Genomic DNA, 144,179 nt, shown 5'->3' with positions numbered 1-144,179 from the left:
TGGGAGAGCCAAGCTTTTTCAAATCTGAAAGGGAAGTTTCTCTTAGCCGAAAAAGAGTTGGCAGAAAATGAGATGGGGAAATGATCTGAACCAATTTTGATAACAGAACCAAGGGAACAACTATACTTAGAAAGCCAGTCAGGAGACATTAAAGATCTATCAAGCCTAACTTGAATCAAATCAGCTCCGATTCTTCTATTCGTCCAAGTGTAATTGATGCCCTGGAGATCAACATCAATGAGAGATTGGTCATTAATGAAATCCATAAGGTCTTGTTTTCCATCAAGATGTAAGGGGATTCCTCCCATCTTATCTTCGTCTTTGAGTGGGGTATTGAAGTCTCCCATAATAATCCAACTTTGATCAGCAAACTGGAGTCTGTCAGTCGCAAGGCTTTTCCAGAATTTAGCTCTCCCGGATTTAGTGTTAGGAGCGTAGACATTAGATAACACCCAAACAAAGTTGTCCTTAATATGCTCGAGCAAAACTGAGTTCCTATTAAAGGCGAAGATGATTTCCTTTCCTATTATAGTATTTTTGTTCCAAAAGATCGCAATTCCTCCAGAGGCACCCTCCGAGTTAGTTCCTATGACTCAGTTTTCTTTGAAAATTTTGATCCTTTCAACTTTTTCTTTAGACATCTTGGTTTCCTGAACAAGGACCACATCTGGTTTATGATCTCTGATGACGTTCCGTAACACATCCTGCTTATGGGGGGCATTTAGCCCTCTGATATTCCAGGATATAATCTTCATATTTTAACTGGGGATAGGGCTGACTCGATGGAACACTGTGTTTCATCAGCACGGTTCTTCCAGCTTTCTTGTTCCCTTTGATGTTTTAGGGATGGCCTTCCTTGCTTTTTATTTTCGCTTCCAACATCTGCCTTTTTCTTAATCTTGCTTCTAGTTGAGATTCCTTCCTTAAGTTCCTCCTTGTTCGATTTTCCTTCTCTCGACCCGAGAATCTGGAGGATTTCATCCAGCATAAGCACACTTTGGGTAGGGGTTTTATAGAGGAGAGGCTTTGGGCTTCCATTAGTTAAAAGCAATAAGGGCTCATAATCAGAAGGGTCTTGGGTTTCATTAAAGTCATTAAAGTTTGTGTCGGCCGATTTAGAGAGTGAAGAGGCTGGATAGGATTCTTCCTTCTCCTGGCTAGCTGATCCGTCCTTCTGGTCCGAAATAGTTTCATCCTTCTCCTGACTTACAGTTTCATTCTCCTGAGCTTCTGGGTTTTCTTTATTGATCAACTCAGTTCCTGGCTCTGCTTCTTTAGAGCTTTCTGGTGGGTAGTTGGAACAGACACAATCCTATTTATCATTGCTGCTACTCCCAGTCCTCTTGACTTCATTCATAAGTTTCGTTGCATCCTTTTTTTGATTACTCTCGGATATTGATAAATCTACTTTTTTGTTTGTCGTTTGCTAGATCTTTTTGTTCTTAGAGTTACTATATGTCTTGAGTTCCTTGCCTTTCTTGAGCGGACAAGATTTTGCCCAATGCCTTGATTTTTTGCAGTGGAAACAGGCAAATGGTAGAGATTCATATTCAATAGCTTGGGACCATTTTCCTAGTTTAGATATGATATCTATGGATTGAGGCATATCTGTCATTTGGTTAACATTTACGCAAATGCGAGCAAAGACTAACCTTGATTTAGCCGCCATCATTGGGTCAATCGATAAGAGTTCTCCAAAGGATTTCACAATGCCCTTGAAAACTTCCTCATTCTAGTATTCGAGCGGGAGACCCGAGAGGCATGTCTAGACTGGCGCAGAAACGAAGAAGGATTCATCCAGGATGAGATTCGGAGCCCATTTCTAGAGAGCCGGGGAAGACTTGCCAAACATCCAGGGGCCTTCACAAAGAGCTTTGTTCATGTCTTCTTCAAAGTTGAAAGCGAAGGTAAAAAACCCTCTAGGCAATGCCGCCACTTCCACTTGTCCTTTAACCATCCATTTTCTCCTTATGAAATTCCTAACATCATAAAAGTTAGGCCTAAAGCCAGAGAATCGTCCCACTAAGGTCATAGATAGGCCAGCTACAGTCATATCGACCACTTTGTCCGGAACGGAAATAGCGACCAGACCAGAGGCGGGGTCTGAAATGTTCGTTACTTATGGAAGCCCAGATTTAACTAGTGGCTTCACTCCAAAGAGCGAGGACCATTTTTTCCATTTTCCTCTGTCGTGTGGGTCCCTGGGGATCGAGTCTTTTTCTTCTCCCGGTTTTTCTTTTTCCTTGTCCTCTTTTGACCCTTGAGATGTCCGACCTCTTTCCTGTGTGCTAGATTCGATCCCAAGGGAACAGTAGTTTCCAGGAAATCTGCCATTCCCAAGAATTCCGCCATTTCCCAATTTGAAATTTGGGATTCCCGCTCCTTTTCGCTTCGCTCCCTTTCGCTCCATGATAGTGTTGGTTGTAATGTCTAGATTTAGTTACAGGTCTATAATGACAAGGTTTGTTGAGTGGAGAAAAAAAATCTATTTCAAAATTTTTAAGTAGCTTATGATTCTTTGATAATAATTTAAGATTAAAAAAAAAAAATTATTATATTTAAAAATTTGTTAAATTAAAATTTTTGAGGGTATATATATATATATATAAAACAATCATTTAATCAATGAAATAAAATATAGAAATTAATTTTAAAGTTTAATTCATGATTTTGTAAAAGAGTTATAAAAGAAATAGGTTTGTAGATATTTTTTAAAATTAAATAAAAGAAAAAAGTTTTATATAAGATCATATAAAAAATTATTAAAAACTATAAATAGATAAATAAATTCTAAATAAAAATAAAAAATTTAATAAAAAGATATATTGTGTCATTTTTAAAGTAAATTGTACTTTTAAATTGTATTTAAAATTTATATATAATTTATGAAATGAAATAACAATATATTTACAATTATATATGGTATAGGTTGAAATGCCAATCAATATGAAGAAAAAGATAAGGGTAACATAAGATATTTGAAATATTAATTCTTCTCCAAATAGCATGTGACTATTCTTCTTTGTGAAAATAAATTAATGTGTCGTAAATAAAACGTCTATATGATACGACCATGCCATTTTAACAAATTATAGGTATTAATATGGTTTGACATTTGATTGAAATATGTAATATAAAAATATAAAAATATAAAAAACTGAATTGTTTATCCACTGTTTGCAATGTAGATCAATAGAAAGAAAGAAAAATAAAAAATTTATAATTATGTAAAATAAAATTAAAAATATAAACAATACAAGTTTCATTTAAAAAAATTAATTTTGTATTATGATTGATCAAGCTAATAGAAAATTGAATACAATGGATACATAAATATCCTACCTCTCGCAAGAACTAATAATAAGAATTCATCTAAAACATATTTCCCAAGAGAAATTAGTGAAATTGAAGGAACAAAAATTATAATTCAACAAACATAACCCAAGACAAAACACTTTCATCATGTAGATGCGAAACATTGATTTCACGATTTTCAATTTCGAGTTTCACTTTATTAGCTAAGTACAACTTTAATTATATAATTTAAAATTTTGATTTTATGAGTTTATTGATTTGAAACTAACAGTGTAAATTATTAAAATCTCTATCCCAAGCTTTCTTCTAGTTCCCTATGATTCCTAGTATCAAATTTATTATTTTTCTGATTTCTTCAAAAAATATATCAATAATTATATTTTTCTTTTAATTATCTTTCTCAAAATCTCATATCTTTTATAAATATTTTTTCTATTTTTTTTTAAATATTCAACTTGAATTACTAATTACTAACTCTTCTTTTATATATTATTAAATCTTGATTCTAGATTCAATTGTATTGCAGTTTTTTCATCGATATTTTGGATCACATTTTGTTATCTCTTCTCCTCTAGCACTCATTTATTCAAATGATAGAACACAAAGTGTGTGTGATTAGAAATATTGATAAAAAAAACTCAACACAATCCAATCCACAAATAAGATTGAACAACATTAATTGATTGTGAAACTTGATATCATTATTCTTTTATATATAAATACAATTATTTTTCTATTTGTTTATTTTTCTCAAAAGAATTATATGAATATCATATATGAAACCATTTTGTATTCATAGTATTGTGGGGATAGTTATTCAATTTGTAAATTTTATCTATGAAACAAATTAAATTATCTTAAAGCACCAAAAATAAACAAAATGTTGAACTTTTAAACATACCCTCAATGATATGAATAAATATTTAACATATTATTTTGTCTATATAAGATAAATTCATTAAATATCCTTTTCATTTACTTTTCACAAATAAATTAATTTATAACCATATTAATTTAATCTTTACAAAAAATTAATAATCAAATAATAACCCACCTTATTAATTTTATCTCATAGTAAATTAATAATACAATTCAAATGATTAAATAGTATCATAATCAGAAAATACGGAATACTAAAAAGGGTGAGTACTCCATCCTTCCCCTTAGATTACCATTATCTGTAATGCAACCAAAATTAATTAATTATTGGAGGTGATTATAGAAATTGAAAATAAAAACTAAATGAGGAAATAAATTATGTTGTTACGCCTCTTGTGTTTATTAAATGAAGAAAAAAAAAAAAATCTAATTTAAAAAATTATGGTTTTAAAAGTAGATTTAAAATAAACTTCTAAAATAAGATTAAATTATAATAAATATAAACCATATGAAATTAATTAATCTATGATAAAGATAAAGATTTTTTAAATTTGATCTCTAGTGTCTTTTACATAAATTTTATTTATAAAATATAGATATGCTAGTATATCACCATCATCATCCTATGTACTATTATCTAGATTATATAGTTTCTAAATGATCTTACACTTTTCTACCATTATTTTGTATAATTATAATTGATAGTATTCAAATATACTCAGTGTCTCCACAACTGTTGTCCCCAAATCATAAACCTACAGGAGTGTCAATCCAATACATGTGTGAGACTATGAACATACTTTTTTCCATATAAAACACCTCATAAATATGACTCTAACAATAAGCTATTATGTTGATTACTTTGAATACTTCAAAAGGTCCTACATAGCTCAATATAAATTTTATTTTCTTTTTAAAGGAAATAGAACTCCAATATGTTTAACCCTCAAGAAAATATTATATCCCACATTAAAACTTGTTAGACTAAAAGGTATTAGTTTACTTAATTATTTAAATCATATTGATTTAATAATTAAGTCACCTTTTCTCTATTTCACTTAAGCTAAATTTAGGAAGCTAAACTTAGGAATATTAATAATTAATATTCATTACTAATTATTAATTGTTTTTAGGGTTTCCCCTTTTTTAGGTTTGATCTCTTTTATAAGGATTGATCCCTTTTGTAATTCATTATCTGATTATTATTATTGCATATTCTTGCTCTAGGTTTTCAAAGCAATCTTTGTGTTTTGTGAATCTTCCATTGTTGTGACAGGTTATTTTCATACAGGGATTCACTGGGGAGGTTGTATTATACAACTCTTTTCATGGTATCAGAGCTTCAAACTTGAGGCTTTCATGTTCTTCAAATTGGAAGATTCTACCTATAGTAGGTCTTCTGTGCAATTTGGGTTGATTTGGACCTCACCATTGAATCTGGCACGTGTCAAATAGGCAAGATTGACCTTTTGTTTGTCAATTTTTTATTTACGGGGCCAAATCTATGAGGGTTTGAAAATTCGGTTTTTTGTGATCTAGGGGGGCACCTATTTTTGGAGCAATTTGGGCCAATTCCATGAATTTTGATATATAATTTGCCTATTTTCAGTGGCAATGGCATCTGGGACATGATTTTTTATTGGCATGTTTTTCGAGACACAAAAATTCGTACGGCCGTACATGCACCTACGTCAGAAATATTTTCAAAAAAAAAATCAAGTTGGTGCATGTTATAAAAAAAGAAATTTTTTTTTAAAAAGTCAACCCTTTGCAGCAAAAGTACATTGCATCAGCGATGACATCATCTGTACAGTCAGCAGTAGAGACAACTTGCATGCCCCCTGTGACCCTCTTTGTGCCATAAAAGAGGGTTTTTTTTTTTTCTTTTGGCCATAACTTGGGCATACGATACCTTTTTTTGGAAAACAAGATATCATCGGAAAGCTGGTTTTGTCTACTTTCAAGATATGTGAGTTTTATCACCTGGTTTTGCTGCTAGCGTATTTTACAGCTATTTGAAGTCAAAGGTGTTGTTTTCAGTCCCAAGCTCATAACTTTTCGCCAATTTCTCCAATTTTTGTGATTCTAGTGGCATTGGGACGGTGTTTCAGATCTCTTCACATCCATCCATGAATTTTTTCCAGATTTTACTCTAGGTGCATTTTATTCAGTTTTTTGTGTTTTCACACTCTAGTGAATTACTTGGACATGTGAGCTCATGGAAACTTCGCGTTTGGGTGGGATGACTTTTTGTTGGTTGTTCTTCACGTATTTCTAGTCTTATGTCTTGTTTTGACATTCTGAGCTTTCATTGTAAGCATTTTTCCTTTTTGCAAACGCACTGAGATAAAGTGCCACTATGCCTTGCATGCTTGGGATCTTGCACATCTTGTGCCTTAGTGTACTCGCACTCCACTATAAAGTTTCATGGGGGGTTTGATGTTTTCCTTTGTTTGCCATCTACTTTTATCACGTGAGTGTTCCTTCCATGACATTAGCCTCATGATGTGTGTCAAGTGAGTGTTCCTTCCACGACACTAGCATTTATATGTGTTTGTACTTTCTGTTGCACTCTCGATGTTCCTAGTTCTTCATCATGCAGTTTTTCTTGGCATTCAATTTCAGTGTACCTATCCCCTCTCCCTTGTCAGCATTATGGGGGGTTTCTCCTGTTGGTTGTTGGTTCTAATGCTTCCTTGGTTTCACATTGGAGTGAGCTATGTATTTAGTATTTGTTCCTATGTACTAGGCAGATACAACGGCTGGTTACCCATGCATTTCAATGAGATGGAATAATTACCATATGGACACTCTTGCATTTATCTGGAGACGACCTTGCTTTTTTTTATTTGATTAGTTCTTCACACTTTTGGTACTTGTGCCATTTGTATTTTCGGATTCCAGATGTTTTGCCTATGTTCGCCATCTGATTCAGATTCGAGTAGTATCATTGAGGGCACTCATTCAGATTCATGTCTTCTTGATCTTGATCGTCTTTTGTTTCAAAGGAGGTTCTTATTTCAACATCATAGCAGTCATTTGATGGTAGTGTTTGCAGCTTCTTCATGCTTCAGTGATTCTTCATGCTCATCTTTTGTTCCTATCTTTTGGAACTTTCTTGTTTGGAGGCTTCTTAGTCTTTCACTTGAGCTTTCATCTCTTCTTGGAGAGGAGTTTTGTTCCCACGGGGTTTTCTCCTTTTTCTCCACTTTACTTTGAGTACCTCATCAAGCCTTGTTGTCGAGACCCATTTTTAGATTTCTAGCATCTAGTCCTTAGTTTTTTTAGCTTCTCCCTAACTTCATCTTAAGGGGGGGGTGCTAGAGTAAAAGGTATTAGTTTACTTAATTGCATACAGGGATTCACTGGGTTCTGTGAGGTTGTATTCTATAACTTTAACAAAACTTTTAGGAGTTTTCTTTCTATTGGTATAATGTTCACAGTTTCTCATACTTGTTTCAAGTATTTTCTAATCAACTTGACTTGTTCCTCCATTTATTTTAACATTTTAGGATGAATCACATCTCCATCTTTTAATTTACCCTCACTTAGAAGATTTTGAGACTTGAATTCATATGAAACTTCAAAGGGTTGCATGTAAAATATAGTTTGATATGATTATAATAATCAAACTCCACTAAAGGTAAGTAAATTCTGGACCATTTATATTTTTGATTCATACAATATATTCTAAAATATTCCTCTATAATCTAATGTATCCTTTAATTTTTCCCTTCTATCTTAGAATGATAAGCAATACTAAGAGTAATTTAAGTACTTAATTTATTTGAATATTAATCCAAGATCTAGAAATGTCCCTATTAAAAATAATCTTTAATGAGACACCATGCAGTATAAAATTATTAGCAATACAATGTGTCATCTTGTTTAACTAGTAAACCAACACTAAAATAGTATTGTGTATGAGGTGTCAAAGTAAATCCTTGGATAAAATCCATACTAATAGTATATCATTGTGGTTAGAAATGTCATGAGAATATAATAATTTGGTAAGATGTATATCTTTTCTTTAACTTATTGACACTCCAAGCACCTTTTCATATATAATTGTATCCTTTTTCAACAAACATCCTACATTGATACCCCAACAAACTAGCTCTATCAAAATTATAACCTAGACCAACTATCTCTAGGGTACACATCTAAAATTGTACTTACACATTCATACCAAGAGTCAATAATTTATTGTGACAACACTTTTTGCTTGAAGGGTGTCCTTATATTCATTATAATAGCAATATGTATCCTTCTACTCAATGCATCAAAAAACATGCATTCCTTAAATTTTATACACTCAATCTCAATTTCATATTCACTTAAGAATTCCAATGACCTTATTGTTATCGCATTAAAAAAATTATTTTGATAAATATTTATTTAAGCTCGAGAGGATCTATCTTTAACTCAAGTAGTTTTTGTTGGGAAAAGATGTCTCAACCTTGCATTCTTAATGTTAATCTAATATATTTAATATGAACTTGTCATTTTATCTTCTAGTGGTTTTTTATTTTCTAGTGAGATGGTACTCCACTTGGAGGATTACTAAACTTCATATTTTAGTGAGTTTTCTCTTCTCGTGAGGAGTTATGGATCCCATTTATAAGTTTCATGGATTGTCTGTATTTCAATTTATTGTAGTGTAAGTTCATCGTGAACGGATTTATATATGATATCTTTCTATAATGAATAAGAGCATGTAAGAGGGATGTTACATTAGAATCTTGATTGGTATTATGAAAATTTCATACACTTGTCATGGAGCATCCTTTTAAGTGTTCAATGAGGAAATTTTGGGGGACCCAAGTTTTGTTGGTTAAATCTAACAAGTTAATACATTGTAAGATGTGACAAGAATATGTTAAAAATACTTAAGAGGACCAATAGCAAGAAGATGATGCTTGAATTTAGACCCAATTTTCAGTTTTATGCTTATTATGGGTTTTTAATGGTTTTCCTAAACCATTTTGGTTTTCAATTCCAATATTTTCCTGTTTATTTGGTTCTTGAAGTTGTAGTTTATATCATTGATTTGCGTGTATTGTTATGTTTCCATATTTACTCTAATTTTATATGTTGGTGATTCTCTTATAATATATTGACATGAAAATTTATAATATTTCATTAGTATACTAAATAATATATTAGGCTAGACTAGAGTGTGAGGTTTTTCTTTTGAAATGGTTTTCCCTATATAAATTTATGTTTTTTCAACTATAGGATCAAACAGGTTTTGAAGGAACCTAAAACCTTTTTTAACAAAAAACGTTGTCAAAAAGATAAACCCACGCAACTGATAGCCAATAGACCGACTAAACACAACAAAAAACAAAGATAACAAAAAGACTTAATGCATATTCTTTAGGACACCAACAACTTCAATTTCCTGTTATAGAAACTTCTTCTACATATTAGCTAACTCCGGCAACTCATTCTTTTCCTCCTAGAAGGATTTATTTTTACTTACCCGAGAACTAGGAGACCCTTTTTCAACAATATAAGAAACCTATTTACCCTTACCCTTTAGTTGTCGGCCTTCATCCTAACTTTCCATCCTAAATGTGTCCACAACCTGTTCTTCTCTCAGCTTATTCAACTTATTGGTTAGGATCCTTATGCCTTCTACACTACTATGAATAGATCATTGACTAACTTAGAGAATCATTTCAAGGTACTTATCCTCAACACATTTAATCCTATTACAATACCTAGTTTTCTGAAGAGAGATTGCATTTACCATTTTTAGAATGAATTTATTTCAACTCAGTTGAGGAGACAAATCTCTTCTCACTCCTATCAACATTGTTATCTAATTTCATATTAAGAGCTCTCATTTTAACATTAATCTTATTAATCACAAGGAAGAACCATTTTAATAACTTGAACTGCCCAACAACACCTTCCTGCACCAAACCCAAGACATGATAAACCTCCTCCCTGATAGCATGGAAGTAAGAGAAATCCTCGAAGAGACTAGTGCGTGTACTGCCCTTCCCCTTCCTTACAATATTAAATATTTCTGTTTTATCAGCCAAGTTATCAGTAGTGCCCCGCCCCTTCCTCAAATCACAAAGAATTATCATATAATAAACCATTTGATCACCCAACCTTTCTTTACCTTTGGAAACATCCCTCTATTGACCATCCCTTGTTTTAGTCGTGTTAAAGTATTCAACAATAGAGATGAAATTCTCACCAGCATGTTCATCCTTAGTATGCAAGCCATTAGTCCAACAAGTATGGGTTCTCGTCTTCCTTTTAGTGGAATTCTTCTTGTTGCCTTTATCATCCTCTAGGGGGCACAAAGGTATCCTCATAATCCATTTCCACCAATTATTCCTCATAATAGTCATCCTCGATTTCCATATGCTCTGTGCCAGTTGGCATATCAGAATAATGGGTTGTGATAATTGGTACCATGTAATTGCGTATGAAACAAGAAAACAATGACTCGGTGGATGGATGGAAAATCTAAGGGTCTAGTGGGACTCTATTTGGTAGATTTATCTCTTTTGAATAGTCTTGAAGAGAATATGTTAGAAAACTTTTGGAAGAAACTTGGTTGAATTAATCATGCTAAATTCATAAAGACTAAATTATTATTAAGAAAGAAGTTGTATTCTTTTAGAATGAAGGACAGCTAATCTATAGTTGACCATTTGAATACTATCATTATGTTAGTTTCTTAGCTAAGTTTCATTGGAGTAAAAATGGATAAGGATCATTATATGATTCTATTATGTCATTTTCATATTTTTTTAGACAACCTTGTTTTGGCTAGTTGGAGCACTACCATCAAGTTCAAGATGGATAAGTTATTTTTATCATTACTTTCTAAATAAGTGTGGAGTTAAAAAATCGAAATGGATAAGAAGACCTTTGTAGTTCATGGAAGATCCAAAGAAAAATGAAAGGAGGAAAAAAGAAAGATATGTCAAGATCTAAATCTGGTAAAAGATCTAAATCTCCTAGTAAGTCCAAGGAACTATGTTGGGACTGTAGAAAACCTAGAAATTTTTCAAAGGATTAAAAAGAGGAGAAAAAAATTAAGAAGAATAAGAAGAATGCTTTTGACGATGGATCTAATAGATCCTCATTCTTACACATGTATTTAAAGGTGTGTGGCCTATTAATTATAATGCATCTTTCAACGTGACCTGACATCAATGTTGGTTCACTGAGTATGAATAATTTGATGGTGGCAAGGTGTACCCAGGTGACTCAATGTATCATCCCCATGAAGTAGACACAAAACATGATTGAAAGTGTTATCCCCAATATCAACATATCCTCTCTCAATTACATTCATGTAAGTATTATTGACCATCAAAATATGTGACATAACACAAGCCTCAAAAGAAGATAACATAAATTATGGGGGGAAGTCATCAATAATTATGGCTTCGGCTACAATGGCTAATGTTCCCACTCCTTCTGCAACGACTAACATTCCTGCTCCTTCCTCCATTTCAAATAAGGAACCTTCCACCCCTACTTCCTCTGTGGGAGTTTTTGCTCAGGCTTCCAACTTGGCTGATGGTGTGTGTGGACTTGCACCTAAGGGTTCACCCGCCTCTCATGGCAGTGAGCCTCCTCTCGCCCCTCTGGCTATGGGTGGGTATGGTGCTTCTATTAGTGGTCCAATTAGGGCTTGTGTTGGGGCCCCTCCTCTCAAGCCTTTTTCTTCCACTGGTGGGCAGAGTTTTGCTCGTGTTGCCAAATCTACTGCTACTCTTCATCCCAATGGAAAATCTCATCCTCTCCCTTTTGCCAAGACCTCCTGTATTGTGGTGTGTGTTCAAGTTGTGGTATAAAATGTTGGATTCTACGAACATTGTTGGTTGATGTCTAGATTTGTCAAGTTCAAGCCTTCCCTTTCAGATTTGCATCATTGGGTGAGTGATTCTTGGAAGCCTTTGGTTGCTGGCACCATTGAGCTTTACCCTTGTGCTAAAGGTTTTTTTATGGCTTCTTTTGTTTCCTTTGAGGATCGTGACTTGTTGTTGAGTAAGTTATGGGCTTGGGGAATTTACTCTCTCTCAGTCAAACCATGTACATCTTCTTTTAACCCTCTTATTGAACCACTCAATGTGCGGCCAATGTGGATTCGTCTTTCCAATCTTCCTCTTCATTTTTTGGAGCATTCTTGTTATGAGTCTATTGCCAACTCTATCAGACACTTCTTGAAGGTTGATGATTGCATTATAATCAACATTGACATCTCTATGCCTCTCCCTAGGGATGTGGTTCTTATGGTTGGGGATAGGCCAAGGACTTAATCATTGGATTATGAGGGCCTCCCCTTTTCTTGTCGTAGATACTTCTCAACTAGACACTTAGCTTTTGATTTCTCTCTCGCGCGTTGTAAAGGTAGTGTGACCTAGTGGTAAGATGCGGTTGTTGATCATTTAGTTGTTGATGCTTCTAATTCTAATAACTCTTCTCATGTTGATGATGAGTCCTCCTGGAATAGTTTGTGTCTCTTAGTGATGTTGTGGCCTCCACTACCCCTCTAGATCCTTCTCCTGGTGGTGTGGTCTCCTCTAGCCTTGAGGTATTTTCTCTTGTTTTGCAACAACAGTGTGCTCTTGGTGAACAACAACAACCTACTACAGGTGTTGTTCTATAGCAACAGTTTGCTATAGGTGCTAACAGACACTCCGAGGGGATTTGTCAGCGTGCTCCCTCTTGCAATGATGTTCCTAATAATAGTATTGTTTGGACTATTGTTTGTTCATAGGCGAAAAGGTAATTCTTCCCCCCACCATACTCTTTCGAGTAGTGTTGTGGGTGATTCTTCCCACACTTGAGTTAGGATCTTAGCTTTCTGATATTGTACTGTAGATGGTTTGATAGGCCTTTTCACAGTGGTATTTTGACCTATTGTTATTGACCTATTTGAACTGAGCTTGTATAGGGTCAGCACCCTTGTTTTGTTGCCTTTTTTTTTGCACCCTTCGATCTATTTGTATACAAGGTTAGCACCCTTGTTTTTCTACTTACTATAATCAATAACATAAATTGTGAAGAACCCATATGGTGAGAAGCTCTAGAATCTAGTAACCATCTCCCTAATTCGAAACCTATAGAAGCACAAAGAGATTTACCTTTATTTTTAGTTGTTTTAGAAGGAAAACTTGCATGACATTTTTCCTTACCAAAACCTGACTATTTTGAATGGGAAGAATAAGTTTACTTAGACATTGTAGAAGGTATATCAATGTTCTTCTTAATAAGGTGTTTTATTTCATCAATATCTTTCTTATAGCAAGAATGTTCTTCATTTTTGGTCCTCTTGCAACATGTGCAAGTTTCTAGATGATCTATTTTGTGCTTGATCTATGTGTGGATTTTTATTTTATATCTATTATTTCTAGTCAAATTGTCCTAACTCTTTATATCCCTTAGGTTGGCTAGTCAACAAAGCATGATTTTGTGATGGCTTTATGAGACCCATATTAAGAGGCTTTATTGTTCATGTATTTACATCTTAGTAAAAAGATGCAAATGAAGTCTTTATGTATGTCAATTCCATAGTTAGCCTATGAGTATGAAAGATAAAAATAAAAGATGCATGCACTCAAGACCAATTTTGTTTAGTACATTATAGATTAACTATGTCTTCTTTTCCCAATACCACATTCTTTACATTGTACTCTCAAATCATTAACCTTAGTTATATAATCTTGAATGTTGCCAAATTTTTTTGGATCAACGTTCATCAAATCAGTGCATGTATCAATTTGAAACAAAAAGAACATGGGAAACAAATCTTTGAAGACATCCAAGAGATTTTGTATGTTAAAGCATCCATTTTATCTTTTCATTATCATCTAAGGGTTTAAATATTTTTTGTTCAACATATGGCATATACCCAAATTGCATTATGGCATTCCATGCATGTTGATGCCAATTTGCATAATTATAAGGTGTTAACAAAGGAAACCTTAAATGATCCATATGTGCAGGAAAACAAAAGCACAAGCAAGTATATCAGAAAATGCACACCAAGGGGCCTCCCTTTTTCGCTCAATCACGAATCCCCGAACAAAAAGTGATTTGGCACTTTATAAATCAGTGCTCTTACAATATTGGGGTTATTTTTTAGAGTTGATCTCAAATATTAAAAGTACAATATGATATCAAAATAAGAACCTAAAACTAGCACCAATATGTATTGCTTAGAAAATATCCACTTTTAAAATAATAATCACCTCAATCTAGGGTCGTATGTGAAATTTATAATTGTTAAAGTTCAAAAATGAGGATTGTCCTTTAGATCTAATGAGAAAATTAATTTTGTATAAAAATTAAGATCATAGGAGAAAAAGATAATCAATCACACCACTACAAAGAGCATGAAATTTGACCCCAAATCAAAACAATTATGTTGAAAATGCATCTAATTTTAGTAGAGCTATCAAATGTGGATCACTTGTAGTCAACTTAGGCCTACACAAAAAAATTAGCAAACTTACAGAAAAATAGTCTTTGCCAGTTTTAGTGACTGCCCAAAAAAGATGGAGGTACCAAACGAGTGGCACAATGGTCAAGGTCTGAGTGTAGATGATTTGAATTTATTAAGAATTATTTTTATTAACAAAATTTCTAAGGTCACATGGGCCAAATGGCAAGAGAGTTGGGGGCCATGTAGGCCACATTCCACACTCCAAAAGGGGTTTTTGTGCCTTTTAAGGCACAAGACCCAAATCCTGTGCCAAGGGTACCTTACGCAAGTACCCATTATAGGACTACATAGGGGTAAATCTCCTTTGCAAATTCTTTTTTTTAACAAAAAAAATTACAATGAAATTTTAAAAACCCCAAAATTACCTTCCAAATGTGATGGTAGGGTCCTTTTGGCCACAAAATGTCTCAAAGGAATAGCTACCCATCAAAATCTAGTAATAAAACTTCTACTTCAAACCTTCATAGATATCACCTTCAATGTCCAATTTGGACAAAACAATAAGTGATCCTCAACTCAATGGTGAGCTCAAATGTTCTCCAAGAAGATCCAAAATACTTGCAACTGTATTCTCCAAATCATCATTGAATGCAAGAAAATAGCATACTTTCCTTTCAATAATGAAATACCCCTAAATTCTGAAAAGATTTCTAACCTACAACTCACAACCAACTCTGATCCATGCTAGATTTGGCTATGAAACCACCCAAGATCAAAATGACTAAAAGAAAGCTAGAAGAACAATACAGAGATGAAATAAAATCAACACCCTTAGCACTAGACTAACACCCATGAACTACTGAACCATTCAAGGGGATATATATATATATATATATATATATATATATATATATATATATATATATATATATATATATATATATATATATATATATATATATATATATATATAAAACTCTTAACTGTCCAAAATAGGTGAGATTTTTACCTACTTTGTAAATGTTAGATTACATGGTTTCACCTACTTAGGTAAACTAATGGATAATGCCACATGTCTTCATATTAAGCCAGATTAATAATATGTGGACAAATATATATTCACTAACATAAGGAAAATAAAAAAATCCTACACTCACAAGAATGAATTCATGGTCTTTATCTAAATGCTACTATTCATACAATATTTCAACTTTATAGTTATAGTAAATAACCATCCATATATCTAGAAATTGTGAAGTAATACAAAGCATAGAATAATTACACTTGTTTTATGATAGTGTACTCTCAATTTTTCCACTCTAATTATCACCTAGGCATTATAATAAGGTTTAACAATTCAAGTCATGATGCTAGTTTGATTGTCTTTACCATATTTCTAAATCAGTAAATGCAATCATTATTATTCATAAAAGATTATCAAACCCTGATTACTTGTTAAGTACCCTAAGTTACTACATGTATTGACTTTACTTTATAGAATACCTCATCCCATAAGCCTACCCATGTATGCATCTTCATATAATCAAAGATCATATGCAATTCTCCCATTAAAATTATTTGTTAGGTTTAGATAGTGAAGAATTAGAACTTCATGTGTACTCAAAAGGTTGGGTTCATCACTTTTCACTTTTAAAATTAGTCACCTTAGGCCCTAGTTTTACACAATGTTAGTCATTAAACTATTGATCAACAATTTTTAAGTTCTTATTTTTATATAAAGTTAGATAGTTGTTTAAGATATAATCCTAAATAGGTTGACCCCACAGTGTGATGGTGAAGTCGTGGCATTGTTAATGAAGGTTCAAACTTTGGGGAGAAAGAGAAAAAGGAGGAGGAGGTGAAAGAGGAAGAGGAGGACATGCATTAATGTCGGGGATAAGGTCTCCCATTTGTGGCCTCACCTAGAGCAAGAGCTAGGCTAAAAATCATTGTGCTTCACTGATTAATATAATCCTAAATTATTAACAAACTGAATCCAATAGTAGAAGTACTCATTTTATGAGAGACAAGACAAAAAAAATATCACTTCCAAATCTCAAAAACAAATTGTTTCAAGCCTCTAGATATAGACACAAGTTTATCCTTGTTACTCACAAGTTTGATCCCATGGTTCGCAAAATTGAACCTACGAACAAATTCAAATCTTATGCATGGAAATGAATTATTCAAATCTAATATGAAAACAACCTAAATCCCTTTACAATGCTTTTCCCAAGGTTTTGATCAACCCAAAACCTTCACACTACCTCTAACAATCTGAAAAATGAGTAAACAAATTTACACATATTTTACAATGCCCAATTTTGAAGAGACGTACAAACCCAAATTATTCATACTTGCAAACAACCCTAAGAAACATTCAACAATAAGCCTTCATCCAAAACATTGAATTCAACATTAATTTTCAAATCATAAAAATGTGTATTTTTTTCATAAAAAGAACAGTTTTCAAGACAAACTAATGAAATTGAATGCACAATGATGTACAATTCAACAAACAAAATCCTCAACTACGCACTTCAATCATATTGATGTAAATTAGAGTCAATTTAGTGTTAACTGCTAGCTTGATTTCAAAAATATAAGATTTTTAGTTGCCAATTGCTAACTCATTTCAACTCTAAGATTCCATAAATGAATTTGTTCTTATGATTTTAATTGTTAAGAAACAATAATGTAGTTTCCACCTAATTCACACATTTATCAGTTTTAAATTTATTAATTTTTTAATCTTTCAAAAAAGCGCAACAACACAATGGTTGTATTGATTCAATTTAAAAAATATATTATCTACAACTTATCTATGTAATCATAGACCCTACCTCTCAATGATTTGATAAAACTTATTAAAAATTATGACAAACCTTCTTAATCTATGCTTGAACTCGTAAAAAATCCAATTACACCTATAAACTTGTGTTCATGTAATAAAGCTTCCAAATGTCTTTTAATAGTTAAGTTCTATTTTCATGCAATTTTATAATTTACATCTTCACCAAATAACTTACATATAATATAATTATTGATCATTACAAAAAATTCTTTAATTTTTCTCAAATATAAATAATCATAAATAGATTTATTTTTTTAGTTTTCCAAAAAAATTATCTAAACAAGATTTATAAAAGTGCTTTTTATCCATTCTATTTTGAAGATAATTATTCAATTTTTTAAGTATATATTTGAAATAAATCAATAATCTTGATCCACCACATATATCTTCAATGATCTCAATAAATATTGAAGTGACTATTTTATCTATTAAAGACAATATGTTTTTCAAGCGTATAATAATCTTCTAATAGTAATAACTATATAGGTGTTTTGCAAGCAAGAAAAACACCTACAGTTACAGCAGAAACACTAACTTGTATATTTATCTATGCAAAATAAATTCAAAAGTTATCTCTAGTAATTTATTTTCCATAAATAAATTAATAATAATCTATAGTCAATTAAAAATTACCCTATTACTAAGCAGAGGCGATGGGTCAATCGAATTTCTAAAATTAAGAATTGTCAGGGCTCCATCCTATCTGAATCGGATGATGTTGCCTCCGAGGCAATAAGGTTTTTTGATAAAATCTTAAACAATATTGAAGGCTCCAACCTCAAAGGCCAACTCAATATTATCAAGAATCTTACAAAACTCATTAACGATGACCACAATAATATCATGTTAAAGAAATTCTCTGAGGAGGAGGTTAAATCTATCCTTATGAAGATGAATCCGGACAAGGCCCCGGGCCCGGATGGCTTCCCCACTAGCTTTTTCCAAAAATGTTGGGGTTTTATGGGGACAGAGATCACGTACGCCTTAGAAGGTATTAGGAACTCTAGTAAGATTCTCAAAGAGATCAACAATACCTTCCTAGCTCTCATCCCCAAAAAAGAGAATCCTGAAAGCTTTAATGACTTCAGACCAATAGCCATTTGCAACACTCTGTACAAACTCTTAACCAAAACCCTAGCAGCTAGACTCCAGAATCTTCTCCCCATTATCATTAGTGAAGAACAAACTAGCTTCGTAGCAGATAGATCAATCTATGATGGGGTTATTATAGCCCAAGAGGCCATTCATTCGGTCCAGCTCAACAAGGCCCCAAGTATGCTAGTCAAATTAGACATAAGCAAAGCTTATGACAAAGTTGATTGGCGCTTCCTATGTAAATGCTTGGAGGCCTTTGGATTTTCCAAATCCTGGATCAACCTAATCTTTGAATGTATATCCACCCCCAAATTCTCTATCTTGGTTAATGGTTCCCCGAAAGGTTTCTTCAGCAGCTCGAGAGGGCTCAGGCAAGGAGATCTTATGTCCTCCTTCCTCTTCATCATCATGGCTGAAGCCCTAGGTAGATCCATCTCTAAGGCCAAAGAGGAAGGTGGGATCCAAGGAATCCCCATTACCAGCGGCCTCCCTCCCTTTACCCACCAGCAATTTGTTGACGACACGATGCTTTTTGGGCAGGGAAATGTAAGGGAAGCTAGTGCCTTCAAAGGCATCCTTAATTCCTATATGCTAGCCTCGGGTCAAGAGGTGAATCTGGCTAAGTTTACAGTTTTTATGTTCAACATAGACCCCTCTTTAGGAAAAGTGATCTGCAATGTCCTGGAGATTAGTCAAGGAACTCTTCCTTGCAAATACCTAGGCATTCCCCTTGACAAGGGTAGAAGACCCTCAAAATTATGGGACAACTTGGTGGATAAAATCAAGTCTAGGATTAACACTTGGAAAGGAAAATGGCTTTCATCTGCAGGTAGGGCAACCTTGGTTAGATCGGTCTTGTCAGCTATGCCCATTTACCAGCTCTCCTGTCAACATTTATCTTCTTCTAAACTTGCAGAGCTCAACAAGCATCTCAAGACTTTCTTTTGGCAAGGTGCTAATGACAACCGTAAAATATCACTCATATCCTGGGACAAGATATGCAAACCTAAAGAAGGAGGAGTTGGCATTAAAAACCTTCGTGATCAGGGCAAAGCCTTGGGTGCCAAGCTGGTCTGGAGAATGTTCAAAGCCCCCCACCTCAAATGGGCTCGCCTGCTGCACCACAAATACCTTAATGGAGGGAATCCTATCCAAATCTTCAGAGAAACCAACCCTCCTAGAGGGTCCTACCTATGGAATTTTATGCTAGACTGTAGGAGGATTATCTCTGACAGACTTACTTGGAACCTGGCGTCTGGGGATAAAGCTCTTTTCTGGTCGGATTCATGGGGTGGGTATAAGGCTATTGATAAAATCCATGACTTTGGTGCTACTCGTATCCTTCTTGAATCACATAGAGGACCCCTGTTAAACAACTATATCTCCCCTTCAGAGGATGGGGCCGGTTGGCAGTGGATCGAGAAGGAAGATGAGGATATCCCGGTAAGGGATAAACAAAAACTTATGGCAATTCTTAAATCAAGGAACACTGCCTTAGGTCATAATGAGGACAAGCTCGTCTGGGATGGCTCCCTAAGTGGAGAATACAACTCCAAGGATGGGTACTCTCTCATCTCCAAATCATTTATAAGACCTATGACTAAGCTTCCCTTGAAACTTTGTTGGGATAAATATTGTCTGCCTAAGGCAGGTATCTTCTCCTGGCTTGCGGTTCAGAACAAGCTCCTAACTGCGAACAAATTTAGAAGAATGGGGTATGAGGGCCCTAGTAGATGTCCTCTTTGCGAGGCAGACAAGGAAGACACCAATCATATCCTCCTTAACTACCCCTTTGCTCACAAATGTTGGATCTAGTTCACCAACAAACTTGAATGATCTGCAGCCTTCCCCACACCATCTTTGGAATGCTCAAGGCATGGCCTCTCCTCAGGCGTGGTTGTCTCTTTGAAGGTTTATGGACAGCGCTTCCTTCTTCCATAATGTGGGAACTATGGAAGGAGAGAAATAGACGTCTCTTTAAGAATGAAAAACTAGAGGTTCCCAGAATCATTAACAGGATAGAGTCAGCTATCACTGAGCTCATGAACAACCGACTGTCATCAGGCACATTGAAGAATGCTTCTATCACTTATTGGGATGAAAAGATGAAAAAACGTTGGGAAGGCTTATCCTTTCCTCCCTTTGTAGGAGATGGTCCTATTGCAAGTCTTCGATCAAGGGATGCATGCAGATGGCAGCCCCCAGGCAAAGGTTGGGTGAAGCTAAAATTTGATGGGGCATCCTGTGGCAATCCAGGGCAAGCAAGGATAGGATGTGTTGTTCATAGTTGGGAAGGCAAGGAACTAGCAACCCTTGCCTCTCCGGTTGGCATCAATACCAACAATTGGGCGGAACTTATGGCCCTGGTGGAGGGTCTGCATTTATGTAGGAAACTAGGAGTTAAGAACCTAGATATTGAAGGAGATTCGGCTATAATTGTCAATGCTCTGAGGAAAGGTAGTATGCCTAATTGGAGACTAAACACTTTGCTATCAAAAGCTCTTGACTTATGCAAAGATTTTGACAGGTTCACAATCAATCATATTTATAGGGAAGGCAATAAAAGAGCGGATGAGTTGGCCAATATGGGAGCCGATGGCATCAATCTCCTGTTTGTGCCACCTTAAAGCAACCCCCTCTTTTGTTTTCGTGTTCTAAGTGGTCGTTAGCATGTTTCTCCTTTCATCCCCTTATGTTTCTCTTGCCCAGACTTTGTTTTACCCCCTTATTTATACCTCTCCCTGCCCCGTGTATATACGTATAAATACTCAGACAAACATTCAGTTTAAATATGCCCATATAGTTGTTCTCCCAGACTTTAACTCAGGTAGTTAGGCTCAATCCATGGTCTGATATTCAAACACACATCTATATAACCATATTCATGTATAGTTTCCTATTTTCCTACCTATTCTCTCAGTTTCAAGTTAAATCAGCCTCAAATTCATATGTCAATATTCCTCTTTCTTCCCAGTAATCTCCAGCATCATATTATTAGATTGAGGATCGACCTGATAAAATTTTATCTCACTTAAAGCCTTCCCATGACACTCAATTAGGGTCTGGAAGGCTCTCGAATCAAATTCTTTAAGATGGTAGCTCCTCGCGATCTCTTTGCAGGAATATTTATGGAATTTGCCTCGTTAATGTTTATTGAGTTTATGATCTTCGATGGGTAATCACTCTCACATTATGTTTCTGGAGATTTTTTGAGACTAATATTTTGAGTTGTGTATCCTAACAGGGTGACCATCCAGGCAAGTATGATATATTGTATAAGCTGACCTGTTCGGTTTTCCTTTTCCTAACATTATGGTGAGAGATTTTCTCAAGATTTTGTGCAGCATAGGGAGCAGAGCATGCTTAACCCTGTGTTTCAGGAATAGCAAGAATTGTCGCCCACAAGTAGCAGGATCACCCCAAGAGATGGGCAATCTGCTGCTCAACTTTACATAGAGGATTTCTACATACAATCTTCATTATGTTGGACAAGATCCCTTTGTGATCTTGTATCTCCATTTTGTAACTCATTCTTAATTTTTTCTAATCCTTGAGGGATCTGGGCTAGACCGAAGGTTTTCTTCCCTCCATTCTTTCCTACCGGTGCCCTCACTCAATGGAGGTGTAAATGTAAATCTATCTATTTTTTAAATTAATAAAATTCTTTGGCCTCTGCCTTTTATCGATCAAAAATAAATAAATAAAATTACCCTACTAATTAATAATCATATAATAATCCAAGATGACCCACAATGCAACAGTTAGTTGGGAGCCCCTCCTACAAGAGGAAAACTAAAAATACCGCTTCCACTGTGACTTCTTAAAAGAAAAAATCAAATAATAATCTACTTTAATTATTTTATCTTGATAAACTAATAATCCAAATAATTAAATTATACTTATTGGTCTAAGTAATTACATCCAAAATTAGCAATGGAGCAAAAATATAGACCTTAATTCCTGTTATATAATATTTAGAGTATGTCAATACTGAGTACTTATTTACAGCGAACCGCTAAAGATTGAATCTATGAATATATGTAATCATCATTTACGAAGCATAGTGTGATAATAAGAAAAGAAAGGCATCATGCCTGCAGCCCATGGTAAGTTTTATGCAATAAAAATAAGCTATGTTACCCAGAGTTTTCGGGATGGTGATTTTTTTTGTCAATGTTGGGGACGGCTAGGGGATGGCTATATAAAAACAGAGAAAATTTAAATATATAGGAAATTTTAAAATATTCATATGAAAACAAGGATAAAACATGCACATTTTACATTATAGAACCTAAACATATAACTGGTAGACTTCTTATGCCAAATTTATGTTAAATCGAGAGTCAAAGTCAAATTGCTTATAGAATTCATTGTCAAAATTCACTGTCACTGTCAATATGCAGAATTTATGGGGACGCCCCTAAGAGTCCGGTCCCCGGAATGGCGACGCCTGAAAAAAACCCGGGGACGCGTCCCCATGTAACATAGAAAATAAGGGCTTGCATCATGAACTTCAAATTTCTTTACCATGTACAATCCCTCAAATATGTTGTTAGGCGAAAATTTGAGCTACTAATGAGTCTGTCCAATCTTTAATGGCGAATCGATGCAATTTCATGTATTGTTACTACCATAGCTCTGCAACTTTCTATTGTGTATATAACTACTTCCATGTGCTTGTGACGATGACCGTAGAAGAGTGCTTTCATCTTATAAGTCATTAAGAGGGATGCACTATCGTCCATGGTGATTTCTGTGTGAAAAAAACAATTAGATCTTATGTTTGCAGTAATCTACAGTTTCCTGTTGGAAACTAAACTGAAGCACTCATCACTTGAATAAATGATGCAGGAGCATCCAGGATGGACAAATTATCCAGCATCAACCAAAACCAAGTTTATTTAATTTTTGCCTTCGTTTAATGATAAAATGTTTGTAGGGGAATAAATTTTGTAATAAAGGCCAATATTTAATAAATATTTGTGGCCATAGCTTTTCAGACACGTTTGAATAGATGTTCCAAATCAGAAACTAGCATTTTCTTGCTCAAAATCTGGAATATTCTAACTTGGGCATGGGAATGGGAGTTACTAGATAGTAATAAGTTTGAAAACTTGCCCTTTCCAAAAACTGCAGGTTCTTGGAGGTAAAGAATGAGTCAGAACTGGTTAATATTGATATGGGTGGGTGGCCAGAGGTTATGAGAAAGCAAAATGCAGCATTTAATGCATTCTACCACTTTTGTTATGCTCTCGCAATTTTGTGTAGGATTGGTGAAGCCAAATTTGTTACTGATTTGCATAAAGTTCATTTCCAAGAAAGGTGAGGTTGAGGGTTTAATGGCATAGGATTTTGGGTGAGGTTCAAACCCATGGTTTTGCTGATCACAAAGCTTAGATGCAGCTGCAAATGGATTCAAATACCCCATAGTTGATTTCAGCAGAGGTCTCTTGAAGTTTTCCAGATGACAAGCAAGTTTTACAAAGAAGACCAATTTCAAGGAGATGGTTCTTTCTTGTTTAGGTTTGCCGTTTTGGATCAGTTTTAAAACAGATTTTTAGATGTTTTCATCAGCCTATAAGGCTACATATCAATGTAATTTCAGATTTGCCATGTTATTGTATCATTTCAGGAGAGTTTGAATAGGAATGTAGTCTTTTCTAACAGATTTCATAGCAATTTATTTGTGTTTCTGAGTTGCATTTGAATGTTGTTGAAAGATAAGGGAGCACCCAACATCAATAAAATATCATTTCATCATATGACATCATAATCTTGTGCTATATTGCATTCAATGCTGATGATGGTTTTCATCAAAGTGATACAGATTCAATAATTTGGCCTCCTTTTGATTTCAGAAATCGTTACCCACAAAGCTCCAATCTTTAGAATCTACAGTCCCTTATATTTGGCTATGCTATATTCAATGTGCTTTATTATTTTCATCATTCTTAATTAGACTCTCCAATATATTTACAGTGTTTGTCATGCTATGTTGGTCTACAGTGGGTAGCAGATATCTGCCCAACACTATCCATGTGCCAATTTGCTTTACGCATCCACTACAAAAGTGGAAAAGCATGTGACTAATATGAAGAATCAAAAAAAAGAGGTGGAATCCATATAAACCACTAATTAGCTTTATATGTCTGATTACATAGTAAAATAGAGACAAAATCCTAATCATCTGCAGCCTGTGTACTTAATTAGTTAGCTTTATATGTCAAATTACATGGTCAAATGGAGAGACAAAACCCCAAATAGAGGCGGAATCTATATAAGCCAGTAATTAGCTTTATGTCTGATTACATAATAAAATAGAGACAAAATCCTAAATATCCGCAGCCTGTGTACTTAATTAGCTTTATATGTCAAATTACATGGTCAAATGGAGAGACAAAACCCCAAATATCCACAGCCCATGTACTTAACTAGCACATGGTATTAAGTTGAAAACTGAAGAAATGATCTGTATTACAAGATGGGCCCCACAAAATTAAGATGCAGAAACTATCATTCAAGTAACATACTCCGCACAGGGTTTGAACATGGAACTGACGTAAAACTTGTTCCACTTCACCTTCAAAACTATTCCTTGAGTAGGGTCTTCATTTGTAATGTGTATTGTAAAGAATGTTCACAACTCAAACCTAAGAATCCTTTCCAGATTAAGATCTTCATTCTGAATGGGTATTCTCAGGATACTGTTCATTATCAATATCCATTGGCTCTGATGATTGTTCACCTCCATGAGGTGCATTTTGCTTAGGATCCTTTGCATCACCTGACTTGGGAATAGATTTTGGCTTAGGTTGTGTCATGATTGATTTGCAATACCTAGAAACACAAACAATCTCAGTTCACCATTTAACTGCCCCAAAAGTTAAGCATGTCAAACTGCAGAAAGCTTAAAGGCCATACCGATCCAAAACCTCGGCTCTCTTTCTGATATCAGCTGAGGTAAGTATTGGATCTGCATACTTTGGCATTAAATCTTGCTCATGTGTTTTCCCATTAAGCCACTCCTCTGCTCTTTTACACTCAGCAATAACCTGTACCGGAGTGTAAATCAGGATTAGAAAAAGAACTTGATTGTAAACAATAGAAACCAAATCAATTATTTTTCATGGTTTGAAGATTCAACGGTCTAATATTAATCCAGGCTTAATCATATCTCCCAATGGATGGTATAATCAAAAAATGATATTAACAATATACCAAGACGCAAGAAAAATATGTTTCTCAACCTATATTTCAATTAAACAGTCAAAAGACTCAAAACCAAAACTTATGCCAGAGCTTTCTATCTAGGACCAAAAAGAATAGATATCACTGTCAACATTCTGCAGCTTTTTACTGTTTTCTCTAAAGGCATTCCAATACAGACAGACAGTGAAACAGGGCATATTATAGAATCTCCCACTGATTTGTCAGCTTCCGCATATTTGGAAGGAACTCAACCATTTAACAAATAATGGAATCTAATACGACAAAGTGCAAATAAAGTTCAAGTATAGAAGTAATCTATAATTCGGGTTGCATTTGTCAGAATGGATTTTGCGTGAACCCAAACCAAACCAAACAGTAATTCCACTGCCAATAAGCCAGATAAATAGTATTAGTATCACTGACTATCACATATTTCATGCTAGAGTTCAACAAAGAAATAAATATACTTCAGTGCTTGCACTTTGAGTGTACTTGATTTGTGGGTTCCCTTGTATAAGCCGGACATACAGAGTTCAATTCCCAAGTTATATTATTGGAAGTGCCTGAAAGAGGCTTATTTCAAGAACTTTCAGAGGTCATCACATAACTGTGATCCCTGTCAAAAAGAAATGTAAACACACAGAGAGACTTGTCTTGAAGCACCAAAAAGACATATAAAGTACAATGAATACGTATGTGAAACAATTCCACGATTCTGGTGTTAGTAACAAACTTGATACCTGATTCACTGACAAAGGAGACAAGCATGACACAACTGGGATGGTATAGTTTTCCCTCAAACAATTCCACAAATCTGGAGACTGTCAAATTTGATACCTAGTAACGATCATGACACAACTGGCAAGGTAATTTTAATGTTGGCATTTTTGCAGTCAACAACAAAAAGACTAACTATTAGGGACATTTAACAGAAAAATATAGACACAAAATATGACCCAGCTTAGACTACTGAATTGATTTCAAATAGGATAATAATAAGTTGAAAATCATCAAGGCTTTCATAAGCTGATGCCCACAGCATCAAATCGCTCGGAGACCATCCAACTTTGTAGTGTGGTGGAAGAGATACCTCTCAGTTGTGGTATTGTTGACGTGTATTTTATACACAATCATACACAGAATAAAATACCAATAGGCATCTTATCCTCTCTTGAGAAAATAGTCTCTAACTGCTGAAGATTCGCGTAAAGGATCAGTTAGGTAGACTCCAAGGTTCTTTGATGTAGGGTCTCTACGTGTGGACAAGCTCCAGTGGTATGATGTGATTTGCTGGGATCACAAGGGGACTTACATGTGATGATTGAACTTCCGATCTGCTTTGCTGGACACAGGCTCTTACTAACTTAGATTTAAAAAAAATGAAAAAGGATAAGGGCGAAGAGAGGATCTAATCCTAATACTAAGAATGTAGGAGCAATGACTTGACTTTTTGATGAAACTCTAACTAGATCTTGTTTTGACATCAATGGAACATCTACACAAGACTAGTGCGATCTTCTAAGGGAAGCTTTATGATGTTCAAATCATCACCGCAGGCATAGATACCATCCAAGTTGATGCATATCAATGAAGAGGCAACAAATTGAAATTGAGCTTAGGCTGAATGATTCCAGTTGACTACACAAGGCAAGTCTGCAATCAACAAACTGCTAGTAGTATGGATGTACGAATTCCACCATTAATCAATCGCATTTCCTCCATTCATCTAATCATCTACCATCTAAGATTGAAGACTCAACAAGAAACCATGCAAATTGCAAGAAAACGACATATTTCACCATTACTTCAATGAAAATGGAGTTTGTTTACAATCAATGGCAACAATTTCTTGCCTTGTCCTCCTATTCTACTCTAATTACTATTCTATCCACTATATTCTAACTCTTCCAACTATTTACATACTATCTCTAACTTATTGCTAATTTATTGCTAATTAGCCTTTACAAATGAAATACCTGGGCTTATATAGTGCCCACAATACAATTTGATGGCTTAGATCAATTCAAGATCAATGGCCAAGATTCTACAATGAAAACCCTAATTAGGGTTTGTTACAACCATTACATAACATTTAATGCTTGACCAATGACAAAATTGTATTGCTTGGACACATGTCCCTTCTAGAAAAATCGACCAATGGATAGCCGGGGTAGGTACATCGGAGTTTGTGCCACCTTCCATGAGTTAAGTACATTGAATCTGGACATGCTGAGGTGGACCTCACTGATTGGAGAAATGATGACTAGGACGCCACCCCATCTGACAATTGTAACTTGGCAGATATTCAACTTGATGTGGTTGAGAAACTTGCTTCAATTAATTCATCTGGAACTATTTACTTCTTCAACGAGCCCTTGTTCTAACTCCTTGTGTCCTTGATGTGCAGGATGATGATGTACCTCGCCTTGGACCGCTGGATTGAAAGAGGTTGCCCATGTCCTTACTTGATCGTCCTGGCGAAGACCGTCCTTGATCCGGCTTGATTTTCTTGATGAGATCTCCATTTGATGCCTACACAACATTTCAAAATTAGTACCATGATTTTGCAATGAATAGCATAGATTAGAGATTAAATTTAGGAAACTTCATAATAAATCCTTGAGTTATCATTTCCTAAATGACGATTAAGCTACCAAATTCAAAATTCAAAATTCAAGCCTAAGGCAATGACGATCAAAATTCGAAATTAAAACAAGAGATCTTGCCATACCTTACTTGAGAGCTTAACTCTAAAATGCAAAAAGAACAAAATCGCCTAGGCAAAAATCAAAATTTGATGACTTCAGCATGATCTCTTCTTCAAATTAGGAAATTCGCCACCTTTAGTATGTCCTTGACGTGGTCTCCAAGTTCGCTCAAATGAAACTAAGTTCGCACCCCTTAGATGATCTTGGCGCCTTCCTTTGTTTGAAATGACTCTAACACACAACTCGCACTTCTCCTTCCAAGATCGCATGTAAGATGATAAAAATGTAAATGTGAAAATAACAATCTTCAACACCCTCCTTTTATAGCGCTCACACCTTAATTTGCTTAGGCCGACTTTGGAAAAATTAAGCAATTAAAACGATTTTTACATCAATAACAAGGCCGACCTCATAACCTTAGCGCTCCTTTTGTTTTTTATTGCAAACAATAATTAATTAATTAAATTTCCTTGTTTATTAATTAATAAATTCGATTTTTTATAAGGCAAAAATAATTAATTAATGTATATCAAGCGCAAATTTTAAATGCTACTTAATTGAATTTTCAAAAATTATCGATTTTTAGCATTTAAAATAAATTCAAAAATGTTTGCTTTGGGCGCCAAAACTTGAAAATGGAAGATACGTACCTCATCGCCCTGGTCCCTTGGAGAGGGACAGGAGCGATCCATCAACTTCATCATGATTCTTGCAATTTCGACGTCCAAAATCCTCATTTCCGCGTTCAAATCGACATTTTAGCTGGGTCCTTCGAGTTTGATTAACTTGTTTGTGCGAAGGAATGCCCTTGGATGTAATATCGCCCTGGTCCCTTGGAGAGGGACAGGAGCGATCCTAATGTTTTCACTTGAAATTCTCCATTTGGATATCAACTTTTCCTCGTATGGTGAATAATAACCTTGCTTGTTCATTCCATGCTTGTTCCACTTGATTTTCCCAAGGCATTTTGATGTTTAAAAGATCATCGCCCTGGTCCCTTGGAGAGGGACAGGAGCGGTCCTTGTGTCCTAGCTCAAATTTGCAAACTTTTGATCTTTGTCCTTCGTTCATTGTCTTTCAAACAGCGTCCTCGATCTTGCCTATCTTTGCATTGTCTTGATTTTGACGGGACATGAGCGCTTTAATGAAAATTGCTTTGGTCCTTGTCCAAAGGACAGGAGCGATATAGTCTCTTTGTACAAATTGGTAACACTTTGACGTTCAAAACTCTTGCATATCATCTTCAAATGACACCTTATACCTTGTATGACCCCGAAAAACCCTGACTTGGCATGAACTTGAAGGAAAATGAAGGATCCCATACAAATCGCCCTGGTCCCTTGGAGAGGGACAGGAGCGATATAGCTTCTGTGTTCAATTTAAGGATCTTTTAACGTTTGAAGTCTTTGTATATCACCTTCTAATCATGCCTTGGACCTTATACGACCTTGCAAAACCTTAACTTCACGTGATTTTTGAGAGATTTGGCCAATATGATAAACATCGCTCTGGTCCCTTGGAGAGGGACAGGAGCGAACTTCAAGATTTTGAGCCTGTTCTTGCGTTCTTCAACTTGCCATTGCTTTCGATGCGTAAAATGAAGTCCCTTGATTCTCCTTAATCACTTAACACTTGATAAACTTTCAAAATCTTGGCCTTTATAGGAATTTCGCTCTAGTCCATGCCTGAGGGACAGGAGCGAACTAGGGGTCTTGATGTAAATCCTTCAATGTTAGCAACTTTTGATGCTTTGCGCTTTATGGAGATGTCTTAAAATGTCTTCACCACCTTGTTCTTCGTCTTGGAGTGCCTTGAATTTGGAGGAACGACAATATAACCATTATATCGCCCTGGTCCCTTGGAGAGGGACAGGAGCGATCTTGCTCTTGTGGGCTTCACTTCACTTTATCATCTTCAAAGTTTATATTCAACGGATTCGCAATGTTCCATTCCATTCATCCATGCCTTGGGATCCACTCAAAATGGGCAAGAAAATCATCTACAACAAAAATCGCTCTGGTCCCTTCCTGAGGGACAGGAGCGAACTAGGCATTTTGGTCCTTTGATGGCATTTGGTAATCTTCAATTTATCTTCAATGAGTTCATTTCACCTCCTTCCTTGCCTTCAAACATAAACTTGACTTGATCTTTGCCCAGATCGTACCTTATGAAGAATTTCGCTCTGGTCCTTCAGTGAGGGACAGGAGCGAATTTGACCCTCTAGGCAAAAACTTCATCATTTCGTTGTTTTTGATCAAGTCTGGATGCTCTATCATGCTCATTTCGTCCTTCACCATGCCTTTGATGTCTCGATTCGTCCAAACAAGGTCAGGAATGGCTCAACTAAGCATTTTCGCTCTGGTCCCTTGGTGAGGGACACGAGCGATTCGCCTTGGTCCCTTGGAGAGGGACAGGAGCGCTTTTCGCTCTGGACCCTTGGAGAAGGACACGAGCGAAATTTGACTTTTCGATCTCTCTATCAGGACAATTTTAATGGAATATAACATTTAAGTATAAGTGACATTTCTTATACTTTAAGTTATATTCCATATATACTTTCAGGATGTTTGAGAGTGGTTTCAGACCTCCAAGAGTTATATTGCAAAATCTAGTTTTTGGAGGTTTTTTCAGTTTCAGACTTAGTCAAATTTCAGGATCAGGACATTCCAGACTTAGCCAAATTTCAGGATCAGGACATCACTCAAGCCGGACTTGCTATCCTATGTGATCCCCTGGGCGACGTTCAAAATGCAAAGGCTAGCTAACAAAACCCTAAAAAACCTAAAGAACAAACCCTAAAAAGCAAAAAAAAATGGGTCCCCATTTGCAATGGGGCGATGTGTGAAAACGTCACAACAGGTATCTAAGCTGAAGGTTACCTACAAAGTGAGTTCCTCAATAATAATAAAATAATAGCATACAAATAATGGATGTGAATTCCTAAAAAACAACAGACTTGAATTCAAATCGTACACAATCAGGGGAAAGGTAGAAGGTTACCCTACACAGGGAATTCGTCTATATAAAGATTAATGGCTGCATTTTTATCTTCCGACTACGAATAAATATAAAAGCTAAAACCAGAGTCATCCTTAAAACCACAAACTTTTTCAGACCAAAAGAACACAAATTTACCTCTTGTCTTTCTTTTGGGTCTATATGATCATATCTAGCATCTCTAGATTGAGCTAAATTTCGACAAACAGTGATATAGTGCATTAAGTCAGCAGCTGCTTGTGGACGAGCTCCCTCCTCCTTGTATCTTTGTTCAATGGCATCTCCAATCTAGTATAACCACAAAAATTATCATATAAGTTGGTAATCTAAGTTATTGCATCTTAATCTTACAAAAATGCTAAAATTCAATACACAACATACAGTTTTAAGTTCTTCAAGCTTTTCTATATACACTCCTTTGGTTTCATCGTCACCTTCCTCATACAACCAATCTTCTGTTTGCTGCAATTTTCTTGAAAGTTCTTCCCGCTCTGACTCTGTTGCATAGTTGCGGTAAATTTCAAAAAGCTGAAATCAACATGAGAGAATATTTAGAAAAAATTTTAATGGAGTAACAGGAGGCTTAGTTAATCAAGACTCAAAACTACATCTGCACTATCATATCTTGCCAGGAAATTCAACTGTAAGTTGGGATACAAACATATTACTGCATTTTCCCTTCGTTGCTCTAGTGTGACCAATAATAAATAAAAACTAACATGCATTTAATAAGAAGAAATTGGAAGAGCCCTATAAATATACACACCTTATTACGCATGTCATATACGTAGGATTCCACAGCATTCTTCTTATCTTTAGTCTCCTCCATAATCTTATCTTGAAATTCCAAATCAAACTCTTTTTCTATAGCTTTTTGTAACTCCGCTTGCGGTAAGCCTCCATTGACAACCTCATTAACTGGTGTGTCTGTCCTCTTGGACTTTTTCATATGCTGCAAACAAAATCCATCATCTCATTATATTTGATAATATAAATTTCAATCCATACAATAAATTTGAGTACCTTGCACACGCAAAAAATAAATGATAAACCTACGAAAAATCAAATGGTGATATATTCATCAAAATATAATTTTATAGCCACAAATGATTCTGCCTATTTTATGTGGAGATACTATCATTCCAAAGACATAATTTTCAGTGTTTCGAAAGTAAATACTGCTGCAAGTATGTGGAACTGTTTTCAACCAATTTTAAACTCCACAAAATATTAAGAACAGGCAAACATAGAAAAGCAATTAATTTGGAAGAGACTGAACCGAAAAATAGCTACTACTGCAAACTAAGACTAAAGAAACATGTTCCAGAGATTTCAACTGACCATCGAGTAATGATTTTCATAAAAAAAAGCATTAAGTGTTCTATAAGATCCTCAAGATTTAACTCTTACTACAATTAACTTCAAATTGATAGAATTGAACTGCAAAGTGGTGGAGTAGTGTTTTATAGTTGCTGAAAATGAAACAAATTTACAGTTGTATGAAAACGAAGATAGAACAACAACAAACAAGTTAGGCACAAGATTTACATGGAAACTGAAGTTAGAGGAAAACCAGCTTTTAGTAGCAATGGCGCGCGCGCACACACAAATATAGCTATTACTGCAAACTAAGACTAAAGAAACATGGTCCAGAGATTTCAACTGGCCATCAAGTAATGACTTTCATAAACAAAAGCATTAAGTGTTCTATCAGCTCCTCAAGATTTAACTCTTACAAGAATTAACTTCAAATTGACAGAATTGAACTGTAAAGTGGTGGGAGTAGTGTTTTATAGTTGCTGAAAATCAAACAAATTTACAGTTGCATGAAAACAAAGATTGAACAACACACACACACACACAAGATTTACATGGAAACCAAAGTTAGCGGAAAACCGGCTTGATGTAGCAATAACACACATGTGCACGCGCACACACACACACACACACATGCATGGACACACACACACGCGCACAAACCACATGCACTTGCCCACACACACGTGCACTTAATGACATGATTAATAAGAATATATATATAATAGATATACCACAGAATGTCAGCCTTGGTAACAGGAAGCTGAGATACTTAGAAATCTGTTGCAGTTCAATGATTGACTGGTGTTGCCTCTTCCTTGATTGCTGAGCAATTCTGATGGGACTAATTCCTTTGATGTTTGAACTGATATTTTATCTGCTGGTATCTTGTGTCTTCTGATCTACTGAAGAGGGTTCTATGATTTGTGATAATTGTTGATGCTCCGATCTGATAATCGTCTGAAGATCTGATCTGCTTGATGATTCCCTAAGGATTCGATTATTGGAGATGATTGAATAATTTCTACCTTTGTTCCTTGCAGTCGTCTTCCCTTTATATCCACCCCTACATCCGGTGAAGAGGCATGATTTGCAAAGGACGTGTCTTTTGACCTTGGGTCCATCGCACCCTTCTCTAGTTATTTTGTTTTAATATTTGACAAGTCTCTTGTGATCCTAATCCCTTCAATAGTTTGCTAATCGCTTGGTCTTTTAAGACGGTTTCCACACAGGATCATGACACTTGGGTGGACAACTTCCTTGTCTTAATGGACCACTTTGCCAATATTATTCTTACTTGATCAATCGCACATAATATTCTTGCATTCACGATTTGTGAGGTCTTACTTTGTAAGATGATTTCAGATGGGGTATGTCAAATTGAGGACATGATAGTCCACCCTCCCTGAGATTGCTTGTCCTCGAGCAATTTTGGGTTTGGATAGTTGACGATTTCTTCCCCTTCTTGTTTGTCTACGTTAATGTTTGACTAGGATCAATAGAGAAAATTGTGAAGTCTTTTTGGAAAGACAATTTTCTTCATTAGGGTTTTCATTGTTTAGGCGGGGCAAGGTTTGTAAGTTTCTTTCATCACTTTGCATATGGTTAGGTTATCCCACTATTTGCCCAACATTGTAAATATCTCCTAATATCAAGACCTATGTATTGAGATTACAATTTAGATGCATGACACCATCTGTGACTTCAAAATGAAATGTTCTTTCTGGAATATATTCATCTCTTTTGGTTCACTCTTCTTATTCTCATATTCTAGATCAACTAAAATAGAAATCTCGTGATAATAGGAGTATGTTTATGATGATCATAGACATTCATGGAGTAGACATGCCAAACACAAAATGTACACATAAAACACGAAGCATGCACACGAATACATGTATTGTTAGCTTCCTTCTCATTGTATAGAACAATTCATTTATTCATCTTTACCTTGCAAAGTCTAATAAAGATGTTGTCCCTCTTAATTGATAGAGAGAATTTGCGATCTTACGAAGCTCCATTTCATAGTCCCTTCTTTTGACTGTAGGCTCTTAAGATCTCCTTCGTCATACCTTGTTTTCTTGTTTGGGTTTTCTTTTGCTTCTTCGTTGGTGGTTGCGTCTACATTCCCATGGTTCCTTGAACTTGAAGCACAAATTCCTCCTTTTTAGGTCATCTCATCATTTTTGGGCGTTTTCATCTTGGCATACATGTCCGTGTTCCCATTTCTCATTACAACGAAAGCATGTTTTTCCTCGGAGTTCCTTCTTATGCCCTTCATCTTTATGAGGATCCTTGGAGTGTGTGTTTGATGCAAAGCCCTTGGACTTATCTTTTGATGTGTTAGTATCAAATTTTGTTGTCTCTTTTGGGTTTATTGGGTCTAAGGCACTTACTATGCTCCTGATTGATTCTTTTAGTCCCTCCACAAATAAGTAGGTGAGTCTCTTTTGAGAGATCTCGGTACCATGACGTCCAATTTTTGGAATTTAGTGGTGAAATCTTCCACTATTCCTTGCTATTTAAGTTGAGTCAATTCTTTAAAATTCTATTCCGGATGCTTTTGATTGAACCTATTGATGAGTTTTTGTGTAAATTCATCGTAAGTGGTTAGGTGTTGACGACCTTGGGTAATAAGATCATGGTGCCACTATTCGTGGGCTATTCCCATCAAATGGAGCACAACTAACTTTATGGCATTTTCCTTTATAATGGGGCTTAGTGAAAGATAAGTGTCCAAGTTTTGGACCCATAAACGAGCCATGAGTTTTCCCAGTCCATCAAAGCTAGAAAGGGTCATCTTACCCACCCTTTCCTTTAGGTCTTTGTTGTGTTGCCTTTTTCTTTTCTTATTGGGGGCAACTCTCATTTTGGCATCACAATAATCCTTACAAGATGCATTTCTCTTTAATTTGGGGTCAAGTCTAGAGTATACTTCTAAAGTTTCATCAACATTATCCATGGGTGGAGTGTTCATTTCTTCTTCTTCCATGTGTTCCTCCCTACGTAATAAGGAAGGTGATGCTCATCTTCTCACTTCTGCATGATCTCTATTTGTCATCCTAATGATGGATCACGGAGTGTGATCCAAAACGTTGATGAATAAACCCATACACAATCTAATCCGGAAACACTCAAGATTAATATCTCATGGATTGTGGAAACTTGATGTCTACTAATAAGGAAGGTCTTGTTGGTCTAGGGTTGGATATCCTTGGGGAGATGTTATTATTCTCAAAGTGGTTGGAGTTAGTGTCCCTTCCATTGGTTCAATTGGGTCAAGAATTATTACTACTTATATTTTGAATAGCTTTAAGGAGAAGTTGGTTGGTTCTTTCATTCCTCTCATTATGTTCCATGAAAACTTGAGTGGTTTGGGCGGTTTGTTCCATGAAGGCCCTCAACTCATTGCTCAATTGTTCACCCATGGTGTTATTTGGTGTAGGATGGTTGGTAGATGCAAGCCTTCTTTCTCTTTCTAATGTTGTTTGAGCCCTTCGACTAGTTTGCATCAACTACCTTTCTCAGGATGACAGAAAAGATGTTTTGATACAAATTGCAATGTCCCCTTCCTAATTTGCCCTGAAATCACAATTGCAACAAATTAGGATTAGGATTTTATCTTCTCAAATAAATATTTCTTCAATAATGTGATCTTGGATTTGAAACCTACATCATAACATGAACAACATCTGCAAATATACATATATATACTTAATCATTAGGGTTAGGCGAATAACATTATATTCATATATTATCCACAATACTACCAAGCACATTAGGGTTCGGGGGAAAAGACATGATGGGTCCACTCAAAGCCATTTCTACACCAAGCCCAAGAGTGGATGTCTGCAACAACCCTCCTGCTTGCTTGACAGCTTGTATTTGCTTTCCTCAATCATGTCTCATCTCCCTACAAACAGTTGCCATCTTGTGGAGTCGAGGGGAAGTTGTAAGGGGATCACTTGACTCCATAAGTGCCCTCATTGTCCTAGGCCACAATGGTCCTTGTAGGACGGCCTACTTACGAGCCAGCTCGCCACCCACCTCGTACACCTCAGGCCCTTCCCTACGAGACAGAATTCAGACAAGTATACATCTTACGTTTGTCACATAACTATAATGTATGAGAACACACACACAAAAAAAAAAAAAAACACAAACATATATACAATGAGTGTTAATTTTAGTACTTTCAGATTGAATAAAACTCAGAAAATCAGAATTAGTTTCAACTAGGTTAATTAAATTTATTGATTTCCAGATTTAAGCATAGTGAAGGAAATGAATGCAAAAGACAAAGCACAATTACCCTAGGAAAACCTCCTAGGAGGAAAAACCCAGCAAAAGGATCCTCAGATCTGATTATGATTTTGAATTCAACTGATCATTACACACTTATCTGGAGTATAGAGGTTGCAGTCACAAGGAAGATGAGATAGAAGTCTTCACAATTAGTTTGCTAATGAAGATCATGATTTGCAGTCCTCCTAATCAGATTTGCTGTGTGTTACCAGGGTAGCAGCACCTTTCAAGTAGTTCGCAATCCTTCTATAGGGTTTGTTTGGGCCTTCAATGGAGTTCTCTATCTTGATGGTGATCTGCTGCATTTGGCAGAATTCGCTGTCTTCTATAATGTTCTTCTGCACTTCAATGTGGATCGCTGATGTCAACTGCCTTGATTCAATATTTCGCTTCCTTAGAACATATTTCGCACCTTTCTTACAAAAACTGAATGGATGAAATTATGAGAAGTATATGCTATATTTATAGGAGTCATAATACTTCTCAATCATGTCAGCCTTCTTTGCAAATTAAACATTTTAATTATTTTAATTCCTTTTAAGTGAATTGGATAGGGTCGGCCCTATCATGGAGGCGAGTTGGGTTTGCATGTAGCGTGGAGGCCTTTTAGGTGGAGCCGAGAGGTATTGGGCCTGGCCCTATATGTTGGAGGTGGATTCCAATGTTGCCCAAGGCAATTGGAATCCGCCAGCCCTAATTACAAACAACACTCCCTCTTAATTAGGAAAGAGAATCATAACCATAATCTTCCATCTTGCACACAAGCAAGTATGGAACTACATAATCATAATCTTCCAGCTTGCACACAAGCATAGACTGGATCCACCTTGCATTGCCCACAGAGGGTGGAGAGGATCTTTTTCTACCATCTTACATTGCCCGCAGAGGATGGTCAACAATTACACTAATACCATCTTACATTGCCCGCAGAGGATGGTTTAACAATTACACTTCTCCCTGAGAAGTTTTACAATACCATCTTACATTGCCCGCAGAGGGTGGTTAATAATTACACTTCTCCCTAAGAAGTTTACAATACCACCTTACATTGCCCGCAGAGGGTGGTTAACATTTACAATACCATCTTACATTGCCCGCAGAGGATGGTTAATAATTATACTTCTCCCTGAGAAGTTTACAATACCACCTTACATTGCCCACAGAGGGTGGTTTGATACAGCACAAGGTATCACTGAGATTGAGACTCCCTCTCAATTAGGGTTTCATTTTCCACAATACCAAGTCTATCCCTGAAGTACACAAACTTCACTTTGGATAGAGGCTTGGTAAGAATATCTGCAACCTACTCATCAGTGCTGACATACTTCAGCTGAATAGCACCTCTTTGCACCATATCTCGAATGAAATGATAATGGGTTTCCACATGTTTTGACCTGTCATGAAACAATGGGTTGATAGACATCTTAATACAACTCTGGTTATCACAATGAATAACTGTAGGATCCCAAGCTTGACCAAATAGCCCTGCAAGAAGCTTGTGAAACCACATTGCTTCTCTAGAAGCTATACTTGCTGCAATATACTCAGCTTCAGCAGTACTTAATGCCACTGAGGATTGTTTCCTGCAAGCCCAAGAGATTACTGCGGATCCCAAGCTAAAGCTAATACCGGAGGTGCTTTTCCTGTCTTTGACGCTTCCAGCACAGTCTGCATCAAAATAACCTTCTAAGGTTATTGGAGTGTTAAGAGGATACTTCAGCCCAAAACCAATTGTGCCTCGCAAGTATCTTAGGATATGCTTGGCTGCAACAAGATGAACATGTTTGGGCAAGCTCATGAACTGGCTGAGAGCATTCACAGCAAAGCATATATCTGGTCTAGTGTTAACTAGATACATCAGAGAACCAATCAACTGTCGGTACTCGGATGGATCTACAAATTCAGAGTTAGCTGCAGAAACACTTAACTTCTTTAAGTTAGATTCCATAGGAGTAGACATAGGTTTACAATCCATCATTCTAAATCTTTTCAAAATGTCAATAGTATACTTTCCTTGACTTAGAAAAATTTCGTTAGATCTTTGCCATACTTCTAGACCTAGGAAATAATGCATTAGACCTAAATCTTTCATTTCAAATTCTGAAGCTAGTTCTTTCTTGCATCTAATAATAAGTTCATCTTTACCAATAAGAAATAAGTCATCCACATAAAAAACTAGAATTAGCATTTCATCATTGGCTATTTTAAAATATATGTTAGAGTCAGCATCATTTTTACAAAACCCTAGGCTTAGCAAGTATTTATCAATTCTTTCATACCAAGCACGAGGAGCTTGTTTAAGACCATACAGAGCTTTCTTTAACCTGCACACATGGGTTAATCTATCCTGAATCTCAAAACCCTCAGGTTGCTCAATATAGACTTCTTCCTCAACGACACCATTGAGGAAGGCAGTCTTGACATCCATCTGATGTAGTTTCCAACCCCTAGCAACAGCAATGGCTATTATAGTTCTAATACAAGTATATCTAGCAACAGGAGCAAATGTTTCTTCATAGTCTATGCCTTCCTTTTGAGAAAAACCACGAGCTACAAATCTAGCCTTATATTTTTCAATACTACCATCAGCATTATGTTTAATTTTAAATAACCATTTAGAGGAAACAACAAATTTACCTTTGGGTCTGGGCACAATGTCCCACACATCATTCTTGATGATTGACTGATATTTTTCATCCATGGCAAGCTTCCAGGCGTGATGACTTAAGGCTTCTTCAACGCTGCAAGGTTCAGTTTCAATGAGATTACACATCAAGGAAACGTAGTTGGAGAATACCTGAGGTCTCTTAGCTTCACGGAAGGTGCCTCTGGGAGCAGCAAATCTTTCAGCTTCTTGAATGGTGTTCCTTACCAAGAGAGGCCTCTTTTTGGTAATGACAATGTCACTAGGAATATCAGTGGGATTCATGGGTTCTGGAAGGTCATCATGATCATCTTGAGGAGGAGGTTCAACTTGCTCCCTCTGAATCTCAGGGTTAGAATCAACATTTATATTTTGATTGTCATTAGCTTCATCAATAACACAAGAACCTTTCGACTTCTTAAAAGCAATGTCTTCTTCAAATGTAACATCTCTACTTACCTCAACGTACCTTTGACCTGGGATGAGAATCCTGAATGCCTTGGAGGATTCACTGTATCCAACTAGCATGCCTTTCTTTCCAGAAGGTTCTAACTTTGATCACTTTTCCTTGGGCACATGAACATACACGGGACTTCCAAAGATTCTGAGGTGACTAATGTCTGGTTTGGATCCTGTGAAGGCTTCTTCCGGGGTCATGTTCTTTAGGACACGATGAGGACATCTATTCTGGATATACACCGCTGTTCTAGAGGCCTTAGCCCATAGAAAGATCTGCAAGTCTTGATCGTGTATCATAGCCTTTGCAGCTTCGATGATAGTCCTATTCTTTCTTTCAGCAACACCATTTTGTTGAGGGTTGTATGGTACACAAAACTCCCTCTTAATTCTTGACTCAACACAAAAATCATAAAAGCTCCCAGAGGTGTACTCACCTCCATTGTCAGATCTTAAGCATTTAATTCTTTTACCAGAGGAGTTTTCAGTTAATGCTTTAAACTCTTTAAATTTACTTAAGACTTCATCAGATTCTTTAGATTTCAAGAAGTAGATCCAAGTTTTCCTAGAAAAATCATCTATGAAGATTACGTACTACAGAAATCCACTAGGAGATGCTATAGACTAAGTCACCAGGTTCGACCGAATTTGAACCTTGAAGTTCGAAATTCGCGAACTTGAAAAACCATTAAAAAAATCGATTAAATTCGATTAAATTCGGAAAAAAATTTAGGGTTTGTTAAAGTGTTTTTTTATTTTTTTGGGTTTGCGTTTTAGGGTTTTTTGGCGGATTTTATAAAAAGGCGGCCGCAGAAGTTGCAACCACACCCACGCGAGTTGCTAACGGCGCCCGCTCTGCCCGACCGCCACGCGATTGCTAACGGCGCCCACTCTGCTCGGCCGCCACCAGTCAGCGACGCCACCACCAGTGCGCGACGCCACCAGCTCGCGTCACCTCCAGTCTGCGACGCCACCTGCAGTCCGCGTCGCCACCTGCAGTCCGCGTCGCCACCACCCCGCGACGCCACCAGCCCGCGACGCCCCCTGCACTCCGCAACGCCACCAGCCAGCCTCGACACATCCGCGACCTGCACAGGTAGGCCGCCATTTTTTTTAATTTTATTATTTATTTTTTTTGTTTATAATGTTAAATTGTTAATGTTTAAAAATGTAATATTATATAATATTATATATTTTATGATTTATATTTATATTTTATAATATAATATTATATATTTTTATATTTTATTAATTTTTTTTAGGTTTAATATTTTTTATGTTTAATAATTAATATTAATATGGTGTCAATTTTTTTTATGTTTATAATATTGTTTAATATGGTGTCAATATGATATTAATATGATATTATTATTATATATCTCTGCTTCATTTTTTTATATGATATTAATATGGTGTCAATTTTTTTTATGTTTATAATATTGTTTAATATTATATATTTTTAAAAGGTTGAAATAAAAATAGTGTGTTTTTTAATTTTTCTTTCCAAACATGCAGATTTTCATTTAATGGCTCCTCCCAAATCAACTTCTGAGGCATGGAAGCATGTGACCCGAAATGGAACTCACATCAAATGTAACATATGTCAGGCAAATATCATTGGAAGTTTAACAAGGCTTAGGGACCACTTCCTTGCTAATACAGGGGGTCCAGGTGGAGGTGTTCAAGCATGCATAGGTGCGACTCCAGAACTTAAAGCTATTCTAGAGAAAGAGTTGGCTGCTTCAACGGTAGGCAAAATGAAGAAGGCACAAAAGAAACAAAGAATTGAAGGAGATATATCTAGATTCACATCTGCCATGTCTTCCTCTTCTGTGCAATCCGAAGCGGCGAGTGTACCAAAACAGAGTGGAACACTGAACAACTTTTGGAAACCAGTAGAGAAACAACAGGTGGATGATGCAGTTGCTGATTTGTTTTACACAAGTGCTATTCCATTCAATGTTGCGAGAAATCCTCATTTCCACAATGCAGTTCAGAAAATTGCAGAGTTTGGCAAAGGGTACACACCCCCAGGTTCAGAGGCTATCAGGACAACTCTTTTGCAGAGGTCAAAAGATAGAGTGACTGAAAAATTAGAAAATGTCAAAGCCACTTGGAAGGAAACAGGTTGCACTATATTGAGTGATGGATGGTCAGATATGTGTCAAAGGCCATTGATTAATGTTTTGGTGTCTTGTCCTGAAGGTGTTGTGTTTTTGAAAGTCATTGACACCATGAACCACAAAAAAACTTCAGAGTATATTTTTCAAATATTAGAGGAAGCCATTCTTGAAGTAGGGATGGAAAATGTGGTTCAAGTGGTAACTGATAGTGCAGCAAATTGTGTGGGAGCTGGGAGGCTGATTGTAGAGAAGTACCCACAGATATATTGGAGCCCATGTGCAGCCCATTGTCTCGATTTGTTGCTTCATGACTTGGCTAAATTCCCATGGGTAAATGAAGCTATTCATAGAGGGAGAGCAATTGCAAATTTCATACGGAATCATCGTCTCACATTGAGTATTTATAGGCAGCATGCATCAAAGGAATTGTTGAGGCCTTGTGAAACAAGATTTGCTTCATATTATATCACTTTGAAAAGAGTGGTTGAAGAAAAAGCAGCTTTGAGGTCTGTTATATGTTCCAATCAGTGGGAAAGTTTAGTGCTTTCTAAAGGCCCCAAGGGGAAGAACATAGAGCAAATCATCCTAAACAGCAATTTCTGGGAAAGTGCAGCAAAAGTCTTGCTTGTATGTGAACCAATTGTTGACGTGCTTCGTATGGTTGATGGTGACACCCCTTGCCTTGGCATGCTTTATGAAAGCATGGACCGGTGTAAGGAATCTATTCAAAAAGCACTAAACAATGAAGCAGAATATATGCAGATATGGGAGACAGTTGATTGCAGATGGAAAATGATGCACACACCTTTACATGCAGCAGCTTGCTTCCATGTACCAAATCCAGAAATTGCAGCACTAATCAGAGATCAAAGTTGGCAATACAAGAGAGGAGAAGGGATGTTTGGAGGGGCAGAAGCCAAATATGACTCGCCACGTATGTCTGGATATAGATGGTGGATCTCTTATGGATCATCAGCTCCTGAACTGCAAGAGTTTGCTATTCGAATTTTGAGTCAGGGAGCAAGTTCATCAGCTTGTGAGAGGAACTGGAGTTGCTTTGACCACATCCATTCCAAAAAGAGGAACAAATTGCTGACTGGAAAGTTGGGAGATCTTGTCTATGTTCGCAGCAATTTGAAATTGCTGATGAACAAATCAGCAAAGAACACTTCTTTACAACAACCTCTTGAAGGCATAGCAATGCCAGATGCAGATGAGCCTGACTTTGCAGATGATGAACTGAGTAGTGATACAGATGATGATGATTTGGCATCCCAGCCAAGTGCTCTTGATGACTTAGAGTTATTTTAAAGTTCTAAAGTTTTTGACTGTTATTGTACCTTTTTGACAAATGAACATCTTTGCAATAGTGAAAGCATATGTTTCCTACGGTTTATATTTTATAAATGTGTCATCTTTTTGTAATGATTTCAAATCTATTTATCAATGTTAAACTATTTACGCAAATTTATAGATATATTACATATATTTATTAAAAAAAAATTTAAAAATTACATATGGCAAATTTAATTCGAATTTTATACATTTCGAATTTTTTCCGCATCGAACTTCATTCGAATTTCAAAGCTGTCGAACTTCGAATTCGAATTCGAACCTGGTGACTTAGGCTATAGACATAGGACCACATAAATCAGAGTGAACGGGTTCTAGTTTGTCTTTAGCTCTATTTTCACTTTTATGAAATGGACTTTTAACATTTTTGCCTATAGCACAACCTTTACAAGTGTTATCATGAATTTGACTAAGTTTAGGCATACCTTTGACTAATCTTTCAAGAGATGGAAGGGCTTGGTAATGCAAATGTCCAAGTCTTCTATGCCATAACTCACAGGATTCCAGAGCCTCATTAATGAGTGCTTGAATAGAGTTAGTAGAGAGCTTATAAAGACTATCATATCTATGACCAATTATGCGAGCAGATTCAAAATTAGCATTCTTAGGCCAAGCAAGGACTTTTCCCTCAGAAAATGCAATTTGATAACCTTTATCTTCTAAAGCAGAAATGGAAATTAGATTTCTTTTAATTCTAGGAACAAACAAGATATCACTGAGGTGCAAGGAAATACTAGAATCTAAATTCAGGGAAGTAGAGCCAGAACCTCTTACCGAATAACAAGCATCATCACCAATTACCACGTGAAGGCTGGTATCCCTTTCAACTAAGCCTGAAAGGTGATCACAATAACCTGTAATGTGTCTGGATGCACCACTGTCAATCAACCATGTATTGCTATCTGAAGGAACACTACTAGATAGAGCGGAGATGAATAGGAAGTCATTATTTTGTTCTGAGACTTCATTTAAGTTGGCTTCACTTTGGTTAGGGTTATTCTAACATTCTTTAGCATAGTGACCAAATTTGTCACATCTAAAGCATCGGACACGTGAGGTATCTCTTGGTTTCTTCCAAGGGTTATAGGAACTAAATGATCTGAAATCCCTAATTCTTTTTGGATAAGGTTTCCTCCAATTTCCCCCTTTCTTGCATTGAGCTGCAAGCATGAGGTGATCATCTACATGGGGACTTTTGGTTTGTCCTCTTGTGATGAGGCGAGACTCTTCTTGAATGCAATCATTCTTAAGGCGATCAAGGGAAGGTAACTCAGTCCTGCCACTGATAGATTGGATAAATGACTCCCATGAGTGAGGTAGGCCATTTAGGGCAATCATGACAAGGTCTTTGTCTTCCAGGTTATGGCCAATTAAACCTAGCTGATTCTTTAATTCTGAAATTCTCATGAAGTAGGAAATAACAGAATCTTCTTTAGCAATTTTGATATTAAGTAGTTGCTGTCTTAAAGTAATTGCCCTACTGAGATTGTTAATTTCATATGTACCTTGCAAATGGCTAAACATTTCCCTTGCAGTGGTAAATGAGGCAATAGAGGTGACTAGGTGGTCTTTGACTGAATCAATGAGAATCTTCCTGGCCTTGACAGCATCCTTTTTGAATTGTTTTAGTTCAACACCATCCGTAGGCTCAGTTAGCTCTTTCGCTTCTATGAATTGGAGAAGATCTTCTTCCTCTAGGGCCAACTTGATTCAAACTTTCCATGCAGTGAAATTGAGATTCCCATCAAGTCTATCTTCAACTTTCAGCCCCATTGACCTGATCTACAAAAGCTACAACAATTTGGAAATAAAGGTGTACTGAATTTTAAATCTAAAGATTGATCTAACCTATAGCACTGATACCATGTTAATTTTAGTACTTTCAGATTGAATAAAACTCAGAAAATCAGAATTAGTTTCAACTAGGTTAATTAAATTTATTGATTTCCAGATTTAAGCATAGTAAAGGAAATGAATGCAAAAGCCAAAGCACAGTTACCCTGGGAAAACCTCCTAGGAGGAAAAACCCAGCAAAAGGATCCTCGGATCTGATTATGATTTTGAATTCAACTGATCATTACACACTTATCTGGAGTATAGAGGTTGCAGTCACAAGGAAGATGAGATAGAAGTCTTCACAATTAGTTTGCTAATGAAGATCACGATTTGCAGTCCTCCTAATCAGATTTGCTGTGTGTTACCAAGGTAGCAGCACCTTTCAAGTAGTTCGCAATCCTTCTATAGGGTTTGTTTGGGCCTTCAATGGAGTTCTCTATCTTGATGGTGATCTGCTGCATTTGGTAGAATTCGCTGTCTTCTATAATGTTCTGCTGCACTTCAATGTGGATCGCTGATGTCAACTGCCTTGATTCAATATTTCGCTTCCTTAGAACATATTTCGCACCTTTCTTACAAAAACTAAATGGATGAAATTATGAGAAGTATATGCTATATTTATAGGAGTCATAATACTTCTCAATCATGTCGGCCTTCTTTGCAAATTAAACATTTTAATTATTTTAATTCCTTTTAAGTGAATTGGATAGGGTCGGCCCTATCATGGAGGCGAGTTGGGTTTGCATGTAGCGTGGAGGCCTTTTAGGTGGAGCCGAGAGGTATTGGGCCTGGCCCTATATGTTGGAGGCGGATTCCAATGTTGCCCAAGGCAATTGGAATCCGCCAGCCCTAATTACAAACAACAATGAGATGATTGATAAGAATACAAATATAACAAATATACCACAAAATGTCAGCCTTGGTAACTGTTATCACAAAAGCTTGCACCCTTGCTAGGCTATCAACTCAGCAACCTCGTGAAACATGGAAACAACCCCGAAGTGTGTGGCCTTGCTTGAGGGGCGTTGAATCTCCAGAGAAGGTCGGCTTCCTTCTCACTCTAGGTGCAGGTGTTGAACCAACTCAACACTTAAAAACTTACTCCTAAGCCTATCCTAACAACTTGCAGAAGTAAAGGGAAGATAAAAATGCTTGAAATAAAGGGAGGTGATGCACCAAGAAGAGATTGTTTCTCTCCCTACCGAAATGGCACAAGGAATCAACTGAAATACCCCAGAGATGCACAACTTCAGTTGCATAAGTGACCCAAACGAAGGATTCCCACAAGTCACACTCAGAAAACAAGTCAACATAGCATATATGGAGAGAGAAGCCACAACATACACTTATGATGAAGGTAAAGAAACATACACAGCATGCACAAGTTGAAAGAAGGCAAGAATGTAACTTCAATTCATTCGAAGGCCAAAGGCCAATCTTATAGTTGCAGAAATGCAAAAAAAAAGAATGATTACAAGTCTTCAAGAGAAGAGAAGAGCATAAGAAAGCTCAAGGCAGCAGGGAGAGAACCCTTTACAATGAGGCTTAACAACCTTATATAGAGAAATGGGTTACAATGGTGATCATGACCCCTGCATGTCAGTCTGAAAGTGCAGGGAAGTGCATGCACTTGGCTTGTACATGCAAACAACCTAGCCATACCTCAAAAGGCAATTCTGAGGAAGGTGGATTGACTAACCTTCCAAAGTCAAACATGACATAAGTCACCAAGCATGGCCCTGTACCTCCTTGATGGAAATCCTGCCAAAAACATTTAATGCACCCTTGTGGCTCCACAAAAGAAAGTGCACAAGTCACCAAAACTGTCGGAGCATTAAAGGCCTTTAGTGTCGATCATGCCATCCGGAAGTGTCACCAGCCAAAAGGAGCCCTCGGAAAAAGGCTAAGGAAATAACTTCGGAACCTCGGAGTTCCGGAGTTTCGGGATAGAGAGAGGAAGAGAAGAAAAGGAACTTCGGAACCAAGTCCGGAGGAATCCTGGGAGAGAAGGCAAAAAAGGGGAAGGAACCTTGGAACCTCAGGGTTCCGGAGTTCCGGGGAACTGCGTAAAGGAACTTCGGAACCTTGAAGTTCCGAAGTTCCGAAGAAGAAAGGAAAAGGCTAAAGAGAGGAGGAGAACTTCGGAACCTTGGGGTTCTGGAGTTCCGGGCAAAGGAGAAACCTAAGAGAAGAGGCGAAGGAAAGGAAAGCTAGGAACTTCGAAACCTCGAGGTTCCGGAGTTCCGAAGAGGAAGGAAAAAGGGGACAAGGAACCTCGAAACCTCGGGGTTCCGGAGTTCTGGGGGAAAAGAGAGAAAGGCTAAGTAAAGGAAGGGAACTTTGGAACCTCGAGGTTCCGGAGTTCCAGAGAAGAAAAGAAAGCGGCTAAGGCAAAGAACTTTGGAACCTTTGGGTTCCAGAGTTCCGGAGAAGGAAAGAAAGGGGGCCTAGGAACTTCCGACAAGGCAACACTTCAAACCATGATTGTTTTTCTCCTTGATCAACTGGGGCAGCGCTGGTCCATGGAAAATATCTCTGATCGGTTCTCACTGATGGACCAAGGGTGTCATAAAATGACAACAGTAACAGGAAGTTGAGATACTTAAAATACTGCTGCAGTTCAATGATGTTGCCTCTTCCTTGATTGCTGAGCAATGCTGATGGGACTAATTCATTTGATGTTCGATCTGATATTTTATCTGCTGGTGTCTTGTCTTCTGATCTACTGAAGAGGGTTCTATGATTTGTGATTATTGCTGACGCTCCAGTCTGATCTTCGTCTGAAGATCTGATCTGTTTGATAATTCTCTAAGGCTTCGATTATTGGAGATGATTGACTGATTTCTGCCTTAGACCTTGGGGTTGTCCTCCCTTTATATCCCCCCACATCCGGTGAAGATGCATGATTTGCAAGGAACGTGTCTTTTGGCCTTGGGACCATCACACCCTTCTCTAGTCATTTTGTTTTAATATTTTACAAGTCTCTTGCGATCCTAATCCCTTCAGTAGTTCGCTAATCACTTGGGCTTTTAAGACAGTTTCCAGACAGGATCGTGACACTTGGGTGGACGACTTCCTTGGACTTAACTGTTGCATTTCCTCTTAACTAATCATTGTCTTAATGGACCGCTTTGTCAATATCATTTCTTACTTGATCAATCGCACATAATATTCTTGCATTCACGATTTGTGAGCTCTAACTTTGTTTACTTTGTAAGGAGCTTTCAGATGAGGGATGTCAGATTTTAAGAGCATGGCACATTTCTGATCCCAAGGAATACCTTCTTCCAACATGGTTGGCATCACCTCAAATGGTTTAACAGATTTGGATGCCTACCTTGACGGTTGTTAAAGAAAATGTCAAGAAGTTGCAAATTGCAAAGCAAAGCATCATTGTCTGTAGCTTCTATGTTTCTTGTGCACTCACAGATAGTAATCTGAAAAAACTATGAGCTAGATTTGATCTACAACAGTGGGTTCACCTAGGAGGCCCTTCTTTGGGTTCAAATAATACAGAAGAACTGATGAAGCTTGCAATAAAACCATTGGTGCAAGAGCAGAACTTCCACAGATCTAGGTTTTCATTGAAAAAAGCAGAAGTTTTCTTCATTGTCAACTCCATAGAAAAAGTAATTTCCAAGCCACCGGCAGATGTTGCAAGAGCATTCATTGAAAAGGTTCAATTGGCACTCGAGCACAGTACGCTAGAACCAGTTTCTCTGGATTCATCATATTCGTCAAACTTAGGAGAATTCTCAGTTTCACTATTTTAGTTAAACCTATTTTTTTACATGTCCTATTTCTGGCAGTATGATAAAAGCCTATTTAAACACTGCTTTTTTTGTTCTTTGTTTAAAGAAGTAGTTTTCTTTAAAGTTCTTGCTTTCCTATTTTTCTATAGATTGGAGAGTTTTGCTTTAAAACTTTTATTTTGGGGCAAAATTGCTATGATATCAAGCTTTTATTGTTATCATTCATCCATCTAAGTTGCTGCTTTGTATGTAACCAAGCAGTTTCATCCTGTGATCATCTGTGCTTGTTTGTCCAAACTGTTATTCCGTTTATAATCTTGAATAAATCTGTTTATTGGTTTCTGCATCTTGCTAAGAAATAGGCATGCGGTTGTAAAGTTCAATTGTGATTAGATCTTATAAAATCTTGTTTATGGGAAAGAACCATTTCAAATCTTGTGCTCAGTCCCATGTCAGAAGATAGCCCTAGAATATATTTCAGTTATTTGAATTTTATTTAAAGCAAATCCCCCAGAGAATATTATAAATGTAAACTATATATTTCGTCTATAGCTTAGAGCCTACAGTTAATTTAGCTTTCCAAGGATTGCCCACTTACAATTTGAAGAGAAGTTCAACCTCACATGCTGTTCTATTGTGTGATGTCCCCATCTAAACAGTCCAAAAATGATGCCCACTTTAAAATAGAATTTAATAATACATAATAATATAATTAAAATATAATATATATAACCAAATAGATGAATAGAATTAACTAAATAAAATCTTAATGATAATAATAAACAAGATTTAATATATAATTTATATTTATTAAATATTAATATTTATCAAATAATAATATAAATTTTACAGTATTATATTATTCACAAAATAACAAAGTAATTAGAAAACAATTACAATAATAAATAAACTTCAAGGGGACTGCAGGTGTCAGAGATTGTCCCCTCAGCAACAGACAGTGATAATCAGCTTTAGTGTTTATTGGTAGTGATAATAAACTACTCATTGTTATTTATATGACAAAATTGAATTGTTATGCTTTAGAGAGGTGCGATTAGTAAAAGATTCAATATCGATTATCAGCAAGAAAAGGAGATAGAAGGGATTACGGGAAATATCTAGCCCTGGTCGATACTAATACAATACAGATAAATACGTAAAGATTATTCAAGTTTCGTTGGAGACCAACATTGACGTAAAAGAGATTAGTACATCAATGACTCATAAATGTTAGAAGGTTAACAGCAGCGGACTATTATTATGGTTCGGGAAGACAATGATTAATGAAAACTAATCGGTGATAATTAGATTGCTAACCGATTATATGATTAAATGTCCGATTAGCATAAAGTAAAGAAGGCGATTATGAATGATTGGGGTATGTCTTTTGAAACATAGCCAATCATTCTAATTATAAGATATAAAATGGAATATTCATCGATAACGAAAAAGGGGGATAGAATTCACATACCTACAAAAAAGAAATACCAGGACCAATATAAAGTTCATATTTAATAAAGGCATATAGCGATGATATTGGCTACATCTTCATAGCTGTCACTACTTGAAGCTAAAATTACAGGAATTAATTACCCAGTCAATATCATAACAATTACTTATTTACATCAGCACTTTGTCTCAGTAAGTTCGATATCTACCTATATTTGCATACTGATATCGACTATATTGTGGTGAAGATATATGATTCTACATAGACGTTATTGTGGATTTAAATAATATCCACTTATATCAGAATTAGGGTTGGGTAAAATACACCATTTTAAGATGGTCATCACTGAACATTAGAATTGCAAGAAGTCTCACTGCTATTTCAGAATTTAGGTGAAAATATTAGGAACCCATACTAGGGGACATCACATATTGGTGATTTTTCAAACCAGACAAATCATAACATTAACACAATGGAATGGCATGTTTTTCTCAATCCTAAAAAAATAATGCCTACAAAGATAGAGATTAGCATTTTGCCATATGACTTGCTAATTTCATAGGCCCGCTCCATGTTGACCGTAAGCTCATATTCTTTGCTTTTTAAATGTCCAACAGAAACATGGACATTTGTTCATACAAGACACTACAGTTACCAGGTTGAAAAACTGATTGGAGGACCAAAAAAAATGCAGAAAACCAGAAGAAATTTTTTTTTAAATAATTAATATTTTTATTTTAATTTAGAAAACTTCTATAGGAATTCAAAAATCTAAACCGAAGCTGACAAATCAAGCATTATTTGGGAACAAAGCAGAACTCTGTCTACATTTAAAGAAGTTCAAGCAACAAATATCAAGATGCTTCAACTTTTAGAAAATTTAAGTTCAGCGTGGTTGCATGAACACAGATAACACAAGCAAAAAGAAAACTACGCATCGTTCAGTCTCAAAAATTGAAACAAGGTAGAGTAAGCATTTAGAAATTCTACCTGTCCAGAGTTAATAGCTATGGGAGATGTAGATCCAGTAGAGACATAACCATTTTCAGCATCATCCCCTGCTGCATCTGCATGAAGCTCAACATCCTTATTCTTTTCCATTTCTCCAGAAGCTGGTGACTCAGTAACTGGGATTTCCACCTTCTCTATAAGCTGAAGCATAAAATATTTTCTTCTTTTATATTGCTAATCATTTACAAATATTTTTCTCATATGACCATCAACATAGGACCAATACAAGAAGCACAACCATGAAACTAATAATAGCTCCTTTCAAGCAACCACACTTAGAAATCCACTTATTTCGAAACCACCTCCACATTAGAAACCAACTATGGAAGTCCAAGAGTTAGAATATATTAAATGTCCCATTGGGAATTGAACTTGGGTCTCCACATTGAGAACTCAATGCTTTAACAAATGAGGCTCAACCCTTGGACTTAGCATACAAAATTAACATAATGCATATATATAAACAAAGATGAAATCAAACCAATACTTACAGAGGCTGATTCAATTGTTATAATGCCATGCAAATTTAAGCGAACTTTCACTTTGATCTTTGGTTTCTCAGATTTAGTAGCTTGGAAGGGGCCAATCTGAACACACATTATATTGTGCATTAGTCTCAATATTTCAGTCCATCAAAATTAAAATTCTTAAAAATACCAAAAAATGCAAGAGAAGGGAGACCACTTAGTAAGAGAAAGAAAACAAAAGCGAAAAGTTAAGCGAACAGATGGTATATAGTTTTATCTATTAAGGCTATTATAAGAACTATGAGGAGACTAATTGAAAAGAAACTTAAGTCAAAGGATAATCTGATAAAGGATTATTTTAAATGAAATTATATCATTGAAGTGAAGATTTTATTTTATTCCAGATTGATATGAAAGGTCCTTGTATTTACCAAACATTTACAAATCTTGATGGACCCCTTAAGTCCTATGTGCTAAAACTGAACAGAGAATACCTAATTGTAGTTGATTTGAAAAATTAAATGCAGATATAAATTGTAAAGAATGTTATGACCAATGATGTTAATAAAATAAAAAACTATCAAAAAGGAGATGGTTTTACTACAACCTGGGACAGCTTTATTGGCTCTTTTTACTGAAAATATACACCATTTACTACCAATTTTGCTCAATTATCGTGTCACGAACAACCCACAAATAAATCCATATTGGTTGATGACTGATAAAAAGGAATTATCAAGGATGGAGTATGAACTTCAAAAACTAAGGAACCAAAATAAAAAATTATTATTGCAAGTTGACAAATTGAAAAATATCAATAGAACTATATTTGATACAAATAACGCAACCCCCCACAAGCCCAAAATATTACAAATAATATTTCAAGAATTGCAAATCACACATAATTTCTAACAGACCCCCATGATGTTCAATTCATTCTAGCATAATAATTTGCTGCCTTAATGAACATTGTTTCACTGCTCCTTAACATACATATCATATGCTGACACATTGATAAAGTCTCTTCTTAATAAGGATCTTTGACTAAGGTTGAATAGCAATCACAATGCCAATCATCCTATGCATTGATAGGATAGAGACATAGAGTCAGTTCTTGTCCAAATGGAATCGTGGCAGGGGCATGACAGCCCGCCCTTCCTGAGATTGCTTGTCCTCAAGCAAAATGACCGTGGAGGGTTTTCAAGATGACTCAAATAGGAAGCTGTTTGATGTATGCGACTTCTCATCTTTCTTGTGAGTAACCTGGAATTCACAAGGTAGTTATAGAATCATTAGTTGTTCTAGTAATCTCCTTTGTTGTATTTTCCCATTGCTTCTTCAGAATGTCTACCTTTCCCAAAATAAACCTCTTGTTGTCCGGGTAGCTTGTTCTTTATGGAGATTCATCTTCCGCTGTGCTATTCTGATATCATCTTAAGTTGCAAAACATGAACCAAGATATGTTGTTGTCTTTAATTCAAGGTAGGTTATTATAATCTAGCATTAAGCGTTTTGGGATAACTATGACTCATGATATTATCTTCAATTATGTCACTTGACTCCCATGAATGTTCAAGAAATTGTGAATATTGATCCTTCAATGTGGTTAGAATGCACCACAAACCTCATGTGATTTTGTATAATCTTCATTTCAAGTAAATGCAAGAGAGGGAGAATTAAATGGTAACATCAATGACCTATTCCACCTTTATCCTCAAGAGATTATTCAAACCTTATGAGTTGAAAATAGTTTGTAACCTGAAACCAAGAATCTGTTGTTTTGTAACTAGTTTGGAAAATATTTATAATGGATTCAAATTGCCAAAGGCAACATTCGAATCCATTAGGATTAAATAGGGTTGGGCCCTATCTCAATCTAATATGTAAAACAAATAGGGCTGAGCCCTATTCCAATGTTGTTCGGATCATTATAGGGCTGGGCCCTACTTCCCTTATATTCCTAACATATAATGTTCAAAACGCATGGACCTATTTACCAAACGTGTGGGCTAACGTGTGGACCCATCCTCATTATGTGGCGTGTGAATTAAAGTGAGTTTAGGCGCCAAAATATATTGGGCCGACCCTATATGCATTCCCTCTACCTTGTATAAATACAGATTCGTTTTGGAAGGAAACTATTCAAGCAAGTTCACAAAATACGTCTGCTCCAAAAGTGCGATTCAGATCTGCTCTAGGTACGAAATCTCCAGCTATACAAATTATCCTTGAAGGTCTGCAAACTCAGTTAGGAGGACAGCGAATTGTCATTGTATGGTACAAATTACATCTCCTGGGTGAAATCCATCTGCTGTGCATCTATTGTATGAAGACAGTGAACATCATTGATGGGCAGCGCAGCATATCATCATAGAAGCACAGTGAACCATCATCGAAGGAAAGCGAATTCATTGTCTTGTGATTTCCTTGCATCCGAAGGACTCAGATAAGTCGGTTTCTATCTATTGTCATCTGCTGTTATTGTGCCTTAGCTGGGTCAGACTTGTAACTATAATTTCTGCCTATTATAATCAGATCTGAAGATCTGTTGTTGCTGGGTTTTTCCTCCAAGGGGGAGGTTTTCCCAGGGTAGTTTTGTGTTGTGTGCGTCTCTATTTATGTGCTTTATTTCTGTTACTGTACATTATCTACTTCTGCACCTATATGTTAAGTGATTGCAAATCTGATTACTAAAATCTAACAGAATCTACATGTCCTACAGCTGTGAACAAAATGTTCATCTTCATGTGCTAGGAAAGAGTTGACACGAAGTTCTGGATTCATATGCCGAGTTGTTGATAAATCGATAAGTGTATATATGTGAATGCTGCAAACAATTGATTATATTCTTTCAATGGTGAGTGAAAATTCAATTCTTGGTTGATAATTGGATTGATGAATGTATGATGAATTGATAATTGATTGATATTCACTATTTGGTGATTGATCGAATGACTTATCAATTATTTGTTGATAAAATGATGCATGAAGACGAATTTCTCGTGGATTGATAGATTCCTTAACTGAGACTTGAAGGAATTGATATTTCAATGAATTGCCTGGATGACTTGAAGCTAGCCTGAATTGCTTAATTGATGGCTTGAACAGGAATTGTTGATGATTGAATGTACGATTGATCTACGAGGCCTATTATACTATCTGAAAACTTCCCCCATAGAATGAATTGCTCGAGTTTTTTATTGCTGTGGTTGGTAATTTATTCAATGTTCTATTTGATGAATGATTGGATGCTTGAATGAATTGATACAAGATGATCTTTTCAAATAAAATGCTCTCCCCCTTTATAACTTTCAATGCGAGGGAGTCACAATTCTTCATAATTAGGTCCTTTGCAAGAGGTACAAACTTTCATAGTTAATCGCTACTCTTGGGTAATTATATTTTATTTTATTAGAACTTGTCAAATTCCTTGGATATGCTTAATGTTGAGGGTGGCTGAACATTAATTTCAGTCAACCAAGTAACCTTTTTTTTAAAGTTACCACTCTAACAAACATTCACTCACTGGCACTTATTACTAACCTCATACTGATAATATAATATTTCCAACACACCTTTTTTACAAGTATCGAATGCCTTTTTATATCTCCATATACCCCTGCAGAGATGCCTCCTTTCTTTTGTCTGCCGTGAATTTATTGAATTTGTTTGACATATTTCCTTTCACATATAATGACAATTAGTAGGCAACTTACATGCAGGAAACACATCAAGTATGAACCAAACACAGAGCATACACATAAATATAAGCAGACACGAAGCATTCACGCAAATGCACATATTGTTAGAGCATTTCTCATTTACTAGAATGCATTCATTGATTCATCTTTACCCTGCAGGATGGCAGGGATCAAAGCTCTGATACAAATTGTAATGTCCCCTATTTGGGACTTTACCAAATTTGCCCTAGAATTCCCAAATGAGGTATGGATTATGTTTGGGAATGTATATTGACAACTTAATATCTTTATTTAGAACCTGCAACAAGGTTAGTTATCATTAAAGGAAGATGAATAAACATATAATCGAGCAATATTATAAATAGAATTCTAATCATTATTATAATATTCATAATGTACATGCAGAATTCCTGTAAGGTTCTACCCAACAACCCATCGTCATTATGGAGCACCACTTGGGAGATCATATAAGGGACCTCGAGCCATTCCATCCAGCCCAAGAGCATGCAATGACATCCATCATTTGGCCTCCCAGCCCCACTTGGAGTGTCTCTACCAGAATGGCTTCATAACTACTTGCATTCCTCATATGCACTATCTCCCCTCCATAATGGGATGGCAGATTGTATGAGAGCTTTAAAGGATCGTTATATCTACTCTATTACGCATAGGCAAAATCATAGCAAGAATAACAATATATAGAAATATATATAAGAGCAGCAATAAGTTATTTATGTAATATTCTACTTCCTATCAAATGGAAGACAAATAACAATTCAGTCAATTAGAATGACCTGCATTATACTCCATACCAAAATATTGACCAGTATGTCAACTGCTGTCTATTAACAGTGAGACTGCAAATCTCCTGCTTAATCACTTCGTATTCCCTTCTAATGTGGTCTTCTACATTTTATATCTTTATGTCTCTATGGAGAGAGACAACCTTTGAGAGATGTTGACCCTTAAGAATGGTCACAGCCTTTCTTAATGATGCATCTGTACAACTAAAACCAATCGCTGCCTTCATTAACTTAATGAAGTTGTCTAATCACTATAGGGTTGCTGCTTATTAAAAGATCGCAGCTTTATAGCGAATAACATCGCTGCTTAATGAAATAACTTTGCCGCTCTTTAATCATTAACCAATTCATTACTTTTTATCTAATATGTAATCGCAGCCTTCTAGCATAATAATTTGTTGCCTTAACGAGCATTGTTTCGCTGCTCATTAACATATATATCATATACTGACACATTGATAAAGTCTCTCCTTAATAAGAATCTTTGACTAAGGTTGTATAGCGATCACAGTGTTAATCATCCTATGCATTCATAGGTGTTATCACAAAAGTTTGCACCCTTGCTGAGCTATCAACCTAACAAAATTGTGAAACATGGAAATAACCCCGAAATGTAAAACCTTGCACAAGGGGTTGAATCTCCAGAGAAGGCCAGCTTCCTTCTTAATCTAGGTGCAAGTGCTGAACCAACCCAACACTTCGAAATCCACTTCTAGACATATTCTAACAGCTTGCAGAGGAAAAGGGAAGAAGGAAATGCTAAAAAGAAAGGAGGTGATGCACCTAAAAGAAATATGGCAAAGATAGAAGCTAGAATAATCAATAAACAAAATAATGCGTGCTTCTTCACTATTTCATTTGTTTAATGGATACATACTTATAGGAGTTTTTAATTCCTACATTATAGGAACAACCCACTAATTATTAGAGTTGTTTTAACAATTCAACAAACAAACAAACCTCAACAAATAATCAAAAATAGCTATGTGACATTGTGTGAACACTAACAATACATTTTCCAACATTCCCCCTCTTAGTGTGAACATGGTAAGAACTCACACCCTTCATCTGCAATAAGCCCAACTCTTGTGGGTCATGATCTTGATTCAAAATGCAAGGCACCTCCCATCAATCTTTCATGGTGTTCACACAGGTTTACCACAAACCTGGATATGAACAGGAACCCATCAACTGTCCACCTCGAGTGGTTTTCTGGATCCTCCCACAAACCCTTTCAAGATCCATGAACTGACTGACTTTGGTGCTTTTGTTCGCCACTACGCTTGTACATCAGTGAAGTTATATAAAAATCAACATACATATCACAAACCTGACAAACACATACTAGAAAAGGTTTCACATTACATTCCATAAGAACACAATGTTCTTAATTGGAGTCATTGTTATCAATCGCTGCCACTCAATCTCGAACAACATAGACAACTGCCATTGCCACTGGAAGTTGCCCTTGACTTTAATCATTTTGGCACAAAATGGGAAGAGAACATTGGTTATTATTCCTCGCACGATGTGAAATTTCCACTTATTCACACAACCAAGAATACTGATAAGCGAATCATATCAAGCTGCATACTATTCTTTGGATCTTGGTGCACATGATCACCATTGCCAATGAACATATTCATTGAACGATCATCTTCCAACGAAGTACAAAAGGCAGAGGATCATCACAGTCAAAGGACCTCTGCAGTTATCTGCTCTCCAATACAATCATTTTTCAGCATTCACACACCATATTGAATAGCTGAAAAAAAACACATTGCATATTGTACATTTGTAATCATATCATGTGTGCAGCCTCGTCGCTGATGACTGATGAGAAGATGCTGTTTGCCCTCCAACCTCCAATGCCTCCATCCTCCAATTGATTTGCTACTTAGCAAATTTGACTTTGAAGCTCAATTTTATAAAGCCCCCCCTCAATTTGGATGTCGCATACAAGCGATAATGCATCCAATTACAACTGAAGCACTTAATTTTTGACACTTTTACATTCAAACATACGACAATTAAAACTCATGAAAATAAACCCTACTCATACTAATACCAACTGACTTTGACTTGCTTTGAAAATATACAAACTCTAAACTAACATACAAAATATCTTTATAATAACTATTTTAAGACACTTTCTTAACTTTTGTATTTTGAGATTACAATTAATGTTCTACAAAAAGAAACCCTGTTCTAAATAACATATCTTAACCTTGACATACTTTGTCTTACTTTGACTTACATTGATAATAGCCATGAATGTTTGATTAAAAAAAACTTCTCTAAATCACGCGACAGGCTCAAAGCAGGACGATTAAAGCTCAAGAAATTAACTGCAGCAATCAGCCTCCCAAGTTTCAAGATGCTTTGAAAGCATTTTTCCAAGGCGCTTGTTATTGGACGGTGTTTTATCTACTGGAAAATGAAAATGCAATGAAAACAGTCGATCATGTCTGAAATGCGGAGGGAATCCAATAACACAGAATGAAAACCGCCAAGCCTGAAAGAAATAACACAAATCACTGCCGCCTAGAAATACAAGGTTAGCTATAAATACCCACAATGAACTGCAACAGCATCCAAGAGTCGCACTTCACCTCATTAACCACACTAAATTGCATAGGAAATCCGCCCATCATGCTTCCGCTACAATAAGCACAAGATCAGTAAACTTCGATCCTCGAATTTCAAAATAAAGTCACCTATATTCATAAAGAATGGAGATGCTGCAAACTTGCTAATCCGTCCATCACAGAGCCCAAGATACTAAGACAAGATTTGAATTTTGTCTTGTCAATTGCTTGTCAAGATATGAACCAATCAATCAACAAACGGATCTGCCAATGGTATGATAATGATGTAGACTGCAAATCTAATCTACCCGTGATAGGAGCATGGCTATTGGAATGGGAGAATCGAAAGAGTGATGACAAGAGATCGAGCCTCGGATCCTACCAATTATCGCTGGCCTTTACAATAAAACGAACATCCAAAGAATGTGTTGCCTGCCCGAGAATGAAATACTTCAATTAAGGTAGACTTCAATATTCACATGCAAGATTTGGATCCCGGCAACGAAACCAAATATTGGAGTGCTCACAATGGAAAAAGATCACAAAGTAATAGGCACAGGATATGCATATGCTCTAATACCACAAAAGAAAATGGCAAAGATAGAAGCTAGAATAATCAAAAAACAAAATAATACGTGCTTCTTCACTATTTCATTTGTTTAATGGATTACATACTTATAGGAGTATTTAATTCCTACATTATAGGAACAACTCACAAATTATTAGAGTTGTTTTAACAATTCAACAAACAAACAAACCTCAACAAATAATCACAAATTGCTACGTCGGTTAACTCCTCATATTATGTGAACACTAACAATACATTTCCCAACAGCACCAAGATAAGAAATGTCCTTCTCCCCACCCAAAATGACACAAAGAATCAATTGAAATACCCTAGGGATGCACAAACTTCAGTTGTATAAATGACACCAAATGCACACATGGACATTAAGATTCGCTAAATGTCAAAAGGGGAGAAAGGTTTCCCACAAGTCACACTCAGAAACAAGTTAACACAGAATATACGTGAGAAAAAGCCACAAAACATACACTTATTATGAAGGTAAGAAAACATACACAACATGTATAATTTGAATAGAGGCAAGAACAATGATTTCAATTCATTCTTAGACCAATGGCCAAACTTACAATTGCAAAAATGCAAGAAAATATATAAATCTTACAGAAGTGAAAGAGCAGAGAGTAGCTCAAGCCAATAGGGAGAGAATCATTTATAATGAGGCTTAACAACCTATATATAGCAAATTGGGCGCAGAGAAGAGACCAATGGTCAAGGAGGGGAAGCCTTGAACCTAGTGTGCACAGAGGAATGTCAGTTTGAGAAGGCAAGGAAGTGCACAGATCTAACATGGTTGCCTTGCCATACCCTGACAAGGCAATCCCAAGAAGATAAGTACTTCTAGAAGCTGGATTGTCCGACATTCCAAAGTCAAAGTATGCAAACCTAACATGAGGGCCATCAAGTAACCATAAATAAGCATGGCCTTGGACTCCACTTGATGGCAATCTTGAAAAAAACATTAAATGCACCCCTTTAGCTCCATGAATGAAAGTAGACAAGTCGCTGGGGTTGGTGGACATTAAGAGCCTTGAGTGTTGATCACATCATCTGGAAGTGTCGCAAGTCGAATGCTAGGCCCTCAGGAAAACATTGCAAGGGGAGAGGAGTCGAGAACCCCAAAGTAATGAGAGGAAAGGGAGGAAAGGAGATCTAAATTTCTAGGGTTCCAAGATTTTGGGGTCCGAAAGGAAAGGAGGTCTGGAATTCCGAAGTTCTAGGATATCAAGGTCTGGAAGGGAAGTGTTGACGTGTTTTTTATGACAGCATCAAACACAGAATAAAGTTACCAACGGTCACCTTACTATCTCTTGATCAAAGTGCGATTGTATGCTAAGATTGCGAGAAGATCAGACAATCGACTCCAAGGTTCCTATGTGCAACGGGCATGACTCAGTTAGCTGATATGATATACTAGTAATCCAAGGGGCCTTACATACTTTCAAAGAAGATTAGGCAATTTCACAACTTCAACGAATTGACTCGCGAATGATTTAACAATGAAGGGGCTCATTTAATAGGATTTTTTTTATTTAAAATATGTGGAAAGTAAATAGGAGAGGGTTTACAAGGCTTCACTAAATCTAGAGCTAAGAACAAGGAGACAAGGATTGCTCAAGCGAGACCAAACCACACTCTGCTTCACCACTAGGAGACAACTACACAAAGGCGGTGCAATCTTCAAAGGTTGTGCGAAATATTTTCAGACCACCAATGAACACCATCAACGAACAATGTCCACCTGATGATCGAAGTTAAGTTTTCATGTAGAAAGAAGCTCAGACTAACCTTGCCCAATTAATAACAATCAGCTACCAACCAAAGGTATGAGCGAGGGTCTACACTATAAACAATCTAATCTAAGTGAAGAAAGTGAGACCATGCAAGTCATAAAACACAAGAATACACCAACAAAATGAACAATGTATTAAGTTATCTGCTTCAAAACTTATAGCAACAATCTCAAAAAACAATCTCTCCTCCCTTTACAAATGAAGGGGGTCACCCCTTTATATAGGCTTCTTGCCTTGGCTACATGCAAACCCTAATTAGGGTTTTCCCCAAAAGATTCCCCACACATGATGCAACAAGGTGGGAACCAGCAATTAATACCCATGAAACCCATATACAATTAATCCAAACATGCCCAAAATAGCATCCATTTGTGCATTAAATGCACCACTTACATCAAGTTTGCCCAACATACAATGAATATTCCCCATGCAAAAAACGTTCATGTAGACATAAATGCCCATCATTCTCCCATCCAACGGCAACATGCAAAATGAATCTGCCATAAAATCATAAATGTGGCGGTTGCATGCAAAAGATTCTTCATAAATTCAACATGCATTGATCGGGCTGTCGCTTAGTCAAAATATTCCAGCAATAAGTGTGCCACCACTACTCTGTCAAAAGATTCTCGTCTAAAAATGGACGACCGTTGTCTTGCTCTTTAATGGCATAAGTGATGAATTCGGCGATGATTGCCTCCAATTCTCCTACGGAGACACTTGGCACACTTTCAATCTTGAACTCCATCAAGGTAATCTCCTCTTCGCACTTGGAGAAGAGGTTCTCCCACTCTACCATAATTTCTTGTGTTTTCTTCATTGTCCTGGAAAATGAAGAAACATTCTCAAAATGCTCCTTGGAAAATGACCCTACGAAGAAGAATTCATGCAACTAGGCTCTCAGGAAGTTCATTGTCACTCCGCCCTCATTTAATTTCTTCGCGAATAATGTCTCAATCACGCTGATAATTTCCTCATGTACCCTTCTAATTGAGTCTTTTAAAGTTAAAGACTCCATGTTGAACCTTTCAAAGATATCCCTTCCAGAGCAAACGACGCAGAACCATCGTGGAAAATCATAAATCTCATTCTCCTGAATCACTTTCCCATCAATTAGTGCTTGCTTTGGAACTTTCATTAGGGCTCTGAGTCGCAGAACGGCTAGATCTAGATAAATGTGGACATCCTCACATAGACCATCTGCCACTTCTAGTCTGTTTAGAAGGTCAACAAATCTGGAGTGAAGACGAGCCAAGTCTTCAATGAATTTTCTAGCTGCAGCAAAGACGTCTTCTACCCATTCCCTAGAATACTGGGCTATTTCCCTGATTGTTTCAGCATCATCAATGACCTCTTTAGGAAGAGAGGGAGGAGGGACAAATGATGAAACTTTTAATATACTCACACAAGGCCTTGTTTTCACTTTTTAGCCTTTTACACTTTTCTTTCATCTTCTGCATCTTCTTTCTCATAGCCAAGGAAGATCCTTCAAAGTCTTCCATCACCTACCCTATGGAAGCACGCCCTAGATCAACTTCTCTGATTACGTAGTCCTCTAGCATGATCTCATTCCTGTCTTTATCCGTTGCAGGCTCAGCTATGTGCAAAGTTCGACATCCAGACTCATCTCTTATGACCTTGGAGAACTTCCGGGCAGCTTTCTTCTCTGCTGGCCGATCCATTCTCTTCAAGAGTTCTTCCGATTCTCGTGCTAAATCAATTTCTTTTTCTGGTTCCTTCCTTAATCTATCTTTCAGCCAATCAATAGCGGAAATTGATTGATTTTGAATCTCCATCTTCTCATGCCCCTGTGAAACTTCTTCCATTTCTCCAAGGATCGCCTCTACGAAACTATTTGGGTGTGGCTCTTCTGGATGAGCGGAAAGTTCTTGCATTTGCATCCTTGGCTGATTTGGTCTGTGTGAAGCGTTGATACTGAGAACATCCTGTGCTGGAGCGTTGTCAGGAAGATCACCTTCTGTTGGATTTGCTGGATTTTCTTGCACAAACATTTTCACTTCCCGCACACTAGAAGAGCTAGCTGGTGATTGAATCCCTTCCACTCTCGCCCCTTTCTGTGGTGATCATTTTGTGTCAATGTCTCCCTAGAACCCCGACCACTTTTGGTCGATGCCACCTCATGGGTCTGATCTTCTTCTTCCATGGTCAACGCCCCCTTGGAAGTCCAAGCCTTTTTAGTCGATGCTCCCTTGAAACCCCAACCACTTTTCATCGATGCGTCCTTAAAAGCCCAAACCTCCTTATGATAATGTCAATGCATGGCAAAAAGCCCGAACTTTTTGTGCATGTCACAATCCACGGTGGAAGAGAGGCATGTTAGATTGCCAATCATTAAGAGAAGGGCGTGCCAAGTTAAAGTTTAGATTCAAAAATAAATTTAAAAAAAAAAAAACAAGACGGCCTCATGAGGAAGATGAAGACCAAAGGACACCTCCCTTTGAGATTAGCACTTATATAAGATGGTTGATCATTTCATTTGATCAACCATCTCATACAATTTTGTTTTCTACCAGCAGTGGTCTCCTTTATTGAAGGTGAACTCTCATCAACTTAAGTGAATTTTAATCCTCCATATAGCAGCAATTTCTATCAACATAAGGGAGATTCCAATTAATAGTGATTGCCTTCTAATTGAACAGAGAATTACATCTGCCCCAAACAAGCAAAATCCGATGCAAAATTCAGAAGCAGAATTCAAACAGCAGCAAGCACAAATCGTTAGTAGTAGAAACAAATACGAATTAGAGCAGACTACAGCGAATTTTAGCAGACCTGGAGGATGCAGTTCAAATCAAGACATAAGCTCATTTATTTTCCAGATTTAAAGGGGGGATTGTAGCAGGACTAAGGTGATTCTCCACTAGAAAGCAGACTTTGTAAGGCAGATCAGAATCAGGCAGAGGCGAAAATCGGGCTCACGCTCAAGTGTTAGACAAGAGGGAGAAGGAAATATATTCCCCATTTTGAGCCAATGGACCAATGACATTTCCAGATCTTGAATTTCATGCTCTTTTGACATAATTTGAACAATCAGAACTTGCTAACATTCATTCTTCTGGAAATAAGATTTAATGTATGTGTTCATAATCAATTCACAATCTTGATCAAGTGTTTTCTTTGTTTGTCCAGGTCTGATGCATAGGATAATGCATGAAGGGTGACGGAGAGAGAACTTTTCAACAAAGAGGGATTACGACAATCAAAGCTCAAGGTTTCGAACAAAGAAGGCTTCTATCACACCAAATCTTATTAAGGTTAGAGCTTCAAGTCAAGCTGAAGGAGGCAAATCAAGGTTCAGGTTGCACATTCATCAATCAAGCATATACATTGATGGATGCAAGAGGAGCTTGTCACACCATCGAGGCATCAAAAGAAAAGCACTACAAGGCAAGGAGAAGAGATCAAGGAAGCACAAGATTCAGTATGAGAGTGCACGTGCTAAAAAAGAAAATTTTCACAATCTTGAATTTCCTCGGAAAATCTAAGAATTTTTGTCAATATATCCAAGAGATAGTTCCAAAAGAGTTAATCAAAGTCAGATAGATCGATCCCCAAGGATGATGCAATTTGGGAATATCTCCTACCTTCGTCTCATTCATGATTGAGCTTGGAAATGCTAAGTATCAATAGATATGCCTCAATCACCTACGTTAGTGATGAGTTACAAGAAACAACCAATTGAGGTGGGGCCCAGTCATCACTTATCCAATCACATTACTTCAAGATAAGGCGTCCAGGTTCAATGCACCTGACTAATCCAACAAGGCAGATAACTACCACATGGAGACAAAAAGTCCGATGTAATTACCCTCATCATCTATTGGTGAATATTTCAATTAAGGACATATGTCCCACTCAATATAATTTTATCATTGGTCAAGCATTAAATGCTTTGTAATTGGTTTAACAAACCCTAATTAGGGTTTGTATATTTCAATCTTGGCCATTGATGAGGATTCAATCCTTGCCCTTCATTGTAATGTGAGCACTATATAAGGTTCCACTCTTTCACTTGTAAAGGTTAGTAGTTCAAGAATAGTCAATGGCAAGTAGATGGCAAACAAACCGTTAGAGTAGAGTAGGAGAAAAGGGAGATTGTTGTCAAGACATTATTGCAAGAAGCATGTAAATTTCATTGAAGATATGGTGAACTTCATATGTTGATTCAGCAAATTGCATGGTCTCTACTTCTCATTTAATTTTCATGTTGTTTAGATGAATGGAAAACTGTCTGCATGATCAAAGGTGAAATTCATACATCCATATTACTAACACTTTGTTGATTGTAAAGTGTCTTGCGTAGTCAACTGGAACCATCTTATTCGAGCTTAACTTTGATTGCTACTTACACATTGATATGCATTACATTGATGGTGTCTATACCATGGTGGTTGTTTGAACATCATTTTGCTCTCCTTAGCAAATCGCACTAAACTTTGTGGAGTAGTTGCTTTGCATGGTGTTAATGTGTTTTTTATCCACATGCGAACACAGAATAAAATACCAAGGTATTATTAGAATAATATCTTCAGTATATTTGTTTCTTTTATGTTTAATGGTCACTATATTGTAAATCTTGTATAATTAGTTTCTTTCTAATTCTGACAATTGTTTCTTTTAGAACATTGTGTCTTGTATCTCTATTTAATGATCGCTTTGATCATTAGTAAATACATCAAATTTTATCAATTACATTTGTAATATGGTATCAGAGCCATAAAAAAAAAGATTCAAAATTTTTTCTTCATTTAGTGGAATTTTTTCGAAAAAAAATTTTAGTCTATCCTATCCTATAAGGGCTTTTGTTTTTTTCTGCCTGCATCGTGGGTCTGTTTTTGAGGATTTATTCCTCAACCCGCGTCGGATTTTTTGCAGGGTTTTGGTGGTCTGTTTTAGTGGATTTTGACTGCAACAATCGCGATTTTTGTTTTGCGATTCTGTTTTTGCCACATGGATCATTCTTCCTGCATTTTTTGTGCCCTTCCTCGACATTTTTGTTCACGATTTTGAGCTCTGTGTGCGCGCGACGGCCATCTGTGCGGACCTCTTCTATACGACTTGTCTGCCCATGGTTTTTTTCAAGCCCGCGTGTCTGTTTTTCGGCCCTATGTGTCTTCTTTTTGGCGCCATTTGCACGGGACGTCTGGGTTTTTTTGATAGCTCACGATTTCCGTCTTTTGCACTTCACGTCGGGGTCTTTCCGATCTCTGTGATGCCATCCGGTCTCTGTCCTTTCGTCAAAATCGCGACCACTAATTTTTGTTCTTCATGCGTTTTTCTTGTGCTTCTACGTCCAAAGATTTTTAGAAAACAATTCTCAAAAAATCAGAGACCTCGGTTTTTCTAGGTTTCTCGTCATCTTTTCTGGGTACTTGTCATATTTTTCCGGGTCCTCCAAAAATCCTTACATTGGGATCCGTGCTGAAATATTTTTTGAAATCTACCTCCAAAGCATTGCCAATCTTCTGCACTTGTTTTCTTGCACACGTCACGTTTATGCGATTTCACGCGTTTTTTTGCCTCGATATTTGTGCCATTATCCGGTCAACCAGCTTTGACCTCAGTTTTCAGCAATGGCATCTTTGACGAATATTCTACTCGAGGGCAATCAGAAATTCAACCTCATGGATTCAAGGTTGTCGGCAAAGAACACCAGGTTCTCAAACTAGTGAAAGCACTCTATGGCCTGAAACAGGCTCCTCGGGAATGGTACATAAAAATTGATAAGTACCTCACAGATCAAGGTTTCCAGAGGAGTCCTTACTCAAATCTATATGTCCAGACTACTGGCAGTGATGTCATCATTCTGGGTATTTATGTTGATGATCTGATCATCACTGGCAGCTCAGCATCTTTTGGAATCAAATAGAATATATGCCAGTCTTTTGACATGACTGACCTTGGGCTTTTGCACTACTGCCTAGGTGTTGAGGTTTGGCAGCAGTCTCATGGCATCTTCATTTCTCAATCCAAATATGCCAAGGCTCTGCTAGACAAGTTCAAAATGCAGGATTGTAAACCTGCATCTACACCCATGGAGAGAGGCCTGAAGTTGTCGGCCAAATCCGATTCTCTAGTTGATAATGAATCCGCCTTCAGGCAACTAGTGGGCAGTTTAATCTAACTCACCTCCACTAGACCTAATATGAGCTATGCAGTGAGCTACATATCCTGCTTCATGGCAGCCCCTACATCAGAACACTGGGCTACAATGAGGCGAATCTTGCGCTATGTCAAGGGCACTTCCGACTTTGGTATCCTTTATTGTCAGACCAAAGATCCCAGACTCATTGGTTTCACAAATTCGGATTGGGCAGGCTCTGTTGATGACAGTAAGTCTACATCCGGATATGTCTTCAATTTGGGCACAGATGCTATCACTTGGACCAGTAAGAAGCAGCAGGTCGTAGCTCTTTCCTCGACTGAAGCTGAATATCGAGGAACCGTCAAAGCAGCTTGTGAGGCAGTTTGGCTTCGACGGATGCTTTCAGACATCCAACTGTCTCAGGCCGGTCCTAGACCCCTCTACTGTGACAATCAAGGGGTGTTGAAACTCGCAAAGAATCTAGTCTTCCATGAGAGAACCAAGCATGTTGAGCTTCATTGTCACTTCATCCGCAAGTTGGTTGAAGATGGATCCATGGACTTGCAGTATGTTCCTACAGAGGACCAGACTGCAGATATCCTCACCAAGTCCCTACTTCCTAATAGGTTTGTTAAGTTTAGGGGGCTGCTTGGTGTAATAGATAGATTGACCATTAAGGGAGGGTATTAGAATAATATCTTCAATATATTTGTTTCTTTTTTGTTTAATGGTCAATATATTATAAATCTTGTATAATTAGTTTCTTTCTAATTCTGACAATTGTTTCTTTTAGAAACATCGTGTCTTGTATCTCTATTTAATGATCGCTTTGATCATTAGTAAATACATCAAATTTTACCAATTACATTTGTAATAGGTATCTTATCCTCTCTTGAACAAAGTCATTCGAATGTTGAAGATTTGCCTAAGGATCAATAGGTTCTAGTATGTAGGGTCTCTACATGTGGATAAGCTCTTGTGGTATGATGTGATTATGCTGGAATCACAAGGGGACTTACATTCGAATGCACGAATGCTTGATTAGCTGGAACTTAAGTCCTAACTACTTACTGGGAAATAAAGAAATATCAAAAGCATAAGGTTTAGATAATCTATTCTAGGACCTAGAATGTAAGAATATAGATGAATGACTTGGTGGAGTCCTACTGGGCTAGGTCTCACCATCAAACTGAACAATTTGACACCAGCTCAGTGCAATCTTCTAAGGAACGCTTCGAATATGTTCAAATCATTACACCATCAGACACTGATCACCATTCAAGTTAATGCATGAACAATGTACGTATAACAATTCGAGATTAAGCTCATTTAATGTCAGTTGATCACGCAAGGCGCACTTACAATCAGTAAGAGGCTAGTGGTATGGACTAGGCAAATTCCACACGAGTGCATTCAACAACTTTTTCATTCAATCTAATCATTTACCATCTAATATGAAGATTCAACAAGAAACCATCCACATTGCAAAGAAACGACATATTTCACCATATCTTCAATGAAAATGGAGTCTTTTACAACCAAGGCAACAATTTCTTGCCTTCTCTTCCTACTCTATTATAATTACTATCTATGCACATTGCAAAGAAACGACATATTTCACCATATCTTCAATGAAAATGGAGTCTTTTACAACCAAGGCAACAATTTCTTGCCTTCTCTTCCTACTCTATTCTAATTACTATCTAAGCTTATATTCTTCTATCCTATTCACAAACTATTAACTATTCTAACCACTATTAACTAACTATAACCGTTACAAATGAAGAACCGGAGCTTTATATAGAGAGCTCTTTACATTTCAATGGCTTTGAATGGCTAGGATTACAAGATGAAAACCCTAATTAGGGTTTGTTACAACAAACTCCTTTAGCCAATGAGAAAATTACATTCAATGCATGAGAACCAATAGGAAACAAGGGTAGGTTCATCGAAGTTTGTGCCCTCGTGCATAAGCGTGATTCATCGAATCTGGACATGCTGATGTGGACCTTTCTGACTGGAGGAACAATGACTGGGATGCCACGTTGTCTTGCGTTTGTGCCTGGTCAAGGAACGTTGAGCAATATTTCTTGATACTCAATGCAATGATGATGAGAAGCTAACTTTGATTAACTCTTATGAAACTATCTGCTTCTTCAACATACCCTTGCACTGACCTTGGTTGATCCTCATTCGTCTTTTTTGATGTACTTGATGAATAGTGTACCTTTCCTTGATTCTCGTGTATGATGAGGCCTCTTGATTTCACGTAGTGGTGATAGGAAGTCATGGTCAAGTCAGTCCTCCACCTTTGACATCTTGTTATTTCTCCATGTGATAGAATGAGGTCCTTGAGAATATCTTGCTCTATTGCTTGTAATTGTTGATCATTCGAAGTCCTTTTACCCTAGCAGCACCTTGGGTCTCCTTCCATGCATTTAAGGTGTCCTTAATGATGATGAGGTTTGAAGAGGTCGTCCTTGTCCTTGCCTAATCTCCTTCCAACTTGGTCTTGTAGATCTACAAAACATGGTATTTCTCACTTCAAAGTTCAAACCATCAACAAGAAGGCACTAGGATCAATTCGCTCTGGACCCTTTGGAAGGACAAGACCTATAATGAAAATTCACTCTAGATCCTTTGAAAGGACAGGACCTATAATGAAAATTTGCTCTGGACCCTTTGGAAGGACAGGACCTATAATGAAAATTCGATCTGGACCCTTTGGAAGGACAGGACCTATAATGAAAATTCGATCTGGACCCTTTGGAAGGACAGGACCTAGAATGAAAATTCGATCTGGACCCTTTGGAAGGACAGGACCTATAATGAAAATTCGCTTTGGACCCTTTGAGAGGGTCGGGAGCGATTTTACTCCTTTAAGCTCAATTCACACTCCTTTTCACTTAGCTTCATCTTAGACTTGACTTTTGAATCCTTTTCCCACCATAACCAAGTCAATTTGTCCTCTCTTTGGCTCAAAATGAGATCGATTCAATGTCTTAGGTGAGATAGGAGGTCCCCTTAAGGATTTCGCTCTTGTACCCTTGGAAGGGTCAAGAGTGAAATTGAGGCATTAGGCTTGGATGTCACTCAAATACTCATTCTTTCACCTCTATCCACAATGCCCTGGCTTTAGCTCATGCTAGGAAATCACTCTAAGGGGTTTTCTTGCTCAAAAAGCTAAGGTCAAACATCAAGTTTTACAAATTCGCTTGTGTACCTTAGAGAGGTACTTGAGCTTCTAATGAAATTCACTCTGGACCCTTTGAGAGGGTCAGGAGCGAATTTGGCATTTATGTTCAAATTCCTAACATTTTCATCACTTCACTTTGTTGCAATTCTCTTCAAAGGCATGTATACATCAATCCTCTCTCAATCACGCCATAGGAACAAAGATTTTGGCCCAAACAAGGAGCAAAAAGGAAGATTTAAGGAAATTCGCTCCTATCCCTTTGGAAGGGTCAGGAGCGAATTTGGCCATCTTGGTCAAATTCCTAACATTTTCATCATCCAATCTTGTTTGAATTCGCTCACAAGGCATAGATAGGTCACTCCTTCGATTAGGGCTGAGAAGCAAGGGTAATGGTCTAAGCTAAGACCAAGGGAGGAGATCTAAGGAAATTTGCTCTGGACCCTTTAGAAGGGTCAAGAGCAAATTTAGCTCTAGGGCTCAAATTTTCGAATATACCTTAAGTCTTCAGATTCAAGCTTCATGTCCTTGCTCTTCTACTTTGTTTAAAAAGAAATCCTTTCAATGCTTTGGGTGAAAATGCTTGATCAAAAACAAGTCTTGACAATTTCGCTCATGTACCTTAGGGAGGTACAAGGTCCTTTAGAAGTTCGCTCATGTCCCTTTGGAAGGGTCAGGAGCGAATTTTGCTTCTTGAGCTCAAATTCTTCATGTTTTAATATTCAAACTTGTTTCAACTCATTCACAAGGCCTTAGCATTCTCACTCAAACCATGGGAAGAAGGTTCATGATCCAAACTGGGGGGCAAAAGAAGAGTCTAAGGAAATTCGCTTTTGTCCCTTTGGAAGGGTCAGGAGCGAATTTGAGGTTCTAGCTCAAATTCTTGACTTTCTCTCCAAATTTCCAAGTCTAAGTGTGTCTCAATTCGCTTTCAAAAGTGAATTCAAGTTGATCTTCCTCAAACCCAATCAAGACTCAACCCTAGAAACGAGTCCCAGGCCCAACCAAGGGGAGGTTTTCAAAAAAGGAAATCCAAATTCACTCGTCCTGTGCTACTCATTTTACTCACTTTAGCCCAAAGAGACCATCTTATCCCAAAAGAGCTCTCCAGAAATTCTCCAATGCAAAGATCAATAACCAAGACCTAAAAGGCTAAACTAAGAAAACCAACCTAGAAAGCAAAAAAGCAAGGGTCCCCATTTGCAATGGGGTGATGTGTCAATCACTTTTGCATTCTTAGGATTAGATTAGCTTTCTCAACGCTCATCCTTTTTCCCTTTTTTCAAAGTTAAGTAAAATCTCACGTTCGAGCAATATTCAAACATTCAAATTCAACATAAATCCCCTTGTGATTCCAACAAATCACATCAAACACACTGAGCTATCCAAGAGCACGTCAAGACCTGACATTTGAAACCTTGGAATCATCCCATTTGATCACACAATTTAGCACTTGGGAGGATTTTGTTCAAGAGAGGATAGAATACTTAGTATTTTATTCTGTGTTGCATAGTGCATAAAAAACACATCAACACTAACCAAGGTCCATTGGTATATTAAGTTATGCAAAATCATTCCAAAGACTTTGGTAGATGTATAAAAAGATCAACAATAATAAAATTCACAGAATAATCTTTTAAAGATAGACAATTAGTTTTAAAATCAATTTTGTAATATAAGGAACTAAGCTCAGTAAAACTTCAGCTAACAACATCTGGTCTGAATGTATATTTTTCCAAGATCTATCATATGTGTATCAATGACACATCCTATTGTCCTCCATTATGCTATTTGATTATTCTGATAAAGAGGATTTAAGAGAAAAAAAAAAGAACATTGATTGTATTTAAGTGAGAGACAATTTGTCATATTCCCTTGCATTATGTCAATAAGAATACTCAAGTTATATTAACTACCATTATTCACAATTCTTACTAAGGAATTTTTAGCCAAACCTACTGCAATCCAATACAATATCTACGTTCTGTGTTATTCTTTGCCCATGGTCTACGTTTAATGCTAGGTGAACATCAAAGAGTGTGCTATCAACTTAAGAGTTTAACAGAAATAACTATTATCAAAAGCTGCACGGATCAGTTTCTAAACTTCTACAGTACATATCTTCAAATAGAAAACTAAGATGTAACATAAGGACCACTATTGTCCAAAAATGACATATATCTCGATTCTCACATGGTAAAAATACAAAAACAAAATGTTTATATTGCTCCTCAATGCACATAGAAACAAAGCACCAGTAAAACGAGCATACATAAGCACGCAAATTGTGGGACAAAGATCAGACACTAGAAGACGGGAAAATATGATGGCAGAATCCAATTAATGTCTGTGATGAATCTAAATGAAAATTGTAAAGCTCTCAGACGTCGTGACAATTTTAAACATATAATTATCTGTTGATTTCAAAAACAATTCCTTGCTAACCAGGTATAGAGATTAATTAACAACCATTCCAATTTCAAAAGAGAATTTCTATATAGCAATGGCAAAAATGGGAAAAAAATTTGAGAGAGAAGATTTACGGTGAAGGTGGTAATCTTCCGAGGTGTTCCTGGAGGTAAATCCCTTGTATCAGAATAAACAGCATCTAGCGTGAAGGTACCACTCTTGTAAAGACTTAGCATTTTTGTACTAGGTATTGGATTACCCTTTGGAAATAAGACACCATCCGATGGTGTTGGCACACTCCCTTCATCTGCCTCTGAGGCGGAACTTTTCCAACATAGATCAACAGAGAAAGGAAAAGAGTCTTGAACCTGCATGAAAAGGTTATGAGGATAAGCACACAAGCTAAAACCTGACATTTACACACATCAGAAATATGACAGACAAAAACAAGCAAGTACAGAGGGTGGAAAAGTACATGATATTAAAAGCAACCAACCAACAACTTTGTACCATTATAGACAAACTTTAGCATTAGTGAAAGTGAAGGGATTAAGAATACTAGCAATTCTTAACACAAAAATTCTAGATGTTCATTTAATTTTATTTGCTAATTGTAGCATTAGTGAAAGTGAAGGGATTAAGAATACTAGCAATTCTTAACACAAAAATTCTAGATGTTCATTTAATTTTATTTGCTAATTGTTGCATAATTAATAATTATAGAGAACCCAAAAAAATACTAAATTAAGAGTTCAAAAACTTTAGCAATCAGAATAAAGGAATGCAAGAATGTATATATATATGTGTGTGTGTGTGTGCATACATATGTATATGTAGTATGTACACGTACACATATGTATGCATACATATACATATACATACAAATATATGTGTGTATACCAGCAGATTTTAAAAATACAAACCCTAATTGCCAGCCGTGAGCTCCATATTGCCACCCAATTTTAGGTTGCTCAAAAACACTGCTGAGAAGTTTACTGTAAAATATATGTGGACCCCGTGATAATAATACTTATATTATAGACTATAAGTAGTACCTATTATATAAGCAAATAGCAAGGTTGCCAGGATTTCCCACCTGTTTTCCACTAATAATAACCTTGGGTACTCAGTGGCAATCGAATTTTCAGTACCTAAACAATTCACTGCAAGATAAAATTCTGACATTTTACAAGCTACAGATGACTCTATTTCAACCCAACTCCTTGAGGCCAGACTTCATCATAGGTATTAGTAACCACAATTTATTTTGTTTATAAAACATGAATAAATATAATATATCTTTGGCAGGTTTCAATTTCTTTCAGAGAGGAAACTTCCTTTTCAACACAGCTTAATCTTTTATGATTTAGGCTAATTTTGGAAAGGAAGACATTTCATGTAAATTAAATTAAGTTTGATTTGAATAAATAAATTAAGCAGAAAAAAAGCTCTTAAATTTCAGCAATATTACTGATATTACTCCAAATTACGAAATCAGACTCCACCCTGCTTCTTGCCAAAACTGGAAAACAATGAAAGAACACTTCTATACAGCATGAAAGTCAAAAACGGGAACAAATACAACAAATGAGACTTCCAAAAAAGTGACAAAGCTCTAATTCAAGGCAAACAAATATATCGAGAAAACTTCATATGCATATTCAAGACTGACAAATATTCGGAGAAAAAACCAAATACATGAAGAAAATTCTGAACGAAAAGAGGCATCTTTCAAAACTTGTCTATTCTATAATAATTGTGTGGTTGTCTATACAGTTAGAGCTAAGCATTAACCAGATTTTGAATCTTACCGCTAATGTTACCAACTTACTGGTCAGGCAAGGTCAAGTTCAAGGTAACACAGATAACTAATGATGTTATATACTTGTTCAAAATGTATTAGATATCTATTTTATTTTATCAAAATGAGGACAGTTGTTTCAATTAATGACAGTTTCATAATACTATTTTACTAGACAAGTACAGGGACAGGAACACCATTAAAATATGGACACATCAATAAATGAACAAGGGTGTGCTTATAGTAATCTGGACACACAGCAGCATGCAGTTCCTCGGGCAAGTGAAGACGCAATTGGACCAAATATTCAAGAGCTTCGCCCGGAGATACAAGACAATAAGGCACCATTGTCGGGGGGCACTGGCTCGAGAAATAAAGATGTGGGGGTCAATAGAAGGCTAGAAGGGGCTGCAGTCCCCTCCCTGTTGCTTCCAGTTGACTTTGCTTTTCTGCACTGGTATAGAATGGAACTCAGTATTTGCAGTGGCAATCATTAACATGAATGGAACTCAGCATGCATGCACGTAGATAACCAACAAATGCATTGGTGAACTTTGGGCATGCACTTTCAGAAAAAAGAATAGGCCAACTCCAGTGTTATTCATGTGGCATTATATTTTTATATTATTCTTCAGATGCTAGTATCAATACATGTAATTAATATTTCATTCTGTTTTAGTTTGACATGGAATTTGCCAACTATTGTACACTCACGAAAAAGTTCCTTCATTAAAATCCACCCTAGTTTATGTTTAGAAGACTGTTGAGACATGGACCAGCTAGGACTCGAACCTAGGACCTTCCATACGTTGCTGGAGTGCTCTACCACTAAGCTACTGGCCCCTCTTGGACCAGTCCATCGTCCGCCCGGGTGTGGCTTATTTCCAACACCAACACCCCCCCTTAAGCCACACCTCTCATGTGCTTGGGGCTCCTAGCCTGGACTTGGCTCTCATACCATATTGAGACATGGTCCAGCTAGGACTCGAACTTAGGACCTTCCATACACTGCTGGAGTGGTCTACCATTGAGCTTCTGGCCCCTCTTGGACTAGTCCATCATCAGTCCGGGTGTGGCTTATTTCCAACACGAACACCACCCCTTAAGCCACACCTCTCGTGTGCTTGGGGCTCCTAGCTTAGACTTGGCTCTGATACCATATTGAGACATGGACCAGCTAGGACTCGAACCTAGGACCTTCCATACGTTGCTGGAGTGCTCTACCACTAAGCTACTGGCCCCTCTTGGACCAGTCCATCGTCGGCCCGGGTGTGGCTTATTTCCAACACCAACAAAGACTAGTGCCATTGTGGTTGGTTTGTTTGATTTTGATATATACCTCTTTGTGACATATATGTTGTATAAAAAGTTTATGCATTCACCACGTACAAACATTAAGTTTGTTTTATTCCATGCCCAAAAAAGCTGCATAATACAAATACATATCATACTCAGACCTGGCAGACATCTTTGGGCTCCAACTCAACCTTGGTCAATGTTCCAGTGTTCCATGGGGACTGATCCCCCAAAAGTCCTGGCATTTCCAAGAGAGGGATGTCCCCAAGACTTTTGGATGGGAATGAAATGCCTACCCATCATTCTCCAACTGCCGCCCATAGATGGGAATGTCCCAGGAACATTTCCCCTTTCAGGAGACAATGTGGGGACTCCCAGTCATCCACACAACAACCAGGGGAAACCTTGGTGTCCCTCAACGGTCCCAGGGATGGTTGGGAATCCCCTCCTACAAATAGGCAACTCAATCATTTTTAAATACTTGAACTAAAAACTAAATCTTTTTGGGTGATTTTTCTTCTACCATTGAGCATATCCCTTTCTCTCTTACATGTAACTCAATTCTTTGCCTCTTGCAATGTATGATCACTTCTTTAACACTCACAACTTTTGTCACAAACAAGGACTTAAATTTCCCTTATACTACCATGTCAAGCTCATTAATAATGGCATATATGCAGCACAATGTGCTCTTAAACACCTATGCGGAGAAGTATAACAAATTTTACAACGATTACAACAGCACAAATTGAACAACTATAAATGCAAATAACAGCAATAGGCAGCAACAGAATGATGATTCAATCTTAATGAGTGTGACTTTTGTTGGTATACTTTAAAAATAATATATAAATAACTATCTTAATAAACCTTAGTTTACTTAGCACACAACTATAAGTTAAGAGCACCTGAGTACCTTCCAAGCTGCCTACACGTGATGTCAATGAACACTGCTAAGTACTATATTAAATTCCAATTACTATAGTATATTATATTTTGATTGTTATTTTCTTCACATTTTAATATTTTATTGATTAATTTCTTGAAGTACTATATTGTATTTGCACTGTCATCCCCTGTCATTACCCTGCATCCCAAATTTTGATACATACTCCCCCATCCCCAGATCCTCCGGTTGCAAACTAAACTCTGAGGAACATAGCAAATAACTCATAATTTTGACAAATTAAAAGAAAAAAGACAATATCCCAAAGTCGCTTGATGCTGATGTTCAAAGGTCTGTTCCCATAAACTTACTCGAGAGACTATTCAAATAACTTGCAAGACTTTGATAAAAAAAATAGTGCTTGTCTGTCTACAACGATGGGCTCATTAGTTGGGCCTATTAGACTTTTGGTTAACCCAGACCAGTTATCAAAGATTTTTAAAATACTCTCAGGGTGTCAGATTATGATCCATACAGATCAATTCAGTAACTACTTAATATTATGGTACCTATGCTAATACTCTTAGACTTGCTAGCATTTGGTTGTACGAATTTATGCTCTGAAGATTAGCAACATTGAGGCCATTTTTTTTTTATTTTGATATACACTGCTTCAGGATCTACGTTATGTTTTTATATAAGCATCTCTTACTTGCAATCCCAGTCCTTATTCATCTTGAGGGTGCATCACTCAGTTTTTTGAATCTTGTGAGAGGTTTGATTCCAGGAATTCTTGTTGAACAATTTATTGGCTGGGGAAGCTTGAGTCTACACAATGTTTGAATACAAGTAGAAAAGATAAAATTATAGACAAGATTTGAATACAAGTAAAAAAGATAAAATCATAGACAAGATTCAAATTCAAAACACACGAAAGCAGGCAGAGAAACATAAAATCACCGAACACACTGATTTACATGTTATGGTGCCGGTCAATCGCTTGTGTACATTTAATAAAGCTGTCTTAGATATTAAAAGTGGATTGCTCAGATATTATGTCAATTCATTTCACACGTACCTCAAATTCACGAACCCTAAAGGTAGGGCTGAGCATAGCACACTGAAGCGCGCAACCTCGGGCAATGCACTCGCTGGCATTCAGAGTTCTACTCAATTCCTTCTTAAAGAACCCACTCAAAACCCTCATAATTGCAGGAATTCTTGAACCGGATCCCACAACCTCCACTGCATATATCTTATCCAAGGTCAACTGAGCCTCCTCCAAAGCTCTCTGGCAGGGCACCTTGATCCTCTCCAACAAATCAAACGAAAGCCTCTCAAACTCCTCCCTTTTGATAAACCCTCGCACATCCTTCTCCTCCATTAAACACTCAATATTAAGCGGCGCCTCTGCGTTTGCACTGAGAACCTTCTTCAGCTTCTCACAAGCAGCACGAAGCCTCAAGCTCGCGCGAAGATTTGTAAGAACATCAATTTTGTAGTCTTTTTTAAATTTCTCGGCAAAATGATTGAAAAGAACCTCGTCAAAATCCCTGCCGCCTAAGGATCTGTCAAAGGCATGGCTGAGCATCTTTAATTGGCCCTTTTTAAAGGCTGCAACGCTTACTTGCGTGTCAGAGTGCCCTACATCCACAAATACAACGTTTATTTGCTCGGTTTCAGGCAAATCTGTTTTATAAATACCATAAGCAAGAGCAATTGCCGCAGACTCATGCATTAGACGAAGAGGCTCAAGTTTAGCTATGGTAGCCGCATCTAAATACGCCCGCCGCTGCAATTCTGTAAAATAGGCCGGTATTCCAATCACACAGTCGGAAACTGCCGTGGTTTCCAAGCTCTTCATGGCAATTTGCTTCAGGTTTGACAGAATCATACCGAGGATTTGTGTCGGGGTGAATGTATTGTTTTCTGACATGTAATTGACATGTATTAGAACACCGCCATCCAAGGGGGACTCTGAAGCCTTAAAAGGAAAGAGGCGGAGGTCCTTCTGTACCTCCGGATCAGAAAACTGCCTTCCAATGAGTCGTTTGATCTGTGATATGGTGGATTTGGGATTCATAGTAGCCGAGGCCACTGCCGCTGTGCCAAGAAACCGCTGTTTTTCGCCGAAACAGACCATTGCGGGGGTTTCTCGCTTCGATTCATCGTTTAAAACCACGTCAATACCACGCTGCTTTGCCACCGCTACAACGCAGTTTTCGTTGCCGATGTCCAGTCCAATGACGCTCATTTTCAATCACACTCAGAACAGGCTTAGTGATAACTGAATTCAGACAAAAGTGAGGCAGTTTTAACTGGGAAACACAGTAACCTCACAATTTCGGTTCAAAATCCTTCCCGGAATTTGCCCACAATTCGCGGCGAACATAACCAGCCCTTCAGTTTAGCGATTTGCCCGAATTTTGGCTCGCGATGACCTAGTCAATGCAAGGAATTTGAATTGTTTGCAGTATTTCAGCGAAAAAGGATGGATTGATTCAGAGCAAGAATCGATTTGTAAGAAAGGATGATGTTTACTTACATTAAGAGAGATTCCAATAGGTCGGCACTTCGAATCCTCGGAATAACATGTGTTTTCTTTTTTCAGTCGAAAGGCATTTGTTGCTTTCCGTCAATTGTTGCACTGCGAATTAATTGATTCTGTCAAAGAGACCGAAAAAATAAAGGTGTTCATGCTCCAGACACGGAGGGTGTCTTTTTTCCTTTCTTTTCACTTGAGTCGGCGTTCTTTATGCAGGCAACGAAAAAAAAAAGACACATAAAAAGCTATTGAAATTAAAACAATTATTATTACTTTTTAAAGGTAAGTATTATTTTTATTTTTTATTTTGTGGGGGTGAAAATTGCAAAATTATTATTATTATTTTTCAAATGTATTTAGTATCATAAGGGATGAGACTGCTTAGAGATTAATTTAATACTAGGACTTGCACCCTAAGGAGGTGCAAGGATTAAGCCGATAGGATTGTATATGTAAGTTAATATAGAATAGTGGAAAAGATTAGAGAAAAAAAAACTAAAGATGGACTCGAATAAGACACGTTAAACAATATCAAATTAGATCGTAATGGCAAATCTATCATATTTTAAATTAATCAAATATTAGCAATAGTAATTAGAAATTAGAAGTTACCCTATCAGTATAATTGCATTAAACTGCCAATAGTAGGCTCAACGAAAGCATGTTAAAAGTTAGATAACAGGAAAGCCATTTTGTCATATTACTAGGAAATGCAGTGGGAAAGCGTGACAGAGAGAATATGTAGCGTGCCTCTCACGCATCACTCCTACTTTAAAGCAATCAAAACTTTCTTTGTAATAACAACTCCCAAATTTTTCATTTGTACTATATTTCTTGTGTGTATCTTGTTTCTATTGCCCATTTATCCTTCATGATTAACTTTTCTCTCATTCATGTGGTTACCATGTCACACGATAATTTTTTATATCCATTTCTTTTAATTTATGGTAACCTCCCTTTTTAAAACCTCTCTCTAGTAAAATGTTTCAAAATATTTTAAATTTTTTTTTTCGAATAGGAGAGAATCAAAGAAAGGTATTTACAATTGTCTTTTATTTGTTATATTTTCATTTGAACCTTTTGTGAGAGGTAGAAAACCATAAGGATAATGTAGATTCGATTTAGTTCACCTTTTGTTGGGAAGTATAATTTTGCTTTTTGGAGACTGATTTTCAATTTTATTTTATGATATATTTCATTGTTATGTGAGTTATCAACTAGTGCAATCTTATAATGTATGCAAATAGAAAGCTAAAACTATTCACTCTCATATCAAAATCAATTGCTTGCTCAAAAAAAAAAAGTTAAAACCTATACATTAAACATTTAATCTCTATTGATTATAGATTCTTCCAGGATTATTTTTTATATGTTGTTCTAATAACATTGAAAAAGAACTTGAATTACAATAAACCCTTAATAAGTTTTATAAATGGATCTTACAATTATTTTTTAATAATTAACTTTAATTATTCAAACATTTTACTATTTTTATTTTTTTTAAAGCAAGTTCTGCCTAGGGGAGAGTGCCCATTATATTTCCAAGAGAAAACTTACAAAGGGTGAAGGAGATGTCACTCCTTATGCAACATCCAAAGGGGGTCTATTATACAGATACTTGATCCCATTACCTATGACCACAAGCCTATCTCCTACTCCTTCTAGAAAGAGATCAACATTTTCCTGAAGGAAGGCTACAAACCTATCCATGTTGTATTCCTTCACAATGCATGCCTTGAAGATGGACCAAGCCTTCTGCATCTTCTTCTTTTTCCCTTTTGCCTGCAGATAGAAGTATCCCAGCATACACCCGTCTTTAAGATTGGAGACAATCCCATCCATAGCTCTCATCACCTCTATATAAATCCCCTCCTCCACCATCCTACGCACTTTGCCATTTGCCAACAGAGCATTCCCCAGCACCTGAATGATAGCCTGGAACAAATCTTCCACCAGCCTTTTGTCATGCACATGTCCCCCAAACCAGTAGTCGGGTCCAAGAATATCGACCACAATTTCTTTCTCCTGTTCATTCGCCTTTTTGAAGAGGCGCTCAACCTGCTCCTCAAGCGTTTCCTCCAAAACAGTCACCTTACTACACTTGCAGACGATACCTAAATGCTCTGCCATCATCCCTTATGCTGAAAATGAGGCCAAGTTTGGGCCATAAATAGAATTCTCCTCTGTTCAAGCGTCAACAACACCCAAAACTAGAAAGCTTGGGACAATCTGACTGTCAGTCGACTTGTTCCCAAGCATACTTCCTTGTTTGAAAAGCATACCAAACAGACCACATGTCCTCCTCATAATCGATTAGTCTCCAATCTAGGATCCCATCACCCTCTGCCATCACCGTCAAAAGCTACTAAACTATCCAATTCTAGACCTTGGGATTGAAACCATGTCAAGGGATATGATCTCCTTTAGTCCAATCAACATCGTATCGTCCCTGCCAAATTCTCTGGCAGAATCCTCCTCAACCCCCATGTTTGCCAAATAGTCTGCTACTTTGTTGCCTTCTTGAAACATGTGTTGAATGTGATAATCACCTAGTAAGTTCAAAAGCATATTAATCCTCAAGATCCAGCACTCCAACCGCCAGTTCTGGAATACGGATTTGGTCACACCGTTGAGGATGACCTGAGAATCTCCTTCAATTATGAGTTTGACAACCCCATTATTAACACACCATTGAAGCCCTGCCTCCATCACAGAAATCTCTGCCACATTGTTGGTAGCTACTCCAACCAGACCCGATATGGCACGCACCACCTCACCAACTTCGTTTCTAATGATAGCTCCCACACCACTCCGACCCAGATTACCTCTACTTGCACCATCGAAATTTAATTTCATCCAACCTGACGGTGGGGCCTACCACATAGCATTTTTTTCTTTTTGCTTTTCTATCATTTAATCTGTGACCGCAACTCTGCTTTAAGGCCCAAGATTTCTCCATTTCAAAATCCCACTTCGATAGAAATTTGTAATTCACCCCTTGAATTCTGGCGTTGACAACTTCCTCTATCACACTTTTTATCTTGGCCTTAAGGAAATGAATCTCTATTACTTCTTCCTTGAAAATCCTTCTGTTGTGTTCCTTCCAAACATGTCAGACTAACAGAGAGGGACAAACAATCCAAAGTAATCCCCATTTAAAATGTCTACCTTTAATCGGCCAGGATAAGAGAAAATCCTTTAAAGTTTGATTTTTGGTAGTGAAACATTGCAACATATCTAGAAGCCAATACCAACATTTACTGGCATATGGGCACCAATAGAGAAGGTGATCGGCCGATTCCTCCACCTGCTTGTACATGATACACCAATTTGGCCCCGAAATCCCGATCGTTTTCAATCTGCTTCCAGTGAGAATCATGTCATGAATAGCAATCCAAAGGAAAGCCCCTACTTTTGGTAGAGGCCACTTACCCCAACACAAGATCGAGGGCCAATTACTATTCCTCTCTCTTTTCCTCTGAAGCTCGTAGCCAAGATTGACTCTGTAATCGCCCAATCTGGATGCACTCCAAAGCAAGTTATCTTCCTCGTCTGTGGGGAACACCTTTTTGCTCTGGAGAACTTCTAAGAGTCGTCTATGATTAACTTGATGTCAATCACCTACACTCTTCCATGCCAAAGTAGAGGACGAGTTGGGTAGTGTTTGAAAGTAATCTGCCACCCACAGGCCTGCAATTGCTTCAATCTGATTGACCCAATCTTTGTCTTCAAACATTTCTGCTAGTGGCTCATCCTCATTCCATGAATCGCACCAAAACCTCTCTCTTTTGCCATTGCCAATCTTCCAAGTTAGGTGTTCTATGAGGAGCTTGCAACTTTCCCAAATGAATCTCCAAATAGGTGAACCTCGAACAGAATTGGCCACCGTCAAGATTCTGTCAAGGGAATTTGAATCTAGATATTTTGCAACCAAAATTCTGCACCAAAGTTTCTTGGGGAATTTATACATTTTCCATGCCAGCTTAGCACCTAAAGCCAAATTTTGCAAATTCATCTTTCTTAAACCTGCCCCTCCTTCTTCCTTGATCATACAAGCAGTGTCCCAATTTATCAAAGGAATCCTTCTTTCTTCCTTCGATCCTTCCCACAAGAATTTCTTAAGCAGTCTATCAAGTGTCGAGGAAGCTCTACCAGATAACCCGTAGCATGACATGTAGTAAGTGGGTATGGCCGATAACACGGTCTTAATCATTTGAATTCTCCCGGCTTGTGAAAGCCATTCGTTTTTCTAGGAAGTCACTTTGTGGTGACATTTATTGATAACCTCTTCCCATAGTTTGTTGTTGACTCTTCCAGCAAAGAGTGGGACGCCAAGATAAGTTATGGGGAATTCACCTGGCTCAAACTCCAAGATTTCTGAAATTTTTGAACGAAGCCTTATGCTGGTGTATAGGAAAAACACCATTGACTTGTTTTTGTTCATATATTGGTCGGAATCTGACTCATAGCAATCAAGCACCTTCCTGATAGTTTTTGCCTCCCTTTCCGGAGCCCCCCCGAAGAGAATGGTGTCATCTGCAAATTGTGAGTGTGAGATAGGCTCCATATTTTCATGAATAGAGATCCCTCTCCAGAGGCCCAGACTAACCTTCTTTTTGATGTTTCTCCCCAATACTTCTGCCATTAAAACAAATAAAAAGGGAGACAGGGGATCACCTTGTCTTAACCCATTAGTATCCTGGAAGAAACCACACACCAAACCATTTACAAAAATAGAGAAATTAACTGAAGACACACAATGCTCAATGCATTTCACCCATCCTTTCTTGAAGCCAAAATGAAGGAGAACGTCAAGCAAAAAGGACCACCAAACTTTGTCATACACCTTGCTGACATCTAATTTAACAATCATACCTTGTTTCTTATCTGAATGCATAGAATGGATGGTCTCCCCCGATGTGATGATGTTGTCCACAATTTCTCTCACAGGAACAAATCCATGTTGTTCAGCGGAGATGATTTTATTGAGCAGAGGTTTCAATCTGTTTACCATAGCCTTAGACACAATTTTGTACAAGGAGTTTCACAAAGAGATTGGTCGGTAGTCCATCATAGTCGAACATTCTTGCTTTTGGGGGATCAAGACAATAGCCACGTTGTTCATTTCTCTGACAAACTTCCCTTTCCTTCTGAATTCTTCTGCCACCTTGAAGATATCTTCACCCATGAATCCCCAACATTTTTGGAAAAAATTTGTTGTGACACCGTCGGGCCCAGGCGCTTTGAAAGGAGGATTATCGAATGTGGCCTTTTTAATCTCCTGCATTGAGGAGGGCCACATCAACTGTTCATTGTCTTCCACCGTAACCACTATGTTGATGATATCCAACATGGAGGAAGAAAGTTGAGAGGTATTGGTGAGGCAATCCCCCAGCAAAGCTTTGAAATGATTCACTGCTATGTCTTCAATAACCTCTGCCTCGTCCTGCCACACACCGAAGTTGTCCTGAATACGGCTAATTCGGCTGTTAGCTCTTTTGACCTTGACAGAAGCATAAAAAAAAATTGTGTTCAAATCCCCTTCTTTGATCCAACACTCTCTCGACTTGTCCCGCCAAAAAGCTTCCTCTCTAAGGAAGTGTTCCGACAATTCGCTTTTTAGTTGCTTCTCTCTGGCAAATTCATCGTTGGACATCCCTGCTGAGATAACAATTTTATTCAGGTTATCCAGCTTTGCTTCCACTCTGTTCTTTTCTGCAAAAATATTCTTGAATGAGACCTTGTTCCACTCTTTAATTTTCTTCTTAACCATCTTCAGTCTTTTTACAAAGCAAAAACTTGGGGTGCCTGAGAAAATATCGCTTTCTTTCCACCAAGTTTCCATGTTTGGCAAAAAATCCTTATCTCTCCACCACATACCCTGAAACCTAAAACTCCCCTTGAAAATCTTATTGGCTTCCTGAAAGCTTAATTGAACTAGGAAATTATCTGACAATGATAATGGAAGAATACAAGAATCTAGGTTGATAGCAGAATCTAGCCAAAAGCGCCCTACTAAGAATCTATCCTGCCTCTCTGATATTCTTGCAAAGTTCTATCTCCTATTGGTCCAAGTATATCTTCCATTCTTTGGTATGACATCAAACAAATGATTCGTCATCACAAAGTCCCTGAAATCCTCCATGACTTTGTTGGACATTTTCAAACCACCTCTCTTTTCCTCCAGATCAAGCAGAGCATTAAAATTCCCTACTACAATGACATTAAGCATTGTTGAGGGAGCCAATCTTGTCAATAATGTCCTTCCACACCTTCGCTTTCTCCTCAGTATTTATCATGCCATATACATTAACCAATGGAAAAACCACATTATCCTTCAAGCTATGAACCACTCCAAACATCCAATATTTTGTTCTTTCCAACTCCGTCACCTTTATGTTATGTGGATTCCACAGGACTCCTAGCCCCCCGGCAGTGCCTCTGGCTTCTTGAAAAAAGTATTCCCATTTATTGCAGGATTGAAGAAAATTGAGAGCTTTGTCCATACATAATTTAGTTTCTTGGAATAAAACAATATCACTATCAACTCTACATAACGCTCGTTTTACCAAGCATTTCTTGTCGGGGGCCGAAAGACCCCTGACATTCCAAGTGGTGATCTTCGTCTCTCATCAAGGGAGACCCCGACTCCCTTGGATTTTTACATGAACTCGAAAACATTAATGATGTCTTTCTCCTTGGCTCTATCTTCTCTTTTCGGCTTGTTTGATCTTCTCCCCTGAATCCCCTTGGCCTTACCTAACAGTATATTAGCAAATTAGCTAATACATCTATGAGCGAGATTGTCCACTACATCATCCTACAGGAAGTCTTCATCGGATTCCCTATCGTATTCAATTTTTATGTATGAACAACCTTTCTTTTGTGAAAGGGACTCCATCAACTGTGGAGTATTCTCCACACCCTTATCCTCACTTCTGCATGCTCCAGAACATTCTCCCGAAATCCCAACGCCCTTAGACGGCCTTGGCGAAGCAGGCTTCTGTTGGATCTCTTGCTCGGGAGAAACGGTTTTCGTAACCAACTTACGATCTCCATCTTTTTGAACCCACTTTTTGGTCGGTTTAACAAAAATAGTGCAGTCCTCTGCACAATGATCCTTTAAACCACATCGCTCACAACATGGAGAGGGTTGTTCCACTTCGACCTGTTGCTTCCAGTGTCTCTCACCAGCCTTGAGGTATATGATGGAAGGAACTTTTTTGACCGCTACTATCTTGATCCTTGCATACAAGTAGGAGTCATTTTCAATGCTTTCTGCATCCACTGCCAACAACGTACCCAACGATCTACCAATACATTCCAAACTAGAATCACCCCAATACTCCATCGGTAGATTGTACAACCGAATCCATATAGACTCCTTGTACAGTGCTAATGGAACATGATCAAAATTAGAATGCCACGCATGAAGATACAGATGAGTCAAACCGTTGAACCAATTTTGTTGGTTCAAAATCTTATTTCTCTAACCGTTTCCTCTCTGAAAACCATGATGAAGAAGCCTTTTAGGATGAACTTCAAAACAACATCCTGGCTCCAATTATCTTTAACCCAGGCCCTAGTTTGTGTTCTAGTGATCCTGACACCAATAAATCTCTCGATGACCGCCATCTCCCTCCACAAGGCGATGTCCTCTTCAATTTCATCAAGCAATCAATTTCCACGTCTGATTCGCTACTTTTGGTTTCGACCCGAGGGGGAATATTTGATTCCACTTCACCCCTAAATCCTCCTTCATATCCTCCCTCGGGTCTGTTGTGATTATAGTCTTGTTGAAACCTTTGATTTCTAAATCTTCCGCCATAACCATACTGATGAAAACCTTGAAATCTTTGCTACATCTCACCAAAAACTGTCTCTAAGAGTTTATTCCAATCATTTTACTATTGAATTGTTATGTAAAAATGTTAATATCATTATTTTATTTTTCAAATATTTTTAACTTTTATCATTTTATTTTTTTGGGTATTAAAAAAGAGTTCAACTCAACACCATTTAAATGTCTACAAAATAGACTTTACCATTAAACTATTAATTATAATTTGACTATAATTAATATCAACTATATAAATGATGAGACATGTGTTGTCTTAAAAATTATTTCAATATTTTAATTAATCAAATTAATGCTTTGGAGAGGATCATTATTATTAGACATCGGATTCATCCGACCCATTGACTATGCAGAATGGATTTCCAACATCGTTCCAGTATCAAAACCAGATGGTAGTATCAGAATATGCACTGACTTCAGAGACGTCAACAAAGCTTGTCCAAAAGACGACTTTCCTCTGCCCAGTATCAACATAATTGTAGATCTCATAGCAGGCCATGCAATGCTCTCACTAATGGACGGTTTCTCAGGCTATAATCAAATCAAAATAGCCCCAGAGGATCAAGATAAAACCGCGTTCACCTGTCCTTGGGGAACGTATTGTTGGAATGTTATGCCTTTTGGCTTAAAGAATGCAGGGGCCACTTATCAAAGAGCAATGACAACAATATTCCATGACATGATGCATACCTTCATTGAAGACTATGTGGATGATTTACTAGCTAAATCCTTCACCAGAGCAGAACATCTCAGCATCCTAACAAAGATCTTTGATCGATTGGAGAAATTTCAACTCAGGCTCAACCCTAAGAAGTGTGTCTTTGGGGTTACATCAGGCAAGTTACTAGGCTACATAGTCTCAGCTAAAGGTATCGAAGTAGATCCAGCAAAGGTACAAGCCATTATGGAAATGCCACCACCAAAGAATATCAGTCAACTCAGATCTCTCCAAGGACGACTTCAATCAATCAGGCGATTCATCGCTCAGCTAGCAGATAAAATTCTACCATTTAACCATTTACTACACAAAAATGTACCATTCAGATGGGAGACCAAGTGCATAGAATCTTTTTACCAAATCAAACAATACCTGATGAATCCACCAGTTCTAGTACCACCAGTCGCAGGAAAGCCACTTATCCTATATATCTCAACAATAGATATATCATTGGGGGCACTATTGGCACAAGAAGATCAACAAGGAAAGGAAAGAGCCATATATTATATCAGTAGGACATTGAATGGCTATGAACTCAACTATACATTCATTGAGAAGGCTTGCCTAATAGTAGTCTTCGCATCTTAGAAGTTCCGACATTATATGCTAGCACACACCATTAAGCTAGTCGCCAAAATTGATCCTCTCAAATATCTACTCAGCAAGGCAGCTCTTACAGGTCGATTGGCTAAATGGGTCATGATTCTCAGTGAATTCGACATTCAATACACAGAAAGACGAGCCATCAAAGGACAAGCAATTGCAGATCAGCTGGCTGAAGCACCGCTACCAGGAAAACAAACCATGGAGATTGAATTTCCAGAAAGGGACGTTCTTGCTCTTTCTACCAAACAATGGACCCTATACTTTGACGGATCCTACACACAACATGGTTCAGGTGCTGGCATTCTATTCATCACTCCTGAAGGACACACTATACCAAGATCATATAGGCTTATGTTTCCATGCACAAATAATGTGGCTGAATATGAGGCAGTGGTTATAGGTATCAAAATGGTCGTAGAATGGAAAATCACAGAGTTAAAGGTCTATGGAGACTCATAACTAGCCATCCATCAAATCAACAATGACTATCAGACAAAAGATGACAAGCTACTACCCTACAAGCGAATGGTAGATGACTTCAAACAGTATTTTGTGCACATCACCTTCGAGCAAATACCAAGGTTGAACAACAAAGTAGCCGATGCAATGGCTACTATCACCTCATTACTACAAATTCCAGAGCAACAGAGTCGTTACGAGTTCCTGGTAGAGCAACTGTTCTCCCCCACCTATGACCACTCTGAATCCCATGTTATCTATGCCTTGACTGGTTCAGATTCTCCATTATTTATATGGACCAATATACAACTACCTCAAGCACAATATCTTACCAATTGACCAATTCCGTAACCAAAAACGTAACTTTATCTGGCAAGCTGCCCGTTATACCCTTACCGCTGATACTTTGTATCGTCGAGGTCTAGATGGTACTCTTCTTCGTTGCCTTGATCATAATGATTCTGATTTCGCTTTACACAAGCTTCATGAAGGTATTTGTGGCACACATTCAAGTAGTACTACTCTTGCTAAAAAAATTCTAAGAATGGGATACTACTGGCCTACAATGGAGAAAGACTCATATCACTTCGCCAAGAAATGTCCTAAATGTCAGATCCATGGTAATCTGATACATGCACCAGCACAAGAACTGCAGCCATTTACAACATCCTGGCCCTTTTGTCAGTGGGGACTAGACTTAGTTGGCAAAATTCATCCTTCATCTTCAAATGGACACAAGTTCATTATAACAGCAACAAAATACTTTACCAAATGGATAGAAGCAGTTCCCATGACCACAGTGACTGGGAAACAAATTGCCTCTTTTATCCTCAATTATCTAATCTGCAGATATGGTATTCCAAGTTCAATTATCACGGATAATGGACGGCCTTTCAAAAACCAAGATGTACAAGAACTATGTGAAAAATAAAAAATCCAACATCGGTTCTCTACACCATACTACCCACAGGGAAATGGTCAAACGGAAGCATCTAACAAGACAATACTGAAAATCCTAAAGAAAACAGTGAATGATGTCGGCAAAGATTGGCACGTCCAACTCAATCCAGCACTTTGGGCATACAGAACCAGCATCCGCACACCTACAGGAGCAACACCATACTCATTGGTTTATGGATCAGAAGCCATTTTACCCCTGGAAGTAGAAATCTCATCTCTCAGAGTCTCTTTGAAAGGTTTAATCCCAGATGAAGAGTATCGAGTTAACCGATTGCAAGAACTTGAACTATTAGATGAAAGATGTCAGCATGCTTACACTCATCTCAAAGCATATCAACAATGCATGTGCAGGAGCTACAATCACAAGGTCATCCCTCGCAACTTCAAAATTGGTGACCTAGTCCTCAAAGAAAATCCAAGAAATCAGCAAGATCAAGAAAAGAAAGGGAAGTTTGAACCTAACTGGTTGGGTCCCTATGTCATCATATCAGTCTATGGATCAGGTGCCTATCAGCTCACAACTTCAGAAGGAGATGTGCTCGACGAACCAACTAACATCATCCATCTGAAGAAGTACTACACTTAAGTAGCCTAGTGCACGGAAAAAGCAAAAAAAAACAAAAAACACAAAATACAATAAAAACAAATGGTGAAAACCTGGTAAACAAGTGCTCTTGTGAAAGACCAGCTCCTCTATCTATCTCCATACCATTTTATCCGTACAAACACTATCAGCCATCGCTCGACACTTAGCACATATCCACTCAGGACATACTTAGCATAGTCACTATCCTGGGTTATCCATATATATACTCTTACCACATTCCACCATGGCTTGGAAATCACTGTACATATTCACATCAAGAGGCACACTCAAACTAGGGGCATTAAAATCGTCAAAATTTGTGAACATTCAAGATGTCAAAACTAGAAGCAACACTCAGAAGCATGACATCCAACAACCAAAACTACACTTCATCGCAAAGCAAAACAAAGAAACACCAATATACCCAGGATGGATGATTTTCTGAAGTACTGAATGTTGCATTATCGCATACAAATCTTGACTCTTTTTGCATTTTGAACTTTTAAATTATTGGATTCCCTTCCTTTTCTCACTCAAAATGCTTCACAGCTAGAGATCATGGGGAACTTCCAATATTTTCTTAGTCTTCTGTCTGGGAGGCGATCACTTGTACTGTGTGAATACTTACCTCGAGACGTGATCCATCGAATATCATTATGTAAAGCGGAAAAATCGCGATCGAACCCTAGTTGCTCTCCCCTCTTCCAACTCCAAAGAGAGAGAAGGGAGGTTCGCTAGGATTCGATGGTTTTCACTTAGGGGGGAGACTTTACATTCAAAAGAGGGGTTGAAACCCACAAGATCCAATCCCACGCAATGCAAGATTGGATGCTAAATGAGTTTCAAGGGTTAAGACAGCAAGGCTACCCTCTTTTGTAAAGAATGTGCATAGGAGAATTAAGCTAGGAATGCATAGAAAGTGACAAAGATTCGCTTATAAACTGAGATAGGAATACAGTATGAAGCTGCGGACCTGGAATTAGCAGTAAAATGTCGATACGGCGCTGTCCTGCAAATTTGAGCAAAAGTTGTCAGGACGATGGCGCCCGGCGCCACGGTCCTCCGAAAAATCCGCGAAACGAAGGGGGATCTGTTCGTCTCTGCACAAGAATTCTAGATCTTCAATCTCAGCCGCGTACCTGCAACCTACACACAGAAAAGCGAAGACGATTGGGGGGTTAGGGATTAGGGGTTTGCCTTTAGGTCAAACCCCGGTTTTGGAATTAACCAAGAAATGAGCAAGAGCTGTGAATGTAAATGACTGTAAAACAAGTACTAATACCTTGTTCTAAGGATGTTTGTATCCTTATGTGCGAAGGTTTAGATGTTGTATGTTGTATGTTGTAGTAGTATGTGATCTCCTCTTCAATGGTTGAATCCTTGTCTTGAATGCAACACTTAGCCTTGAATGGAGACTTGAAATGATCAATTGCTTGAAGGAATGCTTGAATGCTTGAATGCTTGAGTATAGTTTCCACGCCTTTTCCATCATATCGAATGAAAGAGGAAAATGTAGTTTATATACTTGTCAATTAGGGCTGATAGACTGATTTTCCCGACCTTAGGCCGACCAGGAAATGTAATTTCCAAATTGCAAACACAAAGACCCGCAATCTCCTTAAGAGACCGGGCCCAAAATAGGACCCAGGGACCAGGGCGCTGGGCGCTCTGGTCCCACCTCCCGAGACATCAGGGTGCAAGGAGGTTCAAGCCAGGGTACTTGAAAAATGCAGTTTTTGGTGTCGTGAGCAAGTTTCGGGGTCTCCATTCAGGTTGCGTGTTGCGTCGCCATCGTGAAGACCGAAATGCAGTCGAAATTGCAAGTGTCGCAATTTTAGGACGCTACACATTGAAGGTCTAATTCCACTTCATGCATACAAATGATTTACTCTTGTCTGTTTATACGCAATACGCACTCAGGTCGTCCTGGTTCAATTATACCTTGACGCTTGTGCTATCTTGCAAAATCAAATATCATGTAAATTTTTCTCAGGTCATTATGGTTCAATTATACCATTGTGCTTGTATAAATTTTCAACACATCTTAAACAAATCAATGCTCAATGATGATACCTACAAAGAAAGCAAACAACATATGGCTATATCGGATGGCAAATATAGAAGGAGGATGCTACCAAAAACATAGTTGCATATCATTTTAAAATAGCTGCATATCATTTTACAATTAGTTGCATATCATTTTAACATAGTTGCATATCATTTTACAATTAGTTGCATATCATTATCATACATCTCACAAGATACATTTCATAGCATATAAAATCATACATCTCATTTTCAAGATACATTTCACAAAGCATACATCCTGCATCATACATTATATCATATATTTAAGCATTGCATCCTCATCACATAACGAAAAGAACACATAAACACATCCAACCATATCAACACACCACATGATCAAAGAAAATGGTGTCGTATATATATATATATATATATATATATATATATATATATATATATATATATATATATATAATGATCAAAATGTACAAAATATATCATCACTGTGTCTAGTACAAAGAATACAATGATAAAAAATACAATAGAGACCACGTCTCTCAAGTATGGCTATCCCCTGACGGTGATGGTTTGGCTCCACATGTGCCTGCCCCTGGATCTCCAGGAGGGTCCTATCTCGATGGCCCTGTCACACCTCGACTCTCGGACCGTGACCCAATATCTCGAGATTGACTGGATCTCGACTGTGTGAAACTCTGTACTCGATGATCCCTGGGTACTACAGCCTCATAATGCCGCCGATAATACTCCACCTCCTAAGCTCTCAATGATAGCTCTCTTAGGGTGTCTCTGATCGGACCACCCACCGCTGCTCTCTGCACACTGGCTGCAAGCTCCTCCGCTCTATCTCTGTGTCCCGCTCAGTGGTCAACTGTGCAATCTGCCACTGATATGTCAAAGCATGTGCCTACAGCTGCTGTACAGTCACCTGCAGGGTCTGAATCTAAGCATCCTCAACATGAGTAGGAACCCGAACCCGTAGCGGTACCTGTGTAGGGGCATCCCCTCTAACTCTGTTTGTCCTCGGTGCTGGAGGTGGGAGCACATCCGTCCTCCTCCTCTGCGCTGGTCGCATCACCTCATCAGTACCCCCCATTGCAGCTAACACCTCCCGCACCCTCCCCTCTCCACCGGCTCCAATAGCTAATCCGCCTCTCCCCCTATCTATCACTGCCTGTCTAACTGCTCTCTCCACACCTCTATCTCCTCTCCTCCCTCTATCTCCCCACCTCCCTCTAACTCCTCTCCCTCGTCGTCCTCCTCCATCATCTCCATCCTCCTCATCATCTCCCTCTCCCTCCTCATCCTCATCATCGAATGACGGCCGCATCTCCTCGGGATCCGATATCCTAGCCACTGCCCGCACAGCAAACAATCTCGCGAACTCATCAGTCATGCCCGCATCCAAAATCTCTGGGGCATAATCCCATATCTGACCCGCTATACTAGCAAACTCTTCCACTGCCACCGCACTATCAATGGTCGGGCCCCAATCGGCTACATCCTACCTCCGCCGTGCATATAAGTAAGCTCCCTGAGGTATACCCTGCTATCGACCAAACTGTCTCAAAACTCTAGTCACCACAAACCTCTCAATGACAAATGGGGTCCTCCCAATCAAGTATCTCGTCATGAACACATAGGGCATCTCTAGCCCATCCTCCGCCCACACCTCACACCCTGTATACGGTCACCATGTGACCATATCGATGTCATCCAAAACTCTCCTCCAGTGCTCTAGTTTGCCCAGCTTTCGTTAGACAACTAGACCCCTTTATCCATACGCATATGCACATCCCACGGGTCTATCTCTGTCTGCTAATGGCCTCGCAACCGGAATGTGCTCCTAGCACCATACCTGTAACAGTGTCACGCCAGCCGATAAACTACCGTAACCTAGGTATACCACCTCATGCAGGCCCCTGTACAGATGGGCTAGCATAGCCGATCCCCATGAAAACCTGCGGCCCTGTGTAACCATCTCCTCTAAAACTAGCCCCCATCCCACAGAGAATCCCTTTGACCTACGATCAGGACAAAGGAATCCACCAATAAACCCTGCCAGTACTGATGGAAGTGGTGCATAATCCAGGTCTAAAAACTCTTGCCATGGGATCTCGTATCCACAGACTGTCTCATCATGAAAAATGCGGCGAAGTGCTTCTGTCCCACCCTCCTCTGACTGCTCATATGGTAGTAGTGCACCTACTACTGGTATGCGCAGGATCCTGTAGCAATCCTCTGGTGTGACTGTCATCTCACCTATGGCAAAATGAAAGGTGTTCGTGTCGTTGTGCCACCTCTCTGCGAGTGCTGTAAGTAGCCCCCAGTTCACAGTGAACCGAGGCATATCCAATAGGGACGTCAACCCACATCTCTCAATGATATCAAGGTCGGCCTGCGTCAACCGAGGTATCAATGTCCACGGCCTCGGAAATCGCTCCCACGACTAAACCACGCCTAATCGCTCCTATCAACAAGCAAAACAAATCCAATATCAGTTTTCACATCAAAACAAAGATATCAATATCAAACTCACATCAACAACATGAAACAATTTGCTCATCTACATCAAGTTCAAAATCTTATCATTTCATATCAACTTGTAAAACAGCTCAAGTTATCAAAAACCATATCAAAACTTCTAACACAATTCAAGTCTCCAAAATCACATAAACTTGTAAAACAACTCAAGTTTCCCACCCATATCAGCTTGTAAAACAACTCAAGTTTCCAACTCATATCAGCTTGTAACACAAATCAGGCTTCACACATTGAACTTGAAACAAGAGTGCAAAAACATATCATCTTTTGATCAACACAACACATTGATATCTATGCATAACTTGACATATCACAAATCAAAACAAGTTATATTGACACTCATATTGGACCAATCCATAAAAATCATAACATCACGACACAACAATTTCACAAATCAACTCATCTCGCAAATTTTTTTTCCGGATGCGCTAAAATCCACCCACGCGCTAGGTTGTTTTTCCTACACGCTAATCTTTTCCCCCCATGCACCACCTACCCTACCCTATGCGCTAAAACCTATTTATGCGCTAATCTATACTTCGTTGACGCTACCTGTTCGACCCTATGCGCTAGGTCTACTCTACACGCTAAAACCCCTTACCCATGCGAACCCCTGTGACCCCCATGGGCTAGGTCTACCCTACGCGCTACCCTGCTGACCTGACGCGCTACCCTACGTTTGGCATGCGCTATTTTAACTCCCTACGCCACCCTAGACTTTCTATGTGCTACCCTATTTTGTTTCGGATGCAGCCCTAAAAATCAGCTTCATGCGCTACCTAAATTTTCGTATGCGCTACTTTGCGACTTTGATGCGCTAAAACGCTAAAACCGAATTTCAAAAATCAAAAAATGACAAAAAATGACCAAATCAAAAATCAAAAAAGGGTCAAAAGTGTTGACTTACTGGTGGTCCATATGCGGCAGGTCTCCGATACCTCCGAACGCGCTCAAAACGATGCCTAGAATACGGAATAGGCATTTTGACTTTAGACCAAATTCTCTTTCTCCAAAAGTCAACAATGCACAAATGAATCAAATTAAACCACTTTTCCCCTTTTATAGGAGGAAAATGAAATTAGGGTTAGGAACTGGGCATGTAATGTGGTCATGGTCTCCCTTATACCCTAAAATCTGTAAATTATCGGGAGATGAATCAATTCAACCATTTCACATAGACAAAATCATACACACCAAACACAAATCGCCAAATCAAATCAAAATTTTCAAAATATTGATTCATCTCCCGAGGGGGCATCATGCATCAAATCAAATCTGGGGCACAACTTGCAAGAGCGACACAAAAATGGCATTTGATCATAAATCATGATAACACATCATTTTCTTTGAAATAATATGTGCACACACGTCACTTCAAAGAGGGGCAAAATGTAGACGTATAAAAATGACCATATTCCTAAATGAATATTTTATGTTCATTTCTCTATTTAATTAAATCCAATTTAATTAAATTACCCACATTCCTCTATTTAATTAAGTAAATTACTCAATTTATTTAAATTAAATTCACTAGACTTCTTTTTACCATTTAATAAATAAATCATTTTATTCAATTAAACCCCCCCTATCCACTTTTAATTAAATTCAAATTTAATTAAATAGTTATCCTAAATTGAATAAATCTAATTTATTTAATTTCCCCAAATTGCAACCAAATTGAATTAAATTAACTTTATTTCAATTAAATCCTATTATCCCTCCATCCACTTGCATTCTCCTACATTTCCCACTTGCTTCCTAAACCCCTTCCTAATTTCTTCTAGACTCTTCTAATCATTTCTAATTAGCCTAACCCATCTTCTAAACTTTGTCACATCCCTAAGCAAGGGGAGGTCACTTCTCAAAACCTTAAAGTCTTTGATAACCATTAAAGGCTTCAAATCTTCAACCACTTAATATCCCCAAAGTCTCCCAAACCATTAATGGTTAATTCAACCCTCTTACATGGTTAGAGACTTTTTGCCTAACTTAACCTTCATCCAACCCAAGGGTCTCATCAAGCCTTTAATGCTTTGACCATGATTATCTCTTAATCATTTGCACAAGGGTTTATCCTTGGATTAACTCTTAATCCAATGGGTAAGCCTAACTTAAGCTTAACCCTTATCTCTAGATAACCATAAGGTCTTCTCAGGCATTTAATGCCTCCAACCCCTTCTCTCAACCCAACCCTATGTTGACACTTGTCACCATTTCATTGGTGCAAATTGCAAACATGGATCCCCAACTTTCAAACTCAACCCTTGATCAACTCTTTCAATCCTGACCATCCATTGCCCTGTTTTTGCTATAAATAGAGCTCTCATTCCTCCATTGCGAAAAAATAATAATCCAAGTTTGTAGTATCACACTTATGCTCAAATACATTCAAGCTTTCATATATCATTTTTATGCTCATCATTTTAGCCTCTCTTTTAGAATATTTTCTTTATCATTTAGCTCAATCATAGACTAATATATCATGTTAGGATAGTATTTATACTAACCTTGTCATCTTATAATCTAGTTTATTGCATTTTAAAATCATGCATAGCTTAGGATACATTTCATTCTAAAATCTATCAAAAGCATCCCTTGTTCTTGCATTTGCCATCCCTAAACCATTTTGCTCAGTGATCTGAGAGCAAAAACATTGGTTTGAGGGACCGTGTAAGATAGAGAACCATGGGACCAACCTTGGGAAGCTGAGTGATACTTCATTACTCCATAGCTTGCACCAAGAAGTCCTGTGTGTGTGTGAGCAAGGCTTCATAGAACTCCGTTTTTCACATATTGAGTTCTATCGACCTGCTTTTCCCGCATACAGTATTCTATCAAGATGAAAATACTGATCAACTAGATCATCAATCGATTGTCCGTACAAACAATGTAGATGAGCCTACTTATATAGGCAAGGCTAGGGATATGTGAGCACACAAACATGACATGTGGCTCAATAAGAAACAAGGGTAGGTAGGAAATAGGTGTGAGTAGGTAGGAGAAACAATATAATATTCCACATGAGGTGGATCACCCACTGAATGTGGAGTGTAACAACAAGATCACACCATAAAAGGTGGAAATTCTCCCACACATACTATCCCAATGTGGCACAAACACCCAAGTGTCTCATACCCAAACTACTATGAGATGCATTTACTAAGTAAACTTAAGTAAGGTGTAATAATATCCATGATGAATAATTATTTACACCAACAGCTAGCATGCTTCCACAACCGTTCTCCACATGGCATTCATGCTATGTGTTGACCAATACGTCATACCACCAATATATTATTTTGCCTCTACGATTGTAGTATGTGTCAATGCTAGGGCCCAACCTTCAACCTCACCCTGAATTCATGTGTTTAAGGTCTATATGTTGGTGGGTGCATGGATCACACAGGCTAATAAAAATTCCTTGCAAGTTAGTTAGGGTATGGCATCTCTTATAACTAATCTTGTCGATGGAATGCAGTCACAGTTAGATCAACTCTTATTTGCTATTTTTATTTTTATACATGGAGAGTAAAGCTGACGTGGGATCCATGAGAGGAATAATGGGCACAGGCCTATTTGAGACTTCCACTCTTTTTTCACACAATTTGAATATCTTAACCTATCACAATTTGGGATGTGTATAAGGTCTCCATAGGTATGTAATGGCATTAGGACCTAGTATTAGGCCTATGGGTGGCTTAAAAGGGGCCTCTATTTACCACATCTTGTTTCTCTGGCAACTCCATGTGCTTAGTTTCTTGTTATGAAAAAGTAGAAGCCTAGAGGTAGAAGTGGAACTCAGCTTGGCCCATAGTAGACAGAATGCAATAGTTTCCCAAATTCTCTTTGATTTCATCAACAACGTGTACCAGTTCTTATTATTTTTGCTTGCATTCCAACTTTTTCTTTGTTGGTTCCAAGCCTCTTGTTGTAGTTGTGGAGGGCGTTGCCATCTATATAGAAGAACAATTTAGTTTTCATCCAAAAGATTTGGTCCTATCTATCAAAAGTTGCAGTCCTGGGCAAAGCACAACATGATGTTCAAAAATTAACTTTATCTGAGCCTAAATAGGTAACCATAATTTTTCTCACATTTTCAAAACCGATTTTTTCTTTTGTGCAAAGAGCATTCAAAATACATTCCTTCAAGATTTACCTTGATATATGATTCTTTGTAAGTTGTACCTACCTTTTTGATATGTATATGAAATATACATGCCCAAACATAGATCTACTTGTTTTACCCACCTCTACTCCCATTTGACCTCGAGTCTTTTCAACTTCTTAATTCCAAAGTAGAGAGAAGGAAAAGTCCAAAATGCATGATACTTGACCTTACAATCCTACATGGAAACATGACATCGCGAGTGGTATGAGGAATTATTAAATAAAATAAAATAAAATAAAATTGATGTGGTCGGAAATAGATTTGCAAAATACAAAATAATTGACACCATGGCAAGTAACTTACATCAAGATTATGCACAAGTTGTTCTATTATGTGTTGTCAACAATGTCGATGAGGCAAATGGGTAGAGTTGGGAAGAAAAATATGACGGATACCAATCAGAGCAGAAATTTTTAAGAAATGAGACAAACCATTGTGTTGATTTTTGTGTTCTTCAATGTTGTGTGCGTTGCAAACTGTTTGCACTTATCTTCACACAATTCACTGTATTTATAGACAGCCTTGGTGGTGATCTATAGTAAGATCCATAAATGCATTTACTAACTTTCAAAAAACCGCATTTAAAGAAAATCTAATATTTGATACGAACCATCAAATTTATAAAGCGTCATAAATTGATATGAAGTGTGTAGAAAAGCAACCAATTCGGCTAATGCTGCAACAGGAGGAAATAAGAAGAAATGTTAGTCTATAAATTGACAAGAGAAACAGAGGAAGGAGAATTGATAACCAACCAATTTGTAGATTGAGCAGAAAGGAATGAGGAAGGTCATCAATCATTTGACAAAAAAAAGATCGAATGCAGAGTTATGAAAAGATATAGAGGGGAGGTATTATGGAAGGGCATCGACTAAGTGGGCTTCGTGTGGATCTGTACAGAAAAAGTGTTGTGGCCAGATGATTGAGTGAAGGGGCTACATAGTAAGACAATAAGAAGGGGAGACATCAACGGCTGAGAACATCATTATTTCACTACTAGAATCTTGATAGCAACAATGGAAGACTATGCAAACTTAAATGACCAGAACACAACTATACAACCCTTTGATCTTTTGCAGATGTTGTGATCGTCAATCTATTGAACTCTATTTATAAACATCTTGGGCGGTGATGAGAGGATGGTGATATTTGATTTGATCAGAAGATTTGATTTGATTGTATATCTAGAGAAATTTGATTTGATTTGGAATATCGATATTATTTCTCAGCATGATGTTTTCCAACGGAGTTTAGTAGGCAACAGAGAGGTTTTTAGATTTCTCATGAGTTTACCGTATGGGTAGCAGAGAAGAAAATAGTAAACCGGCAGGAGAATACCATATATCAGCCTGAGACAGGTTTTATTGAAAACCCCACGCAATATGCCTATCGGCTAGTAAAGATATTTTATGTTTTTTATATTAAGATAATGTAGATTTGTGATTCATGCGTTTATTTTTACAAAGATAAGAATATTGAAATTTTTTTTTAATGCAATAACTTTAATTGTTGAGTGGCACATTGTAAGACAATTATTAAATTAAATAGTCATTTAATGAATTAGAAATATGTATTTAAGAAATTAGTAATAAATGACAATAATAAGTTTCTATCTTAGTATTGATGAAGATGAGATGAAATTATCTATGATGGATGATTGATACTCGAATTCTAATTTCATATATGAGATGAACATATTAAGATAACTGAGATCTATGAACATTGGAATTATATGTGGTTTAAGGTCAATTATGTAATTATAGATTTGATCTATGCACTTATTGATAGAAATTTGATGCATAGATCTAAACTTAGACTATGGAAATGAACTTATTGATTTTGGACCTTCTTTACTTGTAAATAAAGATTCATCAAGATGTTTGGACCTAAAAAAAATATTTGTGGTGTTTGGGAACATACATGGGGAGCTTGCTAAGTGGAGGATATTGTCCTAATGGCAGCCCTAGGATTTGATTCAATGGTTTTTTATTAGAAAAAGAGGGAAAGAGCATGCAATCAATGCATCAATGGGTACCCTAAAACATTAATTTGTAGAACTTGAGTCTTGGTATTTGAAACTCGGATAAAAAAATGCAAAGGGGTGATGCAAACTCTTAGTATGCAACTTATAGTTTTGGGATTGGTTAGCAAAGAGACGATGATGTTGAAATATGTGATTTCAAAATAGAGGTAAAAGTGATTCAAGAGTAGTGATTAATCTAGAATGATGAGGTATTATGAGCTAGTGAGGAATGAATGGTGCCTAGATGTTGAAATGAGCCAAGGGTTATGGTTTTTTATACTTGACTTTGACTAATAATATGAATGCTTTAGAGTGAGAGATGCCACATTACAACTAATTGGAGGAAGTCAATGAGGGTTTATAGTTAAATTTAAACTTGAGATATCTAGGGTTAGAATTACCAAACATAGAATTGAACTAGATCAAATTCATGAGTGTTCGTTTAAACCTAGAAGAGGAATTGGTTAAGGGAATGAGAAATGCCTGGAAGTAGGTTTATTTCTATTTTCAATGGCAAAATGAGAGCTTTAAGTGAAGAAAGTGTCAAATGTTGAGATAGATGTGTCATACATCTTGTAATATTAATGTTCAATTTATTATTTATTTATTAATCATTTGTGAGGCTTCATGAAAAGGAGCATCCCACTATAACTTGGTCATTTTTTCATGTGTGTTTTAATATGATGTGTGTAAGAGAATCTTTTAACATTTAAGATAATTAAGAGCATCTATGACAATTTAAGACTATGTAAGAGATTAAAGAGTATCTAAGGCATGTTTGAGAGCATGTAAGAGGAGAGTAACATTGTTGAGTTGGAATATTGACCAACTTATGATGCATGTAACAATGTGTGATATATCATCTATTCGAATGGAGATAATGGAGCACCCAAGATGGTGAGTTGACTATGACAAAGTTATGATGAGTTATGGTAATGTAAGAGCATCTGTTAAAAATAACTTGTCGACTCTTCAAGTTATATGGGTGTGAAAACTTGGGCCCTTTGTTTGGGTATCATTCTTAGTTCATGGGATTGATTCAATGTTTGAAAAAACATTAATGGTTTTAATTTTTCTCCTCTTCTATTTGTTGGGTGTTGGAGGTGGAGGTTTCATATAATATACTTACAAGTACTATTATGCTATCAAAAACTCTTTAACTTTATTCTTCTTCTTTTTTTTTCTTTTTTTCTTTTGTGGAGAAATGCTATCTAAGGGGGTAGCTCCCTATATTGATATAAAAAATAAAAGAAACAAGTACATAGTAGGTTTAGAGTTGATGGAAGAGGAAAGAGAGTCCCTCACTCAGCTCAAAAATCCTCTCTCTCAATAGTGAAGAGCCCCCCGTTCCCGGACAATAGGTTATTAAAACCTTCCATATCAAATTTTACAATTCCCTTTTTGAAAAGGATCCACGATTTTCTCATTCCCACCTGCTTCCATGTTGCTTCCAGATCGAAGGTCTGTGCCAACTCTCAAGTGTGTGGCTTGACTTGTAATCTGCAATCTTTGTCATTATAGCCACATAATCTTCTTTTGCTATTGTCATCCTTGCCACTTCTTGCCCTTAAATATATGTGCCTGCTATCTAGACAATGGGAGTGTATAGCTTGGCATAAATCTCCCCATCATGGATGTGCCCCTCTTCTTGTGCCCAGATTTTTCTCCCAATGAATTTTGTCATTGCCTCCTTTGCCTGCAAGTCTTATGGTCGAGTGAAGAGTCACTTAAATCTTTCCTCTCCCTCCTTCTAGAAACACCTACACACAACACCCATGTAGCTTGCCATTAATATGTTAGTAATGTATATAACAAATTTCAGATAGTATCTCATCTTTGTTATTTCGATTGATCTATTTGGATGTTGTTTGTGTATCTTCTCTTATAGGTCTTGTTGGAAGTTTCCAAATGGTTATACTTCTATAGACACCTAAAATTGTCCAGTCTAATTAAATAAATATCTTTATTTATTTAATTATCTTTAGCCTAATTCTTCTATTAATTAAATAAATCTTTATTTATTTAATTAATTCATTTATCCTCTTCTAGCCTTATTCCTTATTTAAATAAATACATTTATTTATTTAAATTATCATTTTCCTAAATTAAATAAACATCTTATTTATTTAATTGATCTCACTTCTTCTATTAATTAAATAAATCTTTATTTATTTAATTAATTCATTATCCTTTTCTACCCATGACACATGTCATTCATCTCTTAATTCCTACACTACCTACCCTCTCATTATTTTCTTATTTTCTCTACCTACCCTCTAATCATAGCCGACCATTTATCTTTTACACCTCTTAATCTTATCCCTCCATTTCTTATGGTGTCTTCTATATAAGGAGATGCTTCCTTCATTATTAATCCTAATGAAGTATCCTAGCATTCAAACTTTCATATGCGATCAAGCCTACTCGCAACCACATTTTCGTTCTTTGTTGAGCTCTTGTGCACACATAAAATCTGAGAGCAAATATATCAAGCAAGATCAATGGAGATAGGAAGAATGAACATCCAAACCCTATTGGACATGTGATGGTATAATCTTTGTGATTTCATTTGATTTGCATTGTCTTAGGTAATCTTCATATGTTATGGTGGATCTTTGTTGTTGTTAGGCTAGGGTTTTGTGGTTGAATTCATTTAGCCTTTCAATATTGTTTTGTCCATTTTCACCATATACAACTTCTAAATCATGTAAATTTTGAGTTTCGTCTATTGCGACTTGGTATCTCTGAAGTTTGTTGATATTTTCTAAATTTTGTGGATATATTAAGATTATGTTAAGTTATGTTATCATGTGGATATGTTAAGATTTGGGTTGCGAGCTCATATTGTACTCAAACTGGTTTACGCTTTGTGTGTTTAGGGATTGGAATAATCTATCTATCTGTTGCATAGAACAATTAACTATCTAATCATTATTCTGTGTATTTCAGGATTGGTTAATAGTTGCTAAATACTCATCTGTTCATTGTTAATCTGCTATAATTCTCCCTAATGTTTCGAGCTTGTTTAATTCTTTTTTAACAGTTTTGGGATTCGATGCACCGATGGAACTAATCAGGTAATCGTGATGTTTGGGTGATTTGAGATTTGTATTTGTAGACACATAATTTATTTATTTAATTATTTTATCCTAAGTCTTCTATTAATTAAATAAATATTTATTTATTTAATTAATTCATTAATCCTCTTCTAAGCCTTTCTTCATTTAAATAAATATTTTTATTTATTTAACTAATCCCACTTCCTCTATTAATTAAATAATTATTTATTTATTTAATTAATTCATTAGTTTTTTCCTTCAATGGCACATGGCATTTATCTCTTAATTCTTCTCTTGCCTACCCCTTTATTATTTAATTATTTCATCTACCTACCCTTTAATCCTAGCCGACCATTTATCTTTACACCGCTTAATCTTATCCCTCCATTTCTTACAATGTTCTCTACATAAGAGGATGCTCTCTTCCTTTTCAACCCTAATCACCTAAGGACACAATCAATCTTATGTAATCAAGCCTTCTTGCGATCAAGCCATTAACCACATTTCCATTCTTTATTGAGCTCTTGTGCACACATTAAATTTGAGAGCAAATATATCAAACAAGATCAATGGAGATAGGAAGAAATGGAGATTAAAACCCTACTAGACATCTGAATGGTATATCTTGTTTTGTTTTGTTGATTTGCATGATCTTAGGTATCTTCATTTGTGTAGGGTTTTGTGGTTGGATCTTTGTTATTCTTTCAATATTATTGTTTTCATCATTCATTTTCATCGTATACAGTAGTCATGACTGACATAATATCAATTTTATTTTTATTTTTATGTATCAAATATCGGATAATGACTCATTTCTTATAATTTTTTCTGTTGTACTCTCCCTCAGATTTCTGATTTTCCGAGGCTCATTTATGAATTTCTATCCATAGGGGATATGACTGATGAATGTTATTTTTTGTGAAGCTCACTTTACACTAGTCTGAAATGATTGAATTTTGGTTTTGATCAATGGCTCTATTTGCCAATGCATTCACTAATCTGTTTGGCTCACAATATATGTTGCTTAGGGTGAAATTTTGGATTTGACTAAGCCGAATTTTGATTCTTTCCACTTGGTTCAAGGCTTTCCAACTCAAATTTTGGTGTTTGGAAACTGCATTAATCGTCATTTGGTGAGTCGCCTTCTATGTCCAGGTTGTGTATAGAGTTCTCTAGACTAGTTTGTAGTCCAAGTAACAGTGTTGAGTATTCAGCCTCATTGTTTGTACCTATTGGGAGCTTGATTGATTATACCCATTTCAGATTGCCATATTCGTTCCTAATTACAAATCCTACTACTGACAAACCGAGATTGCCTCTTGAGGCACCTTCAAAATTAAATTGTACCTACCTTTTTCGATTTTTTATATTTTGCCTCCATATGTTTTGATATATTCTTAATGAAATCGTTCTTTAGGATGATAGGGTGTGGCCATACTTTGGTTATTTGGTTGTCCCATTGTGTATATTTTTAATACTTTTTGTTTGTCACTTTGATATTTATATGTTCATTGATTCCTTTTTCGATTTTGTGTATGATTCTTTCCAAAGTGGATTCTTTTTGTTTAAATATTCTTTCATTATGTTCCTTCCATAACTAACATATTATCTGTGCAAGGATTTTTTGCCACAATCTTTTCCATAATTCACCCTTTTTTTGTTGCGATTATTCTTGAAATATTTTCATTATATTATTTTGTAATGGTCTTCTGACGTTTAGTTTGTTATGAAATTGCATCCAACATTGCTATGCGAATTTGCAATTGATTAGAAGGTGTTCCATTGTTTCCTCTTCATCTTTGCATAATGGGCAGCAATGCAGCCCCATTATCCCAATTCTTTGGAGTCTATCGCTATTAGAATTTTTTTGTGTAAGGTTGTCCATCCAAATGCCCTTAGGGCTTTAAGTAGGACATATATTCCTCAATATGATTTTACTAGCCAATCTTTGTTTGAGTTGTCATTCTTTGCAACTACATATCCTAGCTTGACTGTGTAATTCCTTGATTTTGTAGCGCGCCAAATAAGTTCATCCTCTTTGCTGGAGTATGGTATTTGTCTCTTTTTTAGTTCTTGTTGTAGTATAATTTGGATGTTCATATCTATTATGTCCATGTTTTTCCATTTGGCATAAGGTATTTCATTCTTTTCTATAGTTTAAGTAATCATTAACATGTGTTCCATATGTTTCTTCCATTTGTGTCTTGATGTGTGCTAGTTCTAGAATGTTTTCTAGCGATATGTGCCCATTCCATGAGTCTACCTTGAATAATGTGTTTTGTCCATTTTCAGTTTTCCAAGTTAGGTGATTAGTTATTAGATTTCTACTTTTATGCATAGAGATTAGATAGAAAATCTAAATATTTGAATAAAATGAAAAAGAATTAACCGAATTTGCCTAATGTAGAGGCGATTAAGAAAGCTAAATTAAAATTCCCTATTGTTGATCCCCTTAGTGGATTAACCATAGTGAAGATCCTTTCCGATTCTAGCAAGTCAAGATATTTATATCGTAGGATCTTACTCCATAGGGCATTTGGATTTTTGTAAATGTGCCATGATGGTTTTGCCCCCAATGCTAGATTTTGTAGCTTGAGGTCTTTAATATTAGCTCCTCCTTGTGCTTTGTCTTGCGTTATTGTGTTCCATGATACTAAGGGAATTCTTTTTTGTTCATTTGACCCTTGACATAAAAATTTCCTTTGTTTTGATATTATTTTTTGTTTAATGCTCTTTGGGAGTTCGATACATGATAGCATGTATATGGGAATGGCTGCTATAATAGTTTTTAACATTGTTAGACATCCTGATAATGATAGCCATTTCCCTTTCTATTTCTCTATTTTGTTGGCACGTTTATCTATTGTAGTTGTCCATATATCTTTATTGTTTAGTCCATCAAATAGTGGGATGCCCAAATATTTTAATGAAATTTGATCTTTGTTAAAACCTAACTCTTCCTTTAATAGCCTTTGTATTCTTCTTGATGTGTTGAAGAAAAATATATTCAATTTTGTTGCATTTATAACCTGTCTTGAGTTTTCATTGTATTTGTTTAAGATTTGTTTGATTTTCTTGGCTTTCAATATGGTTGATGCTCCATGTACAATATTGTCTACAAAAATTTGGTGTGAGAATTGGGGCAATTCTTGTATAGTTTTTATTCTTTCTAGTTCATTTTGTTCTATTGCTTTTGTTATAGCTCTTCCTAGAGCCTCTACCATGATAACAAAAAAGAATGGGGAAAGGGGATTCCCTTGTCTTAACCCTTTTGCTCCTTGGAAGAAGCCATAGGGGGCTCAATTTATGACAACTGAGTATCATGGTGTGGATATACAATTGTATATCCATTTGAGCCATTGTTGTTTAAGTTCGAATTTTTCCATGATTTGGATTAGGAAGTGTCATTTAACCTTATTGTAGGCTTTAGTAATGTCTAGTTTTAGATGCATTCCTTTCAAGTTTGTTTTACGTATTGAGTGCAATAATTCGTCGGCTATTATGATTCTATCTATTATGTTTTCGTTTGGTACAAAGTTGCTTTGTTCTTTTGATATGAGTTTTGGTAGAAGTAGTTTTAATCTATTTGCCAGTACTTTTGTTATAATCTTATAGCTCGTGTTCCACAAAGATATTGCTCTATAGTCTAAAAATGATTTAGCTTCATTTGTTTTGGGTATCAACACTATATGTTAGGTCCCGGGAAGGACAACTGAGAGGGGGGGGGTGAATCAGTTGTGAACCAGTTGTCAATAAATTGTAAACCAAATGATAATTATTTCAACTTAAACTTAATGTCGGTAATCCAAACTTAAGAGTCGGTAAAACAAAATAACAGATATAACAGTACCAGTTTCACTTAATGCATGAAACAAAAATAGAAACAATATCCACAACACATAATGCAAAGATTTTGACGTGGAAACCCGGTAAGGGAAAAACCATGGTGGGAAACCTTACCCATAATCAGATGATACTACTGCAGATAGTATGTGTATACAAATGGGGTCTGCACATGCAGAAAGGCCAACTGCCTAGAGCTCACTGCTCAATCACAAAATAGGAGTCACACTGACTACATAATTGGATGGTTAAATCCAATGATAATGTGTTGCTCAAAATAGCATCTCCCATGTTGGATTCAGTATCGGTTAAGCTCTGAACATGAGTGTCAAAACACCTTCATAACCTTCCTTTAACCTTCAAATAATGTCTGCGTGATTCGCACAAGGATCTGCTTATTTTCACTCTTTAATATTCGAATACACTCATACCATATCATATCCCGATCTTCAATAAGATCTTACAATCATTTATACAAAAGTTAAGACCAAATGTATAGATCGGCTCACTAAAGATATTACAATTAAATCAATTACAAATAAGTCTTGATGCGATACAACATGTTGGCTCAATACATTTACCACAATAACCAATCAATAAACAATCTCCATAACGTGTCGTGCTGATCTGGAGTATCGGTCCATAACCTAGACCTATTTGTCGGTAAAGGAAAATCTGTCAACTCGATTAGACCAATAAGCAAAACACCAAATCCAAACTTCCAATCCATGTCTTCGACATAACCAAATGATCTCTAGATGATAACAAGTTGTCATCGCTGTCGGTGAACAATATAACTTGCTGGTGAACACATACCGGTGACTGTGCATAAGCCACTAACCATACCGGTGAACATAATGTAAAACTCCAAAAAGACAAATGTTGACATCAATGAAAAAACCAATGCAACACATGACCAAGTCATCCATAATACCAACACTATATTTGTATTGTTTATATCTCTTAGTATATTCATTTTTGTTCTTGATTCTTCCACCATGTGTCATATACATGTGCCCATAAAGTCCCAACATTCTTGAAATATTATTATCGTGAAGACGTCTGGCCCTAGTGCTTTATCCGAGTTTAGTTCAAAAGTGGCTTTCTTGACTTACTCTATTGTGGTGGGTTTCATAAGCAATTTGTTATCTTCATCTGTGATAATTTCTGGTGTGTATTGGAGAAATTTGTTGTGTGCATGATCACTCTAACCATACCCTCCTAATAAATTTTGGAATGCTTTACCCCTTCCTTTTCTATGCCTTGAGACTCTGTAATAATATCGTTGTTTTCAATTTTGATTTGTGTTATTTTGTTCTGACTTTGTAGAATTTTGGATGTGTTGTGAAAGAATTTAGTTTTTAAATCTCCTTCTTATAACCATAGTTCTTTGTATTTGGTTCTCCAACAGATTTCCTCACTTGCTAGGATCTCTTTGTACATTATTTCATTACTTCTTTTTATTTTTCATATTCTAATTGAAACATGCCTTCTTGGATTACTATGTTGTTGAGATCTGCAATTTGTTTTTCTAATTTTATCTTGCTCTCAAATATGTTGCCAAAGGTGGTTCTATTCCATATTTTCAGTTTTTCTTTTAGATTTTTTAGTTTCTTGTAGATGAGGAACATATGTGTTCCTCTTTCTCTAATAGGTTCTTGCCATTGTTGTTTTATAATGTCTTTTAGTTTCGGGTGTCGTAGCCACATTTTTTCAAAACAAAATTAGGTTTTTGGTCTATTTGAGTCCTCCATAATGTCTAATTCCACTGGGAAGTGATCTAAGATTGGGTTGGGATGCATTAATGAGGTGGGGAAATTTGGATAGTTAGTCCAATATAGTGATAGCAAAAAGCGATCTAGCCTTTCAGCTATACATGTAAATCTTGTTCTTCTATTATTCCATGTGTAATTGCCATTTTTGGGATGGCAATTGATGAGTTTGTTGTTTTGCACAAAATGTATGAAGTCTTTTTGCACCTGTGTTGTACATCCTATGCCACTAGATTTTTCTCTTGGATTCAGTATAGCATTGAAATCTCCTCCTAGTATTATATAATCGTGTGTTGTTGATATAGTTTTGGTTATGTCATCCCATAAATTTTTCTTATCTTGCATTTTTGTTGGGCCATAAACATTTATCAAAGTACAATTAAAAGCAAAATTTAAACTTTTCTTCTACTACTTGTCATGAATTAGAAAATTGAACAACATTATAGTGTACCTGTTTCGGCTGCCATAGGATACCCATACCTCCTAAAGATCCATTTGCTTCTACAAATCTTCCTTCCCAACACCTACAATGTTTGAGAAATTGGTCTACCACTTTGATGTTTAATTTGGATTCTTGTATGAGTATGATATTTGTTGCTCTTATGTCTAGTTAACGCTTTACCAAGCGTCTTTTATTAGGGGCATTGAGGCTCATGGTGTTCCATGTAAAGATATTCATTGTTTCCGAAGGGAGGGGTTTCCTTCCTTGGTAGTTGGTCTAAGCAAGCAAGTTTCAATGGATGACTAATCTCCTTTGAGTGCTTCCTCCTCCCTTTTCTGCTTGTTCGTCTTCCTTCCTCTGTTTTTCTTGTATGGTCCACCTTTTTGGATCTTTGTTGTTGTCTGGGATATACTTCTAGGGTCTAAGATGTCTAACTCTTCCAGATTTTCCTCTTTTGCTTCTTTTGTTTCATTATTTGAATATTCAAAAGTTGAATTCCCTTTCTCTGGTGTTGCTTCTAGTGTTCCATTTTCTTTCAAAGAACATTTTCCTGGTACATCTTGTGCCTCCCTTGTTTTTGTTATTTCTATCGGTATTGGCTTTATCTCTTGGTCTTCCAATCCAGGGCAATTTTTTGACTCTTCCATTTTGTTCATTGTTCCTTCTGTGATTGTTATCTATGTGTCTTCTATTTTTTTGTCATAGAACCATACTAAGTTCTCTCTATCTTGTCTCCTCCACAAGGTTTCTCCCTGTGTTATTTTCTTTGCTTTCTTCCTTCGATTCTCCCTGAGTTTGCATATTTGTTGATTGGACTATATTTTTTGCATTGTCCATGTTCCTTGTATTTACAACGTTATCCACATCCTTTTTTTTCAGTTGTTGTCGTGTTAGGGCTAGTTTTTTCCTGGTTCGTTGCATGTCTTGATGTTGATGTCCATATAATTTAATTTTTTATCTTCTTTTAGTCTCCATATTTTGATGACTTTTCTGTTTGATTTGTCCCTCTTTTTGTCCATGTGACATATAGCTATTGAATGTGTTCATGTGTTGCAATTGAGACAGTAGAATTTAGGTTCCTCAATTTCCACAGTTTGTCTCCATATACCTACAGCCGATTAAAGGAGGATTTGGCTAGGGATCTTTTGAATATAGATTATTTTGATGTGCACAAACAAGGCCAAGTCACTTCTTTTTAATTCCCATCTAATTACTTTCCCTATTTTGCATCGAATCAATTGCAGACATTCCCTCAACTAGTATTCCAAAGGTAGACCATTGAGACAAATCTAGAAAGCCCCTTATGTAACTGTTGCCTTAAGAGGATCAAAATTCCTCTCCTATTTTTGTACATATACCAAGCGATCCTCGAACCACCATGGTAATGTGTCAACGATTTTGTTTCTACAACTTTCAGACTCCAATTTGACTGCGAAGAAAGTTTTTGGCAAAAAATCTATCTCTAGGCCTGAGCCCCAATATTCTTTTACCTAGTTTCTTATTTCATTCCTACTTGGGCGAGATCATATGATCCTTGCGATTATTGTATGTGTTTCTAGGTATTCTGCTTCTGGATTTGCCAATTCTGCAATGTTAATCTCGATGGTTTTAGGGTTTTTTCATAAGGCTTTGGTGTCCCTTATTGCTCGGATTTTTTGTTTCCAATTTTTTTAGGGTTTGTTCGCTTAGATTTTTTCCTCTTTTGTTTTTTTGGGAGTTTGATACTCGCCCAATGGTATGCGGTTAACACCAGTTACAAAATCTAGGGGATAAAATTTAGTGGGAGATGTGCGAACTTTTCCCTTGTTATTTTTAATTATCGTGGTTTTTTATAATAACGCCTTTCAATAATCCATCTTTGTGAGCAAAGCAAAGCATTTTTTATTATATATTATTTTTTACTCTAACTCTATTCTTAGTGTAGCCTCTTATGAAGGATTGCCTTGGAGTTGTGTTATAATTATTGGTGTTATTAAGAATAAAATTGGTTTTAGCATTAGAGGCTATGTTATTTTGAAAGGGTTTTCCTAGGGTATACGACTAGTTAAGGTTTTATTGTGTATATTTATTTCTTGTAAAATAATAGATCATATTTTTTTACACCGAAGGCAAATTACACTCACATAATAGATGCACAAATATGTGTTAATAAAAACTAGAAGCATTAAATTTCACGTGCCTGTGACACTCAAATGAATGAAAAGCAAAATTAAAATATTTTATTTATTTTCTCCTCTCAACGACCACTCACTCTGAGTTTAACTATTAATCAATTCTATCTATCTCCATCATGCTAATAATTAACTTTGTCAATCTAATATAATAATAATAATAATATAAAGATATGATAATATAATAATAATTAGTTTTAATAGATTTATTTTGCTTTGGTGAAGAGTTTAATAGAAATATAAAAATATAGTAATATCTTAATAATAATTTAATATTGATTACAATGTCATAATATAATACTAATTTAATATTAATTATAAAATAATCTTTTTTTAAGTGGAATAATGAGCAAATATGCTATCACTAGAAGCATTAAATTTGACTTGTTTGTGACACTCAAATGAATGAAAAGAAAAAATAAAATATTTTATTTATTTTCTCCTCTCAACTACCACACAATTTGAGTTTAAGTATTAATCAATTCTATTTGTCCCCATTATACTAATAGTTAACTTCATAATTATTTGGATCTAATATAATAATAATAATAATAATAATATAAAGATATGATAATATAATGATAATAATTAGTTTTAATAGATTTTTTTTTGCTTTGGTGAAGAGTTTAATAGAAATATAAAAATATAAAAATATAGCAATATCTTAATAATAATTTAATATTGATTACAATATCATAATATAATAATAATTTAATATTAATTATAAAATAATGATATAATAATTTTTAAATGGAATAATGAACAAATATGATATCTTTCGACATACTTTTACTATATTTCTCTAAAGATAGGTATACTAGTACATACTTCTCTCATATATTAGTTAAAGAAGTGTTAATGTTATCTAAGATTCATTTCTTATCTTGATCAACTCGGGTCCTATGTGATAGGACATTTTTTTCTTAAACTAATATGGGTTTGAGTTGGAGCATGCATAGAGGAGACATTTTTTAGGGAAGATGTGAAGCACATCTAGATTGGAGGTGAAAAGATTCCAAAATACTCATTTTGAGCTTTAGAAGTTTAATATGGAAGACATGTTCATAGATCAAGAGTTGTGGATTGTGGTTTCTAGGAAAAACATGTGTCTATGTCACCAAAAGGTTGGGTTGTGTTAGATGGGAAGGAAATTATTTTATTTTATTTTTTAAGGTAAGTGCTATCAAGTATGGGGATGGCGCCCTCTATTAAAATACTAAAAAATTATAGCAAGTTTCATCACCCACATATGACAAAAGGTGGGTGAATCGATTCATCCTGACTACCCTAAGACCCAACATTCCAATTTGATAACAACACAAAAGTCAGAGACAAAGACCAGAGCAGATGACCCAACTATGACGGACATGTACAGAGACAGGGCAGTGACCAAATGCAAGGTAGTTATTCTCCTCGAAGAGCTTGGAGAATCAGAGCTGCATATTCTCCAAGGCTGATAACATTTGCAGTAGAGGCAGCAGGGAACCACCATTCATCGGAGTTGGTAACGCGCCTGAAGGGGTCTATGTTCCCATTCAAGACCGCACACCTGAATATCTCCCAAGCGTTTTCCACGAAGGTCTTCATTCGCTCCCTTTTCTCAGCCTTCTCCAATCTTTTTTGCGTTGTGATGCCCTTATCGCTGTTCTCATATTCTGACCCATCCTCCACCTCTTCCCCTTCGGAATTGTTTGCATCCTCACTGGAATCCGAGGGCAAATAATACTCGAGTTGGAAATATGTTTTAAGTATGCTGACTTTTGTGTTTTCATCCAAGCCGAGGATACCATTGGCAATAATATTCCCAACAGACGACTTCACAAAACCACACATCAGCTCAACAGACCTCTCCCTTAAGTCGATGATGTCAACTAAGAGAAGCACCACTGCTTCAAAGATGAGTGCATCGCACCAGTGCATGTCAAAATTTAGAGTAATCCCCATCAGCCCCTGGATTGCCTCATACACGTACTCCTCTGTTACGAATAGACTTCGGATTTGAGCGCCCACATGCATTTCGTAGTTGACACAACTAATTTCTCCAAAGTGTGCCATTATCCCGGCTCATCAATACTGGCGGTATCATACTACGAGGCATTTCTTTATAGAATTGGAAGTCTCTGGAAGTTTCCTTTTCCAAATCCCCAAAAAATAGAGTTTTAATATTGTTGTCCAATTTGCTCAGAAAGAATAATGTGACTGTGTCGCCACTACTGCAGGAAATCATACTTGAATATGCTTTTTGGAATATGGATTGCAGTGACATCCAGTCACAGTACCATGTGACTGATCCAGAGTCTAGTCTAGTGCGACCATAATCCCGGGTACTTGTCTCAGTCGATACCGTCATGTGAAGCATCCATTTTGATGTGATTAGTTATATCATTGCTTGCAAAGTGTTGGTCAAAGATAATCTTGTTATCATTACATACCACGCCCAAGTTTGCAAGGTAATCGACCAAGTGGATCCCTTCCCGGTATACATGCTCAATCTCAAAAGTGCCAATCAATTCCAACAGATGATTTATTCAAGGGAGCCATATGCATAACTTCCAGCATTGGAACTTTGATTTGGTAATGCCATTTATAATTATTTGGGAATCTCCCTCAATGAGTACCTTGGAGATACTATTTTGAATGCAAAGATTTAATCCAGCCTCTAATGCTTTGATTTCAACCTCATTGTTAGTAGCCTTGCCCAGTCCACCATATACACCATGAACTATCTTACTAGAATTGTTCCTAATTATGGCTCCAAAACCAGCATCTCCCGGGTTACCCTTGCTAGCTCCATCAAAGTTTAATTTCACCCAATCCCGTGGTGGGGCCATCCATTTGATATCCCTCCTTTTCACTCTGTTATTGTTGTCTATGAATACAGGGTGTTTGAGAAACCATATCTTCTCCATGCTACGGTCCCAATCGTTATAGGATCTGATTCTCCTTGAGGCAGATTTCCCATTTATCATTTCCTCAACAACTCTTTTGATGTTCTCAATGATTTTGTTAACCGGGAGTGTGGTTTCTTTGAAGATCCTCTTGTTTCTTTCTTTCCAAATGTGCCAAACAATTAATGAAGGCCCTACCAGCCACAGGTCGCACCACCTTGAATTGTAGATTCTTGGCCAATAAATGAGGAAGTCCTTGAGTACTTCACTTTTGACGATTTTAAGATTGGTATTTTCAAAGAACCAATTCCAGCAGGCCTCCGCCATGGGGCAATTGAAGAGTAAATGATTGGCAGATTCTTCATTTGCCATGCACATAACACACATGTTAGGTCCAGAGATACCAATTGATTTTAATCTACCCCCGGTGAGGATCCTATTGTGAAGTGCTAGCCAAAGAAATGCCCCCGCTTTAGGGAGAAGCATATTGCTCCAACATAGCTTATGTGGCCAGTCTGTGCACATACCCCTTTGTCTTTGTACCTCATACCCCAATTTGATAGAATATTCTCCTGATTTGGCAACACTCCAGAATATCCTATCCTCATCATTAGACATAGGGATACATCTACTTTTTAGCACATCTTTTAGAGACTCACAGAGAATTAGATTGCCAATGGATATTTGTTTCCACACCCGCTTCCCATCCAGTTCCTTATTCTGCTCGAAATAATCCTCAACAAACACACCATACTTAGACTCGACAAGCTCAATCCAATCCCGACTAAAACTGTCAGATAGTGCAGGAGCAATCCCATGAGTCCCTCCAAAATTTTGCAGATTTGCCATTACCAATGTGCCATGAAATGTGATCGGTTATAATGAATCTACAATCCCAAAGAAAGTTCCAGGAGGCAGATCCTCACTCAGTATTTGCCACAGTGAGAATTCGGCATGGGTTCTCAGAATCCAAATATTTCTTCCTAAATATTTTGCACCATAATTTATGTGGTTCTGTGTACATCTTCCAAGATAATTTGGCACCCAACGCAATATTCTGAAGTGCCATGTCCCTAAGTCCAACTCCGCCATCCTCTTTTAGTAAACACATGGTGTCCCAGTTAATGAGTGGTATCTTTTTTTTTTGTCTTTTGCCCCCTCCCAAACAAACTTTCTGAGTAGGTTGTCAATATTCTTACTAGCAGCATAGGGCATCTTGAAGCACGACATGCAGTAAATGGGAATGACCAATAACATAGACTTAACCATTGTCAATCTACCAGCTTGTGATAGCCATCTATTCTTCCAAAGCGTCGTCTTGGTCAAACAAGATTTCAAAACGCCTTCCCAAATCTGAGTTTGCCTACATCCTTTCTCAATTCTCACCCCCAAATATTTGATTGGAAATTGAGAAATTTTTATTCCCAATAGGCTCGAGATCCTTTGTTGATCCTGCATTTTCGTGTTGAAGAAGAATAATTACGACTTGTTTTTGTTCATCACCTGCCCGGATTGCTCAGAGTATATATTCAGTGAGCTCATGATGTTCTTGGCTTCAATCAGCAAGGCCTCCCCAAAGATTATTGTGTCGTCAGCAAATTGGGAATGAGTGATAGTATCCAATTGGTTGTGTACTTTTATCCCTTTCCATTTTCTATTTGCATGTCTTTTTTCTATCAATTTCCCAAGAACTTCAGCCATAATCACAAACAAGGCTGGTGATAACGGGTCGCCCTTTCGCAAACCATTTGTGGCATCGAAGAATCCACACACATTTCCATTGACTATCATCGAGAAGTTAACGGTGGATATGCAGAATTTGATGCATTTGATCCGTTTGATAGGAAAACCAAATTTTTTCAATATGCATGTTAAAAAGGCCCATACAACCCGATCGTATGCTTTGGCAACATCTAGTTTAATGACCATACCTTTATGTTTCTCTTTGTATATTGAGTGGACGACTTCTGAGACCAGAATGATACTATCGGCAATCTCCCGTCCAGGGGTGAAGCCATTTTGATTCTCTGAGATGAGCTTCGGTAATAATTTCTTAAGTCTTTTCACCATTGCTTTGGAGATAATCTTATAAATTGTGTTGCACAGTGAGATGGGGCGATAATCCATCATCGATTCACAATCCTATTTCTTGGGAATCAATGTTATCAGGGTGTGGTTGATTTCTTTGACAAATTTTTGTTTTTTCCTAAATTCTTCCACGACCAACCAAATAACTTGTCCCATGAAATCCCAACATTTCTGAAAGAATTCGACAGTTATACCACCTGGTCTGGGCGCCTTATGTGGGTGAAGGGAGAAAGTTGCACTTTTAATTTCTTCCAAGGTATACAGAGCTTGTAGCATGGCGCAATTTTCATCTGTTATGAGTGTTTCAATGACCTCATCAATTAATGAATATGTCGAATTGGTCTCAATGTTTCTACTCCCCAACAGCTCGGCGAAATAATCAATGCCAGCATGTTCAATTTCTTTTTGTAAAGTGCAAACATTGCCATTTCCATCCTTGATGGATCCAATTTTATTGTTTAATCTTTTGGCCTTGGACGAGGCATGAAAAAAATTTGTGTTCAAGTCCCCATCAGCAATCCATAATTCCCTAGATTTTTCTTTCCAATACAGCTCCTCCCTTTTAAGGATTTCCAAGTACTGATGTTTTAAGAGTTTTTCAGCTTCGAACTCTTTATTTGTCATGTCCATTGCCATCACCTGGTTACTGATGTTCTCCAATTCTTCCTCAATCTTGGTTTTCTCCGCGAAGATGTTTTTAAAGGATAATTTATTCCATGTTTTGAGCTTATTTTTCAAAAACTGCATACATTTAGAAAATTTGAAGCTTGGAGATCCAGAGAAGATATTACTTTCTAGCCACCATTCCCTCATATTCTTCAACAATTTTGGATCCCGCCACCACATGTTAGGAAATTTGAAATATTTTTTCTTACTAGGATTATCATGAGCAATTGAAAGTGAAATTGGAAAGTGATCTGACCCAGTCTGAGGTATAATGTTAGATTCCAATGAGAGGTTGTCATTCATGCACCATTCGCCAACCAGGAACCTATCAAGTCTTTCAGAAATCTTGGACAAATTGAGTCTTCTATTTGTCCAAGTGAATCTCCCATTTTGGGGAATGATATCAATCAATTTGGAATTAAAAATAAAGTCTAGAAAATCCTCCATTACCTTGGTGGGTTTTCTTAGACCACCCGCCTTATCATCAATATCCAGGATGGCATTGAAATCACCGGCAATTATCACCTTATCAGATGCTAACAAATTTATTTGAAGGGAAATCTCATTCCAAACTTTCCTCTTCTTCTCAGTTTTGGTAGGTCCATACACATTAAACAGGGGAAATTGAAGATCTGATCTCCTACATTGAATGATACAAGCCATCTAATGATCGTATGAGGCAATTGGGGTAACATCAATGAGAGATAGATTCCACAACAAGCCCAGACCACCAGTCGATCCCCTAGCATCTTGGAAGATTCCTTCCCATTTATAGCAATATTTTACAAATTCCACCGCCTTCTCGCCATTGAGCTTTGTCTCTTGCATAATTATTATTTCCGAATCGAGCTAGGTCAAAGATCTTTTGACCAAGCATTTTTTGTCAGGGGCAGATAAGCCCCTGACATTCAAAGAAGAGATCTTCATTTTTCTCCAAGGGAGGGGTTCTCTCCCTTGGATACTTTCAAATAATTCAAGACACTGACAATTCCTTTTTTGTTGGCTCTTTGTTCTCTGACCAGCCTATTACTCTTTCTGCCCCTCATTCCTTTGGATCAACCAAGGAGGATGTTGGCGGATTGGCTAATGCATCTGGGGTCCAGGGCATCCATATCCTCCATTTCCTCAAATGGTTCAGAGGTCTCTAAGCAGGAATCCACCAGACCATCCACAATACCATAATCGTTTTGTTCCATATCCTTTGGAGGATTCTCCTGAATTGACCTATCTAAGTTGCATGGGATGTTGTTTTCCACCATGTTGAGGATTGGCGCCTAATTCTGCAGAAGTGGGTTATCATTCGTATGTGGTATTGGGGGATTGGCTTTGTTTTTAGGTGCTTCTAACATTAGTATGCCCTCATGTGAATTCTCCTTCTTTTTCCTCCATTCTTGTTTGGGTTTCCTTTGTGGTCTGTTAAATGCTCTTCTCACAAACATTTTGCATCTATCATATAGGTGGAATTTACTGCCACATCTGTGACATGCCCTAATTTATTTCTCAACCTCGACCCGCTGATTCCATTCACCATTCGATGTTAGGATCGTGACGGACTGAGGAATGGTCTTAACTGCTGCAACTTTTAACCTCGCATATGTGTATAGATCGCTTTCAATAATATCCTCATCGATTTCTAGAAGTGTGCCCAGAGTTCGACTAATTTTCTCCAGACTTGAATCGCTCTAGTATTCAATTGGGAGATTAAATAATCGGACCCAGATCGGTTCTTCATAAACTGCTAAAGAGGTGGGATTGAAGTTAGGGGTCCAGGGTTGGATGTATAATGGATGATTATCCAAGTACCAGTTTTCCTTTTCCAGGATATGATCCCTTTCGGTTTCTTCTATGAAGATAGCGACGAAGAAGCCCTTTGGGAGGAACTTAACTACAATATGTTTTCCCCATTTGTTATCAACCCAATCGTGAATGGATTTCCTGGACATCTTTGGTCCTATAAATCTGGTGATGATCGCTTGTTTCTCAAAAAAGGCTCTTTCATCCGCCACTTCCTCTGTTAGGTCAATTTTGATCTTGGTTGTGCCTATATCCTCACAGTATCTGCTTTCAAGGGTTCGATTAATGTTGCCCTCATTATGATCATTTTGCGTTTTAGTCTGCTCATCCCAATCAACCTCTAGGATCCTTCATTTGACAGGGTTTACTAACAGTTGCTTGTGCTCGTGCGACTCCTTAGTGCGCCTGCCAATCTGATCTTCAGTGTTCGTCTGCTCCTTTCTGTTATGCTCCTTTTCTCTCTCCATTTTTTAGGAAGGAAATAATACTTATTAAAGTTGATTTAGTTTATTTATTTCTCATGAATATTTTGAGCGAACTTGCCATAGAAAGCCTCTAGAAAAAGTTGGGGAAATCCTACTAAGCCATATCTCTAGTAAAGAATTTTTTCAATGGAAGAAGTTGTAAACTAAGGATGAGTCAGGGTGATTCTAATTGTTAATCATCTAAATGTATTCAACATGGTTGTATATTAGTTTCAATTGATTGGTGTACAAGTGGATCACAAAGATAAATGCATAACCTTATTATGTTATTTTCCAAAATCATGGGACAACTTGGTGATAGTTATTGGAAGTGCTACTTCAAAGATTGTGTTTGATTAGTATCATTTACTTTAATCTCAAATGAGTTAAGGTAAAAAAATTGTGAATTTTGATGAGCCTATAAATTGACCATATTATTCCATGACTTATGACACTTTACCTTACGCTTATAGTTCCATTTCAAGTCATTTCCAAACATTAGGTCTTGGTTTCATGAATCATTAATTATGATTAATGATGTTTGATTAGCATTTGTGTGTGTACCTAGTTAATGCTAAATAATGGTAATATATTATGATTAATGGTCATTATTCAATAATAAGTATTTTGGAAGGACTAGCATGTTGTTTATGAGTAGTTTTAGTCGTTCATGCAGCTAAAAAGAAGAAGGAACATGTTGGTAATTGACATATGTAGTTGTTGACTGAAGTGCAAAAAAGTCAAAAAAATAGTTTCAATAAAACGAGCATATCTCCCTTGTTTCTTAACGAAATTCATATATTCAAAATGATTTGGAAATCTTAAAACAAGATCTCAACACCCTTTAAACCATTTGAGCTTATTTGCAATAGTTAATGGGCAACATTCACCAAAAGCTGACTGAGACAAACTAAGAGATTTTTTCAGGCAGTAGTTAAGGAATGAGTTTTCACCTCTTACTCATCTCATGGATTTGGGAGTTATTGAAGACAAGAACTAATGGAGAAACTTGTAAAAAATTAAAATCATGACTCATTAATCATTATGCCATGTTTTCAAATGTAACAGTTTAAAATGTTGTAAAGAGTTTGATTTGGATTGTGACACCATGAACTCATTTAATTTGGTCTTTATTATTAGTTATGGAAAGAATAAGTCATCTCCTCATTGTCATGGGAGAATGGGCATGTGTTATAATTTGTACCAAGACTATAATTAATCCAACTCTTAGGCCTCATACATAAATATGAGATCCTATTGAGTTGTGAGATATAAAGAGTATCTAGTTAGTGTTGAGTCTTATTAATGGTGTTTATATTCAATCAACAAGACAGATATATGTCCATGTAATCTTTGCTTTGAAATAAGAAGATGATTTGAGCAATGAAACTTGTAGATTGAATGTTGAATGCTAATGACTAAAATTGAAGCCACTCAAGGAAGGGCCACTGGAGAATCTATGACTTCGTAGTAGTTTAGCTCTGTAATAGTTTAGATTGTTGTTCATCATGCTTTGCTTTTATTAGTGAGTTGTTTATGATAGGTTTTGTTTTAGCATATTTGATGTCATTAGCTTTAAAGTAGTCTGCCCGCAGCCATTGTTGTCTAGTTAGATTTATTTTCAGCATTGTTACGTTTTTAATTCAGTTTATTGTTTTGAGTTTATTTGCTATACACAACTAATAGAACAACCTAGAAAGTTTCCCTAGTGCACAATGTCAACATCATCGAAGAAGACACATCGCTAATTGATAATCAAATGAAACTCTGTTTAGTACATTAAGTTACTTTGTTGGGCACTTCGATTGAGTTGATTGCATAATATATCGCACCAACCTTCTTATGTACATAGTGGAGACTACTCAAATTTACTAAGAAATAGTTGTATATTCGTGGACAATTGAAGGATAGAGACAAGAAGGACAAAAGAAAATAGAATTCTCCTATTAAGAAGTCGAAGATGAAGCATTGGACCTATGGTAAGATAGGTCATTTAGAGGAGACCATTGGGATGACCTAAAAATAAGAAAAATAAAGGTAAATTTGGTGATGATTCTAATAGATCTTTTTAAGAGGATGTGAGTGATTCTTTTGTTTCAATCTTAGGTATGCCTGTAATGAGTATGAGTGGATGATTAAATCTAAAGCATATTTCCACATGACTCCCCATTAGGATGGTTTTCAAACTATGTATATGTATATGTATATGTATATGTATATGTATACATATATATACATATACATAGATATATGTATATATACATACATATATATATATGTGTGTATATATATATATATACATATATATATATGTATATATATATATATATATATATATATATATATATATATATATATATATATATATATATATATATATATATATATATATATAAATGTATATATATATATATGTATTATTTCAGTTAAAATCATATACATATTGAATGAAAGTAACATTAACATATTATCATTATATTATCCGATGACTTTCATATCATAATTGTTATTACTACTACCGAATTGTTATTGTTAAGCACGATAGTATCAAAGCACAATAAGTAATTCGGTGCATAACTAATAATGGTTGACAATATATAGTGAAGCGCTATGGTTACGTAGGGTCGTGACCCTACGTGGCATGCCTCTAAGTAGACATAACCCTTCACTGATATACATATGCCCAATGATATCGATGCTTGTTGGTAATGTAATCAATAACAGTGGCAATTACGTTATACAACAAGCAGTCGATAATAAAATCAGTTATTATTTGACGGAATCAAATATATATATCAGATATACATTGAAATAAACGACTATCATTTTCTCTATCACTGATCTATATTCCTTGACATGGTATCAGAGCCAGGTTGGTAGAGAAATAAATAAAAGATAGTGACTTTTTAATTAAAATTCAGACTTGCATTCAAAATCAAAGGAAGAACAATCATGGTGAATAGTGTTAGAGTGGAGGATAGACTTGAAGGCGCATCCAACTTTGTCTCATGGAAAATTAGAATAATAGCAATTCTTCAAGAACTTGAACTGGATGCATACATAGAAGAAGACACAAAGATGCCTGAAGACGAACTAGAGAAAACAACCTAGAAAAGACACAACAACAAGGCTAAGAAAATAATAATTGATGTTTGTTAAAGATCACATCCTTCCAACCATATCAAAACTAACTACAGCTTATGATATGTTCAAGACCATCCAAAATACATATGAAATAAATAATGCAAGCAGATTGCTTACTTTAAAACAACAATTAATGCATATCAATATGAACAAAGGAGAAACAATCACATCCTATTTCATGAGGATTTCAGAGATGAAAGACCAATTGTCAACTATTGGAAATAATGTAGATGATATGGAGCTATCTCTAATAGCACTTAAGGGATTACCATCCAGTCAGGAATCCTTTATTCAAGGCATTAGTGCTCGACCGACACTACCGAAATTCGATCAACTCAAGAACGATTGCACTCAAGAAGAATCTTGACTAATTACAAGAGGGATGGGTCCAAACAAAGAGGGAGAAATTCAAACACTACATGTTAACACAAACAAAAAAGGGAAGAAAAAGAAGTTCAAACGGAAGAGAGGAAATAATCACAAAAATAGAGACTTCTCCAAGATTCAATGCTACAGGTTTGATAAATTTGGACACACTCACAGGTTCTGCCCAGAAAGAAAGAAAGCCCAAGCAACCATAGTTAAAGTCAAGGAAGTAGAGAATCCTCTATTCTTCTTAGCCTTATCAAGCGAACTAAATTCAAACAAACATATGTGGATAATCGATAGCGGAGCATCACGACACATAACCTGATTTAGAGATGAATTCGAAACCTTTGAAGGGCACTCAACTGAAGAAGTTACAATTGGAGACAATTCTACCTATCCAGTGAAAGGAATTGGGACCTGCTCAATTCAATTAAGAATAGGAGTTACATTAGAATTGAAAGATGTTCTTTTTGTACCGGGTATCAAAAGGAATTTGGTCTCTATTTCAGGACTAGTTGATCAAGGATATCGCATCACCTTCCATGAAGATAAAGTTATACTCTGGCCTAAAAATTCTAACATAAAGAATGTTATTCCTATAGGATCCAGAGATGGTAGTTTATATAAACTATGTAATACTCAAAAACATGCACTGAATCATTAAGTATCAAATTCTAATAAAAATTATAGGAGTTGAGAAAATACAACACCACAGAAGCCTGAAGATCTTCTGCAAGCCGAATAACCTGTTACAAGGAGAAGCAATGAAGCAAAATCTGAAGAACATACAAAACACAGAGAATATGCCCAAAAAGAGAGAGCTCAATATTCACAAAAATATGTAATGTGATTCTTACAATGAAAAGAAAGAACTCAACCTTTAATAGGTCAAGAAACCCTAAAAAGGGAAAACCTAGGTTTGCACATAATAATTAATTAAAACAATTAATTATATGCACCTAAAGTTAGCTTAAGTGTAAAAGAGATAAAGGGAACTTAAATAATTAAACAAATAATGTTTAATTAATCAAGTAAATACCCGAATACTCTAACACCCCCCCTTAAGCTAGACTTAGGGAGAAGCTAAAACCTAGAACAACTACTAAAAGCATGAAAGATGGGTCTCGGCAACAAGGCCTGATCAGGTACCCAAATACAATGAAATCTCTATGAACTGGAGAAATAGAGAAAACCACATGGGAACAAAACTCTACTCCAAAAAGAGATGGAAAAGAATATCACTGAAGCATGAAGACCCTGCAAACTCTGTCGAAGAATAACTACTGATCTGAAGAACATCCACTGAACTAGAACATGACCAGGTAGAGAAGACTATAATCTGCATGAGTGCCCTCAAATGACACTACTTGAATCAGGAGGCAAACAAGGCAAAACAAATGAAATCGAAGATACAGATGGCATGAGAAACCAAAGCCTGAAGAGTTGATCAATCGAACCACGGAAGCATTAGAACCAACATGATAAACCTCCCCATAATGCGGAAGTGGGAGAGGGAAAAAAACACTGAAAAAGACAGCCAAAAAACAACTGCATGACGAAGAACCAAGAACATCAAAGGTGCTGAGACACATCATCATGAGGCGAATGTCATGGAAGGAACACTCACTTGACAAAGGAAGATGGCAAACAAAGGCAAACATCAACCCCCTCATGGCACTTGATCAACAGTGCATGTACAACAAAACACAAGATATGCAAGATTCCACGTAAACAATGCATGATGGCACTTTATCTCAGTGCGTTTCCATAATTACAAGCTACAATGATAAGAAGACTGGAAATAGAAACGAGAATAAAAAACAGAGACGCCCTACTCAGAAAAGAGATCCCAGGACCTGAAACAACCACGATATCCACCAAAGTGCTGAAAAGCAAAAACCTGAATAAAATATGCATGGAGCAGAATCTGGAAATAAAACCCATTTTTTTGCAAAGTACACAACACAAGCTTTCCAAAATATAAAGTTTTTGAAAAACGGAGTTCGGATGCTCATTCTACGTCTCCCGGAGTGCAAAAAAGAGACCTCACTTTGACTATAAAAAACACACAGTCAAACAGCAAAATTGGAAAAAATTACCAACACCATGAGGTCAGCCTCGGAACCAGCTTTCCGACACCTATTCGTTCTCGAAAAAACGACTCTGTATGCCCAAGATAGGGCCAAAAAACCAAATCCCCCCCTGAAAAAGCCAAAAAAGGGAGTATGGTGGCCTGTGGGTGGTCCGGTGGCCAGGGAGCGGAGCTCTGGTGGTGGCCAGGTGGCGGTCGGGTGGCGGCCCGGTGGCCGGCCGGAAAAAAGGGCCGGGGACTGAGCAGTGCCGGAGGTGCTGCATGGAGGCTGGTGGCAGTGGGCTGCATGGAGGCCGGCGGCGGCGGTAGGCAGGGTGGCCGGGAGGATTCCAGCGATGGCGGTAGACCAGCGGCGGCGGGAGGATTCCGGCAGCGGGGAGACTAGTGGCGGCGGTAGGCAACGCGGCCGGGAGGATTCCGGCGGCGGGGAGACCAACGGCGGCGGTCGGTAGGACGGGAGGGCCGACGGGGGCCGGGAGACCAATGACGCGGGGCTCGAGGTGACGGCGATAGCTTGCAACAACGCAGGGGCCCCATGGTACCCTGCGTACCATGGGGGGCCCCAAAAACTTTGCCACAAAAAAAAAAAATTCTTAAAAAGAAACAAACCCCCCCCCCCTTTTTTTTCGCCTCTTTTTTTAATAAATTTTTTTTTTTAAAACAAATTTCGGCCTGCATGTCCTAAAAAGGCAATTTTTTTATTTTTTTGAAATTTTTTTTTCGATCTGTGTGCCAAGGCCGTACGGCCTAGATCTGAGAAAAAAATGCTCCCAGAAGCTCAAGAACCAAAATAGGTCAAATTTTATATGACCATGGGGGTTTTCGGGCCTTCTAAGCACGATGGTGAGGTCCATTTAGGCCCAAAGTGCTCAGAAAAAAATCTCAAACCCTAGGTACATAAAAAATTCCTGAAACCCCAGATCTGCTTCCAAAGCAAAAATTCTCAAAACAAGAACAGGCAGCTACAGATCCAAGCTCTGATACCATATAGGAGTTGAGAAAATACAACACCACAGGAGCCTGAAGATCTTCTGCAAGCCGAATAACCTGTTATAAGGAGAAGCAATGAAGCAAAATCTAAAGAACATACAAAACACAGAGAATATGCTCAAAAAGAGAGAGCTCAATATTCACAAAAATATGTAATGTGATTCTTACAATGAAAAGAAAGAACTCAACCTTTAATAGGTCAAGAAACCCTAAAAAGGGAAAACCTAGGTTTGCACATAATAATTAATTAAAACAATTAATTATATGCACCTAAAGTTAGCTTAAGTGTAAAAGAGATAAAGGGAACTTAAATAATTAAACAAATAATGTTTAATTAATCAAGTAAATACCCGAATACTCTAACAAAAATTGGCACAGAAGATTAGGACATCTTCGATTTAGTACCCTACCTTCTATAGGAAAGATCACCACAGGATTACCTAATCTAAAATCTGATCATGTTGGAACTTGTAAAGGATGTGCTCTAGGGAAGAACTCAAAAGGGTCCTTTCCTTCAAGTGAATACAAATCAAAAGTTGTACTAGAACTTGTCCACACTGATTTGTGTGGCCCAATGTCATTACCATCACTAGGGGGATTTTTGTATTACGTGATATTTGTTGATGACTACTCTAGGAAAACTTGGATCTATTTCATAAAACTCAAAGAATCAAATGAAGTGTTATTGAAATTCAAAGAATTTAAAGCCTTAGTGGAAAATCAAACTTGGAAGAAAATAAAGACTCTAAGATCAGATAATGGCGGTGAATATATCTCTAAAATTTTTTAAAAATCCCGCATTTCTGTTGGGATTAAGAGGGAGTGTACAGTACCTTATAATCCTCAACAGAATGGAGTCGCAGAAAGGAAAAACAGAACCATCATCGAAGCCGCTAAAGCCATGATGCATGATCAAAATCTACATGTCTCATTCTAGGCTGAAGCCTCAAATACAGTTGTGTACATTCAAAACAGGTGCCCTCATTCAATCTTAGAGAATATAATACCTGAAGAAGCCTTTACATGGAATAAACCAAATTTAAGCCATCTAAGAATCTTTGGTTGTCACGTGTATATTCACGTTACTAAAGAAAAGAGGACCAAACTAGAACCCTCCGGGAAGAAAGGTATATTTTTTGGCTATAGTGAAACCAATAAAACGATACACAATCTATATTCCAGGACAAAGATCTATTGAAATCAGTAGAGATGTCAAATTTGAGGAATGTGTTGCTTATAAACTCTCTCTAAGTGCAGAAGATGATCAAATCACAGAATCCGATGAAAATCTTACAATTGAGAATCAGAGGGAGAGTAGCATAGAAGATCATGAACCTCAATCATCTAATTTTGAGAATGTTGAAAATCCTAACAACAAGAAAAGACCACTATGGGCAAGAAAGATGATTGAAGAAAATAATGTGGAACCTTATGAAATCTTCAGAGAGAATAAGAAAACAAGAAGTCAACCATGCTATGTTGCACTCATGACCAAACTTACAAAATTTGAACCATCAAATGTTGAGGAGGCTTTAGCATGTCAAGCTTGGAAAGATGCAATGATTGAGGAATACCAATCTATCTTAAAAAATGATGTATGGGACATTATACCTAGACCAAAAGACCAATTAGTTGTCTCTTCAAAATGGTTATTCAAAATCAAATATGCACCAGATGGTAGTATTGAAAAACACAAAGCCAGATTCATTGCCAGGGGGTTTTCTCAAAAGGCTAGAAATGATTACGAAGAGACATTTGCTCCAGTTGCTCGATATACTTCTGTAAGAACCATTATTGTCATTGCAACGTCTAAAGGGTGGAAGATGCGTCAAATGGGCGTAAAGACCGCATTTTTGAATGGTGTTATTAAGGAAGAAGTATATATAGAACAACCTGAAGGCTTTGCTACACATGATAGAAACCTCTATGTGTGTAAACTGAAAAAATCTCTCTACGGCCTTAAGCAAGCTCCCAGGGCATGGTATGAAAGGATAGATAGTTATCTCTCCAAGCTAGGATATTCCAACAATGAAGCAGATCCTAACATATACTTCAAAATATCGGATGGTGACATGTTAATACTTGTTCTCTATGTTGATGACTTGTTGATAACAAGAGAAGATCATCTTATTGCAAAATGCAAACACGATCTTGTGGTTGAATTTGATATGAAGAATCTAGGTATTCTGCACTACTTTCTGGGTCTAGAAGTATGGCAAAAAGAGAATTATATTTTCCTAAATCAAGGAAAATACACCACTAATATCTTGACCAAATTTGGTATGATGGATTGTAAAGCTCTATCCACTCCAATGGAAACAAATCTTCATAAGCTCAAAAGTGAAGCAGTAGATTCAAAACCTACATATCCTACATACCATAGACAAATTATTGGATCTCTTATGTACCTGGTAAACACTCGCCCTGATATTTGTTATGCTACTAATGTGTTAAGTCATTTCATGTGCGAACCTAAGAAGATTCACCTAATGGCTGCTAAGCATATTCTGAGATACTTGCATGGTACTATTGGACTTGGCCTGAAGTATGAAAATATTGAGATACAACTCCAAGGGTATTCTGATTCCGACTAGGCAGGCAGTTCCATTGATCGTAAAAGTACAACGGGGTGTTGTTTTAGTCTTGGATCGGCTATGATATCTTGGTTTAGCAAAAAACAGTCAGCAGTTGCTCAGAGTTCCACTGAACCCGTATATATGGCTGCCTCCATAGGAGCTCGTGAAACAGTGTGGTTAAGGAAATTGCTAGTTGGACTATTTGGGAAGCCCCTGAACCCCACTGTGATTCACTATGATAATCAAAGCTGCATCAAACTTTCTGTAAATCCAATTTATCATAATTGATCCAAGCATATAGAAATCCCTTACCATTACATAAGAGATATGGTAGACAAAGATGTTATCAAATTGGCCTACATCAACACTGAAGAGCAAAGTGCCGACATATTCACCAAACCTCTTGCAAAGTTGAAAGTGGAGTACTTTAGAGGTAAACTTGGTATGACTAAATTATAATTGAAATTTCTGATATTGAATCTCAGTCATATGTAATTTGATATATTCATGAATATTTTGGATGCAATATTGCAGTTGTATGTTATGTCATGAAAGGTGACGATCTTTCATGTGATGTATGTGTAAGATCGCTATTGTAAGGTGACGACCTCAACAATAGCCTGATCTGTTATCAAGATTGACTACATTAAGTTGTTGTCCCGGAATGTGTCGGAAATCTTGATACTAAATTTGTTATGTTGAGTTATTGATTTGTTGTCATTAAGTGTTGTCCCGAAATGTGTCGGAGATTATGATAACAATCATATCATGATTGACTACATTAATTTGTTGTCTTGAAATGTGTCGGATGTCATGATACTAAAATTATTGCTCCTGTGATAATGACAACAATTAATATGTTGAAGAACATAATACCTGTGATAACGACAATTTTATAGTTGTCACTAGGATCAAGGTTGTTATCTGATAGACTTCATGTAGTTGTTGTCCGAGAGTGTTGGAGATCAGATAATCCATATCTCCCTGAGATATGAAGTATTTCATTGGTAAGCATTACTGAGTGAATGTATATGCTCATGCCAAATGAATATATATCTAGAGTGTTGTTCCTTAAAACATAATTATGAAATTTAATCCCCTTTTGCTAAGAGGGAGTGTTAAGGATGTCGCCTCATTCGGATTGAAGCAAGCAATATATTATGAGAAAATAACACACACACACACACACACACACACACACACACACACACACACACACACAGATATATATATATATATATATATATATATATATATATATATATATATATATATATATATATATATATATATATATATAATTTCAGTTAAAATCATATACATATTGAATGAAAGTAACATTAACATATTATCATTATATTATCCAATGACTTTCATATCATATTCGATAGTACTACTACCGAACTGTTATTGTTAAGCACGATAAATAATTCGGTGCATAACTAATAATGGTTGACAATATATAGTGAAGCGCTATGGTTACATAGGGTCATGACCCTACGTGGCATAAGCCACATAGGGGTCATGCCTCTACATAGACATAACCCTTTACCAATATACATATGCCCAATGATATCGATGCTTGTTGGTAATGTAATCAATAACAGTGGCAATTACGTTATTCAACAAGCAGTCCATAATAAAATCAGTTATTATTTGACAGGATCAAATATATATATCAGATATACATTGAAATAAACGACTATCATTTTCTCTATCACTGATCTATATTCCTTAACATAGAGAACCAAACTTGTAAAAATATCAAGGTGTTGAGAACTTATAACAATGGAGAATTTTATTTAGTAGAGTTTGATAGATTCTAGAAAGAGAAAGTAATTGAAAAATATAAGACATGTAAAACATCCAACAAACTAGAGTTGCAAAAATAATGAAAAAGTTCTTGATGGAGAGGGATCCCTAAGATTATGCTCAATTGGCTTAGATTAAAATAAAAATCCTAGGTAAAGGTGGTTAGCAATACATATTATCTAGTTAATATGTCCCTTATATTAGCACTTGTTGAGAAAACTACTCTAAAAGTTTGGATAGGTAAAAAGCCCTCACTTTGACATATTTGAGTCTTTGGCTATGATACATATGCTTATCATATGCTTATGTCAATAGGAATAAGTAATCAAAGTTGAATATAAGGCTACTAAATGTGAGTTCATTAGCTATGGTGCCATTATGAAAGGGGTACAAGCTTTAGGATCTTTAACTAGGAAATTGATATATAATCAATATGTGATCATCAAGAAGATTGGACCTTAACTTAAAACTAAGCAATTAGATGGAAGTGTGAATTCTATGATTTAGTTACAACCAAATACCTAGATAGTCACACTTAAGGATAAACAAGAGGTTTAAGTTGGACCTAATTAGGAGGAGAGCTCAAATAGTTAAAAAGAGGAAGAACTTCCACCTCAACTTTTGGGGAGGTCCACTCAACAAAGAAGGAAACTAGAAAGCTATAGTGCACCTTATTACAAATATATTTTTCTTTGATTATTAATATTAATGAACCCAAAATTATGAAAGAATAAAAAGCACTATGTGCTAATTTGTAAAGGGCACTTCTTTTTGTTTCTCTAGCAAAATATATGTATTTTTTGCATCTTTTGCAACTGTAAATAGGCTACATGCCTCTATATTAATGAAAGTTGTCATTTCACCTCTTCTTTCTTCTTGCATTATGTGGAGATTTATTTACCTCTATGTTGAAAGGAGATTTACTATTCTTCTATGTTTGTATGTCGTGTTCCTCTCCGTGTTTGTCAAGCCCTAACATCCATGCATACCTCTAGGAGATGGTATAATAGAAAATTGTAAGTTCTTTGGTAGTTTAATTAATTCTTTGTGCTATAGTGAGTAGGAAGAAACTCTTTTGACCTAAGTGCATTGCCACTCCTTATTCTCTCTCTCTCTCTCTCTCTCTCTCTCTCTCTCTCTCCAAGCTATTAGATTATGGTTAGTTTATAGGTTTATTTGGTGTTTAGTTGAATCAACAATTTGCATCTAGGTTAGAAAGGAAGTCGACCTTCTTTGGAGGGTTGGTCTCATTTGTAAGGTCCCATGCTTAAAATCATTCTAATTGTGTCATAGGAATGTTGAACCAGTTTTAGCAGTGTGCAATTTCAAGTGATAACAATAAAGTAGCGATTATTTTTGCAATGCAACTTTAATATTTTAGAAAACAAAAGGCTTCTCATTGTGCATTTCAAGAATTTGTCAAAGATGTTGGCCTCACTCATATATAATTCCTACAACCTTGCTTCTTTGGTATCCCACCGAAACTCCATACTTAAGGTTGTAACACGTGTTCCTCTTAATTTGAGTCAAATCAACAATTTCTCTAACGTCTTTTTCCTAATAATTTAAGAGGCAACCTTACTAAAAGAGAGATAGAGAAACTAACACCAACCTGAATTGTAGTTAATATATCATTGACATTATTTGCCAGCATACCTTCTAAATTTGAATAAATGTAAATTGTAGTTAATACATCATTGAGATTATATATTGCAGTTAATATAATTAATACAAACTCAAGCTGTAAAAAGCTGAAATTAAAAGGAAGTGTAAAGGATACATAAACTAACATTAAAAACGCAATCATGTATTGTTTGTATTCTTTTGGATTCGATCGTGTAGATTTTGTTGTTGCCAATGTTTTGGACCGAACACCATGATCCATCATCAAGACATGAAAGCAAGGATACATAAACTAACATTGAAAATACAACCCTGTTTGCATTATAGAGACAAGTGATGGAAAACATCTAAGAAATAAGATTGTGCATTTTACTTACTTCAATATCACCAAACAAATCACATAATAAAGAATGGTTCAACAAAGACAACATCATATACTCTTTCACTCTTAGCTCTCTTATTGGTATTGCATGTTAAGCTCTACTTAAGACTCCAAAAATAGAGCCCAAAAATATTGTAAGGTCATGTTTTATGTAGCTACAAAATTATTAGATATCATGCTGGATCTCAAAACTTGAACTAGCCTCAAGATTTGAAATATTCATCTTAAATATTTCATTCAAGTCATTCTATCTTGCCAGATCTCCATTTGGCTAAATTTCAAGCTCATAAAATAATTGTTTCTATGATTTACTAATAAAGCACCATATTTTTCAACAAACCCATCATATAGACTTCATTTCCAAGTTCCATAACTGCTACCATGTCCCTCAAAAATCCTTAATGTCTCGGATAGATATGAGTGAGGCATATTACGTATATGATGTAGAATTGAGTATGTTGAACCAGACTATCTGGTCTTTCTGTGTGTCATGTCTTGTCTTTCCACGTGTCAAGTCAACGTTATTAGTGCATGAAATGAAGGATTTTAATAACGTCCAAGAGGCCAAAGCAGCCTATGGAACCCATAGACAGCGCACACCACAAAGTCAAGGCACCATGATCCTAATCCGCCTGTACCTCTTTTTTGAGCTATTATTTAGTGTTTTTGAAGTTTGTGTAAATCTTAATCTTGATCCATTTCAAATTAGCATTAAGCTAATGTTTAGTGTTTTTGAAGTTTGTGTAAATCCTAATCTCGATCCATTTCAAATTAGATTGGCATAAAGTTCTTAGTATGAGAGCATATTGGGTCGCAAATTAAAGTATGTTGTTTCAGTTGTTTGTGCACGTAAACATGGTAAGATGAGATTACTCTGGCCCTTAATTGGAAATTGTTTTGTTTTTGTTCTTATTCCATATCAATTATGGTCAATTGGTTTAATTTAATGACAAAAAGCTTTTGTTTAAGAGCTAAGGTAGCTACCATGCAATCAAGTTTTCATTGTTCTTATGGAAAATTTGTGAAGTTACTAGGTCCTATTATTTGAAAAAGTTATCAATGCATTGAATCATTATATCATGGTCTACAAAATTATGTCATTTTTCGAGTAAAATAAATACACAATTATGCATGCTAGAAGACACTGAACAAACAGATAGCCTATTTGAACACTTTGTTTAGCAAACAAAGAAGGAAATATTTAGCAAAAATGAAGCATGCAAAATCAATGCAATTGGTTGATCAAAACCAAGGAATCAGTTGAGTGACAACATTTTAGTTATCTGTCACTTTTTGGCTACACTAGGGATGGAGCACAGCTAACTCTCAACATGCATAACCTTAGGGTTTCTTTGGCACCAAGTGCAAAGACAAAATTTTGTAATATTTTGACTTCAACAATAATGATAATAGCATCACATGCGCTTATATTTTTGTAGCGTTGTAAATTGTACACTCTTAATTGGGTGGTACAATTTCACGCTTAGGTTAGCACTCGCCTTAGTGTGTTTGCATGTTGCATTTTAAATTACATATCAGTAATTAATTAATTAATTAAATTAAATCTAAAGTCCTTTTTCATCCCTCTACACGTCATAAAATTGGGCCCTTAATCTTGAGTGTGCCCCTTTTTATTTTATTCTTTCAATTAATTAATTCTTCAAAAGCCCTAATTATGTCCTATTTCGACCTTCAAGGCCTGATTTCGCATACCTAAATACCTTGAATCACCGCATCCTTCTGGAATTGACTTTAGAATCACGATACCTTGCTTCTCTAAAAAATGGGGAAAAAGTTGGTCGAACCAGGATGATGCCTCCTAGTCCCTACTTTTTTTCCCCGAATTTCAGGAGCATGTTTTGGCATTATTTTCATGTTTAAATCCAAAGGATTGCGAAATTATATTGATTCTAGGTCGGCCTATGATCAAAAGCAAAAGTTAAGGTTTCATACATATAGCCTTTTATTTCCTCATTTGAAGGATCTATCTAGCAACTTTGAGGGAGCCTCTTATGAAGTGAAAGTGCAGGTTTATGTGAAGTCTTCAATCAAAAAAATCAAGCATTTGTCAAGACTACATCAACCATTTTCATCATCAATTGAAGCTTTGAAGATGTTGAAGAATAATAGGAGAATACTGACTATTGATTGGCTTGTACCTCTCCCTTAGGGTTTGGTATACTTTTATGTTATTTTCATGTCTTTGTATGAGCTTCATAACAATCATTTTTAGATTTGCATTCATGCTTTAGATCCATTATTGCATTTGTGATTTGAAGCATTTACATTTACATTTACATTCATTTAGGGTATACTCACAAGCGTAGGGTAGAACTCTAGATTTACTTTCTTGTTCACTTAGGATCTTGCACACACACAAGATTCTTGCACACACATTTTCAATACATTATCGGCTATTTGTGGAGGTGGAAATCACCAAAGCAAGGGGTTTGACTAAGGCAAAACCCCATATAGCCACCTAGACACTATTTTTCAAGTTGCAGGTGTAGGTACAAGAATCTGATAGATGCCCAATCTTCAGAACCAACGGAACACATACGTGCAGACCTAGTCTCAGAGGTAGATCCTAGTTTTTTGATACCAAGGCACCACACCCAGGTCTAGGACCAATGCGTGGCGCCTTGGTCCTCTATGTTTTGCAAGTTTTTGTGACAATTTAGCAGTGCAGACTCTCAGACAACAATTTCTAGAAGTACAACTCTTTGCAGTATCAAAGGCTAGGGCATATCACTCTGGTCCTACTCAGTAAGCCTCAAATTCCAATGATAGGTACACCTCTGAGTTCCTTTTCTTTCTCTATACTCAATCTCTCAGTTTTAAATCTGCAAATTTCAGTGTTTTCAATTTATATTTGCATCTTTGCTCATCTCCTAGCATAGTTGATCATTTCATTACATTTGGCACATCTCCTCTTCATAGCAACAAAGGAATAGAAACCCTAAATATATTCCTTGACTCTCTCTCTCTTGCGAGAAGTAGTCAAAGTGAATCATCTCCTTAGGCTCTTTCGTATTCCAATGTGTGCATGAGTGGGATTAGGTCTTAGTTTACTTGATTCCATTTTCATCCTACACAACTTCTAAATGATTATTTGGGTAATCATAATGGGTATTGTTGTGACCTTTTGACATATCACCCCATTGCAAACGGGGATCTCCTCTTTCCAACTTTTCGCTTGCGTTAGGTTAGGGTTTTTGGCAGTTAGGTGGTAATTTTGAGCTTTCAGTGTTAGAGTCTCATTTTTTATATGATCATGCTCAGAGGTCTTAAATGTGCGACCAATGTTAGATTTTAAGTTTTTAAAATTAATAGGATCAAGGTGTTAAAATGTCAAAGTGATATTGAGTTTTTCTAAGTTTTGAGGTTGCAACTAGCCTTTAAAATGTGTTTCAAGTGTTGTAAATTGGTGCGAATTTTGTGTTAGTGTCAAAAGTCCCTATAGGAGTACTTTTTCCACTCTAGGAGGTAAAATAAGTCAAATATGCACAATGCCCTGATGGACTCCTATTTTCCACCACTTGGATCCACCTAAAATGTTAAAAGTCCCGATAGAAATATAATTTCCATTGTGCTAAATGATAAAATTTGATAAGTTTGGGCTTTTTACAGTGTGAAAATCATCACAGTCCCAATGGAAGACGTTTTTCCCCCCATGAAATTAAGGCATAAAAGTAAAAGTCCCAATGGGAGGTGTTTTCCACTCAGTTTTAGAAGTGAAAATGGACTTTGTCCCAATGGAGCATAATTTTCCACTCCATTTTTTGAGCAAAAATAGTTATTTTAATAATGAAAATGGTCTCAGTCCTCATGAGGCATGTTTTTCCCCTCATGGACTAATTTGCAAGTGTTTTGGGGGAAAGTCTCAATGCATCAAGAATCTCCACTACAATTGTCTCGATGGAGGTTGTTTTTCCACCAAGCCTACCAGAGCAAAATATATGAAGAATGTGTGTCCCGATGACCCATGTTTCTCCACTAAGGGGTAAAATGACCAAGTTTGAGTGAAATTTGAGTGTCCTAATGAGGTTTGATTTTCCACCAGAGTGAAAATAATTGAAATGAAGTGTAGGACAAATTTGTGTGTCCCAACGGAGGTCGATTCTCCACTAGGGACAAAATGAATGAAAATGGCTAAGTTAATGTGTCCTGATGGTGCTTGAATTTCCCCTGGAGGCATTTTGATGGAATTTGATGAGATTTTAATGGGAATTTGAGCCCTGATGCAGGACGAATTTCCACCAAGGGGTATTTTGCATGAATATGATCAAATTTGTGTGTCCAGATGGCTATCGATTTTTCGCTGGAGTGGATTTGTGAGGTAAAATGAGTTAAGTGATGGAATTTTTGTGTCAAGATGAGGGTCAATTTTCCCCTCAAGGTTATAATTTGCGAAATGGGATGAATTTAAGTGAAAATAATTTGTCCAAATGGGATTCGATTTTCCCCAGCTGGCTAGAGATTGAACTCAAGTGAAGTTTTTAAGGTGAATTTGTCCCAATTGACATCGATTTTCCCACCATGTGCATTTAATGATTGAACATATTGAAAATGAGGTTAAGTGTTCAAATCCCAATGCATATCGATTTTCCACATGGCTGGTAAAGGCAAATTTTTATCCCACATTGGTTGTGTGATGACATTTCAAGGCAAAAACATGAATAAAAGATAGAATCCAACGCCTTATATTTTATTATTTTGTGATTGATGTGATGTGTGAAGGCTAGAAGAGCTGATTCAAGGTGCGTCATTGCTAAGTAGAGGGTGCAAATTATTTGAGGCATTCCTTGGCTCTACATTGGAGTCGCTAGAGTTGAGAAGAAAGGCGTCATGGTTGGTTGAAGTCTGAAACACTTCACTTCCAGCCACCATTAACATGCACAACATTGTTACTAGCTCTTATTTGCAGACTAAAACGATTATTCCCAGCCATTGCGTGTGCCAAAACGTTAGTTGATTGGGGGAAAATCACATTATGTCTAGTGTTGCACCATGATTGAGGGTGTTCCCAACCATTGAGGTTTAGTTGCGGAGGTGTTTTCTGACCTTCAGACTCGAAAAATCAGACCTGGAACAACATTTTAATAGCAAAACCCTATTTTTTTAGTTTGCAAGAATGTCCTCGAACTGATGAATTGCAATTAGACTTGGAATGTCTGGAATTCAGGTTTATGAGAGGCAACATGCCTTATTTGGGTTGAAATTTACACATTTTCAGAATTTGTTTTACTTATTGTTTAAATTCTAAATTTTTAAGCCCATAAATGTGATTTTTTTTTGAAAAATCAGAACCTAGGGTAGTTCTGAAAATGAATTATTGGAGTTATTTTATCATGTTATTGACTTCTAGCTTTGTACAGGTGCCATGTCTAAAGCAGGGATATCAGCAAGGAAGACTCGGTTGAACGTTGTGCAAGAAGGTTACTATCATAAGTCACAGATATACTAATGGAAAAAGATTGGAGACACCAACATGGAGTAACTGGATATGAAGAGGATGAGACGAAGAATGTTTGGAACGAACAATCACCTACCATCATCCTTGGCGGCTAATATCATGAAGAGTGGGATTTCTAATGCAGATGGTTATTCAGTGCAACGAATTCATGGTTGAGTGTGCGAAGCATTACGACCCACCAACCAGAACTATCAAGACACCTAGGGTTTGGTGCTTGCATACCTAGCCGAGGAGTCTATTAGGGAGGCATTTGGAATCCCAAGATATCAGGACATGCAAGAGAGAACTAAGGAGGAAGCCCAAGATAATTTTGAAAGAAGATCGAAGTCATGTTTGACAACTATCAATAATGAGTGGGTCCTTGAGACAAGGTGGCACCACTCGATGTTACCCAAGAGATTCCTATGTTCAACCTTCAAAGAGTACAATGATTTGATATTTTTACTCAATTGAGTCATGGGAGCATCTCAAGGGGCGCTATTTGAGACATGGATGTATTATTAGATTGAAGAGATAGTAGGAGGCATAGTCATGATTAACTGGGCGAAGATTATAAGTGAAAACCTAGATATCCAGTTGAGGAGTTTGGAGAGGACTAGGACGTTTAACATTACTTCCTACCTAGTCTACATGCTTGCAAGACATATAGTTTACAAAGGATTGATATGAAAGGGTGAAGTTGGAAATAGGCCTAGACAATAAAGGGTGTACAAGTGCTATCCACACTCCACCTGCATGAGATTGAACACTATAGAAGGTTGAACGATGCTTTCACCATGTACATCACGAGGTTGCTACAAGGCGAAATACATAAACGATTGTCTAAGCAGGCAATGTCACTCATTGAGAAGTACGAATCATGGTATATTCAGTTTCCTACCTTCGCAAGCTTCCTAGGTATCTGATAGACAAAATGGTATTACTTGAGGTAGTGAGGCAGCTCTTAGAGTTTGAATTCATCCAAAAGGTGAAGCATGGGCAGGGGATAACTTTTCCCATCACACTTAGGAAGATGATGGAGGTATGCCCCACCGTAGCAGCCCCAAAGACAGTTAATGAAGAACTTGAGTTCTTTCATCTTGGAATCTATAGAGGCAGGGATCCATTTGATCAATTTCAAAGGATTGTAACAACGAAGGGAGGAAAGTTTATACACAGAAATGACATCAAGGGTTATTGGGCTAATCTCATGGATGAGTTCATAGTTAGAAGGAAGATGTGGTCTCAGATGTCACTGGACTTTATGAGGAAGTGTAACTTCTTCTCTATTCCAAATTAGGTGCAGGATGATGGGGATCATATCCATTTGCAGTATGCAAAGGAGAAAGACAAGCCTATCACGTTGCCTAGTTAGTCGCAACCTAAGTTGCTAGATTTAAATATTTTAATGAGAGATGTGAATGATTGCTCCAAGAAATGGGTGGACAAGTACATTAATAAGTTGAGAAAACAAAAGGTCACCCTAACCTATGAGAAGATGAGAAATGAGGAGTCCTCTCTCAATGATGATGAAAGGACAATAAGCAATGTTAGAACACATAATGATGAGGAGAGTCAGGTTCCCAAAAGAAGAAAAGGTATGCCAGGAGGATCACAAACGAAAGATGATGAGGAGATTGTTAGCCAGGAGTCAAGGCACAAAAAACATAAGTCTAACACTCCTCAATCTACCATGAGTTCCTCATCTGTGAAGGAGAATGATATGATAGACAAGGACAATGAGTTCGAACAGGGTTCCAACACAAAGATACTACTAGAAAATGATCAAGATGTGCATGCATCAGCACAATCGGCACCACATGAAGATGATGAAGAGCAGTCAGGATCTCCCACAATTCAGCTTGAGGTCCATTTGGGCAATGATGTGGTGGATTTGACAAACAATAAAGATGATGATGAGGTTATTTCAGCCTTGAGAGGACTTGATGAAGATCAACACCTCAAAGATGGGATGGAGTTCTCTACAATTCTTGATTGTTTATTGAGAAGCATGGAGAAGAAGAAAGTGATAGAGGCACAACCCACATAAGATATTGATGACTTCTTAGCTAAGGTTGGCAAGGAAAAAGAGAATAAAAAAGAGATGTTCTCTAGGATTACTAGAGATGATCTAGAGGAGCACGCATTGCACAAGTGGTTGTACCGACAAGTGATAAAACTAGAGATATGATCACTCCTATGGATTATCAGGTTACCACAATTGACTTTGGATATACTACGAAGACACGAGAGTTTCAGGAGCTCGATGATACTGTCAAGGCAATTGAGGCACGGTTAGACAAGACTATTGAAAAGAAGGAGATGCTTGAGAGTGAGAACAAGAGACTCAAGGAATATATTGAAGGGATGAATTCCCTAAGGCATGAGGATCCTACCTTTGTCTCACCCATTGCTATTGCTCATGGATCCCCCTTTGATCATGAGGCAATAAGGAATACATACCAAGAGGTTGGAGAATGGATAGAGGATATTTCAAGACAAGCGGATGATTTCCTAGCTCAGTTTGTACGAGCATTTGATAAGACATTGATGTTGGTCATGATGTAATACTTGGAAGGAGTGTGGGAAGATTTCCAACCGGTGCAAGAAAAGATTATTCCTCGCCTTAAGGTGTTGAAAAGAATTCCTACCTCTACATTGATCTAGGAGGGAGTTGTTCAGGAAGGTAATGTTTATGATTTCCATGGATGATATTTTTCTTTGGCCATGCGAAAGTCAGTGTATGATCATGCAAAGCAAGAGTGCATGGAGATGGAGGGATCAATCCAAGATCCTTAGATCTATTGAAGAATTATTGGGATAAGATGGACCCACACTTCCAACTGTTTGAATTTGGAAGAGTTGAAAGAGAAGATGAAGTTTATTTACTTCAAGCAGTTGGAATCCATAAGGAAGAATCAGTTGGATGACTTGGTTTCTCTCATGATTCACATCAATAACTTCCAAAAGCTTATGCCGGCTTGGGAAAGCTTTTTCGATGCTTGCTCAGATGCCTTGAATGTGATTGATTTGCAGCAAGAAGATCTACCCAGTGTTACGATGGAGGAACTGAACTCAATCTTAGCTAGGTTCGTTGAATATGTAGCTAGAGAGGGATGCAGGTCGAAATCTTCTAGAAGATTCCCTACTTGATGACTATGCAATGTCAGCATTATCTCAGCCCTTGATTCTAAATGAATCTTGGCAATTCATTTTGGTTTGAGACTCTATATAAACTCCATTCCTCTCATTTGTAAGAGAGATTTTTTAGAATTGTCGCCTATATGTTGCAAGTTTGAATTTAATCATTGAAGTTTGGTGATTTTATGAGATTTTGAAGCATTGTGTGGTTCGCATGCCTACAAAATTTAGATTAAAATTGTTTTCAAGTATTTTTAGTTGGATGGAAGATATTGTTGAATGCATTTGAATGAAATTTGTTTAATCCATACCACTAGCTTCTTGTTGATTGTAAGTTTGCCTTGTGTGGTCAATTAGAATCAAATTTGAACTTAACTTCAGTTTGTGTTTACTCATTGATATGCATCCAATTGATGGTGTTGATGTTGCCTAGTATGAATTTGAACATCTATCAATGACCTTAGATGATTGCACTAAGCTTATGTTGAGTTGTTCTTTGATGACAAACCCTAGCCTAGTTGAATTTCATTGATTCATTCACTCTCTCGTGCATTCTAGGTTTAAGATAGGATTAGAATAGAACTTCTAAATCCTTCCTCTTTTGCATTTTATTTAAAATCTTTGTTAGAATAGATCAAGAGCTCAATTGCAAGATCATAAGTCATTTGAAATCATTGACAAGCCTACTCCATTCATGATACATTTGAAATCTTTAGAACAATTGTGTAAGTCCCCACGTGAAAACAACAATTCACATTAAACCATTGAGCACCCACATGTCAAGAACTGACCGCAGAAACCTTGAAATTGTCTTAGATGATGAAATATTTTTAGCATCTAAAGTGAATTTGTTCAAGAGGGTAAAATACTTTGGTATTTTATTCTGTGTTTGAAGTGCCTAAAAAACACATCAACATGCATCTACATCTACATTAGCATTGTGGAATGTAAACTAGAAAATAATCATAATGGGTATCTACATTAGCATTGTGGAATGTAAACTAGAAAATAATCATAATGGGTATCTACATTAGCATTGTGGAATGTAAACTAGAAAATGTGAATCTCCATGATTTAGTGGAGGTTAGGAATTGCATAAGCATGCATACTATCATAAACTGGAGAATTAAAGGCACTGAATTGCAGTATTTCTTTGATTATTTTTATGAATATTATCGAAGATACTCCCTTCTCATTTCTAAAGTGAAAATAACTAAACATTCGGCTTGCTTCAAATTTTACCAGCCCTGGTAGACTTGGTGGACAACCCTTTGTGATTGCCACAGGTGAATTTAATGGTAAGACATTGTTTTATTAGTGTCATAGACAAAAAAGCTGCTAACAATGAGAAGTCCAGAAAGCCTTTAGTCTAATTTCGTTAACTGTGGAAGCTTGAGAACTCTTATTTTTTATTATATTTAATTTTTTGCAACTCCATAAATATGAATCTTTTGTTGCCTGTCAATTTACATGAGCTGATAGTTCCCTTACAGATATTGGTGAAATGGAGGGATGCTCTACTTTTCATCATGGTATATT

At 36.8% G+C, this 144,179-nt stretch overlaps 2 protein-coding genes across 2 annotated transcripts; both read right to left on the bottom strand.

Moving 5' to 3' along the window:
* Positions 1 to 24,766: 24,766 nt before the first annotated feature.
* On the bottom strand, positions 24,767 to 80,097 carry LOC131067974 (heat shock 70 kDa protein 14). The gene is made up of 10 exons (XM_058003156.2): positions 79,902 to 80,097; positions 78,435 to 79,797; positions 73,508 to 73,741; positions 52,222 to 52,317; positions 51,710 to 51,871; positions 32,250 to 32,435; positions 31,865 to 32,011; positions 31,622 to 31,771; positions 25,491 to 25,621; positions 24,767 to 25,406 (listed from the first exon to the last, which is right to left on the bottom strand). Exons 2-10 carry the CDS (start codon positions 79,608 to 79,610, stop codon positions 25,247 to 25,249), a joined length of 2,442 nt encoding a protein of 813 aa, XP_057859139.1. The 5' UTR covers positions 79,611 to 79,797; positions 79,902 to 80,097; the 3' UTR covers positions 24,767 to 25,246.
* A 2,174-nt stretch (positions 80,098 to 82,271) lies between these two features.
* Positions 82,272 to 82,757, bottom strand: LOC131067901 (uncharacterized). The gene has a single exon (XM_058003065.1). The coding sequence runs from the start codon at positions 82,755 to 82,757 to the stop codon at positions 82,272 to 82,274; it is 486 nt and encodes a 161-aa protein (XP_057859048.1).
* Between the last annotated feature and the right edge of the window lie 61,422 nt (positions 82,758 to 144,179).

This window comes from Cryptomeria japonica, chromosome 6, assembly GCF_030272615.1.
Source record: "Cryptomeria japonica chromosome 6, Sugi_1.0, whole genome shotgun sequence".
NCBI classification, from domain to species: domain Eukaryota; kingdom Viridiplantae; phylum Streptophyta; class Pinopsida; order Cupressales; family Cupressaceae; genus Cryptomeria; species Cryptomeria japonica.
Note: the sequence above shows the minus strand (reverse complement) of the source record. Positions and strands in the feature narration are given on the sequence as shown.

Bases quoted from the DNA above. Each gene is read 5' to 3' on its own strand.
- LOC131067901 (XM_058003065.1), bottom strand. From the start codon at position 82,757: ATGAAATTAAATTTCGATGGTGCAAGTAGAGGTAATCTGGGTCGGAGT.
- LOC131067974 (XM_058003156.2), bottom strand. From the start codon at position 79,610: ATGAGCGTCATTGGACTGGACATCGGCAACGAAAACTGCGTTGTAGCG. The intron at 73,742-78,434 runs GTACGTGTGAAA...CTTTTCATGCAG, and splicing joins TTAGGGTTCGTGAATTTGAG to GTTCAAGACTCTTTTCCTTT. The intron at 52,318-73,507 runs GTAAATCTTCTC...ATGTGTGTTCAG, and splicing joins GGAAGATTACCACCTTCACC to ATTGGCCCCTTCCAAGCTAC.